The sequence below is a fragment of the Euprymna scolopes genome, chromosome 44, assembly GCF_053919585.1.
Source record: "Euprymna scolopes isolate OS-2025 chromosome 44, ASM5391958v1, whole genome shotgun sequence".
Taxonomy (NCBI): domain Eukaryota; kingdom Metazoa; phylum Mollusca; class Cephalopoda; order Sepiida; family Sepiolidae; genus Euprymna; species Euprymna scolopes.
The window spans coordinates 31,004,184-31,148,362 of NC_136525.1; positions in this window are offsets into that span (position 1 = coordinate 31,004,184).

Below are 144,179 nucleotides of genomic sequence, written 5' to 3' on the forward strand. Positions count from 1 at the left end.
CTGACTTTGGCATTTTTTATTAAATGTAAACATATAACACTTATGTGTATCTTACTATAATATCACTTATCTCATAGCAAGACAACTCTCGTAGAATTGAGATACTGCCCCGTCACCAATAGTTAAAGTGTGGAACGGTATATACACCAATAGGGTAGTTGTTATCTTTATATGAAGTCCTAATCAGTGACAGTGTGAGGTTACTTGGTTAATTTATTGTAGTTTATTTTAGAAAACTTACTTGTTTTTATTAGTAGATTGTGTATAGTAGCCACAATATCTAGTTATTTTTGTGGCTAGGGCTTGAATTTTAATTCTTTTTGGTCAGCTTCCAGTGAGTTCTTAGAAGATGACTTTCTTGCAGTTTCTTTTGCGGTTAATTTAACTTATTTCCTTTGGCGTTTGGTGAGTTCTTAGAAGAACTGGTCTGATCTACTTTTCTTAGCGAGCGAAGAGATTCAGCTGCATTTAACAATGGTTGCTATAGTGTATTTTGCGCATGCGTGAGAATTTCAAGTTTCCTCCTTATTTTTCAATAGTTTGACAGTAGTCATGTGTCTTTCTGCCAAGAGCGACAGGCGTCAGTGTTAGCCGTGATCGTCTAGAGGTTAGGACCCCACGTTGTGGCCGTGCTAACCTAGGTTCGAATCCTGGTCACAGCATTGACATTTTGTACATATTTTACAGTCCAAAATCTGAAGAATTATTTGTTTTTATAACATTGTTTTTTGACGTCGTACTTGCTGATAGGTTAATCTTATAACAATTTTGATCAACTGAGATAAAGATTTCGTGGTCTCATTAACGCTGGTGGGTTACTGTTTAAAGAAAAAACCTTAACGTTCACCTCAAATATTCAGCGTCCAAGAAATATAGGCCACTGGCAAACTGGAACGTCTGTGAGCATCCGGTGTATTATTTGGAGCTGTCCCTTTTGAGAGAAGTTCCGTGTTCGAAGTGGTCTGTTTACATTGGGTATATAGTGTTTAAAACTTATTACACGTAATCTTATTTAATTATGGAGTAAGCTAAAAAGCGATGGGTCACTGCACTTCTCCGTGTAAAGAGCAGTCGATTGATGCTTGAACTGTTGTCAGAGACCGTTCGTACACAGAGATACATCATCTCAAAAGAAAGAAGAAGAACAAAGAAGAAAGAAGAAAGAAGAACAATTGGCCATTTTTGTACCCTTTTTATTTTTGCTCTCTTTTGACATTTTAACCGACGTTCTGACACTCGCTGGATTCGTAAGACGCTTCTCTGTAAGAATATGTGCTTTTTAAAACTTATAAGTTGATTTACTTGAGATTTGGATAGTTTTGTTTTGTAGGCGTATATAGGCGTGTACGGGCCATCCCTATATAGAGAGTGCTACCGCCTCTCTGATATCACATTGTGGTAGGCTATCAATTGCATCAGCATCGACTGCTGAGGGACTGTGAAACACATCAGTAAAGTGCTCTTGCCATCTTTTCAAGATATTTTCTGGATCCATAATAACAACAAAACATACTTCGACATCGGGGGAGATATTGAAGAGGTAGGAGGACCAAATACTTGGCGCAGGAGTTTTTGTGTGAAACGCCTTTTCGATCTGCTACGTTATATTCATCCACCATTGGTTTTTCATTTTTCTTAACTCACGTTGCAATGTGGCTTTGGCTACTTTGTATTGTCGCATATATATATATATATATATATATATATATATATATATATATATATATATATATATGTGTGCATATGTATGCATATATATGCATGTATGTATATATATGCATATATATAAGAGCAATATATATATATATATATATATATATAAGAGCAATATATATATATATATATATAAGAGCAATATATATATATATATATATATAAGAGCAATATATATATATATATATATATATATATAAGAGCAATATATATATATATATATATATATGAAATAAAATGGAGGTGGAAGGACCTGGATACTCAACGTTTCGCCCGATTTATGCGGGCTTCTTCAAGAGGGATGGTCATTGACGAGAGAGTCGGAGGATTGGGGCTATATATAATGATGGGGGAGAGCAGCGTGTTTTCCTTATGTAAATTAGATGTCATATATACATGTATATACATTTTATGAGAGAAGAACTAATTAGAGTAAACTAGTGTAGTGGATTACGTCTAAAAGATAAAATATCGTAGAGATTAAAAATTGTGTTTGGAAATATAGCGGTGATAGATTAAATAAATAAAATGACACGAGATTACGAAAGAATCTTTTTTTTTTTTTAAATTAGAAATAATTGAATTGGGATAAAATAGCGCAGTAACTTAAAAGATGGTGTCTAAAAATAAGAATAGGAGGTGATAAAATGGAGTCTACAAATAGATAATGATAAAATACAGTAAATAAGTAAAATAAAAATAAAATTAAGTGAAATTACGAATTTTTTTTTTCGCGTTTAACCGGTATCTAAGTTGTTTTCTTTAATAATTATTTTCGACAGAAAGGGAGCAACGTGGAAAAAACCTTTTCTTTGCTTAATTATATTGCTGGAATGGGAGTTTATAGCTGACTCAATTAAACGTCGTTACAAAAAGAAAAGCACTAAAAATTTACCATAACCGAAACCGAGACCATTCCTTAAATAGTCAGACACACAACAGGCAATTAACATTACCAACTAATAAAAACAACGACCCAATCTATAAGAACCTAAATAAGACAGGCATTCAAATAACAAAACTAAACTCTTTAACAATTAGGGATCTAACACGAAAAATTATAACTAATACCAACATTAACACCAAAGCCGGAATATATTCCATACCCTGCCTTGATTGTGGAAGAATATACGTAGGAGAAACTCAACGTAATTTAAATAAAAGAATATATGAACTCAAAAGAGATGTAAAAAACAACAATACACTCAACGCCATATTTTGTCACATCATGGAAAACGACCACCATTTTGATTTTAACAAAGCAACTTTCCTTAAACACATACATAACAAATCAACACGACGTTTAATTGAGTCAGCTATAATCTCCCATTCCAGCAATATAATTAAGCAAAGGAAAGGTTTTTTCCACGTTGCTCCCTTTCTGTCGAAAATAATTATTAAAGAAAACAACTTAGACACCGGTTAAACGCGAAAAAAAAAAATCGTAATTTCACTTAATTTTATTTTTATTTTACTTATTTACTGTATTTTATCATTATCTATTTGTAGACACCATTTTATCATCTCCTATTCTTATTTTTAGGCACCATCTTTTAAGTTACTGCGCTATTTTATCCCAATTCAATTATTTCTAATTTAAAAAAAAAAAAGATTCTTTCGTAATCTCGTGTCATTTTATTTATTTAATCTATCACCGCTATATTTCCAAACACAATTTTTAATCTCTACGATATTTTATCTTTTAGACGTAATCCACTACACTAGTTTACTCTAATTAGTTCTTCTCTCATAAAATGTATATATGACATCTAATTTACATAAGGAAAACACGCTGCTCTCCCCCATCATTATATATAGCCCCAATCCTCCGACTCTCTCGTCAATGACCATCCCTCTTGAAGAAGCCCGCATAAATCGGGCGAAACGTTGAGTATCCAGGTCCTTCCACCTCCATTTTATTTCATATCGTCGGATTTAATCCAGCTCAACAATCATATGTGTATATATATATATATATATATATATATATATATATATATATATATATATAAGAGCAATATATATATATATATATATATATATAAGAGCAATATATATATAAGAGCAATATATATATATATATATAAGAGCAATATATATATAAGAGCAATATATATATAAGAGCAATATATATATATGAGTAATATATATATATAAGAGCAATATATATATATATATATATATAAGAGCAATATATATATATATAAGAGCAATATATATATATATATATAAGAGCAATATATATATATATATAAGAGCAATATATATATATAAGAGCAATATATATATATATATATATATAAGAGCAATATATATATATATATATAAGAGCAATATATATATATATATATATATATATAAGAGCAATATATATATATATATATATATATAAGAGCAATATATATATATATATATATAAGAGCAATATATATATATATAAGAGCAATATATATATATATATACAAGAGCAATATATATATATATATAAGAGCAATATATATATATATATATATATGAGCAATATATATTTATATATATATGAGCAATATATATGTATATATATAAGAGCAATATATATATATAAGAGCAATATATATATATATATATATATATATATATATATATATACACACACTAGGATAACAGTGTCTTGATAAGTAACTGGATATGGGCAGATACATACCCTGCTTCCTGTAATTATCTCATATCCTTAATCAAAACAATACGCAGAAATGCAAGTTTCTGTATGCATATACACCGTGTTGAACGATAAAATGTTTGCTATAGAAAATAAGTCAAATCCAAAGAAACCTAAGCTTGTCTCTAGAAGGAGTGCTACGACGTTGTATCCTTCTCTCACTGGCCCCCGTTTCCTCCGATCTGAAACCGCTGGACTCTTTCGTTTGGTCATGCGTCGAGAATATCACCAACATAACCTCCCACAACATCAAAGCCAGTCTGATCGCCGCTATCTGCAGAGTATTCGCTGAGCTCCAGCCGACGCTGTGGAAAATGTATACTCCCAGTTCCGGACCTGTATCGAGGCGGTGATTGAGGCTGAAGGCGGCTACATTTAATAGATGTCAGCTCTATTATGCAACCAAGTTACCTGAATTGAGTTTTTCAATAAAATTTTAAAAAGAAAGTATTGTTTTTTTAGGGCGACACTTTTATAGTTCACCCTGTAACTTTTGTTTTAGATATGACCTGGATTTTGAATATAATTACAGCTTTAACATATACACAGATGTGTAGTCAATAATGTTTGTATAAATAAGAAAATATACTTTAATAAAGCTCTACCTGTCATTGAGAACTAACTTATAAATTTTGAAGCTATATAACACTGTGCCTGCTGGAATATACATGTTTACTCGATCTGGTCTTCATGGAATAAGGAAAAATTCCGTGTGTGTGTGTGTGTGTGTGTGTGTGTGTGCGTGCGTTCTCGCGAGTGTGCATGCGTGAGTGATAGTGTACATCCATAGCTAACAGTTTTATTCGTACTCATTTACAATTTATAACTTCTCTGAAATACTCCATCTTCTTTTTCACAATGATGAAGCAAAGAAGAACCAATTCAGCATCCAGCAATTTCCCGATGCCAATAAGCATGTTACATTTGCAAGACAGTCAAGTGACGCATCTTTTTCAGACTTGATTTCCATTTCAAACTGTTTGTTTCAAACGTTCTACTTTTCTTTGACTAAATTCATTTCATGTTATTTTGCTTCTAATAAATCGAAGATTTTAGTTTAATTATTATCCGAACGCGATTCCTTGGAGTGTTCACTTCATTGAATCTTGGAATTTAATTGTGGAGTTGATTTGAATCGATTTTTAAATCCACATTGAATTCTAACAATGCCGAGTTGTGTAACTGGTAGGCATCGATCTGTAGGGAATTCATTTAATATTTTTTCTTTTTTGTTATGAGTGTTTGATGTTTAATGCAGAATATCACCGTTGGCAAGGGTTAGTATTACTATAGAGTGAATATATCTTTTAGTATATACATATATCCATTCTCCAACGATTATATATATATATATATATATATATATATATATATATATATATATATATATATATATATATATATATATATATGCAGCGGCCTTGCCGTTGTAACAGTGTAGGTGACCACGGTTCTCCAAATGTTCGAATCATGGTAATCTCAGAAAGACGAGTAAATAACGACCGTAGTTTCCCGTTGCTCTCCGTTTTCACTCGGGGATGTATCTCCCCTCATGAATTAAACGTGCGCCCAGATAACAACCTGGAAATTTCTACGACTCAGCGCGATACATGCAGTTATTAGCCTTCCCGAATGGTCACCCATCTTATACTGGCCAGGCTCATATAGAAATAAGAAAAAAAATTATGCTGAAAATAAAATTGAATAAATTATAAAATTTAAAAGCAAAGTGGGGCATTTTTTTTTTAAACCTTATAAAAAAAACCGACTATAATTCGAACTCGGCAACACGAAACATCTCCGGCTTGATTAGCAAAGACCGTATCCATTCGGCTACCATTAACCGCGTGAAATTACGTTGAATTTATACATAATTTTAAATGTTCTTTACGTCAGTCAGAGAGTGATCTAATCGTCATACGATGAGCTATGCATAAGAGCTAAATTGACCGGCTTTTAATTCAACTGAAAGTGCTCAACGATAAGAAACGAATTTCTTAAAGGGGCTGTCATAATTATTTTTTTTTACTATAATAATTAAATACCTACAGACACTAGTGTTTTATCCTTTCGGAAATCTTCAGTGCAGACGATTAACACCAGTCGAACGATTCTAACTTGGCAACACGAAACATCTGTGGCTCGATTAGACCGTATCCATTCGGCTACCATTAACCACGTGAAATTATATATATATATATATATATATATATATATATATATTTGATATACGGTTAACTTAGCGTCTTCACCTTGAAGATCTTGTTTCTTAGGAAGTCGCTCATTTTTTTATTCGGTCATAAACAAATCAGATTTTTATTTTATTTATTATACGGCCCTGCCTATCATCAGCGTAACTTGACTGTTTCTCCAAAAATCGAACCCCGGACCTCATGTATTACAGTCCGGCGCGTAATCCATTACGCTACGATTCCATAGCTAATTTTACTGTTTATTTTTATCGCTTACGTAGATTTTGTTGTAAATTTTTAAAACGATAATACGGTTAACTTAGCATCTTCACCTTTAATTCTTTTATCGATTATGAGGTTTCACGTTGTCCATTATCAACCATTTGTTTTATCATTGGGATTTAATTGAACGACAATATTGACGAAAGGGGAGTGGCAATCTGAATTATGGTTAATAGCAATAATTATCGCAAATTTTTTCCAAATCTTAACTTCACAAGAAATGTATTCTGTTTTTGTAAAGTGTGCGAATACGGCCATAAGCAACGAATTTTTTCAGAGGGGGGGGGGGATTTTTCTACTAACATTATATAGAAAGATTTTTCTCCTAACATTATATAGAAAGATTTTTCTACTAACATTATATAGAAACATTTTTCTACTAACATTATATAGAAAGATTTTTCTACTAACATTATATAGAAAGATTTTTCTACTAACATTATATAGAAACATTTTTCTACTAACATTATATAGAAAGAAGTTTCCACTAACATTATATAGAAAGATGTTTCTACTAACATTATATAGAAACATTTTTCTACTAACATTATATAGAAAGATTTTTCTACTAACATTATATAGAAACATTTTTCTACTAACATTATATAGAAAGATGTTTCTACTAACATTATATAGAAAGATGTATCTACTAACATTATATAGAAACATGTATCTACTAACATTATATAGAAAGATGTATCTACTAACATTATATAGAAAGATGTATCTACTAACATTATATAGAAAGATGTATCTACTAACATTATATAGAAAGATGTATCTACTAACATTATATAGAAAGATGTTTCTACTAACATTATATAGAAAGATGTTTCTACTAACATTATATAGAAACATTTTTCTACTAACATTATATAGAAAGATTTTTCTACTAACATTATCTAGAAAGATGTTTCTACTAACATTATATAGAAAGATTTTTCTACTAAAATTATATGGAAAGATGTATCTACTAACATTATATAGAAAGATGTATCTAATAACATTATATAGAAAGATGTTTCTACTAACATTATATAGAAAGATGTATCTACTAACATTATATAGAAACATTTTTCTACTAACATTATATAGAAAGATGTATCTACTAACATTATATAGAAAGATGTATCTACTAACATTATATAGAAAGATGTATCTACTAACATTATATAGAAAGATGTATCTACTAACATTATATAGAAAGATCTATCTAGTAACATTATATAGAAAGATGTTTCTACTAACATTATATAGAAACATTTTTCTACTAACATTATATAGAAAGATTTTTCTACTAACATTATATAGAAAGATGTATCTACTAACATTATATAGAAAGATGTATCTACTAACATTATATAGAAAGATGTATCTACTAACATTATATAGAAAGATGTATCTACTAACATTATATAGAAAGATGTATCTACTAACATTATATAGAAAGATTTTTCTTCTAACATTATATAGAAAGATGTATCTACTAACATTATATAGAAAGATGTTTCTACTAACATTATATAGAAAGATGTATCTACTAACATTATATAGAAAGATGTTTCTACTAACATTATATAGAAAGATGTATCTACTAACATTATATAGAAAGTTTTTCTCCTAACATTATATAGAAAGATGTATCTACTAACATTATATAGAAAGATGTTTCTACTAACATTATATAGAAAGATTTTTCTACTAACATTATATAGAAATATTTTTCTACTAACATTATATAGAAACATTTTTCTACTAACATTATATAGAAAAATGTTTCTACTAACATTATATAGAAAAATGTTTCTACTAACATTATACAGAAAGATGTTTCTACTAACATTATATAGAAAGATGTTTCTACTAACATTGTATAAAAAGATGTATCTACTAACATTATATAGAAAAATGTTTCTACTAACATTATATAGAAAGATGTTTCTACTAACATTATATAGAAAGATGTATCTACTAACATTATATAGAAAGATGTATCTACTAACATTATATAGAAAGATGTTTCTACTAACATTATATAGAAAGATGTATCTACTAACATTATATAGAAAGATGTATCTACTAACATTATATAGAAAGATTTTTCTACTAACATTATATAGAAACATTTTTCTACTAACATTATATAGAAACATTTTTCTACTAACATTATATAGAAACATTTTTCTACTAACATTATATAGAAATATTTTTCTACTAACATTATATAGAAAGATGTTTCTACTAACATTATATAGAAAAATGTTTCTACTAACATTATATAGAAAGATGTTTCTACTAACATTATATAGAAACATTTTTCTACTAACATTATATAGAAAGATTTTTCTACTAACATTATATAGAAAGATTTTTCTACTAACATTATATAGAAACATTTTTCTCTTAACATTATATAGAAAGATGTTTCTACTAACATTATATAGAAAAATGTTTCTACTTACATTATATAGAAAGATTTTTCTACTAACAGTATATAGAAATTCAAATGCAACCTCATACTTTGGCATTTTTATATTGAATTTCATGGGAAGATAATCTTGGAGACAGGACACATGCCAACCTGGTGTATGCTGATTGGCGATCTTCGACAACCATAATTTCACATTTTCATTCGTGAAATTTGCTTGTGTTGGAAATGATGTTAGAATATAAGAATAATTGGATTTGAAACATAAATAATATTTTCATTACAACCGAAACGCAAGCGTTTAATTTACCTTTGACGATAATCAAAAAATATTCGATTAAAGACGTTCAATTTATATCAAGTTATTACTTTTATACAACTTCATATCACGATTACATTTCAGAAGTTTTATCACCGCACAAGCAAAAAGACCAAGCTTATAAAATATACTGTATATTCTTTTATAAGACAGGGGCGCGTTCGAAATGAATGTTTCATTTTAGAGCACAACTGAACCATCATACTTGATTTTTGTACATTTAACTTTAATGCAAGTGATTATGTAAAATAATTTCATAAAAATCAACAGTTGGATCTTTGACAAGACAGTGGCGCGTTCAAAATAAATGTTTCTGTTTAGAGTGTAATAAAACCATGATTCTTGACTTTTACATTTTAAAGTTTAAGTGAAGCCATTATTTACGAATAATTTTATAAAATCAACATTAGGTTCTCTACAGTGCAATGTAACTTCCCGTATTGTGAATTGAGTCACTGCAGGGAGGCATGTTAAGCTTCCTGCAGGTTAAGGTCCCAACTAATTCAGTCAACTAATTCAGTCAACTAATTGATTTGATAAAAAAGTGGGCGATTTCACCGATTTCGATGGCAATAAAAGTATGGAATAACATGTGTTGATCCTTATTCAATCCCAGACAACGTCGGATCTACTTTATTTATATATATATATATATATATATATATATATATATATATATATATATATAGAGAGAGAGAGAGAGAGAGAGAGAGAGAGAGGGTGAGAAAGAGTATGAATTCTTTATCGTAATAATATTACTTATAGCCTCTTTAACATGGGATATCTGAATTTTCACGCTTCCAGCTATTTTTCTACTGCACATAAACCCAAATATAATCGACATTAATCTCCATTTTCTCCGTATCTAAAGTTTCAATAGGAAAATATTCGAACAATTTCTAAACAAATATTTAGCATTCACTAATTACAACATTTCCTAAAACATGTTTCATGAAACTATGCGTGCATTGCATCCTCGTTTAAAAAATATTAGATTTATCCCGAACAAGGCTTCTTTCAAATTTTCCAAAGAGAAACGAGCATAGAGTTTTACTTTCTATTTACTTAGTCCTCCCACTCTATTAACACGAACAGGTAAATTCTTTCTGAATGAACAAAACAGTTTCATTTCAACAGTGACATAGAATCGCTTTTCAGAATACTAGAATAAATTACTAAACAACTTGAATAGCATTCAAAATGGAAATTTAGCCTAACATGCTAGGTATATAAGTTATTAAAAAAATTGAAGATTGTGGACAAAACCGACTGATATTTCTTTCCCTAAAACAATAAAGCCAATAAAAAAAATCAGACGATAAAAACGAGGTTCTCTTTTAAATGAACGGTTTTGTTTTTATAATAGAAAAAAGTAAATTAATATTAAGTTAATTTTTACAATAGAAAAAAGTAAATTAAGATTAAGTTAATTTTTTACAATAGAAAAAATAAATTAAGATTAAGTTAATTTTTTTACAATAGAAAAAAGTAAATTAAGATTAAGTTGTTTTTTGTTTTTACAACAGAAAAAAGTAAATTAAGATTAAGTTATTTTTTTGTTTTTACAATAGAAAAAAATAAATTACGATTAAGTTAATTTTTTACAATAGAAAAAAGTAAATTAAGATTAAGTTATTTTTTGTTTTTACAATAGAAAAAAGTAAATTAAGATTAAGTTATTTTTTATTTTTACAATAGAAAAAAGTAAATTAAGATTAAGTTAATTTTTTGTTTTTACAATAGAAACAAATAAATTAAGATTAAGTAATTTTTTGTTTTTATAATAGAAAAAAGTAAATTAAGATTAAGTTATTTTTTGTTTTTACAATAGAAACAAGTAAATTAGGATAACGTTAATTTTTTTACAATAGAAAAAAGTAAACTAAGATTAAGTTAATTTTTTACAATAGAAAAAAGTAAATTAAGATTAAGTTATTTTTTGTTTTTATAAAAGAAAAATATAAATTACGATTAAGCCATTTTTTGTTTTTACAATAGAAAAAAAAAATTAAGATTAAGTTATTTTTTGTTTTTACAATAGAAAAAATAAATTAAGATTAAGTCATTTTTTGTTTTTACAATAGAAAAAAATAAATTAAGATTAAGTTATTTTTTGTTTTTACAATAGAAAAAAAATAAATTACGATTAAGTTAATTTTTTGTTTTTACAATAGAAAAAAATAAATTACGATTAAGTTAATTTTTGTTTTTACAATAGAAAAAAATAAATTAAGATTAAGTTGTTTTTTTGTTTTTACAATAGAAAAAAATAAATTAAGATTAAGTTGTTTTCTGTTTTTACAATAGAAAAAAATAAATTAAGATTAAGTTAATTTTTGGTTTTACAATAGAAAAAAATTAATTAAGATTAAGTTAATTTTTGTTTTACAATAGAAAAAAATAAATAAAGATTAATCATTTTTTGTTTTTACAACAGAAAAAAATAAACTAAGATTAAGTTAATTTTTTTACAATAGAAAAAAGTAAACTAAGATTAAGTTATTTTTTTACAATAGAAAAAGGTAAATTAAGATTAAGTTATTTTTTGTTTTTACAATAGAAAAAAATAAGTTAAGATTAAGTTGTTTTTTGTTTTTACAATAGAAAAAAAAATACTGAGATTAAGTTAATTTTTTACAATAGAAAAAAGTAAATTAAGATTAAGTTATTTTCGTTTTTACAATAGAAAAAAATAAATTACGATTAAGTTAATTTTTTGTTTTTACAATAGAAAAAATAAATTAAGATTAAGTCATTTTTTGTTTTTACAATAGAAAAAAATAAATTAAGATTAAGTAATTTTTTGTTTTTACAATAGAAAAAAAATAAATTACGATAAAGTTAATTTTTTGTTTTTACAATAGAAAAAATAAATTACGATTAAGTTAATTTTTGTTTTTACAATTGAAAAAAATAAATTAAGATTAAGTTCTTTTTTTGTTTTTACAATAGAAAAAAATAAATTAAGATTAAGTTGTTTTCTGTTTTTACAATAGAAAAAAATAAATTAAGATTAAGTTAATTTTTGGTTTTACAATAGAAAAAAATTAATTAAGGATTAGTTAATTTTTGTTTTACAATAGAAAAAATAAATAAAGATTAAGTTATTTTTTGTTTTTACAATAGAAAAAAGTACACTAAGATTAAGTTAATTTTTTACAATAGAAAAAAGTAAATTAAGATTAAGTTAATTTTTTTACAATAGAAAAAAGTAAACTAAGATTAAGTTAATTTTTTTACAATAGAAAAAAGTAAATAAAGATTAAGTTAATTTTTTACAATAGAAAAAAGTAAATTAAGATTACGTTATTTTTTGTTTTTACAATAGAAAAAAGTAAATTAAGATTAAGTTATTTATTGTTTTTACAATAGAAAAAATAAATTACGATTAAGTCATTTTTTGTTTTTACAATAGAAAAAATAAATTTCGATTCAGTTAATTTTTTGTTTTTACAATAGAAAAAAGTAAATTATGACTACGTTATTTTTTGTTTTTACAATAGAATAAAATAAATTAAAATTAAGTCATTTTTTTGTTTTTACAATAGAAACAAATAAATTAAGATTAAGTTAATTTTTTTTTTACAATAGAAAAAATAAATTAAGATTAAGTCATTTTTTGTTTTTACAATAGAAAAAAATAAATTAAGATTAAGTTGTTTTTTTTTGTTTTTACAATAGAAAAAATAAATTAAGATTAAGTTGTTTTTTTGTTTTTACAATAGAAAAAAGTAAAGATTAAGTTAATTTTTTTACAATAGAAAAAAGTAAATTAAGATTAAGTTATTTTTGTTTTTAAAATAGAAAAAAATAAATTACGATTAAGTTAATTTTTTGTTTTTACAATAGAAAAAATAAATTAAGATTAAGTCATTTTTTGTTTTTACAATAGAAAAAAGTAAATTACGATTAAGTTAATTTTTTGTTTTTACAATAGAAAAAATAAATTACGATTAAGTTAATTTTTGTTTATACAATAGAAAAAAATAAATTAAGATTAAGTTGTTTTTTTTGTTTTTACAATAGAAAAAATAAATTAAGATTAAGTAATTTTTTTTTTTACAATAGAAAAAAATTAATTAAGAATAAGTTAATTTTATTTTTTACAATAGAAAAAATAAATAAAGATTAAGTTATTTTTTGTTTTTACAATAGAAAAAAAGTAAATTAAGATTAAGGTATTTTTTGTTTTTACAATAGAAAAAAGTAAATTAAGATAAAGTTAATTTTTTACAATAGAAAAAAGTAAACTAAGATTAAGTTAATTTTTTACAATAGAAAAAGTAAATTAAGATTACGTTATTAGAAAAATCTAAATTAACATTGAGGTATTTTTTGTTTGTACAATAGAAAAAAGTAAATTAAGATTAAGTTATTTTTTGTTTTTACAATAGAAAAAAATAAATTACGATTAAGTCATTTTTTGTTTTTACAATAGAAAATATAAATTTCGATTAAGTTAATTTTTTGTTTTTACAATAGAAAAAAGTAAATTAAGATTACGTTATTTTTTGTTTTTACAATAGAAAAAAGTAAATTACGATTAAGTATTTTTTGTTTTTACAATAGAAAAAAATTAATTAAAATTATGTCATTTTTTTGTTTTTACAATAGAAAAAAATAAATTAAGATTAAGTCATTTTTTGTTTTTACAATAGAAAAAAATAAATTAAGATTAAGTTATTTTTTTTGTTTTTACAATAGAAAAAATAAATTAAGATTAAGTTCTTTTTTTTGTTTTTACAATAGAAAAAAATAAATTAAGATTAAGTTAATTTTTTTACAATAGAAAAAAGTAAATTAAAATGAAGGTATTTTTGTTTTTACAATAGAAAAAATAAATTAAGATTAAGTTGTTTTTTGTTTTTACAATAGGAAAAAATAAATTAAGTTAATTTTAGTTTTTACAATAGAAAAATAAATTAAGATTAAGTCATTTTTTCTTTTTACAATAGAAAAAAATTAAGATTAAGTCATGTTTTGTTTTTACAATAGAAAAAAATAAATTACGATTAAGTTAATTTTTTGTTTTAACAATAGAAAAAAATAAATTACGATTAAGTTAATTTTTGTTTTTACAATAGAAACAAATAAATTAAGATTAAGTTTATTTTTGTTTTTACAATAGAAAAAAATAAATTAAGATTAAGTTGTTTTTTTTGTTTTTACAATAGAAAAAATAAATTAAGATTATGTTTTTTTTGTTTTTACAATAGGAAAAAATAAATTAAGATTAAGTTTATTTTTGTTTTTACAATAGAAACAAATCAATTAAGATTAAGTACTTCTTTTGTGTTTACAATAGAAACAAATAAATTAAGATTAAGTTAATTTTTGTTTTACAATAGAAAAAAATAAATTACGATTAAGTTATTTTTTGTTTTTACAATAGAAAAAAGTAAATTAAGATTAAGTTAATTTTTTGTTTTCACAATAGAAAAAAGTAAATTATGACTACGTTATTTTTTGTTTTTACAATAGAATAAAATAAATTAAAATTAAGTCATTTTTTTGTTTTTACAATAGAAACAAATAAATTAAGATTAAGTTAATTTTTTTTTACAATAGAAAAAATAAATTAAGATTAAGTCATTTTTTGTTTTTACAATAGAAAAAAATAAATTAAGATGAAGTTGTTTTTTTTTGTTTTTACAATAGAAAAAATAAATTAAGATTAAGTTGTTTTTTTGTTTTTACAATAGAAAAAAGTAAAGATTAAGTTAATTTTTTTACAATAGAAAAAAGTAAATTAAGATTAAGTTATTTTTGTTTTTAAAATAGAAAAAAATAAATTACGATTAAGTTAATTTTTTGTTTTTACAATAGAAAAAATAAATTAAGATTAAGTCATTTTTTGTTTTTACAATAGAAAAAAGTAAATTACGATTAAGTTAATTTTTTGTTTTTACAATAGAAAAAATAAATTACGATTAAGTTAATTTTTGTTTATACAATAGAAACAAATAAATTAAGATTAAGTAATTTTTTGTTTTTATAATAGAAAAAAGTAAATTAAGATTAAGTTATTTTTTGTTTTTACAATAGAAACAAGTAAATTAGGATAACGTTAATTTTTTTACAATAGAAAAAAGTAAACTAAGATTAAGTTAATTTTTTACAATAGAAAAAAGTAAATTAAGATTAAGTTATTTTTTGTTTTTATAAAAGAAAAATATAAATTACGATTAAGCCATTTTTTGTTTTTACAATAGAAAAAAAAAATTAAGATTAAGTTATTTTTTGTTTTTACAATAGAAAAAATAAATTAAGATTAAGTCATTTTTTGTTTTTACAATAGAAAAAAATAAATTAAGATTAAGTTATTTTTTGTTTTTACAATAGAAAAAAAATAAATTACGATTAAGTTAATTTTTTGTTTTTACAATAGAAAAAAATAAATTACGATTAAGTTAATTTTTGTTTTTACAATAGAAAAAAATAAATTAAGATTAAGTTGTTTTTTTGTTTTTACAATAGAAAAAAATAAATTAAGATTAAGTTGTTTTCTGTTTTTACAATAGAAAAAAATAAATTAAGATTAAGTTAATTTTTGGTTTTACAATAGAAAAAAATTAATTAAGATTAAGTTAATTTTTGTTTTACAATAGAAAAAAATAAATAAAGATTAATCATTTTTTGTTTTTACAACAGAAAAAAATAAACTAAGATTAAGTTAATTTTTTTACAATAGAAAAAAGTAAACTAAGATTAAGTTATTTTTTTACAATAGAAAAAGGTAAATTAAGATTAAGTTATTTTTTGTTTTTACAATAGAAAAAAATAAGTTAAGATTAAGTTGTTTTTTGTTTTTACAATAGAAAAAAAAATACTGAGATTAAGTTAATTTTTTACAATAGAAAAAAGTAAATTAAGATTAAGTTATTTTCGTTTTTACAATAGAAAAAAATAAATTACGATTAAGTTAATTTTTTGTTTTTACAATAGAAAAAATAAATTAAGATTAAGTCATTTTTTGTTTTTACAATAGAAAAAAATAAATTAAGATTAAGTAATTTTTTGTTTTTACAATAGAAAAAAAATAAATTACGATAAAGTTAATTTTTTGTTTTTACAATAGAAAAAATAAATTACGATTAAGTTAATTTTTGTTTTTACAATTGAAAAAAATAAATTAAGATTAAGTTCTTTTTTTGTTTTTACAATAGAAAAAAATAAATTAAGATTAAGTTGTTTTCTGTTTTTACAATAGAAAAAAATAAATTAAGATTAAGTTAATTTTTGGTTTTACAATAGAAAAAAATTAATTAAGGATTAGTTAATTTTTGTTTTACAATAGAAAAAATAAATAAAGATTAAGTTATTTTTTGTTTTTACAATAGAAAAAAGTACACTAAGATTAAGTTAATTTTTTACAATAGAAAAAAGTAAATTAAGATTAAGTTAATTTTTTTACAATAGAAAAAAGTAAACTAAGATTAAGTTAATTTTTTTACAATAGAAAAAAGTAAATAAAGATTAAGTTAATTTTTTACAATAGAAAAAAGTAAATTAAGATTACGTTATTTTTTGTTTTTACAATAGAAAAAAGTAAATTAAGATTAAGTTATTTATTGTTTTTACAATAGAAAAAATAAATTACGATTAAGTCATTTTTTGTTTTTACAATAGAAAAAATAAATTTCGATTCAGTTAATTTTTTGTTTTTACAATAGAAAAAAGTAAATTATGACTACGTTATTTTTTGTTTTTACAATAGAATAAAATAAATTAAAATTAAGTCATTTTTTTGTTTTTACAATAGAAACAAATAAATTAAGATTAAGTTAATTTTTTTTTTACAATAGAAAAAATAAATTAAGATTAAGTCATTTTTTGTTTTTACAATAGAAAAAAATAAATTAAGATTAAGTTGTTTTTTTTTGTTTTTACAATAGAAAAAATAAATTAAGATTAAGTTGTTTTTTTGTTTTTACAATAGAAAAAAGTAAAGATTAAGTTAATTTTTTTACAATAGAAAAAAGTAAATTAAGATTAAGTTATTTTTGTTTTTAAAATAGAAAAAAATAAATTACGATTAAGTTAATTTTTTGTTTTTACAATAGAAAAAATAAATTAAGATTAAGTCATTTTTTGTTTTTACAATAGAAAAAAGTAAATTACGATTAAGTTAATTTTTTGTTTTTACAATAGAAAAAATAAATTACGATTAAGTTAATTTTTGTTTATACAATAGAAAAAAATAAATTAAGATTAAGTTGTTTTTTTTGTTTTTACAATAGAAAAAATAAATTAAGATTAAGTAATTTTTTTTTTTACAATAGAAAAAAATTAATTAAGAATAAGTTAATTTTATTTTTTACAATAGAAAAAATAAATAAAGATTAAGTTATTTTTTGTTTTTACAATAGAAAAAAAGTAAATTAAGATTAAGGTATTTTTTGTTTTTACAATAGAAAAAAGTAAATTAAGATAAAGTTAATTTTTTACAATAGAAAAAAGTAAACTAAGATTAAGTTAATTTTTTACAATAGAAAAAGTAAATTAAGATTACGTTATTAGAAAAATCTAAATTAACATTGAGGTATTTTTTGTTTGTACAATAGAAAAAAGTAAATTAAGATTAAGTTATTTTTTGTTTTTACAATAGAAAAAAATAAATTACGATTAAGTCATTTTTTGTTTTTACAATAGAAAATATAAATTTCGATTAAGTTAATTTTTTGTTTTTACAATAGAAAAAAGTAAATTAAGATTACGTTATTTTTTGTTTTTACAATAGAAAAAAGTAAATTACGATTAAGTATTTTTTGTTTTTACAATAGAAAAAAATTAATTAAAATTATGTCATTTTTTTGTTTTTACAATAGAAAAAAATAAATTAAGATTAAGTCATTTTTTGTTTTTACAATAGAAAAAAATAAATTAAGATTAAGTTATTTTTTTTGTTTTTACAATAGAAAAAATAAATTAAGATTAAGTTCTTTTTTTTGTTTTTACAATAGAAAAAAATAAATTAAGATTAAGTTAATTTTTTTACAATAGAAAAAAGTAAATTAAAATGAAGGTATTTTTGTTTTTACAATAGAAAAAATAAATTAAGATTAAGTTGTTTTTTGTTTTTACAATAGGAAAAAATAAATTAAGTTAATTTTAGTTTTTACAATAGAAAAATAAATTAAGATTAAGTCATTTTTTCTTTTTACAATAGAAAAAAATTAAGATTAAGTCATGTTTTGTTTTTACAATAGAAAAAAATAAATTACGATTAAGTTAATTTTTTGTTTTAACAATAGAAAAAAATAAATTACGATTAAGTTAATTTTTGTTTTTACAATAGAAACAAATAAATTAAGATTAAGTTTATTTTTGTTTTTACAATAGAAAAAAATAAATTAAGATTAAGTTGTTTTTTTTGTTTTTACAATAGAAAAAATAAATTAAGATTATGTTTTTTTTGTTTTTACAATAGGAAAAAATAAATTAAGATTAAGTTTATTTTTGTTTTTACAATAGAAACAAATCAATTAAGATTAAGTACTTCTTTTGTGTTTACAATAGAAACAAATAAATTAAGATTAAGTTAATTTTTGTTTTACAATAGAAAAAAATAAATTACGATTAAGTTATTTTTTGTTTTTACAATAGAAAAAAGTAAATTAAGATTAAGTTAATTTTTTGTTTTCACAATAGAAAAAAGTAAATTATGACTACGTTATTTTTTGTTTTTACAATAGAATAAAATAAATTAAAATTAAGTCATTTTTTTGTTTTTACAATAGAAACAAATAAATTAAGATTAAGTTAATTTTTTTTTACAATAGAAAAAATAAATTAAGATTAAGTCATTTTTTGTTTTTACAATAGAAAAAAATAAATTAAGATGAAGTTGTTTTTTTTTGTTTTTACAATAGAAAAAATAAATTAAGATTAAGTTGTTTTTTTGTTTTTACAATAGAAAAAAGTAAAGATTAAGTTAATTTTTTTACAATAGAAAAAAGTAAATTAAGATTAAGTTATTTTTGTTTTTAAAATAGAAAAAAATAAATTACGATTAAGTTAATTTTTTGTTTTTACAATAGAAAAAATAAATTAAGATTAAGTCATTTTTTGTTTTTACAATAGAAAAAAGTAAATTACGATTAAGTTAATTTTTTGTTTTTACAATAGAAAAAATAAATTACGATTAAGTTAATTTTTGTTTATACAATAGAAAAAAATAAATTAAGATTAAGTTGTTTTTTTTGTTTTTACAATAGAAAAAATAAATTAAGATTAAGTAATTTTTGTTTTTACAATAGAAAAAAATTAATTAAGAATAAGTTAATTTTATTTTTTACAATAGAAAAAATAAATAAAGATTAAGTTATTTTTTGTTTTTACAATAGAAAAAAAGTAAATTAAGATTAAGGTATTTTTTGTTTTTACAATAGAAAAAAGTAAATTAAGATAAAGTTAATTTTTTACAATAGAAAAAAGTAAACTAAGATTAAGTTAATTTTTTACAATAGAAAAAGTAAATTAAGATTACGTTATTAGAAAAATCTAAATTAACATTGAGGTATTTTTTGTTTGTACAATAGAAAAAAGTAAATTAAGATTAAGTTATTTTTTGTTTTTACAATAGAAAAAAATAAATTACGATTAAGTCATTTTTTGTTTTTACAATAGAAAATATAAATTTCGATTAAGTTAATTTTTTGTTTTTACAATAGAAAAAAGTAAATTAAGATTACGTTATTTTTTGTTTTTACAATAGAAAAAAGTAAATTACGATTAAGTATTTTTTGTTTTTACAATAGAAAAAAATTAATTAAAATTATGTCATTTTTTTGTTTTTACAATAGAAAAAAATAAATTAAGATTAAGTCATTTTTTGTTTTTACAATAGAAAAAAATAAATTAAGATTAAGTTATTTTTTTTGTTTTTACAATAGAAAAAATAAATTAAGATTAAGTTCTTTTTTTTGTTTTTACAATAGAAAAAAATAAATTAAGATTAAGTTAATTTTTTTACAATAGAAAAAAGTAAATTAAAATGAAGGTATTTTTGTTTTTACAATAGAAAAAATAAATTAAGATTAAGTTGTTTTTTGTTTTTACAATAGGAAAAAATAAATTAAGTTAATTTTAGTTTTTACAATAGAAAAATAAATTAAGATTAAGTCATTTTTTCTTTTTACAATAGAAAAAAATTAAGATTAAGTCATGTTTTGTTTTTACAATAGAAAAAAATAAATTACGATTAAGTTAATTTTTTGTTTTAACAATAGAAAAAAATAAATTACGATTAAGTTAATTTTTGTTTTTACAATAGAAACAAATAAATTAAGATTAAGTTTATTTTTGTTTTTACAATAGAAAAAAATAAATTAAGATTAAGTTGTTTTTTTTGTTTTTACAATAGAAAAAATAAATTAAGATTATGTTTTTTTTGTTTTTACAATAGGAAAAAATAAATTAAGATTAAGTTTATTTTTGTTTTTACAATAGAAACAAATCAATTAAGATTAAGTACTTCTTTTGTGTTTACAATAGAAACAAATAAATTAAGATTAAGTTAATTTTTGTTTTACAATAGAAAAAAATAAATTACGATTAAGTTATTTTTTGTTTTTACAATAGAAAAAAGTAAATTAAGATTAAGTTAATTTTTTGTTTTCACAATAGAAAAAAGTAAATTAAGATTAAGTTAATTTTTTGTTTTTACAATAGAAAAAAATAAAGTAAGATTAAGTTAATTTTTTACAATAGAAAAAAGTAAACTAAGATTAAGTTAATTTTTTTACAATAGAAAAAGCAAAATTAAGATTACGTAATTTTTTGTTTTTACAATAGAAAAAAGTAAATTAAGATTAACTTTATTTTTTACAACTGAAAAAAGTAAACTAAGACTAAGTTAATTTTTTACAAAATAAATTACGATTAAGTTAATTTTTGTTTTTACAATAGAAAAAAGTAAATTAAGATTAAGTTATTTTTTGTTTTTACAATAGAAAAAAAATAAATTACGATTAAGTTAATTTTTTGTTTTTACAATAGAAAAAATAAATTACGATTAAGTTAATTTTTGTTTATACAATAGAAAAAAATAAATTAAGATTAAGTTGTTTTTTTTGTTTTTACAATAGAAAAAATAAATTAAGATAAATAATTTTTGTTTTTACAATAGAAAAAAATTAATTAAGAATAAGTTAATTTTTGTTTTACAATAGAAAAAATAAATAAAGATTAAGTTATTTTTTGTTTTTACAATAGAAAAAAAGTAAATTAAGATTAAGTTATTTTTTGTTTTTACAATAGAAAAAAGTAAATTAAGATAAAGTTAATTTTTTACAATAGAAAAAAGTAAACTAAGATTAAGTTAATTTTTTACAATAGAAAAAGTAAATTAAGATTACGTTATTTTTGTTTTACAATAGAAAAATCTAAATTAACATTGAGGTATTTTTTGTTTTTACAATAGAAAAAAGTAAATTAAGATTAAGTTCTTTTGTTAAATAAAATATTAACCTTGTTTTATTTTTTTTCATCAAAAGATATGACAAAACTAACAACTAAGTTTCAGCAATATTTTTTTATAATTATGAATAAATGTCGAAGCTATCCATTCGTTCTTGTTAAAAATTTAATATTAAGATTTTTTTTCACGAAAAATATCAAAGTTTCATGGACAGTATTCTTATAAAAAAACTGATTTACTAACACAAAATCGATTTCTAACTTGGCACTTTATCACCGTGCTATTTATCAGATAGCATTTTCAAATAAAATTCTATTTTTACAGCATCTTCAGTTTATTTAAACCTTGAAAAAAGTACAGAATAGTTATATAAGCCACCGTGCACATGTTCAGAAAGGGTTTCTAAATAATGACGTTATTATTTCAGTACTACAAAGATAAAAATATTTTTTAAGAACTGCTTTTTTTTTCTAAAATAAAATTCGCCAATGTTTAACTAATACAAAAAAAATAAACTATATGCTTATCGACTTCTTAACCATGATTTTTGTGAAAATAATATGACTAAGAATTAGTAATAGGTGGACACTGATATTTTCTCGATTCCGAAACCATTACCGATTCTGTTCTAAATTTTCAGTTCCGATCCAAATACCGATTTCGATTCTTTTTAAATTTCTAAATATACAGTAAATCTGTATGTTGTGGAGAGTCGGGTTACTACAAAACCCATGTGTAATATTATATATATATATATATATATATAATAAATTATATATATACATATATATAATATACATATAATATATATATACATATATATAATATACATGTAATATATATATATTACATATATATAATATATATGTAGTATATATAATATACATGTAATATATATACATATATATAGTATACATGTAACATATATACATATATATAATATATATGTAATATATATAATAATTTATATATATATACATATAATATACATGTAATATATATATACATATATATAATATGTATGTAATATATATATAATAATTTATATATATATACATATAATATACATGTAATATATATATACATATATATATGTATGTAATATATATATAATAATTTATATATATATACATATAATATACATGTAATATATATATACATATATATAATATGTATGTAATATATATATAATAATTTATATATATATACATATATATAATATACATGTAATATATATATACATATATATAATATGTATGTAATATATATATAATAATTTATATATATATACATATAATATACATGTAATATATATATACATATATATAATATGTATGTAATATATATATAATAATTTATATATATATACATATATATAATATACATGTAATATATATATATATATATATATATATATATATATGCACACAAAAGATTTGTACATAAAGCCACAACAGTTTGTAAAAGTCACGTGATTAAAGTCCAAACTTTTTTGTTCATATTTTTACCATTATTATTTCATAAACATATTTGAATTTGCAACGTCATCAAATCAAGGTTACATGGGATTTTAATGCCTGGTACCGGATTTAAGCGAGTCAAATATTACGCAAGAGGCCACTTGATTTCTTTATGTTGGTAGGGAGGGGTGTCTAATAATAGTACAAACAGGTAATACATATCTTTTAAATAACGTATACGCATAACGATCGCATGTATATACGAAATTCCCGATACCGAAGAGAAGAAAAGAGAGATGGAGATCAACTGTGTCTAGATAATGAATATTTACTGGTATGAATTTATAGAAAGATAATTCTATTATGTCCGTTGTGCTGCATAGAAAACTTTTCTGGGTTCGTTCATACATGGCAGTAAATCCATGCTAAAAATGCGATTCGATTTGAAATCCGTTTGCTGATTCTAGATTCTATTTAAACGACTATACTTCCCATATTTCCTTTTGGTGAGTGGGTGTCAGAACGTAGGACTGATTTATGTCTCGTTTAAAATACTTGACCTTAGCGTTGCAGTCGTATGAGATCATAAAATGACGTTCAATAAATTATGATTTTTCCATTGTGGACGAAGGTTTTTCATTCATAGAGGTGTCCAGTGAAATTCGCTTTTGCAACCGAACGAAAAAGATCGCTTTCCACCATATATCCATAGTTGTCTCCCTCTTTCTCTCCTCTCTTGCTCTTCATCTATCCTACTCTCTCATCCTTTCTTTCTTTCCATCTAACTTTCTTTTTCTCCCTCCTTCCCTTTCTGACCTTTTTATTACTCCATCTCCTACCCTCTTTTCCTCCCTCTCTATTTTTCCCGCTCTGTCCTGCTATCGCCTCTCTCATTTCTTTCTCTCTATATCTCCTTTGTACTTCTCTATCTCTCATTTTTCACACCTCTCTCTTTATTAAATAAAGAAAATGACAGCCCTTTTTTAAACAATGCAACGGAACTGAATGGGCAACGGAAAGGGGACGAAAAATTATATTGATAAGTTGTTCGATTTTATTAGCAAATCATTTTAACATCAAATCAACTTTTTTGAAGTGATTAAATAATGAAACTCAGTATTTTAAATGCTGCACATTATTATATTGTTGTTGCTGTTGTTGTTGCTGTTGTTGTTACAAGTGACGTGAGAGGAGAGCACCGTCTAATATAGCGTTCGTCATACAAATCTGAGTTGATCGTAATAAATTTGCGTGTGATTCATAAATATTTTATCCATAGATATGGCATAATCACACTGATAACCAGTTTCTAGTTTGATCAGCGAAGTTACACAACGTTGAGCTGCTCTACTATAATGGGTGATCATTTTACAATGTCAGGTGTTGTATTTGAGAGGACGGCAAAAAGTTCCAAAAGAAATTATAACCATGAAGAGGTCTAAAATTACTTCGTGCTAACTTACACGTGTGTTCAGACAACAGAACAACCGTTACAAGCGTTTCTGAACAGAAGTGGTGCAACCTAGCATATGAGGAAGTTCTACGGGGAGATTAGGCTATTTTTAATCATAATTTTAATAATTCAGAAAATAATGACCGAATTCAGTAAAAAACATTGATTTTTCAAATTCGTGTGAACACATCGAATTTTGTTATCTTAAACATTGTTTGAACATTATTAATAAAAAATCACACCGCGTTTATTTTTATAAGATTTTCACACAAAGAAATAGTCATACTACAACTATCAAGAACGTTTCTTTTTTTCTTTGCGTGCCTATCGTCAGAGAAATTTTCATGAACAAAGTTTCGTCCTAAAAACTTCTCAGCTGTGGAACACACTACCACAGGATACTTCCTTGGAAACTACAGCATATGAATCTTCAAATATAATCTCAACAAATAATTGTAAAAAAAGACATCATTTACAATCATCTGAAAATGTTATTCACGATTGAATTATTTTATTTCATTAACTCTTCATCTTCGATGGCTTCTGGATTTCATTAATTAATGTATTGAAAAAAAGAAACGAAAAATTACTCAAAAATCTGCCATTATATTATGCACAGACTAATATATAAATATATATATATATTGCATTTATATATATATATTGCATTTATATATATATATTGCATTTATATATATATATTGCATTATATATATATATATATATATATATATATATATATATATATGTAATATAAATGTAATATATAAAGTAAAGAAGTCTCTGCGTATTTGTTTTGACGATGCATGGGTTATCAATGGTTGATTGTCGAATAAAACTATCAGCATATGAGTCTCATCATATGAAATGTTGATTGAAGTAAGTCGCCCTTTTTGGATGGTTAAGCACAACCCTTACATGTGGTTGATACGCATAAATACTCTCGTTTCAGTGTGCATTTTCTCAATTCGAGTTTGTGCATGTCAGACAAATCGAGGGTATTTTATGGCGATGATAGGGGACGTCAAGATAATCTTACTATCATGCAATCCAAGTTTGGGTTCATCACGCCCGCCACAGGAAACATTGTTACATTCTCCACAATCCATAATAGTGTATGCGTGTGTGTGTTTAGAACATACGAATCCTTGTCACCGACGAGCAATAAAAATCGATCAAAATATTTGACCTCATCGACGATTTGGGACGACACTGTTCTTTGATGCCAGAAAATGGCGTCCAATAAATTATGATTGTGAACGCATATTATTCATGGAGACATCCAGTTAAGTATAGTTTTGTGCACGGCTGGAAAACTGTCTGGCAGTTAATGTTTACAAATGGCCAACGTTTATCAATGCAACGTCACTTTTCGCCGATATTTTGCCAGCGCTCAAAAACTGTGGGACTCTCTTGATTCGATTTCATGTATCGGCTTCAGTTTTACTAATTAATCAACACTTCAAGATTACTGACAAAAAGAATTCATGAGATTGATTATGAGTTGAAAGATAAACATATCAAGAGATAATAAAAATGTGTTTGAACCACTGGTTTCTTTTAAGCTATTATTCTCATAACTTTTCAGTCAATGTCACATTATTTAGATCCTGTAAAATTCCATAATCTTCAATTTCAAACAGAATGCTTTATTGAATTCAGGGATGTAACGTGCTCTTGTTTTGTCAACCATGACCGAGTAGAGGTCCTAAAAATACGTTATTGCATTCTTGTATCGCTTGTATTGAAGATTTTTTTTTACTTTCAATCCAATAAACTGTCACTTAGAACCGGTTGTAAATTAGCACTTGTATTTCTTGTGCCATGGATCCTTGGAGATAAAATAATACATAATTGAAAAGAGATAGGTAAAGTCCGAATACCTATGTGAATAACATGCTTATTTATCTGCAGAATAATTTTTACCATCGTCATTTTTAATATTTTTTTTGTATTACAATGTTTACATTTTTATTAATTGAATTCAAATGTTTTTTCAGTGAATTTCATTTTGTGTTTACAGTTGGTTACTATTTCACTCCTATGATTTAGCAATTTTTAACATTTATAGAAATTTTAAATTTCTAGTTCCTCATTCAAACATTATATGGTAGGAACATTATCTGCTTTTATGACTTAGCAATCTTAATAGGTTCTATTCGACTATAAGCCACCATTCGTTTTTTAAATTAGTTTGAGACTGATGTACTAAATATTTTTTATTAATGTCGTTTTCTCATTATATCTTTTAAACATTTTAGAGGACTTCATCTATAAAGTATTTTGTTATAATTTTTTTTCATATATCATTATTGTGATTTGGTAATCAAGAACATATGTAGTAACAGGTAATGGGTGCCAATTACTATTACTGCTCAAGTGATTAGTATTTCTTGTGATCATATTATTATTATTATTATCATTATTATTATCATTATTATTCTCTAACTTAATTATTTGTATATTTAGAAGCTAGAGTGAGCAATATATATAAAAGCAATCGTAAACTATACATCAATACAATTAGCCTGAAATGGAAATACTTTTTGTGAAGCTTACTTGACTTATTTATTGTAATGTATATAAAGAAAATTGACTGAAGACGAATAAAAATTTTGCATTATTGATTGAATCATAAAATGTTCAAAAACAGGGACTTTCATAATCCATAGATTTTCGAAAATTTATATCTTTCTAATAGGGCAAAATAAACAGAAACTTTTATGGAACTGTAACAAATTGAATAACAACTCAAGACAAAAGGCTGCACATTGTTGACTCTCAGTTTAATGGAATTCTTGATCGGTAAATTATAGAAAGCAAGTTCATATTTTATAGCTCAGTTGGCTATACCACTAGGAAACATTTTGACGAGTTCCTTTCGTACCTATTTGCTTAACGTCTATATGCCGCCTCAAAGTTCACAGTTTAATACTAAAAGATTTTAACAACACAAGACTATAATCAATATATTCGAGAAAATATTTAGAAAGATCTATTTGTGTAATAACCGCCTTAATTGTTTCTTTTCGTTTGCAAAAATATATGAGGAAATTACACAAAATGAAAATTCAATAAATTTCTAATTAAATATTTTCAAATTTTTAACAGTCGGAATCGGTAATTATACCAGAATCGAGAGAAAGTTTGTAATCGTCCCATCTCATATATATATATACATACACATATATATATATGTACATATATATATATATGTACATATATATATATATATGTACATATATATATATATGTACATATATATATATATGTACATATATATATATATATACATATATATAATTGTCCTTCAAATAGTTCACTTTAACGTTATAACCAGGTGCTTTTGCATGTTCTTAATATTTTTTAAATATCATTGTAACTATTGATATTCGCATCCTGAAATAGAAATTGAAGAAAGAAAATCCTTGGAAAAAGTAGCTTATTTTTTGCGCCATTCATTATTCAAACGAGAGTGAAATTCGAATCGTAAAAAAAGTGGAAAAAAAAGAAACAAAATGGCTGACAACTCATCATGTGAAAATGGCGCCAAGCTCCTTGATGGTCAGATCGTCTTCCCAGAACGACGCATTTGTGGTAAGATGAAGAAGAGTCATCTTCGTGACAGCATCAATGTAGTCTTATCTTGCACCGGAATAAATCGAAATTCCTAATTGGGGTATTAGAGAACCGTATTCGCTACATTCTTATTTTAATTGAACTGTCAACGCGAACGGTTTGTCAAACAAAAATTGCGCGGTCAGTTTGTGGAGTAAAAAATAAAACGTTTTCCATTTCTTTGTCACATTCACGTTCAGCTGAAAAGATGGCTGACAGTGACATACTTTTCAGGGATGAAAGGAGGGAAGATCGTGTCACAAGGTTTTGCGCATCTCTGCCCTCGCAAACTCTACATATCCCCCGCGTTAACGTTTAAGCAACCAAACAATCATTATAATTCAGAAAGTTAATTAAGTTTCTGATTATTTGAAATAAGAATTGATTATTTGAATTATTTGAATTCTTCAAATGACCCTTCTCATGTGTCATTTTCACAACGTTGCGGTCGATATTATCTCCGACCTTCCTCAGATATATCTTATCGAAATAAGAAATCTGAATTTTGAACGGAAGCATTTATTTTATCTACAGGCACAGCATGATAACGTTCTATCAGCCATGGAAAAGTAATTCGCAATTGTATATTTTTAAATATACAATTAAATAATGATTATTCATTTATAACTACAGACACTAAGGCTCCATGCTTACAGAACCAATAGTATAGGTAACAATTCCTGACTGTCTTGAAATTCAAATTCAGCTACGAAACCTTTGTTTAACCTCTATGTTGTGATTGCAAGGTTGAACAATAATTAGTAAGGAAATACAATGAAGACGCAAAGAACAAGATAACGCAATAATAAGTGTATTAAAGAAAAGGTATATTTACAATATGTACAAATGACGGTGTCGAGTCAGAGAGTCTTGGTGGGAGGACAGGTACGCTCTTCGGTGAAATTTAGTCACGGCAAAGATTATGCTCAACGCTTCTTTTTCGATTTGTGAATATGCCCTTTCGGCTGGTATCAGCGTTCTCGAAGCGTGCGCTATTGGTTTTCTAGACCCATCCGGCATAATATGTTGAATGCATGCTCCTAAGCCGTAGGAGCTAGCGTCACTAGCGACGACTATTTTTAAGTTTGTGTCAAAGTGCGTTAAGAATAATTCTGATGTTAGTGCGCTCTTTATTTTGTCAAAAGCGGTTTGACATTCTTGCGTCCAGTTACACGGTGTATCCTTTTTAAGCAGATTATTTAAGGGGGCTCGCAAGTTATGCATTCCTTCAATAAAAGATTGGTAATAATTTGCGAGTCCTAAGAAACTCTGCAAGGTTGTTACATTATCGGGTGCTGGCATATTTTTTATTGCCGCAGATCTGTCTGGGTCTGGACGTCGTCCATGTTTGTTTATTATGTGTCCAAGATACCTAATCTCGCTCATACAAAAGTCACATTTACTTTCTTTTACTTTAAAGCCGAATTCTTGTATTCGAGTAAATACTTGTTTCAAATGTTCCTTATGTTCTTCTAGGGATTTGCTCCTGACAACAATGTCGTCCAGGTATGCACATGCGCACTCAATACCACTTAGCATCGTGTCCATCGCTTGCTGAAAGATGGCAGGCGCTACTTTGATGCCAAAAGGCAATCGGTTGTATTTGTATAATCCCTTATGCGTATTGATGCATAGTATTTTTGAGCAATTCTCCTCGACCGGTATTTGCAAATACGCGTCGCTCAAGTCTATCTTGGAGAAGATATTACCCCCATTCAACTTCGTGAATATTTCCTCTGGGCTTGGTAGGGGGTAATGGTGATCTTTTAATAGGGAGTTGACCCCGGTCGAAAAGTCAGCGCACACTCTAACTTCGTCATTTTTTTTTTTACGTATACGGTGGGGGCTGCCCACTCGGTGTGTTCTATTTTTGATAGAATTCCCGTCTGTTCCAATCTATTTAATTCTTTATCAATCTTTTCCAACCCAGCGAACGGAACATTTCGCTTTTTTCTAAAAATTGGGCTGGCGTTTTCTTTAAGTTCAAACGAGGCCTTGAATTTATTGCAGCGACCTAAGTTAGTCGTGAATGCCTCAGGAAATAATTCTTTTAAATCGTCTTTTATATTTACTGTTGTTGGAGAAGAACATTCTAATTTTTTACAGAATGTATTGATTGGCTTATCCCATAGTCCGAATTTCTCAATTAAATCTATTGCAAACAGATTTTCACTATTTTTTAGTACGAATATTTTTAATTTCTTCGAAATCCCTTTCAATTTTATCGGGAGGACAACTTCTCCTTCAAATTTTATACCACCACCAGTTACCGTCCGGGCTGCTTTACTAGTTTTCATCATGGCCGGTTTTCCCAACTTTTTCCACGTATTCAGGTTTATTATAGAAACATCGGAGCCGGAGTCGAGTTGTAACTTTATTGATGTTTTAAATATTTCCACTTTTACGTATTTTCGCCGATCTTTGTCTAATTTTGTATTTGATTTTGTTTGCTGTACTCTCTTTCTGGTGTAATCTTTATATTTGCAGCAATCGCTTTTGTGTCCCACCTTCTTACAAATGTAGCATTTTTTCTTCTTATAAGGACAATCTGATTCCCAATGCTTTTCTGCACATCTCTTACAGTTATATCTAGGAAGAGGCTTGTTATATTCTGTACTATATTTATGGTTATTATCTTTGGAATATCCCGTTCCATTGCTTTTCTTTGTAAAGTTCTTGGTTGGTGCGTATGGTTTTCTAACTTTTCTTACATATGCCACTCCGGATTCTTCTATATTTTTTAATCCTTTTTTAGTGTAATGGCCCTTTCACAGTCCTCTGCTAGTTTCTGGAGGGTTAAATCTTGCTCAGATTCCAGCTTAGACAACACTCGTCTGCGTATTTCTGCATTTTTCGTGGAAACTAACCCTTGAGCGAAGATTAGACATTTAAAATCTTCTACCGTTAGTTCTGCAAGTTTAAAATTATCGCAGTTTTTATTGACAACTGATGCGTATGTCAAATAATCTTGGTTGTCCATCTTTCTTAGATTCATGCACAGCCATCTTTTATGAAAAAGAGATATATTTGGATTAAATAATTCTTTTAGTAATTTTACAGCTTCCATGAACTCTAATTCCGCAGTTTTTTTAGGTAATATGTAATCTACGAATTTGCTGTGTTCTGATGTACCCAATTTTCTGAGTAAGAGGCTCACTTTCTGACTATTTGGCCAATTATTACAGTCCAGTTGAAAAACATCCTCGTATCTTGTGTAGTATGCTTCAAAATTCTTCTCTTCCTCAGGCACATAATGAAATGTGTCCATGCTATTAAAAATAGTTGTATGGGAGAAATTAACACTATCGACATTTTCTCGATTACTCTTTAGTAGTTTCAGTGTTTTAGCAAAACGTTCATCTTGTCTTTCTTCATATTCCAATTGTAGTTTCTTATGCCTTTCTTCCTGTTCCAATTGCAGTTTTTTCTGCTTTAATTGTGCCATTTTCTGCTTTTCTTCTTGTTCCTGCTGCCATTTCAATAATCTGTCCTCTCTCTTTTCCTCGCGGTCAGCCTGCGCCTGTATTTGTGTTTGCAAAAGCTCGTTTTGTGTAGCTTGTCTGCGTTCATCCCGCTCAGCCTGTGCTTTTAAAAATTGCATGAACATTTTTGATAAGTCTTCCATGTTTTTTTTGTTTTTTTTTTTTAGTGTGTAGTTAAAAAAAAAATATTGTACCATGTACAATATACACCGGTTTGGGTTACAACAAAAGAACAAATTGCTGTAAGCTCCTGATTTCAATAATAATATCGCTGCTTGCAATAATATATTCTTTTTGCGAGTCACGCTGCAAAAAGAAATAAAACAGGTTTATCTGGAATCACGAAATGGAATTGACTTTCCGTTTTTAGGCACTTACTAATAAGTAACTCTTTCCACAAATAAAAGTTTGGTTTTTTTTTTAATTGAGTCACAATTGAATAAATGTATGCAGTACATTTAGTTCTTTGAGTTTTTTTCTCTAGTATTTTAGTAATTAAATTGAGATTACCTTTTTTTCCCGTGACGTTTTACTGTATTATCCGTTATTCAGTGACAACTTCAAGAAAAAAAAATCCTTTCCTTGAATTTTAGTTTTAGCTGTGGTATTTCCTTTTAGTACCAACGTCAACCAAAGCATTAATTAAAAAGTCCTTTAGGTGTTGTTTTGTTTACGGAGAACAGTAATTAGAATCCCCTGGTGAACTTTTTTCGTAGGTTACTTCCTTGCTTTTCGTAATCCGGGCCTTACTTGTCGTTTTTGCGACAGAACAAAGTGCGCTTTTCGTTTGCAAGTTGGTCCTTTAGTAAGATTTGTCGTGTAGCGACAAAACAAAAATTCACTTTTACATTCGTTTGCAAGTCGGATTCCCAGAAAACGGCGTAAATTGTCGATTTTGCCACGTTAGAGTTTTTTTTTTTCACTTGAGTTGAAACTTCTCTTTAGCGTAAAATCCGTTTGCTCGTCAACACTTTGCATTCCTTAAAAAAATGGTCAACCTTTGCATTGTACTTTTTTTTTTTTTTTTTAAATAGTTCTTCGTCAAACTGTTATATTTGACGCTTCATATCTCGTCGCCAACTGTTGTGGTTGCAAGGTTGAACAATAATTAGTAAGGAAATACAATGAAGACGCAAACAACAAGATAACGCAATAATAAGTGTATTAAAGAAAAGGTATATTTACAATATGTACAAATGACGGTGTCGAGTCAGAGAGTCTTGGTGGGAGGACAGGCACGCTCTTCGGCGTCACTTCCGGTGGCATTTGAGTAAGACACACCAAGGCCAACCTAGGCTTGCCATTTATAGTGTTATGTTATTCGTATATGCAAATAAGTGGTTGCCACCACAACACTCTACAACAGGGTTATCAAAAAATGGCAACGGAAATGAAAGGAATTAAGAACTATTAAACGCCTAATACAATGACAATCTTGAGTGTTCGCACTAGCGAAAGTCGTGAACATTACTGACACGCTAGTAGATTGCCTTAGTGCCAATCCTAAGGTATTCTTAAAAGGGATTGCTGATTATAATAAAATAATGTTTTTCCTGGTGATGAATTTGTTATGATTCAAAATATCCGATTTGTTTAACAAATATAGATAATTATAAAAAAAGTTTGTACTTATTTGGGTTTTAAAACCATTACAGTTGAAATTTGGTATTCCATATATAAACAGTGTTAAAAACAGGGAATTCTTATACGATGATCATTGTTCATTTATAGTATATATATATATATATATATATATATATATATATATATATATATATATATATATATATATATATATATATGCATATATATATTAATATATATATGCATATATATATATAAAATATATAAATATATTTATATTAATATATATATATATATATATATAAATACAAATGTATATAGAGAAATGTATATATAGACATATATATATATATAAATATATATAGACATATATCTAAATATATATATACATGTATATATAAATATATATACATGTATATATAAATATATATACATGTATATATAAATATATATACATGTATATATAAATATATATACATATATAAATATATAATATATATACATAAATATATATATATATATATACATATATATATATATACATATATAAATATATATAATATACATATATATATATATATATATACATATATAAATATATATAAATATAATATATATAAAATATAAATATATTACATATATAATATATATATATATATTATATAATATATATAATTATAATATATAATATATATAATATATATATATATATAAATATATATATATATAAATATATTATATATATAAATATATTTATATATATAAATATATTTATATATATATATATATTTATATATATAAATATAAATATTATATTATATAAATATATATTTAATTTATTAATGAATTTCAAAAAACTCTCATTGAAATGAAATGAATTGGTTGAGTTTCATATCAAAGAATTTTTATTATTCTAAGCAAGACAAAGAATGTTTTAGAAAGTTTATCTCCTTAACCTATAGGGTTTCGATGTTTACCATCTCATCAGAGGAGTGAAAATATTAGCAAATAGTTATAAAGGTATGCACCCTATTTGCTAAAGTCAGTGAGACATGGAAAGTCAAAGTGAAAATAATACATTTATCAGAAGTCCTGTAGCAGGAGTATTTGTTGAAAAAGGATATGAATGTTTTTGTTGATCCAACTTGTTTGGTAAAATCCATATTATACGTTCTTTACATCCGTTTGGTAATAGTTTCCAAGTTATATCCTGGGTAATCCGCATAGCTGTGTACATATCCGAATCGGGCAAGTGCTTGTTTAAATTTGTTTTGGGTCCAGCCGATAATAATTTCAAAGTCTGGTGGAAGCCTTTTCATTAGAAGCTTATATTATATTTAGTGTGGCGAAGTGTTAGGGAGAGTAGGTAATGGTAAGTGGTAGGAGGTGGGGTGAGACATTTGTGCCTATTCATCATAATATACACATGAACACACATATACAAACTCAACACTTACACACAATATACATATGTTATATATATACAGATACAACTTACACACATACATACATATATATACATATATACACATATACATATATACACACACTTAAACATACAGACATCTCTATAAAAATAAAAATAGATATCTCTTCAAGTAGAATCTAAGAATCATAAAGTTTGACCGGTCGCTTAATTGAGGTTAGGTCGTGTACAAGATATAGGGACTTGGTTCGGGGGGGGGGGAAGAAAAGAAGGAGGAATAATAATATGGATATAACAACAAAAACCAAAATAAACTAAAATAAAGAATATAAATATATATATATATAATATATTTATATATATAAATATAATTATATATATAAATATATATATATATAAATACAATTATATATATAAATATATATATAAATATATATATATAAATACAATTATATATATAAAATATATATATAAATAAATATATATATATAATATATATGTACACATATATTTATATATAAATATAAATATATATATAAACAAATACTTATATATATATAAATGTAAATATAAAGGTAAATCTATATATATTAAGATAAATATCTATATAAAAATATATATGAATATATATATATATATAAATATATACAGAAATGTATATATATATATGTGTATAAGTACAAATGTATAAATATATATATGGATATATATAGATAAATATATGAATATATGTTTATATGTAAATATATATATATTATATATATATATATATTTACATATAAATAATATATTCATATATTTATAATATATATCCATATATATATTTATACATTTGTACTTATACACATATATATATATACATTTCATTTATATATATATATAAAGATAAATCTATATATAAATATATACATAAGTATATATATATTTATATAGATATACTAGCTGTACCCGGCCACGCGTTGCTGTGGTTCCGTTTGGTGAAATGATTAAATTGAATGAATATAGCAAAATTTAAAAAAAAACTGTAAGGTAGACTATTAGTTTTCGCATCACGTCATGAACTAAGTTACATTTTTAAATATGCAGATAAACAGCAATAAATAATTTGGAAATTTGCACATAGATCTATCTTATTGGCACATAGATCTATTTCATTCTTATTAGAAATCATCAGTGCAACTCATCCGAATTAAATAATGAACCCATGCATAGATATGCTACAGCAAAGGTGATTTCCATGTTGTTGCTTCTTAATGTTTTGTATGAAGGACCAAGATTTACAAAGGGCAGTGTTATTAATCTTTCTGGAGTTGAAGTCCCACAACGAACTCATACACAGATATGCTTCAGTGAAGGATGTATTTGATGTTTTTGTCTCTCAAATTCTTGATTGAATAATAATTTTGGAGATTGTCTTTTGGACTTCATTTTGATCCAGTTCCATAAGTTGCCATTTAATCTGAAGGATTTAATTTTCTAAAACTTGTGGATACACAATATTCTTAGTAGTTCCAGTTTCAGTGCAGATGAAGAGATTCTCAGGTTTGCCGACTCTAGAACATGCAACATATAATTGCCCATGTGAGAAACAGTCAGTGTGTAAATATAAGCCACACAATTCTAAAGATTGTCCCTGTGCCTTGTTGATTGTGATTGCAAATGCCAAGCGAATAGGGAATTGTAATCTCCTAAATTGAAATGGCAGATCTGTTGGAATCATGGGAATGCGCGGAATTAAGACATCTTCACCTTTGAAAGGCCCTGTCAAAATTGTTGCTTCAATGATGTTGGTCATTAATTTTTTTACTGAAAGACGTGTGCCATTACAAAGCTTAGGCTGGTTAATATTTCGCAACATGATAATTGGTACACCAATTTTCAATTGCAGTACATGTGTGGAATCCCTGGCAAATCTAGTGAATTCAAAAACTCTGATGGATAATTGATTGCTTCGTCTGCTTCAACAACAGTGTCAACGGACTTGTATGTGACTAACTCGCCATGAATGTTCAACTGAATACTATTGTTGAGTGCATGAACGTCTTTGTTCGTGGGTGCAAGAATAGCTCGTTCACTCAGCCAACTGTGATTCATAAAGTTAATGTGAATGTCTGGGAATACGTTTTTAATTAATTTGTCTTTTGATGTAACTAAATGACAGAAGTTTTGTGGCAATTGAATTCGGCCTGAAGTCAGAGTAGCCAGCACTGTCCCATTCCCAATTTCCAACAATTGTTTTGAAAAGATCTCTGTTGACTGATTATTTTGCTGCTGGACACGCATATTTCTAGTCAAATTTAATGTCTTCACTTTTGCCAAAAAGTGGAGTATTTGAGGCAAGCATTTATTTCATCTGCTGGTGTTGATCGAGGAATTACAGGTAATGTTTGCCTGAAATCTCCAGCAAGCAATATTACTGCATTCCCAAATAATCTATCATTTCCCCGCAAATCTTGCAATGACCGATCAAGAGCCTCCAGTGATTTTTTGTGTGCCATTGTGCATTCATCCCAAACAATAAGTTTGCATTTTTGCAATACTTTTCCCATACCCGATGTTTTTGAAATATTGCACATGGGAGTTTCAATAAATTGCATGTTTAAAGGAAGTTTCAATGCAGAATGAGCAGTTCGTCCACCTGGTAGCAAAGTTGCAGCTATTCCAGAAGATGCAAGAGCTAAGGCTATGCCATTTTGTGATCGAATGGCTGCCAAAATAAATTTAATTAAGAACGTTTTACCAGTTCCTCCTGGCGCATCTAAGAAAAATATATCCCCCACTCCATTATTTACAGTCTGCATTATTTTGTTGTAAACGTCTGTTTGCTCAGGTGTTAGCTTGTTAATATTTGCTTGCACATACAACAAAAGATCATCTGTGTTGTAATTTTGTTCCCTACGCAATTCTACATCAAAGAAAGCAGCAGCCGATCGAGTCGGTGAGATCATTCCCAATTGTTTGAGTAATTTGTTTGCAATTTCTAAACACAAATTTTCAATTCTTATCAATGTCTCATTATAGATTTCTGATGTAAAATCCAGACAGGTATTTGTACTTTCATTGCTTATTTGATGAAAAATGTCTTCGGCCATGTGTGATTTATATTTCTCCCATAACTCAACAGGAGATGAAGGGGGGAGCAATTGGTCAAGATAGTTGCAAACAATGCACGAATTTGATTAGGATGTGATGTGTTACACGCCTCATTAATGCATTCATCCCAATGTACGTCATTTTCCAATAAATTCAGAGCTTGACATGCACTGCGAAAAGTAGCATGTGTAATGCCATTGACAATTTTTAGTTGCTGGAATGATGTTGGACCAGGCACATTTATCAACAACATGCGAAGAAAGAAGCATTCATCTTGTTTGGGATGGATAGTATACAGTCTGCCAATTGTTTTTTCTTTGAATATTCCAGGTTGTCCTTCGACTTGCTCTCCTCTTTTGCGCCATTCAAATGATTTTCTACTCTTATTCCATGTGTAGCACTTCCGAATATAGGAGTGTTTTTGCAAACGTGTCAGTTTGACATAACATGAAGAAAGCCGTTAATGTTGTAGCAGGTGGATTCAAAGCTATCTGTTGCACATTTGAAGCTGTAAAGTAAACGCACTGTTCATTTTCTAAATGTACTGATAAGTGAACAATAGCCGGACTTCGTTCATGTATTGGAAATGAAAGAATTCGCCATACAGCTTCATTGCTGCTTATGTATCTTCCAGCTTGATACTGTGCGATTTCATCAATATGTGGGCTTGCATTCAGATTATTTCTCTGTATTTTCAAGGCAAAAACTGCCATATCGCTGCCTTTATTCACATACTTACAAATGTATTTGATGGACTTTACAGAGTTACAGTATTCCACATTGATGTGCGATTTATAGGTTTTTGATAGCAAAGGTGAATATGGAACAACCCATCGGTTATCAACTTGTATATTGCCATTTCGCATTTGTATGGTTGCTAATTTACCGCCATCTTCTACTGACCTTCTTTTGTATAAAGGATATCCATCATTTCCTGTAACTTTGTTGGTTAATAATGCTCGGGGATATCGCTTAGAGCATTTACCCTCTATCATGCATGGTGAATTTGGATTAAATATCCCGCAAGGTCCATGTATCATATTTTTTATGACAACTTCATGCAAATCTTTATCAATGTCAGCATCAGGTATTTCAGCAGATATTAGATTGTCGATTTCGTTTGGATTGAGTTTGTTGTAGAGCCAGATTAGTATGTGGGAGTGTGGTAATCCTCTCTTTTGCCATTCCACTGAATACATCCAGCAGCACACAGATCCAAATACTTTATGTTTTACAATGAAATTTATTAGTGATTTAAGCTTTTGTCTGAAAACACGCGCTGTAATATCATGCCTATCTACCGATGATTGCCCCGGAAGTAAGAGTTGCTGTATTTCATTCCAAGCTGGGTTGCATGTAAATGTAATGAATAGGTCAGGACGGCCATACTGACGAACATATGCACATGCGTCTTGAGTGTACTCATGCATATGACGTGGACTGCCCAAATACGAAGATGACAAAATTGTTAGTCTTCCAACGTTGGTTGTATTACCATCATTTACAACTGCATCACGCAAATGAACATATTCTTCAGAACGAAGTTTTGACTGATTCAAACGGATGAATAGCAAACGTTCAGTTTCAATTTTTGCATACATGTCTACAATGTATTGGTGGAATAATTGGCGGCATTTCAGAATGTGATTGTTTTCGTTCTCTCAAATCATTAATCGGTACGAGTAATAGTTCATTGCGCTGCATTTCTTATTTGTTTCTTCACCACTAACTGGATTTATCATGTTAATATGGAAATGATATCCATCAGCACCATCCCAAAAAATGATTGGATATTGCAGGGCATCGTAGCATCGATGAGTTTCAGCAATGTTTGTCAATTGATCATTCCTCCTATGAAGAACAATATCTCTTGGTTGAAATTGATCTCCAACTATAACAATTGCCACTTCATCTATAGTTGGAGCATTGAATCTTCGCACGTGTTCTCCAGTAGGCGTTTTGTCAGCATGAATAACAATCTTGTGTGTATCTGATGGCATCATTTCAATTGCAGTTTTGAATAAAAGCACTAAATTGTTTTTAGTATGGAGCATGTCTTGCAGTTCGGAGACAATGGACCGTCTTATACTGGTTGAAATTCCACAGCGTGTATTCAGTTCATCATTGTTATCACCGATGAAATACATTTGTAGGAATTTATGTTGACCCTCTGGGTATGGAAGCAGAGATCCAACTTTATGGTAAATTTGTCCTTTTACTTTAAAAGTTGGCATGAATTGAGCTGTAATGGTTTCTGCTGCGAACGATGTCATTTGGAAGCATGAGTTGTATTTCCTGATGTTTAATAAAACATGCTTTGATTCAGCAGTATATCCAGCAAGCAAAGTTTTTAATGGTTCTGGTGGATCTTCCAGTTGAGGTAGTTTAATTTTACTGGCTGCACAACACATTTCTTTAGTTTCTCCCTTAAATGTAAGAGCCTTGCAATAGGGACATACTTCAGTCATAGTGCCTATGTGAACATGGTGGCTCAAACTATAATCCTCATTAGGATTGTAGTGAAATGCTAGGCGATCCCAATTCCGACGCTGATCTGCATTTCCTCGTTGACGTCTTTCAGCCTGTCTCAGCCTCTCGTGTTCATTACGTTGTGAACGAAGCAGATCTGTAGCCGCATTACGGGATTGCTGTACGCGCAACCTTGCCTCCTCAAGTCTGGCTGCACGTCGATCTGCTGTTTCATTGGCACGTACTTGAATCATCCTTAGTCTACTATTTTGGTTTGCAGATGCCCGTTGTTCAGGACTTTGAGTGGCAAGTAATTGCCGCAGTGTTTCTGCATTGCGAGTACGACGACCTATGTTTGATCTTCTTCTGAGTGGCATTTTAAGGAAAAGAAGTGCAGCGAAATTAACAATAACGTGTAGTAAAAGTGGACTTTTTTAAAATAGGGAGCAGGATGAATGATTTTGGAAAAGAGGTATCTGTAAAACATTTGATCGTTGCTTAAATGTAATGGGCCTCTCGACAGCTATAGGCTCAATTAAGGTCAATTTTTATTTTGTATACAATTCAGTACTTTTCCTTCCGTCCAAATAGATTTGAAGAAATAATAATTCCTTTTTTTTTTTTTTTTTTCCTTGGAGCAAAATATTTAATGTGTTTATTTTTGTTTTGCTTATTTATAATTGAGCTGTATGGCAAATATAGAGCAATTCCTTTTTTATTTGTATGTATTCCTGTAATTCTCCTTTTGTCAAAATAGATTTGGAGAAATAATTTTTTTGAAAATTCTTCTTGTGCTTATTTTTAATTGAGCTGTATCGTCAATTAAGGCCAATTTTTTTATATTGTGTCCAAATAGATTTGGAAATAATTTTTTTCTGAAATTTTCTTTTTGCTTATTTTTAATTGAGAAATCTGAAAATAGAGAAAACTGAAAAAGATATTTGTTTGATGTATTTCTCAATGTATTGGCCTGTCGACAAATGTATGGTCAAATAAGACCAATATTTATTTGCAGCCAAATAGATTTGGAGAAATATATTTTTTTTAAAGAAAGTGTTTTGTTGTTTATTTTTAATAGAAGAATCTGAAAAAAAGAGAAGTCTGAAAAAAAGATATTGGCTTGATTGATTTCTCAATTTATTTATCTGTCGAGATATGCATTTTCAATTAAGACCTTTTTTTTGCAGATGGTTCAGCAATTTTCCTTGCTTACAAATAGATTTGTAGAAATATTTTCTTTGTTTTTTGCTTATTTTCAATTGAGGAATCTGAAAATCCTTTCTTTGCTTCCAAATAAATTTGGATCAATTTTTTTTTTAATTTGTTTTGTTACTTATTGTTAATTGAGCTGTATGATCAATTAAGAGCAATTGTTTTCTTTGTAGTCATGCAGTTTTCCTTGTGTCAAATTAGATTTGTAGAAATAATGAGTTTTTTGTAATTTTTTTTTTTTTTTTGCTTATTTTCAAGTGAGGAATCTGTAATTCCTTATATAGCTCCAAAATAGATTTGAAGCAATATTTTTTTTTCTTATATCTTTTGCTTATTGTTAATTGAACTGTACGCTCAATTAAGAGCAATTTCTTTGTTTGTAGTCATGTTGTAGAAGTAATGATTTTAGTAATTTTTTTTTTTTTTTTTTTTGCTTATTTTCAATTCAGGAATCTGAAATTCCTTATATAGCTTCAAAATAGATTTGAAGCAATTTTTTTTTAATTTGTTTTTTCTTTTCTTATATCTTTTGCTTATTTTAATTGAGCTGTACGGTCAATTAAGAGCAATTTCTTTTTCTTTGTTTGTAATCCTGTAGTTATCTTTGCGTTAAAATAGATTTGTAGAAATGATTTTTTGTAATTTTTTGCTGAGTTAGATTAGAGGAATCTGAAAAAAGAGAAGTATGTAAAAATATTTGCTCGATTTTTTTATCAAATAATTAGCTTATTGAGAACTTATGTTCAAATAAGCACAATGTGTAGAAATATATTTTTAAAATTTTCCTTTTTGTGCTTATTTTTAATTGAGCTGTAACATCAAATAAGGCCAATTATTTTATATGTACTTCTGTACTTCTTGTATCCCAATAGATTTGGAAATAATTTTTTCCTAAATTGTCTTTTTGCTTATTGTTAATTTAGGAGTCTGAAAAAAAGAGAAATCTGAAAAAGATATTTGTTTGATTTATTTCGCAATGTATTGGCCTGTCGACAAATGTATGGTCAAATAAGGTCCAATTTTTTTATTTGCGGCCAAATAGATTTGGAGAAATATATTTTTTTAAAGAAAGGGTTTTGTTGTTTATTTTTAAGTGAAGAATCTGAAAAAAAGAGAAGTCTGAAAAAAGATATTGGCTTGATTGATTTCTCAATTTATTTATCTGTCGAGATATGTATGGTCAATTAAGACCTTTTTTTGTATATGGTTCAGCAATTTTCCTTGCTTACAAATAGATTTGTAGAAATATTTTCTTTGTTTTTTGCCTATTTTCAATTGAGGAATATGAAAATCCTTTCTTTGATTCAAAATAGATTTGGAGCAATTTCTTTTTTAATTTGTTATAGTTTTTTTTGTTACTTATTGGTGATTGAGCTGTATGGTCAATTAAGAGCAATTTTTTTTCTGTGTAGTCATGTAGTTTTCCTTGTGTCAAATTAGCTTTGTAGAAATAATGATTTTTTGTAATTTTTTCTGCTTATTTTCAATTGAGGAATCTGAAATTCCTTATATAGCTTCCAAATAGATTTGAAGCAATATTTTTTTTTTAAATTTTATATTTTTTGCTTATTGTTAATTGAGCTGTACGATCAATTAAGAGCAAATTATTTTTCTTTGTTTGTAGTCATGTTGTAGAAGTAATGAGTTTTGTAATTTTTTTTTGTTTTTTTTTTTGCTTATTTTCAATTCAGGAATCTGAAATTCCTTATATAGCTTCAAAATAGATTTGAAGCAATATATTTTTTAATTTGTTTTTTATTTTCTTATATCTTTTGCTTATTGTTAATTGAGCTGTACGGTCAATTAAGAGCAATTTCTTTTTCTTTTTTTGTAGTCCTGTAGTTATCTTTGCGTTAAAATAGATTTGTAGAAATGATTTTTTGTAATTGTTTGCTTAGTTTCGTTAGAGGAATCTGAAAAAAGAGAAGTATGTAAAAATATTTTCTCGATTGTTTTCTCAAATAATTAGCTTATTGAGAACTTATGTTCAAATAAGCACAATGTGTAGAAATATATTTTAAAAATTTTCCTGTTTGTGCTTATTTTTAATTGAGCTGTAACATCAAATAAGGCCAATTATTTTATATGTACTTCTGTACTTCTTGTATCCAAATAGATTTGGAAATAATTATTTCCTAAATTTTTTTTGTTGCTTATTGTTAATTTAGGAATCGGAAAAAAAGAGAAATCTGAAAAAGATATTTGTTTGATTTATTTCGCAATGTATTGGCCGGTCAACAAATGTATGGTCAAATAAGGCCAAGTTTTTTATTTGCGGCCAAATAGATTTTGTGAGAAATATATTTATTTAAAAAAAGTGTTTTGTTGTTTATTTTTAATTGAAGAATCTGAAAAAAAGTTAAATCCTGTAAATCGAGATAAGTTCAAATATGAAGTTATTGAGACAGATTTACCGTAAGAAACTTACCAAGAATCACTTGTAACACTTGGGAAAGACTAAAAATGGCAGTGGGGGGAGAGAACAGGGGGGGAGAATATAAATGGCAGAGGGGGGGCAAAAAGGCAGTAAACAAAACACTTTTAAATTAAATAAGAAAAAAATGAATTAGCACAAATTGTTGGAAAGTTGTTAAATATGAAGTTATATATAAAAAAAAATACAGCAAATTAAATCGGTCGAAGCAATCGAAGCAAATGGATACTATTTTTTTTTTTTTTGGATTTAATCTAAACACTTGAAATTTAAATAAAAAAAAATGGAAGAAAAAACACAGCAAATTGGAAAAAAAAGAAACTTACCAAGGAATTATAAATTTAAAAAAATAAATAAAAAATAAACGGAAAGAACACGTGACGAAGAAAGCAAATGAAATCGATCGAAAAAGAAATGACTTTTGGAATGCGAGATATGCACTAAAACAGAAACAAACAAATAAAACTTATTTTTTGATGGATGAAATAAACAAATGAAAATGTAAATTTTGAATAAACAAATGAAATAAAAAATGTAAAAATAAGAGATGCCTATTATACTTTAGCGATGTAGCAGTGAAACTGTTGTCATGCAAAATCGTAATGAAATCATTTCCACGTGCATTCTACCGGAAATAAAATTTGACCACAGGTTCGCATTTAAGAAAAATATTTTTATTTTATTTAATATATTTTTTTATAAATCGCGAGGTAAATTTATTTTAATAACATAAAAACATACCTCGACTCTAAAAATTGGTTGTCTGAAAATTTCAAATAAATTGGTAACGTATAAACATGGTTTTATTTCTTTAGAACGAACCAACTTTACATTTTTATATATATAGATTTATATATATAAATATATCTATATAAATATATTTATAATATATATATAAATATATATAGTATATATATAGAAATATATATATATATAATGTATATAGAAATATATATGTATATGCATATATACATATGTAAATATAAATATATATATATGTTGATATAAATATATAAAGATATATATATATATATATATATATAAATATATATTATATAAATATATTTAAAAGCGTGTAGTTGTCAACAATTGTAGTTTTTTCAGATTTTATCATTTTTGATATTTTAAAATATTTTTATAACGCGTTTCAAGACTTGTTCCGCTCTCCTCAAATATTTTTATATAAAGTTTTTCTTAAGGTAATACGTTTTTAAAAAACATCTTTCTCTGGCAGCGAAATGCCAATCTCAGACTTTTTGTTACTAATATTCGGTAAGCTGGTCAAAAGTTCAATCAGTTAGAGTTAGGTTCATTTAGTAGGTGCAGGGGGTTTTGTGTTTATTTGGGACATATTTTTATGATTTCCTTTTTTTATGTGTGTGTATGAGTGTGTCAGTGTGTGCTTGTCTGTTAAGGTGAGGGTAGTGTGTTGTGCGTGTGTGAATACGTATATATCAAGCACTGTGATTTTTTTCACATATGTGTGTTTGTCTGTGTGTGTGCACGCGTGTGTGCGCCCATGCCTATGCGTGTAAGCTGGAGAAAGACGAAAGATATCTAGATAGGTATAAGGTTAATTCCCAATGTAAACATTCATACGTACATGTATTCACTCACCAAAACACAAATCCACGCACACACACAAACAAAATGGAAAATAGATGATATATACACATGTACACACATACACACATGCATATATATATGCAGATATACGCATATACATATACACACATATATATACACATATATACAGAAATATAAATGCAGGAGTATGCATATATACACACACGCACATATACATACACACACGCCGCACATATACATACACACACGCACTCACCCACACACCCATCCACACACCACACCCATATTGGTTAAAGTTGTCTTAGTCTAGAAGGATTTTTTTAATGTGGGCAGTGTAGTGTGTTTTATTTCTAATTGTTTGTTTAGTTTAGGGAAATGCTATTATATTCGATATGGACGCGCGTGCCCGTGAATATGTTCGCATGCATATTTGGGCCTGTTTTGATTCGTGTGTGAGGATGTACATTTGCATAAGCATGCGTGCGCTAAGTGTATTTTGTGTTTTGCCTATTTATGTGTATTTTTATTAAGATATGTTTAAAGCGGAGTTGTAGTTTGTTATGAAGTTTTTTTTCTTGTGATAGTAAGTAGAAGTACTTGTCAGTTTGGAAATCTCGAATTTGCCTCAACTGCATGTGTGTATTGGCTGTGACATATGCAGGTGTCTATTTTCTGCGATTTTAATGTTGGATCGAAGTAATGCTACTCTATTACTAAGGTTTTTATTGGCGCCTATGTACGATTTATGGCAGGCTGCACATTTTATTACATAGACTACATTTTTTAGAGTAGTCTAGGTCATTTTTAATTTTAAATGTTTGTATGGGTTCATGAATGTGTATGTGTTTCACTCTAATATTATGTTGCACACACCACATCGTTGTTTGTTGTATTTTGTGACTCCTTTTGTTCTGTGTTGATTGAGTTGAGATGACGTAAGAATGTGTTTTAGGTTTTTGGCTTGGCGTTGGCTTTTTATTATTTCGCCCCTTAGGGGACCCGCCTCTGCTCATATCAGCCCTGTTGGATAGACTCTGCTGGTATTCGGTCCGGACATGACTGGCTCCGATCTTTGACTGAAACTCTACTCATCCTAGCTTCTATTATTGAGAATTAATTTTTGCTATGACGTCAGATGTGTGGTTTCAAAACGTGACCCACTCACGTGAGGACCGCACGTGAGGACCTCACGTCGCTGATACGTTCTCAAAACACCCTTCTGCAACAAAGAATTCTCACTAACCTATTTTTCCCTAACGTATTTTTAACATATTATAAAATTGCATTGTTCATTATTTTTTTAGCTGACCTATTTTAATCCAATTTCCATAAAAGAATAAATAAACTTCTTTTTGCAAACAAATATATCTAAACTATGTAATATTAAATTGAACAATGCGAAATTCTACCATTCCATTTTCTGATTCTATTTCTAAATCTTCCTTACAAAGTTCAAATTCCGGTAAATCCTCATCTCATTTTACACTTATCTAAAGTAAAGGGGACAGGTCTTTTTCATTTAACATATATAAACCATATATATATAAAGCATAAATATATTATATAAGCATTTAAATATATATAAATGTGCAAATATATATAAAAATATATACATACAAATATACCGATATAAAACTATGTAAACATGAAAACCTAAATATATATATAAATATACATAAATATATATATATATATAGGTGTATATATGTATATATATATAAATTTATATTTATAAAATAGTTTATATTATAAATAGCTATGAATATATAAACATATTAAAAAGAATTATATAAATATATATGTATATATCTACCAATATACACATATAAATATATATAAAATATAGATATGTATATAATTATATATATAAATATATATACACATATATATAAGTATATATATGCATATAGTAATAAAAATATATAAATATATATATATAAAAATATATACGCATATATTAATATATAAATATAAATATATATATGTATATATAATTATATATGTGTATATAAAAATGTATGTATTATTGTATAAATAAATGTATATATATGTGTGTATATATTAACATATATATATATAATATTTATATGTATATATTAAGATATAAATATATATCTAGTAATATATGTATAAATATATATGTATATATTAATACATATATATATAAATGTATATATGTATATATATACAAATATATATGTATATATTAAAATATATAAATATATGCATGCATATATTTATATATATATATATATACATATGTATATATTTATATATATAAACATACAAATGTATATAGTTATATATATTCACATACATTAATATATATATAAGTATATATATATATGTCTATATTAAATATATATATGTATATATATATAAATATATATGTATACATTAATATATATATATATATAAATATATAAATAACAATATATATAAATAAATATATAAAAAATAAGTATATGTATGAATAAAATATATATAGAAATATATAAATATAAATATATATACATAAATACATATATGAATATATATGTATATATATATGAATATAATTAATTATATATATTAATATATATATAGAAATATATACAAAAATATTAATATATATTAATATATATAAATATAAATATATATATAAATATATATAAATATGAATACATACATATAAATGTATATATATATAAAAATATACATATAAATATGAATAAACATTAATTTATTTATAAATAAAATGCACATCAATATATACGTATAAATGTAAATATATATATGAATACGTAAATATGAATATATATATATAAATATTTACATAAATATATAAAAATATATATATCTAAATATACATATACAATAATATATGTGTGTATATACAAATATATTTATATATATATACATATATATTTATGAATAAATATATATTTATAAATATATACTAACATATATATATGTATATAAATATATATGTAAATATATATATAAATATATACTAACATATATATATATATGTATATAAATATATATGTAAATATATATATAAATATATATACATAAATATATATGCATATAATTATATATATAATTATCTATGAAATATATATATATATATATATATATATATATATATATATATATATATATATACTAGCGGAGGGTACCCGACGTTGCCTGGGTGTTTGGAGGTGTGTGTTGGTGGGGGTGTAGATTAAAATAATCCTGTTAAAAAAAACGTTGGCCGGTTGTTTGGAGGCGTAAAAAAAATATAGTTTTAGTATAAAGGTAGGCTTGAACCCTGAACGTTTGACGCGGAGGTGGAAAGGAAATGGAAAAAAAACCCCTGCGACCTAACCATCTCGCCCGCGGGAAAAAATGAATTGATAAGTGTGTTAAGTTGACGTTTATAAACCGAAATTAGCACGTGCGACAATGTCAAGTTGCGGAAGCCAGTTTCTGATTTCCCCGCTACGCGGCGATCAAACAATAAAAAAAAGAGAAAAAACTTACGTAAGGCAAACGAACGATGAAAACAGAAAAGCGAACACGTGAAAAATGGCTTAAATAAGCCTGTTTCGATATGAAACTGTAAAAAAATCGGTGGGTACCCGGGTGTTTTTGGGTGTCGCTAATAAGCGAAGTAAAAAAAAAAAAAGCAGAAAAACGAACGTTACGTGAAAAATGGCTTAAATAACACTGTTTCAATATTTAAATTAAAAAAAAACCCATCTCACACCACGATTCGAACCCAAAACGTTTAGATAATGAACCAAGGCCTTAACAAACTTAACGCGACGTACATGAAATTTGTTCGGGTTTTCAACTATTTAAAGTAAATCAGGTCACGTCGTCATCTGACGCATGCGTAGAATCAGTCATTGTCACGAGAGGACTGTTTTTGTTGACCCCCCTGTCAAAAATTGTCGATTTCGTGGTGAAAAAGTTAATGTTTTTGGCCAATTTTTCGATATTTTTCGAGGAAATGATGGAGCTTCGATGTGATACCAAGTTTGTGAATTTTCGTCGCGTCCGTCGAAAGTTTTTAGCAGACATCCAAACATACACACAAACATACATACATTTTCGCTTATATATATATAGACTAGCGAGGGGTACACGGCTTGCCCGGGTGTTTTAGGGGTGTGTGGGGGGGGTTAAAAAAAGTAAGTATGAGGATCGAACCCAAACCGTTTAGGCAAAGTTGTAAATTAAAGTGTAAAAAAAAAAAACGTGCGACGTTAACCATTGCCCCACCGCGAGATGCTAACGGAAACACGTTTGAATTTATTTAATTACTTGGATTCGGCAGTTGCCCGTTTTAATGAGTTAATGAGTTCAAGGGATTTTTATTTTCCCAAGATGTTATAGGAAAATACTAACCCACAGCGACAAATGTTGCATATTTATCTTCCTGAAATCGAGCAAATTAGATAGACAGGCGAGCTTCGTTGTTAACTGTGAGATATTACGATTTATATGTGATATAAAAAGTTTTTAAAAGTTGTTAGGCGAGCGACCGCTTCTCTGAAAAAAGCATTTTGTAGACATACAGAAAAAGCGAACACACATACATACATACATACATTTTCGCTTTTATATTTATAGATAAATGTATATTTATATCTAAGTATATATATTAACATTAATATATATAACTATATATATATATTAATATATATATATATAAATATATATATGAAATATGTATATAATATATATAAATATATATATGTATATATTAATATATATATAAATATATATGTATGTATATATTAATATATACATAAATGTATATATCGATATATTAATATATACATAAATATATATATATATGTATGTATTTATATATATATAAATATATATGTATACATTAATGTATTTATAATATATATGTATATATGCAATATATATAAATATATACGTACAAATTGATATATATAAATATATAATCATATCTAATATCTATAAAAAATATATGAATATGTATATATAAAATATACGTATAAATATAAAAATATATATGTAATTATATATATATATAACTATAAATATATATAAATATGTATATTTAAATATATATGTTTATATACATGTTAATATATACATATAAATATTTATATATTGATATGTAAATATCAATATAAAAGTATATATATACACATAAAACTATATATAAACATATATATATATATAAATATATACACATAAATATATATATATACATAAATATATACCCATGAAATTCATGCATAAATATCTATATAAATATAAACATAAAATGTATGTATAAATACAAGTATATAAATAAGTATATATAAATATATGTATATCTATATATTAATATACATATAAATATATATATTTCAATCTATCTATACATATGTATGAATATATAAATAAAGATATATATATAAATACTATCATGAGTGCCCGGCGTTGCCGGGGTGTTTTTAGGTGTGTGTTGAGCAAAAAAAAAAAAAGTGGCAGTAGGAAGGCAGGCTCGAACCCATACTGCGAAGGAGAAAAAAAGAACGGAGAAAAACCTGTCGTCTTTGCTGTTACGTTCGCCGCTAAACCGGAAATTAAGGCTAGGCAATTGTAAAAGATGATTTTCGAAAATATCGGTAAACAAAACAACCCTTCCCTGTGGAAAATGCCCAGTTTAGGGTGAAGATAATGTTTTAAGCCAATTTTCGGTATTTGTCATCTGAAGGCTCGCTCTTTAAAATCAGTCGCCTCTGTCGAAAGTTTTAGGCAGACATGCAAACATACATACATGCATACATTTATATATTGGTAGCTCAAATTTTCGACCCAAACCGATTAAAAAGCTTGCCTTATCTCTGAATACCCTTTATGTAAAATTTCAAATGTTTAGACCAGAAATTTTCTGAGTAAATTGGTAGAGACCACAGAGGTCAAATTTTGTTTAACTTGAACCCCTTTAACATTTATTGTTTTAGGCTCAAATCAAGTTATTAACTTAGATCCATGTCCAGGTAATCTGTATCTAAAATGTCAAGCGTTTAGACACAAAATTGGTGGAGGAGATTTCTCAACGGTCAAATCGTTGAACTTTGTCCCCTTAACAGCCAAATTTCTAGCCGAAAACGGATTACAAAGATTTTCCTAAATCTCAGTACTATGTATATCAAATTTCGAGTCTGCGGACTAAAAGTTGACAGAGTTATTGCGTAGGGAAATGTACACAGACACTTGATCTGTGTAAGTTAATAGACTTTCTTGTGTGCGTGGCATGTTTGCTCAGTTGGTAAAGTGCTTGTCTAGCATGCACTAGGTTCGGGTTTCAAATCCTGAGTTCAGATATGTCTAACTGATTAGCCCAAAGTAGGGCAAAACTCGAGTCTTAGACTTCCGGTTTGTTGGCTTTCTTGGCTCTTAATGGCTGCGACATTGGTTCGGCTGTGGAAAATCATTATATATATATATATATATATATATATCAATATATATATATATATATCAATATATATATATATATATATCAATATATATATATATATATATATCAATATATATATATATATATCAATATATATATATATATATATCAATATATATATATATATATATATATATATATATATCAATATATATATATATATATATCAATATATATATATATATATATCAATATATATATATATATCAATATATATATATATATATATATCAATATATATATATATCAATATATATATCAATATATATATATATATCAATATATATATATATATCAATATATATATATATATATATCAATATATATATATATATATATATCAATATATATATATATATATCAATATATATATATATATATATCAATATATATATATATATATATCAATATATATATATATATCAATATATATATATATCAATATATATATATATATCAATATATATATATATATCAATATATATATATATATCAATATATATATATATATATCAATATATATATATATATCAATATATATATATATCAATATATATATATATATCAATATATATATATATATATCAATATATCAATATATATATATATATCAATATATATATATATATATCAATATATATATATATATATCAATATATATATATATATCAATATATATATATATATCAATATATATATATATATATCAATATATATATATATCAATATATATATATATATCAATATATATATATATATATCAATATATATATATATATATATCAATATATATATATATATATATATCAATATATATATATATATATATATCAATATATATATATATATATCAATATATATATATATATATCAATATATATATATATATCAATATATATATATATATATATCAATATATATATATATATATATCAATATATATATATATATATCAATATATATATATATCAATATATATATATATATCAATATATATATATATATATATATATCAATATATATATATATATATATATCAATATATATATATATATATCAATATATATATATATATCAATATATATATATATATATATCAATATATATATATATATATATCAATATATATATATATATCAATATATATATATATATATCAATATATATATATCAATATATATATATATCAATATATATATATATATATCAATATATATATATATATCAATATATATATATATCAATATATATATATATATATATATATCAATATATATATATATCAATATATATATATATATCAATATATATATATATATATATCAATATATATATATATATATCAATATATATATATATATATATCAATATATATATATATATATATATATCAATATATATATATATATATATATATATAAATAAATATATATATTGATGCTGGTTATCTTGCTCTTGCTTGTCGCTTGATGTAAATATTTTGAAGCGAGAGAGAGAGCCTTAGCGTACAAAGCGAAAACTCTGTAACATCATCTTTGTATAGCTACTCCCTCTGACATTTGTCTATAAATATAGTCCTTTGGCGATGGAAAAGTTGTGACGCGTGTAGGCCTGAAATGCTGAAAGCATGTAATAATTGATCTGCCATCATTATGTGGATATATGTATATATGTCTGTATGTATATCTAGATGTATATGTATGTATGTGTGTATATATGTTTATGTGTTTATATATGTGTATATATATATGTTTGTGTGTGTATGTATATTTATGTGTATAGGTACATATGCATATTTATGTATGTGTGTAAATGCATATATATATATGTGTGTAGGTAAATGTATGTGTATGTATATGTGCATGTATGTATATGTGTATGTATATGTATGTATGTATCGGTATAAAAAACGTGTTGGATTTGTTTTTATTTTTATTCGTCGCTTCGATTCATTTGATTGTAAAAATCATCACTGTCGTCATTACTATTGAGGAATTCTACCGTTTTTAAACGTTTCTCTCAATTCAAAAATTAACAACGAGATTCATGACTGCTTGTATTACATGTTGCATTTGTTGAATTTGTTTTATTATGGGCGGAAAGGGCTCCAGAAAGCCATGGTCATGGCAACCTCTCTAGAGGAAGCAAATCTCTGATTAAAAAAAAACATAAAGCGAAAGACCAGACCCCGCTTGCTTGTTGCTGGATATCAACATTTTTAACCGAGAGAAAGACTAGCTGTCGTACAAAGCTAAATCTTTGTAATAACATCTTTGTAAAGATAGTCCCGCACACATTTGTCAAAAAAAAAAAGAAGTCGTATTGGCGATGGAAAATTTTGACAGGTTGGAAGCATTTATTGACAATGGTAAAGACTAGAACGGAAGACTGCAATTTTGACTAAGAAATTGCAAAGATACAATATAGACATTGCTGCACTCTCTGACACGTTTTGCAGGTGTGGATCAACTGGTTGAGCGTGAGTCGGGCTACACGATCTTCTGGTCTAGTAGATCTGAAAAGGAGAGGCATGAGGCTGATGTTGGCTTTACAGTTAAGAATTCCTTAATTGACAAGATCGAACAACCAGTAGGCATAAATGACGATGCAATGGCATTAAGAATACCCGTTACATGAATGTTCTTTTTGTCCATGCGCCGACTATTACTTCGTCTGAAGACGATATTACTTTCTTTTATCATATGCTTGGATCTGTTATCATCGGTTTGCCAGGTGCTGAGAGTTTGGTGGTTCTTGGTGACTTCAATGCACGGGTTGGATCAGACAATGAGACTTGGTCTCCGTTGGATCCATATGGCATTGGTCGAGTCAATTCAAATGGTATGCTGCTTCTCCATCTCTACAGCGAACTAAATCTTGTTATAACCAACACTTTTTCTCACCAGAAAAACAAGAAGACCTGGTTCCATCCCCAATCTAAACATGGCCATTTGCTTGATTACCTACTGTGTAGACGTGGTGATCTTGGAAATTTTTGCAAAGTTAGAGTAATGCGTGGTGCTGACTGTGGTACTGATCATTTAATGGTCAGAGCTAAACTGAGAATTACAGTTCGCAAAAAAGCCGTTTCAATGGTGTCAAAGTGCCTAAACGTATTGATGTTTCTAAATTGAAGGATCCAGTGGTATGCAGCTCCTTAAAATCTGCTTTCAACCAGGTGAATTTCTCAGATTGTGATTGGGATAAGAAATATTGTAAGAGATACAATATACCAAAAAGGTGTTGAAGTTCTTGGATTGAAGGTTCCCAGACATCGAGATTGGTTTGCTGATAATTTCAATCAAATTAACCTTCAAATTGATAGAAAGCAGAAACCTTATTCGAAACTTCTTAACTCTTCACCCCCTGAACAGGCCAGCTTTCGCTGCCCACTTTTCTTCTGTGCAGAGTGAGGTTCAGTGTTGTGTGCGCCAAATAAAAAAAAATGGTGGTCTAACCTCTCCAGAGAGATACAGACTGCCTACGATCATAGAGATGTCAAGACATTCTACACTTTGCTTCATCAGGCTTATGGTTCAAATCCTCTTCAACTACACCACTCCTGGCGAAGGATGGGAAAACCTTGCTGAAAACCTCCGATGAAATTAAGCATCGATGGCATGAACACTTTCATGATCTTTTTCATAACCCATCCAATGTTGATGTTGCTGCAATAGAAAGTATCCCTCAATGTTTCTTTTGTCTGGAACTTGATGTTGAACCGACTCTTGTGGAAACAGTTGACTGCATAAAACAGATAAAATTAAACGAAGCCCCTGGGCTGGATGGCATCCCTGTTGAGCTGCTGAAACATGGTGGTGTCAATGTACATTGTGTGGTCCACACTTTGATACTGTCAGTATGGCAGGGTGACCCGGTTGCCCAAAATTGGGTAGATGCCATCCTGGTTATGTTGTACAAAGGAAATGGTTCAAGGTCTGATTGTGGAAATTATCGAGGTATCTCGCTGCTGAGTGCGGTTGGAAAGGTATTTGTACGGCTCTTGCTAAACCGATTGGAAAAGTATATCTGCCTTGATATCCTTCCGGAATCCCAGTCTGGTTTTAGAGGTGGACGAAAAACTGTGGATATGGTGTTTTCTACTAGGCAGCTTTTGGAAAAATGTATTGAGCAGCGTATGCCTCTTTGCCAGATGTTTGTGGACTTAACCAAGGCGTTTGACACAGTCAACCATGAGGATCTCTGGAAAGTGCTGGAAAAATGTGGCTGTACACCTGCTTTTACAGACAAGTTCAAGCAACGTCATCATAGTATGAAGGGTCGCGTCAACTTCAATGGTCAGCTTTTGGAAGAATTCCGCATCGATAATGGTGTGAAGCAGGGTGATATAGCTGCACCAACATTGTTTTCGCTCTATTTGACTGCTATGCTCTAGTATGGTTTCTACGATTGCGACATAGGTGTTTATATTAAATTCCGAACGACTGGAAAAGTGTTCCACCTCAAAAGATTCCAAGCCAAAACACTTGTTAGTGATGGACTTGTTAGGGAACTGTTGTATGCTGATGATACTCACCTGGTGACACACTCCCCAATAGATATGCAACTAATGATGGATCTCTTTACAAATGCTTGTACCTGCTTAGGACTGACAGCGTTAAGAAGACTAAAGTCATGTACACTCCCGCTCCTGATGATCTGTATGTGGAACCTGGAGATCTTTTCATCTGTTGTCTCAGGTTTTGTTAATCACATGAAAGCGCACGATGATACAGGTTCCCGCTGCTGTTAGTTTCATCCAAACCAGTGGATGCTTTTTGAGGGTGTGCAAGTCGCTGGTAGGGCTGAAAAAGTCATCTTCGGGCACATAAACTTTTAGTGACTGAGGGAGTGGCTCTCGTCTGACAAGACGTTACAATCATCATGTATCTGTATGTATATTGTGTATGTATGCATATATGTATGTGAGTTTGTAGATATATATGTGTATATGTGTGTATGTGTATGTATGTGTATTTATGTATGTATATATATATGTATGTATACCAATGACTGTCTTCAGTGTCATGTCTGCTTGAGTATGTGAATTCGCTTGCAGGACTAAAAAAGTCATCTTCGGGCTCATGGACTTCCAGTGACTGAGGGAGTGGCACTCGTCTGACAAGGCGTTGCAATCATCATTCATATATATATATATAAGGCTAATATCTGCTATGGGATGAAAAACTTCGAAAGAGCCACAACTCTACTGAAAGTGTCATTGTACGCATGCGTAAATATACATTCATAGGTTAAACAACGTCATTTTTAGCAGTTTTTATGTGCGTATGGATTTAGGTCAGACGGCAACTGTTAATGCTGGAAAGGTATTTGTTTTGATTTCGATTCTAGCTGATAGTACTTATTGTGTGTGTGTGTATGTTGTGTGTGTGTGTGTATGAATAATATGTAATAATAAACAATCATTTACAGTGATAAGTAGTAGGATTGTAGATATAAAAACAAAAATTTAAGGCTCATAAAATTGTTAGCAAGGACACGTGGCGTAGTAAATTATGTAATTAGTAAAATTCATTTATAGTTGGTTGGTTGTTTTTGTTTTACGGCATATCAACCCTTTTCAGGTTATTTAATGCCGAATCCAAAGAATTTGAAGAAAACATTTTTAATAGAATATATTTTCGGTTTCTATTTAACCCATAGTTGGGACCCTAACATGTACTACCACTCCAGGTCAGAGTGGACCTGGGAGCAATGGCAATTAAGGGTGGCTCCACACTCCCCAAAGCCCGTAAGCTGGTGCCTCACCACTGGATAAAGTTTGAGTCACTAAAAAAGAATCTAAATAACATGGAAGATACCTTACTATTTTGAAAGTCAACTTTTAGAGTTTTTGAAATCATATTTCCAACATTATTTTTGAAAATAATCTGTTTAACCTAAATTACAACATTGACGGTACGTTTACCACAAGGTTACATGTGAGTTTGAAAAGTTAGGGCACTAGGATAAATGCGCTCTGGCTTATAGGACAAATCTTGGGCAACCTCATTAGCATTTCCCAGAAGATGGGCTTCACGCTTTGTCAATAAATTAAACCCTTCTAACAGAAGGATTTCGCCATTTCCAGATTTAAATGGGAATGAGAACATCCTAGGGTTGAATAGAACCTCGACAGTAACACAGCCACTGTTAGATTATGGTGTCCGTTTTATATTTATCGCATAATACCAGTATTGTCCGGTGTTGCCTAGGTATAAATAACAAAAAAAAAACAAAAAAAAACACCAGTATATAATAATATATTTGTTAATATAAAACAGCTTTACGATAAAAACAAGAATTTCCTCCAAAGCAATATTAAATTAGTCAAGTATGAATTAGTCGTAATTTATTTCTTATTTATTTCAATTTTATATTTCGCAAATATTTCATAATCAAAATAATAATACCTCCATACTAATATGAGATTAAAATTAACCTTAACCATTGAAATATAAATAATAATTGAAATATAAATAATAATTGAAATATATATATAAATAACATCGCAAAAGTATGTTGTTCATTCACTACTACACAAACACACACATTATATATATATATATATATATATATATATATGTATATGTATATATTCATTCCATTCTCCTCCCTCATATCTGATCTTCTTTTCCCTACCCTTAGATAGAATGACTGACGCTTGTAAAACCATCTCATGTATAAATATATTTTTTCTGAATTTTGGAGATGAAGATTGAAAATTTATATCATTTTGATTGTTGAGAAACACAGTTCTAATCTTGGATGCTATTCTCATGTTCTCATAACATAACAGTGCCGTTGTCCATTATCACCTCCCTTACTAGACCTCGTTCAAGCATCACCTTTTCTAATTCAGTTGCAACTGCAGATGCGGCTTCCACTCGCAGTTCCTTCCATATCGCCAGTCTGCTTGGCCCACAATCAATTATTGATAAGTACGCTCCCCCTCGGTAGTGTGCTATGTCAATAGCTAGTCTCGTCCAGTTCGTTAAAACTCCAATTTCCCCAGGATTATGTATATTTGGGGCAGGGTCGATCGATTGACACCGAACACAGTTCTTTACTATCATCTGAATTTCTTCCCGCTTTACATTCGGATCCACTTGCCTCACCAAATATAATGTTCTCTCCACTCCCATGTGATGCATGTCATGCAACTCTTTAATTTCTCCAATTCCAAGACAGCATATCAGCGCCTCCTCTTTCTCAATTAACCACTGTTTTTTTATCCGTGTTAGCACATCTGCCTTGTTTCTTTCAGAAGGCACAAACACTGCTTTTATCTGCAGTTTCAATTCAGACATCAACTCTCTAAGCATCCCTAATCTCCGCTTTATTATCACTTCTCCAGCACCCTTTGTTCGTATTCTGCCACTCTCCTCCACAGTAGAGTTCACCCAACTGAGTACAGTGGCTGAATCAGTTCTTATTTCAATATTTGTCAGTCTCCATTTGATAGCTAAATTGACACCCTTTAGAACAGCATCTAATTCAGCTATGTTAATGTGATTAAAGTCATCACTTTTCCTCAGCCAAGTTGCATCTTCCGCCACCACACCGCCAATCTCGACAACCACGCCAGTTGCTACATTGCTTGCATCACACCACACGACTCCTGTGCTCACTTCAGGTATGTGCCAAGCGCCATTAACAGGGTCTTCTTTTTTCACCTCAGCTAGAACCTCCTGCATCACTTTCATGGTTCTGCAATCAACTTTTTCTTCCCAATCCACTCCATTTGCTCTTCTTTTCACATAACTGCATGCTAATCGCAGCCATCCAGCAATTGGATAGTACCCCAATAATTTACCACAGATCGAAAATAGCTCTCGCCTACTAATTTCTCCTCCCATCTCTGGGATCTCGTTGCCTCTCCTGAACATTAGTGCACCCATCTTATTTTTCATAAGCTTAAGGCCCAGTGCCGCTCCTCCATCCAGGAATTCGGGAGATTTTGCTGCTAACCCAAACCCCTTCAAATGTTCCACAACTTCCTGTGTCGATATTTTCGTTACGTCTACCATTATATCATCAATGTATGAATCAGTGGCCTCTTTCGTCCTACTTCCTTTCTTTAATACTGTTTTTAAAATGGCTGCCATAATCTTTGGTGCGACATTAAGTCCGAATCCTAATCGTGTTAGGCAATAGGTTTTTCCTTTATAACAGACCAACTGGTACTGCCATAGTTCCTTTGCCACATGTAGTTGCAGGTAGGCAGACTTAAGGTCCACTATTGCGGTCCCTCCTACCAACTGTCTCCACTTTCTTATCTTTTCATCACATACATCTATTATGTCGCTCCCTGTATGACACGCCACAAAACGGTTCAACTCACGAAAGTCGAACACTGGCCTAACTTTCCCTTTTGTGGCCTGAAATACTGCCATCAATGGCAACACGCCTTTTCTTTCGCCTTTCCATGGTAACAGAATACCATCCGATATCCATCTTTCCACCTCTTTCTCGAATTCTAATTTCTTATCGCCTTCCAGAGAGTTTTTATAATATTGGACTTTGTTCTGCAATACTGGAGGCTCTCCCTTCCATGTCCATCTTACTGTCCATTTATCTCCATCGAAGTTTGCTTCAAAGTCTTTATCCTCGATTTTGCAAACATTCAGCTGATGGGCAGCCACGGCACATTGTATATCTCCAAACTTCACTTTGGCTTTCTTTATAGTTACACCTCCCAGCTCATTAATCACGTCCATTCCAATTATGACGTCGATCCCATCAACGATGTGATTCATCAAGATTGCCCTCACCTTTACGTGCATTCCACAGACTTTTATCTCCACTTGTCTGGCTTCTTTACATTCTATATTCCTCCCATCAACTGCTTTCACTGTACCGCTCCTTCCATATCCCTTCAAAAGTTTGGAATTGATTAAAGTAGTGGTGCACCCAGTATCGACAAGTGCAGTCATTACAGAATCATTCACCTCTACTTCTATTATAGGAAGAGGCCAGTATCGCGCCTTCATTTCATTGCTAGGGTAGCTTGCGGCGCAGAAGCTCCCCCTTGCCCGTTTCCCTGAATCTGAGGACAATATCTCGCAATGTGGCCAAATTTTCCACAATTGTAGCATGTTGCCCTGGCCCTAGGGATCTCTGTGCAATCTTTTTTTAGGTGCGGTCCTTGACATCTAAAGCACTGAAGGCTTGATTCTTTCTTTCCCTTATTAGTCTCATTAGTTTGCGCACTTGCGGCCAATGTCCGAGTTTCTACGACTCTTTTGCTGACTAAAAGCCGTGCAGTCGGTATCAGTTTGCTGACATCCATTCTCTCTATGTTCGGTAGCTGTTGTAATGCCACAGATACATCGTCTGGGAATCCAGTTATGAATGCCAGTTTGGCTGTATGTTCCAGCCCTCTTCCCAGATATCCCGCCAGTCCAGCCAGTCTTTTGATTTTATTAGCATAAACATCCACCGATTCTCCTGTTCACTTGAATCGTTGCAGTTTTTCGTATGCCTCAAAAGGCCCCTCAGTGAAAGCGGTCACGAGTCTCATCTCTATCAGTTTTGCATCTTCTTGTTCTGCATTATTCATCTTAAGATAGAGAGCGAGTGCATCTCCCTGCAAAAAAAGTGGAATAAAACTGGCAAGGTCTGGCACATGTTGAAGCTTAGCCACCAGTTTTACTTTCTTTATCCATCCGACTACATCACCTTCTCCACTAAAAGGTGGTATCACATCTTTTCCCAATCTCAACATCCCAGATTCCATGATCTGTTCTTGGCCGAAATAGCTTGTGGTAAAATACAATGACTCCACAACTCAATCTTCACTCTTCAATCCTGCAGTCCAATGCACTTCTGACAGCAATTGCTTCTGCCCAAAAAAAAAGACACCCTCTCTCCCAAATACAGGCTTTTTATAGGACAAAACCGTCCAAAGTTATTTGCATACTCTTCCCATGATCTCTAGTCTATTAATAGACGCAGTGGCTATTCTCTTCTTCTTCTTTCACTCTCTGAAGCGGGCGTTGCCAGTGATAAAAGGTTTGCACGATTTTTTTTTTTTTACTACAGTAATCCTGACTTTCTTCAAGTGCGTGTGTCAAAATCAGAGATATTTTAGCGAACTACTTAATCTGTACGTAATTTCAAACAGAAGCCTTTCGTTAGCCATGACTAGGTAAGAGTCTTAAGTAATTAATAATTGTATTCTATGCCGTATTACCAATTATTCGGTTACCAATTATTTGGTTACCAATTATTTGGTTACCAATTATTTTGTAACCAATTATTTGGTTACCAATTATTTTGTAACCAATTATTTTGTTACCAATTATTTTGTTACCAATTATTTTGTTATCAATTATTTTGTTACCAATTATTTTGTTACCAATTATTTTGTTATCAATTATTTGGTTACCAATTATTTGGTTACCAATTATTTGGTTACCAATTATTTTGTTACCAATTATTTTGTTACCAATTATTTTGTAACCAATTATTTTGTTATCAATTATTTTATTACCAATTATTTTGTTATCAATTATTTTGTTATCAATTATTTTGTTATCAATTATTTTGTTATCAATTATTTTGTTATCAATTATTTTGTTATCAATTATTTTGTTATCAATTATTTTGTTATCAATTATTTTGTTATCAATTATTTTGTTATCAATTATTTTGTTATCAATTATTTTGTTATCAATTATTTTGTTATCAATTATTTTGTTATCAATTATTTTGTTATCAATTATTTTGTTATCAATTATTTTGTTATCAATTATTTTGTCACCAATTATTTTGTCACCAATTATTTTCTTACCAATTATTTGGTTACCAATTATTTGGTTACCAATTATTTTAGACTTCTACCAGATTATAGCTGACGGAACAAGAACAGGCTTACTTCATTGTTTATATATATATATATATATATATATATATATATATATATATATATATATATATAGTATTAGAACGCTTAGATGAAACACACATATAATAGATAGAAACACAGATATAATAGATAAAATTGAAAAGATTGCTTGAATAAAAAAAAACATAGCAGACCGAAATAGATAAACGAAGTGAAAGCGTGCGAAGACAGTTCATAAAAAAATGGCCAAGGGAACAATTAATGTGTTTTTTTTTTATTAAAATTAAACGTTTTCGTCTGATGTTTTTTACGAAATCAATGGCTTGATTCGCAGGTTGAATCATTAATGCGTCGTTTTATTTTTAGCGGCTATTGGAAAAAAGGTTTTTATCCCTTCATCAATCGTAATCAATAAAACAAGATGGCGGAAACTGCATGTGCATCGATGCATGAATGACAATAGCAAACGAGTGAAGTGAATGAACTTGCGACCTGTTTCACCAAGATGGCGGTGGTACTCGACGAGTCAGGTTTTACGTTCGAGGCGTTTCTTCATCAGACGCGTCGAGGCCTGACTGTCGACGGTCGAGCCTCTCTCCCCCTTACCCTCCCTTAAGATCAATGATGAATAAATGAGGTTGCATTTACAAAAGTAGAAGTTTTATATCTCTCTAATATAGTCCAAGAGTTTTCTTCTAATCGCGTTTTTTAAATTATATCCCCTTAGGCGATCCTGTTAACCGTATAAAATTAGACAGTATTCTTGTTTTCCATAAAACCAAGGTTTGTTCAATGCGTCTCATCAGTAGGGGCTGAACATTAAAAAAAACGCAATGTTAACTTTGCATGGATATATTTTCTCTGTCAAAACAAACGGTTTAATTTCAAATCAACTGACATGGCCAATGTTTATCCCCCAGAAAAAAATCACCCAAGTCTATAGTACACAATTATTTAATTAACAAGAAGAAAAAGCAACCTAAATCGTCGTATCTATATATACCGATTATTTTTCTACTTTTATGAAAATTGCTCCAGACATAGCATTGTTACGTACTGGGTTATATTAAGATGACGTATGTATTGTTCTTTTGGTGTTGACTGTTCGTATTAGGAAAACACGTGCATCAGCCACACATGCTTGTAAAGAAAAATTCTCTTACTTCATTTCCGACTAACCTATTTTACAAATATGTTTATCATTTTCGTTTCAAATTCCTTATTTTAATTTCATTCTATTTTCATAAATAGAATTGAATCATCAAATTCCTTTTCAATAACATATCTGTATTATTTATTTTAAACTTATGATCGGAATTCTTAATTCCAAACTTAGCTTCCCAGGTTCGAATTCTCGGCTATCCTATCTCATTTTTACTTACTTACAAGAACATACATTTAATTTAAAATAAATTAAAAATAAATTAATAAAATTTAAATAATATTTCTAAATATAATACTTAACACAATGCTATTATTACTTTCCGTAAAAATTTAGAGCTAATTAATAAAACAGATTTTCTTTAATGTAATATGCAGATGAAATAACATCTTGAATGTTCATTCCTTTTGAATAAATAGTATATACAAAAATTATGCGGAAATAAAAGTATACGAAAGTCCGTGTAAGCCAGTGTACGTTTGTATATGTTCACCAAATTGTAAACAAACAAACAGGAATACGACTGTTATGCAAACTCCGCTTAAGTTATTAAGTGAGAAATCGAGGATGTACAACTTTTTAGACCAAAGCATCTGGTTAGTTCATTCTCTTTTTTTTTATATGTGTAGTCCAATGATATAGAAGTGTCCTTATGAATGGAACTCATTTTATTTTTCTGCGTTTAATCCATATTTCTGTCATAGTAGAACGTTGGCATCTGATATGATTTTTCTAAATAATTCGCTGCTGTTGATAAGTTGACGTAGAAAAGTGTCCCATTACACGGGTCGGCATCATCATTACACGGATGGTAGAAAAATAGAAATACCAACGGGAGTTTCCGCATTTTTTGTAGTACCTTCTACCCTACCTAAACCTACCCCAACCAAACATACCCCAACCAAACATACCCCAACCAAACATACCCCAACAAAACAAAACCAAACCTAGTAACGTTTGCCAACAGGATTTCACACGACATGCCTTCTATGTGCTAAGAAAATTATTTATGGAGAAAGAAAATGTTAAATCAAATACAAGTTGATATAATTTTTCAAAACAATATGTAATGTTATTTGTGTTTAATTGATAGGACAATTATTTTTCGGGTGTTTTGTCTCATTTATATCAATTTATTCATTGCTATATTTTTCATAGACAAATATTTTTCCATACATATATTTTTAATAGACAAATATTTTTCCATACATATATTTTTTCATAGACAAATATTTTTCCATACATATATTTTTTTCATAGACAAATAATCCTTTACTATGTATATATTTTTATAAGTACATTTTTTCATTCATATTCTTTTCATACATATATTTTTCATTCACATAATTTTTCATGCATATAATTTCTCATTCATATAATTTTTCATTCATATATGCATATATTTTTCATTCATAAAATTTTCCATTCATATATTTTTCATGCATATAATTTTTCATTTATATATTTTTTGTTCATATAATTTTTTGTTCATATAATTTTTCATTCATATATTTTTCGTTTATATAATTTTTTTTTTCATACATATATATTTCATATATATATTTTCATACATATATATTTCATATATATTTTTTTCATACATATATATTTCATATATATATTTTTTCGTACATACACTTTGTTCATGAAAATATCTTAAAATTAATTACGTTATTTGGGAAATGTTTGACGTAGTCATATTTTTGAAAACTTCAAATGTTGAAAATAACTTTCTTAATAGTAATACAATTCAGCAAATAATTCTGTTATGCAAATTCCGCTTAAAATATGAAATTAAGAAAGCAATAATAAATAAACTTATTTGAAGGTCGTTATTTTAATTAAATTTGCTTCATCTAATGATGAAGCAAATTTAATTAAAATAATAAAAAAGAATAGTGAGCTGGTGTTGCTTCATTTTTACGACTAATGTGTTAATAAGTTTCATAGCAATAAATAAATGCATACAATTTACACATAGGACATAATTATTTTGTTATTTTATTGCCTTGATAGGAATAAGTTTGTATGCATAAATGCATCGATGTTGATTTATGGATAAATAATATTTCGTACGCCATTTGTGGGAGTTTTTTTTTTTTTTAGATTTTATGCACCCACTTTTCCCACCTTTTGAAGCAAATGATGTGAGCAACTAACCTTTACAGACGTTAACTTCAGTTATTCATAAAACGAAAGAGAAAGAGTGTGTGTGGCGTTTCAATGAACTACTCATCTAGTCCACAACAACTATTGAACCGGTTTCTACAAAGCTATCCAATAATCCAGGACGCAAAGCTAGAGTCGCTTCTGCTTCCCACCCTTGAGTAGCAGCTTTGAAAACAGCAAAAAAAGTGGAGCAAATCTATTTTTAAACTTTTTCTGTTGATCCATGTACAATCCACCAATTATTGATGTCTTATGAGTTATTGAAGAAATATGGACAATGTCAATTTCGAATATACGTCACTATCTCTATCACACACACACACACACATATATATATATATATATATATATATATATATATATATATATATACAAGATGCCTTTAGCCAATACTTCACTTCAACCTGCAAAACCGCACCTGTAACGACATGACAAAATAATCGACGCTTAAGCGAAGTTTTGTTTACAATTGTGACAAAGCTATCTGGCGTATGCACATAGATGGACACACACACACACACACACACACACACACACACCGGTTTTTCATGTAAAACTTTAATCTTTACAGAAAAATATCCGAAGTATGAAAATCTTTAACATGCACTGTCCCCAGGATTTCACAAAAATATGCATACATTTGGCCGCCATTTATAAATTATTACATTCAATCTGACTAAACTGATTTTCTCAAATATGTACTCTCAGTAAAAATGTAGCATTACTTGCATTAAAACTCTCTCACGAAACTCCCAACTATTAAGTGAATTCCTTTATAGGTGATCATCGTTTATTATTTCATTTTAACTCTATATTTTTTACATATTATAATATTATATTATTTTAATACCAAACGCTCTTTAATATCTAATTATTTTTACCTACATTTCCCATTGTAATAAAGAAAGAATGAAATATCGAAATGATTCAATTTCAGAAATGCCGTTCAGCGATTTATCATATATAGAATGGGTTTTCAGTATACTGGGATGAATTACTAATCAAATCAAATCGCTTCCAAAATAGTGCTTGACCTGACGCCTAGCCATATCGTAAGTTATTTTTTAATCATATATTAAGATTGCATTTTTTCCTTTATTGAAAACAAAACTAAAAGCTGAATTCAGCGGCAGGTTTCTCTTGAAACAACCGACTTACTTCCGTTAAGTCATTTTCCAATATCAAGTATTTTGTCAATAAAAACAGCAACAGATGCATTTATTTCATCGATAGCTTCCTTATCAAACAACCATTGGTGTTTATACTACAAAATGGATAAATCAAGTGTTTTTTTTCCAAGAATCAAGTATGAACAATGTTTTTTTTTTCTTTTTCAAATCAAACTAAAAAAGCCAATAATTGGTTTTGTTTCAACTAAACCAGTAAATCGATTAAGTTATTTTTCAAAATCAAATATTAAAATTTTTTAAAGCAAAGTCGACAAAATCCATAGTTTTATGCACACCTTCCTTTGTAAACGGTCGTTTTTTTCTCCTTTTTTTATTTTAAACCAAAAAAAAAAAAACTGATCTAATAACACCAAAGTAAAATGTCACTTCTTTGCCGGATTTGCTATTTCGGAAAAAGAAATTTCAAGTCAAATGCAATTTATACGATATCTTCTGTTTATTTAATTCTTAAACGAAAATATAGAATACTTATCTAAGCCCCCATCTCCATATATTCAGAAAGGGTTTCTAAATAATGACGTAATTATTTCAGCTCTTTCTGTAAAAGTACAAATATCTTTTAATAACTTTTTTCCTGAAAGAAAATATGACATTCGCATACGAAACTTTACAATTTCATTTTGAAATCAAACAAGTAAACAATTTGCTTTTATTTAAAAAAAAACTTTTTAAACCTATTATTTTTAAATCTATTATTACAAAACGTGGACAAAACATAGAAATGTGTAAAATTATGGAGTTTATTTCAGACGTTGATCTTTCCATTATAGTTTTAATAAATGTGTAAAATTATGGAGTTTATTTCAGACGTTGATCTTTCCATTATAGTTTTAATAAATGTGTAAAATTATGGAGTTTATTTCAGACGTTGATCTTTCCATTATAGTTTTAATAAATGTGTAACAGTATGGAGTTTATTTCAGACGTTGATCTTTCCATTATAGTTTTATCGTTATTTTAGATGATATTTATAAAACACCGACTCTTAAAAACACAAACAACTCCATTTTGCGTACGTACAATGTGTGCTAATTCTAGTTATCGTCACAAAATGTGGTATTTCTTTGTCGAGCAAATATAATTTTCTTCAGAAATATTCTGTATTAAATTATTAAATATCATTTTCTTCAGAAATATTCTGTATTAAATTATTAAATATCATTATCTTCAGAAATATTCTGTATTAAATAAATAAATATTCTGTATTAAATTATTAAATATCATTATCTTCAGAAATATTCTGTATAAAATCATCAAATATCATTTTCTTCAGAAATATTCTGTATTAAATTATTAAATATCATTTTCTTCAGAAATATTCTGTATTAAATTATTTAATATCATTTTCTTCAGAAATATTCTGTATTAAATTATTAAATATCATTATCTTCAGAAATATTCTGTATAAAATCATTAAATATCATTTTCTTCAGAAATATTCTGTATAAAATCATTAAATATCATTTTCTTCAGAAATATTCTGTATTAAATTATTAAATATCATTTTGTTCAGAAATATTCTGTATTAAATTATTAAATATCATTATCTTCAGAAATATTCAGTATTAAATTATTAAATATCATTTTCTTCAGAAATATTCTGTATTAAATTATTAAATATCATTTTCTTAAGAAATATTCAGTATTAAATTATTCAATATCATTATCTTCAGAAATATTCTGTATTAAATTATTCAATATCATTATCTTCAGAAATATTCTGTATTAAATTATTAAATATCATTATCTTCAGACATATTCTGTATTAAATTATTAAATATCATTTTCTTAAGAAATATTCAGTATTAAATATCATTTTCTTCAGAAATATTCTGTATTAAATTATTCAATATAATTATCTTCAGAAATATTCTGTATTAAATTATTCAATATCATTTTCTTCAGAAATATTCTGTATTAAATTATTAAATATAATTTTCTTCAGAAATATTCTGTATTAAATTATTAAATATAATTTTCTTCAGAAATATTCTGTATTAAATTATTAAATATCATTATCTTCAGAAATATTCAGTATTAAATTATTAAATATAATTTTCTTCAGAAATATTCTGTATTAAATTATTAAATATAATTTTCTTCAGAAATATTCTGTATTAAATTATTAAATATCATTTTCTTCAAAAATATTCTGAATTAAATTATTAAATATCATTATCTTCAGAAATATTCTGTATTAAATTATTAAATATCATTATCTTCAGAAATATTCAGTATTAAATTATTAAATATAATTTTCTTCAGAAATATTCTGTATTAAATTATTCAATATCATTTTCTTCAGAAATATTCTGTATTAAATTAGTAAATATAATTTTCTTCAGAAATATTCTGTATTAAATTATTAAATATCATTTTCTTCAAAAATATTCTGAATTAAATTATTAAATATCATTATCTTCAGAAATATTCTGTATTAAATTATTAAATATCATTTTCTTCAGAAATATTCATTATTAAATTATTAAATATCATTTTCTTCAGAAATATTCTGTATTAAATTATTAAATATCATTTTCTTCAGAAATATTCTGTATTAAATAAATAAATATTCTGTATTAAATCAATAAATATCATTATCTTCAGAAATATTCTGTATAAAATCATTAAATATCATTTTCTTCAGAAATATTCTGTATTAAATTATTAAATATCATTTTCTTCAGAAATATTCTGTATTAAATTATTTAATATCATTTTCTTCAGAAATATTCTGTATTAAATAAATAAATATTCTGTATTAAATTATTAAATATCATTTTCTTCAGAAATATTCTGTATTAAATTATTAAATATCATTTTATTCAGAAATATTCTGTATTAAATTATTAAATATAATTTTCTTCAGAAATATTCTGTATTAAATTATTAAATATCATTTTCTTCAGAAATATTCTGTATTAAATTATTAAATATCATTTTCTTCAGAAATATTCTGTATTAAATAAATAAATATTCATTATTAAATTATTAAATATCATTTTCTTCAGAAATATTCTGTATTAAATAAATAAATATTCATTATTAAATTATTAAATATCATTTTCTTCAGCAATATTCTGTATTAAATTATTAAATATCATTATCTTCAGAAATATTCTGTATTAAATTATTCAATATCATTATCTTCAGAAATATTCTGTATTAAATTATTAAATATCATTATCTTCAGAAATATTCTGTATTAAATTATTAAATATCATTTTCTTCAGAAATATTCTGTATTAAATTATTCAATATCATTTTCTTCAGAAATATTCTGTATTAAATTAGTAAATATAATTTTCTTCAGAAATATTCTGTATTAAATTATTAAATATCATTTTCTTCAAAAATATTTTGAATTAAATTATTAAATATCATTATCTTCAGAAATATTCTGTATTAAATTATTAAATATCATTTTCTTCAGAAATATTCATTATTAAATTATTAAATATCATTTTCTTCAGAAATATTCTGTATTAAATTATTAAATATCATTTTCTTCAGAAATATTCTGTATTAAATAAATAAATATTCTGTATTAAATTAATAAATATCATTATCTTCAGAAATATTCTGTATAAAATCATTAAATATCATTTTCTTCAGAAATATTCTGTATTAAATTATTAAATATCATTTTTTTCAGAAATATTCTGTATTAAATTATTAAAAATCATTTTCTTCAGAAATATTCTGTATTAAATTATTAAATATAATTTTCTTCAGAAATATTCTGTATTAAATAAATAAATATTCTGTATTAAATTATTAAATATCATTTTCTTCAGAAATATTCTGTATTAAATTATTAAATATCATTTTCTTCAGAAATATTCTGTATTAAATTATTAAATATCATTATCTTCAGAAATATTCAGTATTAAATTATTAAATATAATTTTCTTCAGAAATATTCATTATTAAATTATTAAATATCATTATCTTCAGAAATATTCTGTATTAAATTATTAAATATCATTATCTTCAGAAATATTCTGTATTAAATTATTCAATATCATTATCTTCAGAAATATTCTGTATTAAATTATTAAATATCATTATCTTCAGAAATATTCAGTATAAAATTATTAAATATCATTTTCTTCAGAAATATTCTGTATAAAATTATTCAATATCATTTTCTTCAGAAATATTCTGTATTAAATTAGTAAATATAATTTTCTTCAGAAATATTCTGTATTAAATTATTAAATATCATTATCTTCAGAAATATTCTGTATTAAATTATTAAATATCATTATCTTCAGAAATATTCAGTATAAAATTATTAAATATCATTTTCTTCAGAAATATTCTGTATTAAATTATTCAATATCATTTTCTTCAGAAATATTCTGTATTAAATTAGTAAATATAATTTTCTTCAGAAATATTCTGTATTAAATTATTAAATATCATTTTCTTCAGAAATATTCTGAATTAAATTATTAAATATCATTTTCTTCAGAAATATTCTGTATTAAATTATTAAATATCATTTTCTTCAGAAATATTCATTATTAAATTATTAAATATCATTTTCTTCAGAAATATTCTGTATTAAATTATTAAATATCATTTTCTTCAGAAATATTCTGTATTAAATAAATAAATATTCTGTATTAAATCAATAAATATCATTATCTTCAGAAATATTCTGTATAAAATCATTAAATATCATTTTCTTCAGAAATATTCTGTATTAAATTATTAAATATCATTTTCTTCAGAAATATTCTGTATTAAATTAGTAAATATCATTTTCTTCAGAAATATTCTGTATTAAATAAATAAATATTCATTATTAAATTATTAAATATCATTTTCTTCAGAAATATTCTGTATTAAATTATTAAATATCATTTTCTTCAGAAATATTCTGTATTAAATTATTAAATATCATTATCTTCAGAAATATTCATTATTAAATTATTAAATATCATTTTCTTCAGAAATATTCTGTATTAAATAAATAAATATTCTGTATTAAATAATAAATATCATTATCTTCAGAAATATTCTGTATAAAATCATTAAATATCATTTTCTTCAGAAATATTCTGTATTAAATTATTAAATATCATTTTCTTCAGAAATATTCTGTATTAAATTATTTAATATCATTTTCTTAAGAAATATTCTGTATTAAATTATTAAATATCATTTTCTTCAGAAATATTCTGTATTAAATTATTAAATATAATTTTCTTCAGAAATATTCTGTATTAAATTATTAAATATCATTTTGTTCAGAAATATTCTGTATTAAATTATTAAATATCATTTTCTTCAGAAATATTCTGTATTAAATAAATAAATATTCATTATTAAATTATTAAATATCATTTTCTTCAGCAATATTCATTATTAAATTATTAAATATCATTTTCTTCAGAAATATTCTGTATTAAATTATTAAATATCATTATCTTCAGAAATATTCATTATTAAATTATTAAATATCATTTTCTTCAGAAATATTCTGTGTTAAATTATTAAATATCATTTTCTTCAGAAATATTCTGTGTTAAATTATTAAATATCATTTTCTTCAGAAATATTCTGTATTAAATTATTAAATATCATTTTCTTCAGAAATATTCTGTATTAAATAAATAAATATTCATTATTAAATTATTAAATATCATTTTCTTCAGAAATATTCTGTATATAAATTATTAAATATCATTTTCTTCAGAAATATTCTGTATTAAATTATTCAATATCATTATCTTCAGAAATATTCATTATTAAATTATTAAATATCATTTTCTTCAGAAATATTCTGTATTAAATTATTAAATATAATTTTCTTCAGAAATATTCTGTATTAAATAAATACATATTCTGTATTAAATTATTAAATATCATTATCTTCAGAAATATTCTGTATTAAATCATTAAATATCATTTTCTTCAGAAATATTCTGTATTAAATAATTAAATATAATTTTCTTCAGAAATATTCTGTATTAAATTATTAAATATCATTTTCTTCAGTAATATTCATTATTAAATTATTAAATATCATTTTCTTCAGAAATATTCTGTATTAAATTATTAAATATCATTTTCTTCAGAAATATTCTGTATTAAATAAATAAATATTCTGTATTAAATTAATAAATATCATTATCTTCAGAAATATTCTGTATAAAATCATTAAATATCATTTTCTTCAGAAATATTCTGTTTTAAATTATTAAATATCATTTTCTTCAGAAATATTCTGTATTAAATTATTTAATATCATTTTCTTCAGAAATATTCTGTATTAAATTATTAAATATCATTTTCTTCAGAAATATTCTGTATTAAATTATTAAATATAATTTTCTTCAGAAATATTCTGTATTAAATTATTAAATATCATTTTGTTCAGAAATATTCTGTATTAAATTATTAAATATAATTTTCTTCAGAAATATTCTGTATTAAATTATTAAATATCATTTTGTTCAGAAATATTCTGTATTAAATTATTAAATATCATTTTCTTCAGAAATATTCTGTATTAAATTATTAAATATAATTTTCTTCAGAAATATTCTGTATTAAATTATTAAATATCATTTTGTTCAGAAATATTCTGTATTAAATTATTAAATATCATTTTCTTCAGAAATATTCTGTATTAAATAAACAAATATTCATTATTAAATTATTAAATATCATTTTCTTCAGCAATATTCTGTATTAAATTATTAAATATCATTTTCTTCAGAAATATTCTGTATTAAATTATTAAATATCATTATCTTCAGAAATATTCTGTATTAAATCATTAAATATCATTTTCTTCAGAAATATTCTGTATTAAATTATTCAATATCATTTTTCTAAAAGAATATTCTGTATTAAATTATTCAATATCATTTTCTTCAGAAATATTCTGTATTACATAAATAAATATTCATTATTAAATTATTAAATATCATTTTCTTCAGAAATATTCTGTATTAAATTATTAAATATCATTTTCTTTAGAAATATTCTGTATTAAATTATTAAATATCATTATCTTCAGAAATATTCATTATTAAATTATTAAATATCATTTTCTTCAGAAATATTCTGTATTAAATTATTAAATATAATTTTCTTCAGAAATATTCTGTATTAAATAAATAAATATTCTGTATTAAATTATTAAATATCATTATCTTCAGAAATATTCTGTATAAAATCATTAAATATCATTTTCTTCAGAAATATTCTGTATTGAATTATTCAATATCATTTTCTTCAGAAATATTCTGTATTAAATTATTAAATATCATTTTCTTCAGAAATATTCTGTATTAAATTATTAAATATCATTTTCTTCAGAAATATTCTGTATTAAATTATTAAATATCATTATCTTCAGAAATATTCATTATTAAATTATTAAATATCATTTTCTTCAGAAATATTCTGTATTAAATTATTAAATATCATTTTCTTCAGAAATATTCTGTATTAAATTATTAAATATCATTTTCTTCAGAAATATTCTGTATTAAATAAATAAATATTCTGTATTAAATTAATAAATATCATTATCTTAAGAAATATTCTGTATAAAATCATTAAATATCATTTTCTTCAGAACTATTCTGTATTAAATTATTAAATATCATTTTCTTCAGAAATATTCTGTATTAAATTATTTAATATCATTTTCTTCAGAAATATTCTGTATTAAATTATTAAATATCATTTTCTTCAGAAATATTCTGTATTAAATTATTAAATATAATTTTCTTCAGAAATATTCTGTATTAAATTATTAAATATCATTTTGTTCAGAAATATTCTGTATTAAATTATAAAATATAATTTTCTTCAGAAATATTCTGTATTAAATAAATAAATATTCATTATTAAATTATTAAATATCATTTTCTTCAGCAATATTCTGTATTAAATTATTAAATATCATTTTCTTCAGAAATATTCTGTATTAAATTAATAAATATCATTATCTTCAGAAATATTCATTATTAAATTATTAAATATCATTTTCTTCAGCAATATTCTGTGTTAAATTATTAAATATCATTTTCTTCAGAAATATTCTGTGTTAAATTATTAAATATCATTTTCTTCAGAAATATTCTGTATTAAATAAATAAATATTCTGTATTAAATTATTAAATATCATTATCTTCAGAAATATTCTGTATTAAATCATTAAATATCATTTTCTTCAGAAATATTCTGTATTAAATTATTCAATATCATTTTCTTCAGAAATATTCTGTATTAAATTATTAAATATCATTTTCTTCAGAAATATTCTGTATTAAATTATTAAATATCATTTTCTTCAGAAATATTCATTATTAAATTATTAAATATCATTTTCTTCAGAAATATTCTGTATTAAATAATTAAATATTATTTTATTCAGAAATATTCTGTATTAAATTATTAAATATCATTTTCTTCAGAAATATTCATTATTAAATTATTAAATATCATTTTCTTCAGAAATATTCTGTATTAAATTATTAAATATCATTTTCTTCAGAAATATTCTGTATTAAATAAATAAATATTCTGTATTAAATTAATAAATATCATTATCTTCAGAAATATTCTGTATTAAATCATTAAATATCATTTTCTTCAGAAATATTCTGTATTAAATTATTAAATATCATTTTCTTCAGAAATATTCTGTATTAAATTATTTAATATCATTTTCTTCAGAAATATTCTGTATTAAATTATTAAATATCATTTTCTTCAGAAATATTCTGTATTAAATTATTAAATATAATTTTCTTCAGAAATATTCTGTATTAAATTATTAAATATCATTTTGTTCAGAAATATTCTGTATTAAATTATTAAATATTATTTTCTTCAGAAATATTCTGTATTAAATAAATAAATATTCATTATTAAATTATTAAATATCATTTTCTTCAGCAATATTCTGTATTAAATTATTTAATATCATTTTCTTCAGAAATATTCTGTATTAAATTATTAAATATCATTATCTTCAGAAATATTCTGTATTAAATCATTAAATATCATTTTCTTCAGAAATATTCTGTATTAAATTATTCAATATCATTTTCTTCAGAAATATTCTGTATTAAATAAATAAATATTCATTATTAAATTATTAAATATCATTTTCTTCAGAAATATTCTGTATTAAATTATTAAATATCATTTTCTTCAGAAATATTCTGTATTAAATTATTAAATATCATTATCTTCAGAAATATTCATTATTAAATTATTAAATATCATTTACTTCAGAAATATTCTGTATTAAATTATTAAATATATTTTTCTTCAGAAATATTCTGAATTAAATAAATAAATATTCTGTATTAAATTATTAAATATCATTATCTTCAGAAATATTGTGTATTAAATCATTAAATATCATTTTCTTCAGAAATATTCTGTATTAATTAATAAATATTCTGTATTAAATTAATAAATATCATTATCTTCAGAAATATTCTGTATAAAATCATTAAATATCATTTTCTTCAGAAATATTCTGTATTAAATTATTAAATATCATTTTCTTCAGAAATATTCTGTATTAAATTATTTAATATCATTTTCTTCAGAAATATTCTGTATTAAATTATTAAATATCATTTTCTTCAGAAATATTCTGTATTAAATTATTAAATATAATTTTCTTCAGAAATATTCTGTATTAAATTATTAAATATCATTTTCTTCAGCAATATTCTGTATTAAATTATTAAATATAATTTTCTTCAGAAATATTCTGTATTAAATTATTAAATATCATTTTCTTCAGAAATATTCTGTATTAAATTATTAAATATCATTTTCTTCAGAAATATTCTGTATTAAATAAATAAATATTCATTATTAAATTATTAAATATCATTATCTTCAGAAATATTCTGTATTAAATTATTAAATATCATTTTCTTCAGAAATATTCTGTATTAAATTATTAAATATCATTTTCTTCAGAAATATTCTGTATTAAATTATTAAATATCATTTTCTTCAGAAATATTCTGTATTAAATAAATAAATATTCATTATTAAATTATTAAATATCATTATCTTCAGAAATATTCTGTATTAAATTATTAAATATCATTTTCTTCAGAAATATTCTGTATTAAATTATTAAATATCATTTTCTTCAGAAATATTCTGTATTAAATTATTTAATATCATTTTCTTCAGAAATATTCTGTATTAAATTATTAAATATCATTTTCTTCAGAAATATTCTGTATTAAATTATTAAATATAATTTTCTTCAGAAATATTCTGTATTAAATTATTAAATATCATTTTCTTCAGCAATATTCTGTATTAAATTATTAAATATAATTTTCTTCAGAAATATTCTGTATTAAATTATTAAATATAATTTTCTTCAGAAATATTCTGTATTAAATTATTAAATATCATTTTCTTCAGAAATATTCTGTATTAAATTATTAAATATCATTTTCTTCAGAAATATTCTGTATTAAATTATTCAATATCATTTTCTTCAGCAATATTCTGTATTAAATTATTAAATATCATTATCTTCAGAAATATTCTGTATTAAATCATTAAATATCATTTTCTTCAGAAATATTCTGTATTAAATTATTCAATATCATTTTTCTTAAGGAGTATTCTGTATTAAATTATTCAATATCATTTTCTTCAGAAATATTCTGTATTAAATTATTAAATATCATTTTCTTCAGAAATATTCTGTATTAAATTATTAAATATCATTTTCTTCAGAAATATTCTGTATTAAATTATTAAATATCATTATCTTCAGAAATATTCATTATTAAATTATTAAATATCATTTTCTTCAGAAATATTCTGTATTAAATTATTAAATATAATTTTCTTCAGAAATATTCTGTATTAAATAAATAAATATTCTGTATTAAATTATTAAATATCATTATCTTCAGAAATATTCTGTATTAAATCATTAAATATCATTTTCTTCAGAAATATTCTGTATTAAATTATTCAATATCATTTTCTTCAGAAATATTCTGTATTAAATTATTAAATATCATTTTCTTCAGAAATATTCTGTATTAAATTATTTAATATCATTTTCTTCAGAAATATTCTGTATTAAATTATTAAATATAATTTTCTTCAGAAATATTCTGTATTAAATTATTAAATATAATTTTCTTCAGAAATATTCTGTATTAAATTATTAAATATCATTTTCTTCAGAAATATTCTGTATTAAATTATTAAATATCATTTTGTTCAGAAATATTCTGTATTAAATTATTAAATATCATTTTCTTCAGAAATATTCTGTATTAAATTATTAAATATCATTTTCTTCAGAAATATTCTGTATTAAATTATTAAATATCATTTTCTTCAGAAATATTTTGTATTAAATTATTCAATATCATTTTCTTCAGAAATATTCTGTATTAAATTATTAAATATAATTTTCTTCAGAAATAAATATCCTGTTTTAAATAAATAAATATTCTGTATTAAATTATTAAATATCATTTTCTTCAGAAATATTCTGTATTAAATTATTAAATATCATTTTCTTCAGAAATATTCTGTATTAAATTATCAAATATCATTTTCTTCAGAAATATTCTGTATTAAATTATTCAATATCATTTTCTTCAGAAATATTCTGTATTAAATAAATAAATATTCTGTATTAAATTATTAAATATCATTATCTTCAGAAATATTCTGTATTAAATTATTAAATATAATTTTCTTCAGAAATATTCTGTATTAAATTATTAAATATCATTTTCTTCAGAAATATTCTGTATTAAATTATTAAATATCATTTTCTTCAGAAATATTCTGTATTAAATTATTAAATATCATTTTCTTCAGAAATATTCTGTATTAAATTATTAAATATCATTTTCTTCAGCAATATTCTGTATTAAATTATTAAATATCATTTTCTTCAGAAATATTCTGTATTAAATTATTAAATATCAATGTCTTCAGAAATATTCATTATTAAATTATTAAATATCATTTTCTTCAGACATATTCTGTGTTAAATTATTAAATATCATTTTCTTCAGAAATATTCTGTGTTAAATTATTAAATATCATTTTCTTCAGAAATATTCTGTATTAAATAAATAAATATTCTGTATTAAATTATTAAATATCATTATCTTCAGAAATATTCTGTATTAAATCATTAAATATCATTTTCCTCAGAAATATTCTGTATTAAATTATTCAATATCATTTTCTTCAGAAATATTCTGTATTAAATAATTAAATATGATTTTATTCAGAAATATTCTGTATTAAATTATTAAATATCATTTTCTTCAGAAATATTCATTATTAAATTATTAAATATCATTTTCTTCAGAAATATTCTGTATTAAATTATTAAATATCATTTTCTTCAGAAATATTCTGTATTAAATAAATAAATATTCTGTATTAAATTAATAAATATCATTATCTTCAGAAATATTCTGTATAAAATCATTAAATATCATTTTCTTCAGAAATATTCTGTATTAAATTATTAAATCTCATTTTCTTGAGAAATATTCTGTATTAAATTATTTAATATCATTTTCTTCAGAAATATTCATTATTAAATTATTAAATATCATTTTCTTCAGAAATATTCTGTATTAAATTATTAAATATAATTTTCTTCAGAAATATTCTGTATTAAATAAATAAATATTCTGTATTAAATTATTAAATATCATTATCTTCAGAAATATTCTGTATTAAATCATTAAATATCATTTTCTTCAGAAATATTCTGTATTAAATAAATAAATATTCTGTATTAAATTAATAAATATCATTATCTTCAGAAATATTCTGTATAAAATCATTAAATATCATTTTCTTCAGAAATATTCTGTATTAAATTATTAAATATCATTTTCTTCAGAAATATTCTGTATTAAATTATTTAATATCATTTTCTTCAGAAATATTCTGTATTAAATTATTAAATATCATTTTCTTCAGAAATATTCTGTATTAAATTATTAAATATCATTTTCTTCAGAAATATTCTGTATTAAATTATTAAATATCATTTTCTTCAGAAATATTCTGTATTAAATTATTCAATATCATTTTCTTCAGAAATATTCTGTATTAAATAAATAAATATTCTGTATTAAATTATTAAATATCATTATCTTCAGAAATATTCTGTATTAAATAATTAAATATCATTTTCTTCAGAAATATTCTGTATTAAATTATTAAATATCATTTTCTTCAGAAATATTCTCTATTAAATTATTAAATATCATTTTCTTCAGAAATATTCTGTATTAAATTATTAAATATAATTTTCTTCAGAAATATTCTGTATTAAATTATTAAATATAATTTTCTTCAGAAATATTCTGTATTAAATTATTAAATATCATTTTCTTCAGAAATATTCTGTATTAAATTATTAAATATCATTTTGTTCAGAAATATTCTGTATTAAATTATTTAATATCATTTTCTTCAGAAATATTCTGTATTAAATTATTAAATATCATTTTCTTCAGAAATATTCTGTATTAAATTATTAAATATCATTTTCTTCAGAAATATTCTGTATTAAATTATTCAATATCATTTTCTTCAGAAATATTCTGTATTAAATTATTAAATATCATTTTCTTCAGAAATAAATATCCTGTTTTAAATAAATAAATATTCTGTATTAAATTATTAAATATCATTTTCTTCAGAAATATTCTGTATTAAATTATTAAATATCATTTTCTTCAGAAATATTCTGTATTAAATTATTAAATATCATTATCTTCAGAAATATTCTGTATTAAATTATTCAATATCATTTTCTTCAGAAATATACTGTATTAAATTATTAAATATCATTTTCTTCAGAAATATTCTGTATTAAATAAATAAATATTCTGTATTAAATTATTAAATATCATTATCTTCAGAAATATTCTGTATTAAATCATTAAATATCATTTTCTTCAGAAATATTCTGTATTAAATTATTAAATATCATTTTCTTCAGAAATATTCTGTATTAAATTATTAAATATAATTTTCTTCAAAAATATTCTGTATTAAATTATTAAATATCATTTTCTTACGAAATATTCATTATTAAATTATTAAATATCATTTTCTTCAGAAATATTCTGTATTAAATTATTAAATATCATTATCTTCAGAAATATTCTGTATTAAATTATTAAATATCATTTTCTTCAGAAATATTCTGTATTAAATTATTAAATATCATTTTCTTCAGAAATATTCTGTATTAAATTATTAAATATCATTTTCTTCAGAAATATTCTGTATTAAATTATTAAATATCATTTTCTTCAGCAATATTCTGTATTAAATCATTAAATATCATTTTCTTCAGAAATATTCTGTATTAAATTATTAAATATCATTTTCTTCAGAAATATTCTGTATTAAATTATTAAATATCATTTTCTTCAGAAATATTCTGTATTAAATTATTAAATATCATTTTCTTCAGAAATATTCTGTATTAAATTATTAAATATCATTTTCTTCAGAAATATTCTGTATTAAATTATTAAATATCATTTTCTTCAGAAATATTCTGCATTAAATAAATAAATATTCTGTATTAAATAAATAAATATTTATTATTAAATTATTAAATATCATTTTATTCAGAAATATTCTGTATTAAATTATTTAATATCATTTTCTTCAGAAATATTCTGTATTAAATTATTAAATATCATTATCTTCAGAAACATTCATTATTAAATTATTAAATATCATTTTCTTCAGAAATATTCTGTATTAAATTATTAAATATCATTTTCTTCAGAAATATTCTGTATTAAATTATTAAATATCATTTTCTTTAGAAATATTCTGTATTAAATTATTAAATATCATTTTCTCCAGAAATATTCTGTATTAAATTAGTAAATATCATTTTCTTCAGAAATATTCTGTATTAAATAAATAAATATTCTGTATTAAATAAACAAATATTCTGTATTAAATTATTAAATATCATTTTCTCTAAAAATATTCTGTATTAAATAAATAAATATTCTGTATTAAATTATTAAATATCATTATCTTCAGAAATATTCTGTATTAAATCATTAAATATCATTTTCTTCAGAAATATTCTGTATTAAATTATTAAATATAATTTTCTTCAGAAATATTCTGTATTAAATTATTTAATATCATTTTCTTCAGAAATATTCTGTATTAAATTATTCAATATCATTTTCTTCAGAAATATTCTGTATTAAATTATTAAATATCATTATCTTCAGAAATATTCTTTATTAAATTATTAAATATCATTTTCTTCAGAAATATTCTGTATTAAATTATTAAATATCATTTTCTTCAGAAATATTCAGTATTAAATTATTAAATATCATTTTCTTCAGAAATATTCTGTATTAAATTATTAAATATCATTTTCTTCAGAAATATTCTGTATTAAATAAATAAATATTCTGTATTAAATTATTAAATATCATTTTCTTCAGAAATATTCTATATTAAATTATTAAATATCATTTTCTTCAGAAATATTCTGTATTAAATTATTAAATATCATTTTCTTCAGAAATATTCTGTATTAAATTATTAAATATCATTTTCTTCAGAAATATTCTGTATTAAATAAACAAATATTCTGTATTAAATAAATAAATATTCTGCATTAAATAAATAAATATTCTGTATTAAATAAATATTATTTAATAACAAATCTATCATTCTACTTATACTTCTTCAAATAATAAATTATTTATATGTAGCATAATATTAGGTTGGTGCAAAAATGTCTTTTTGACGTGAAGTTGAACGTCAAAAACGACATTATTTTTGCACCAACCTAATATTTTGTTCATTCAAATATTGTGGCTACATGTGTGTAAACATGTTTCTTCTCCAGATCAATACCAATTGCGCTTCTACATGTCATTTTGCGTGTGAATGCAAATAAAAAATAAAGCTTCATTAAGGTTTCAAGAAATTCGATAAATTTCAAATTATTTCAAAGTTAACCGGTGAGTTTTATTTGCACCGGTTACTTATATTAAAATTTTTTTTTTTATTTTTTTACATATTTCTTTCTATTTCGACTCCCACTCGATGTTTTGAATGAGTCAGTATGGGTTACAACAATTTTCACATTGAAAAAGTCTTAGCAGCGCAGACATTAACAAATTGAGAATCAGATCAAACCGGTAAATTATAACACATTTGCAAGCATATGATCCAATCGCGTGTCAATTTCATTGCTAAAGAACACATGTATGTTGATGAACCAAAGTATCTATGCATTGTAAATCATAAAATCGCCGTCCGAAACAGTTGTTTCAAAAAATTCAAATAAAATTGAGTATAGCGATACTTATACCTCGGTTGTCGAACGTTTTAGTGGTCAAACAACTCGGTGTTCGAACCAAAAGTTGGAGATGTTTTTTGCCTCGGTGGTCGAACGAAATTTCGAAGTTCGAACGGCCAACTTTGTTCCGAATGTAAACAAGCAGCGGTGTTCCTCAATGGAAGGTTGTATTTCAGACCAGTCGTGATACTTTTCAAGTGTGACGACCTAACCCCACTCCGACGACGTTGCCACGCGAGTCTGAACTTTACGACGAAAAATCGCAACCTCTTCACGGTCTGACGGTGTCTGAGTTATTTTTATTACATCAGCATGGCACAAGAACCACGCAATTCGATTGGTTGACCCCTTTTTTTTGCGTGCGACGATAAAGGACCTTAAGAAGGGCCAGTAGAATTTATGAACGTATCTCGGGATGACAGTAATTAATTGCACAAAAAAACACTTTGTTGTTCAAATAATCAATTTAGTATTTCGTGTAAAGATTCTAGAAACAAAGAAGAAAGGCACATTCTTTTACGATTGGATAAAAAAAGAAAAAAAAAAGAAAAGAGAAATAAAAGCAGTAAAAGGGTAAACAATTCGAATGACGATCGAATTTAAAAATTGATAGAAAAATTGGAAAGAGGAATACGTGTGCCAGCGCTTGCAAAAGAGTATGAAATAGCAGTGCAATTAAATGTATAAAATCTTCAAAGTTTACAGATAAAAAGGGATTTTTAAACTCTGGAACAAATTAATTCGATTTCAGTTAATTTAAAGGGAAATATCGTTTCGGTTGTCGAACATTTCGGTGTTAGAACAAACATCATTTTGACAACTGGTAGTCGTTATCCATAATAACATACTAAAATTTGAATCATTTGCAAAGGATAGAAAAAGAATTATAACAATTATTATTTATTTTCAAAATAGGAACGTCCAAAAGTAAATTATATATATATGTGTGTGTGTGTGTGTGTGTGTGTGTGTGTATGTGTGTGTGTGTGTGTGTGTGTGTGTGTGTGTGTGTGTGTGTGTGTGTGTTAGGGAAAATTATAAAAATATTTCAGCGTGATAGTAAAAGAAAATGGAAAAAAACAAATTTATTTCGTCTTTATTCCAAGGTTTGATTCGAATAATTGATTTAAAGAAATAAAACTACAATATTGGAACTATTTTCTCCGTTCGGAATATAAAAATATCTTTTTTCTTCTTTCTGAATAAAACATAGAATTCAAAATATGTAATGTGTCTCTGACATTAAATGAGCATTTTTTTTTCATTTCTGCAAACGACACGTAGGCGTTAGAATTAAAACATGTTGTGCGATTTTTGTTTTGAACGAATCATTGCAGTTAGAATTCAAAATGCGTTTTGTGTTATTGAAATGGAATAGGTGTTATATATATGATATTGAGGGCAAAATAAAATAAATATGGAAATAAATGAATTTATTTGTCAGTTTAATAAGGGGGAACATATAGAAAAAGGGGTTATAAACCACTCGACATTCTAATGCTTCTCGTTAGAAAAGAAAAGGGAGCTAGGTTAGAGATATAGAAAAATTGCGACAGGATAAATTAGGATGGAAATGTCAAATAAAAGAGGAGGAAATAAAAAAATAGGCGTCACCACTTATCAAGGTTGATCGGCCACTCAAGGATAAGGGTTAAAGAGTGTAGAGTAGTCAAAAGGACAATATAGTAATCAATAGTAATGGAAGTTCGGTAAATTTGTTGACTTAAGTGAAACGGCTCATCAGAAACTTGTTCACGTTGGACTTGAAGACAACCATATTATAGACAGCTGGAAAGCAGGAAAACGGAAGACAATTCCACAGGCGTGCAGTTCTAAGAAAGAAGCTTTGATCATGGAATCTATGCTTAGGTTTAGGCACAGATAAAGAGTGGGGGAAATTATTGATAATGTTTTCAGCTAGTCTAGTGTTTCTTGTGAAAGTTTGGCGAGGAGGTAGCAGATTCAGGTAGGATTGGGTGGAGATATGTAGTAGGGGAAGGGGGAGAGAGGATGGTAAAGAGAAAAGAAAAAATTGACCTCTGCGGTCTCTACCAAATTACTCAGACAATTTCTGGTCTAAACATTTTAAATTTGACATAAAGGGTATTCAGAGATAGGGCAGGCTTTTTAATCGGTTTGGGTCGAAAGATTGAGCTACCAATATATAAATGTATGTATGTTTGCATGTCTGCCTTAAACTTTCGCAGAGGCGACGGATTTTCACAAGCTCAGTATCGTTTTGAACCTCGACCGTTCAGACGACAAATACCGAAAAATTTGCTAAAACATTGATTTCTTCAACCTGAACTGGGCACTTTGCTACAGGGAGGGGTCACTTTTTTCGCCGATATTTTCGAAAGTCATCCCCTCTTTTCGATTGTCTAGCCTTAATTTAAACCTACGTCACTTCCGGTTTAACGGTGGTTGTAACAGCAAAGACGTCGGGTTTTTTCCCGTTCTTTTCCTCATTCACGGTATCGGTTCTTTTTGCTTACCACACACCTCCAAACACCCGGGAAACGCCGGGCACCCATGCTAGTATAAAAAGAGAGAGAAATAGCTATAACATCTGGTACTGCTGATCAGATATGGATGTGCACTAGCATTCAACCTATCACATGTACATTGAAATAGCATGATACGATAGATCATCTGCCTCTGAATGACTGTATAATACAGGTGTTCTGTCGTAAGTTATTTCGATGTGGCTGTAGATCAGGTCACATCCATATGTCGTCAGCAGCGTCAGATGTCATATCCATCTCTCTCAACAAAGATTACACCTCTAATGGCCTGGTTTCTGTTAATTGCAGTGTAATGTTGGTTCTGCACAGTTTCAATAGGTTCACCTTCCCAGGCTTTACTTTTTCTCTTTGAGAAGGGGGTAGGTTATTGCTAATCGCCTGAGGCGCCCACACCGGGAATACCAATGGTGTTGCCTAGGTTCTTGTGGATCAAAGTGCCCATCCTCGATGATGCTAACTTCTCGATCCTGCTTTCCGATCCTGGTGTCACAGTTCTTGCAGTGGGAGAGAACTAAATACACTTTTTCACTATCTCTCTCTCTCTCTCTCTCTCTCTCTCTCTCTCTCTCTCTCTCTGTCTCATATATATATATATATATATATATATATATATATATATATATATATATATATATTCAGAATGTGTGAGAGAATATATAATTATTTCCACTTCCAGACAACTTTGCAGACAACATGGATCTTGCTGGATGCAATGTTGTCTGGCAGTGGAAATAATTATATATATATATATACATATACACACACACACACACACATATATATATATATCAACCTCTTTGTATCTGTATGTCTTTCTAGCGTATATAGCTGTGTTCATATCTATGTTTTCTGCCGGTTTCCTAGCAAGTTGCTGATTCTATCTAAGAAAGCAATCTAATAACCGGATTGCAGTGGGTGTGGTGTCCTTTTTATCCTCCATTATTGTCAACGATATCAAAAAGAAGCAAATCGATCACTTTGCTGTCTAAACAACTAACAAAACAGGCTCGGCTACGCTGTTGGCCATTATCATTGTTTCACGGATGATTGAATGGAGGACAGCACTTTCAGATTTATACAAATATTTCCCCAAGGCCGACACAAAAAGCAAAATGCACATTTCTATTTCACATAATGTCAACCTCGCCTTTGAGTTACCATCAACTTGTCAATCAACCTCGGTCAACATCTCCCTTTCTCATATATATATATATACATATATATATATATATATATATATATATATATATATATAAAGATAGATAGATAATTCAACGACATGTATATGGTCACATGATTTTATTTTGCTCGTCTCCGTGTAGATAAATTGTACAAACAAAGGAATATTGCATAATACATTTATCTTATCTAAGACTTGTCAGGATAGAATTGTGTCATACACCTCAATCTCATCTTCGAATCAGTGTATTTGTTTTGTCATAAATCAAATGAGGATAAGATTTTTTTTTAAACTGGGGAAAGCGTTGCATTTTTAATTCTTACATTTAATTTATTTTTTCCTACTTCGTTATTTTTTACTTTGATTCCATTCGAAAAGTCCTTCTTTTGAGGATTGGGTAGCTTTAGGGTGGATATTTTTATTTTAAAATAACCATATGTCTAAATTTGGCCTCGTGCGGAGCCAATTAAATAAGCACAGATATATCGGAGGCGAAATCGAATTTTGTTCATAATCAACGAATCATCAAATGCTGAAGTGAATCAAATCAGCGTTATTCAGCAGTTTTTCAAACTTGCAAATGGAGACATGTTGAGAAATTCTATGCTTCGGGAATAACATTTGTTTGCAATATAATATATATATATATATATATATATATATATATATATATATATATATATATATATATATATATATATATATAAATAATCTCTCACAAACACCACAATATTCAAAAAATAAAAATTAAGTTTACAAGCTAAAGCCTCCTGTAAACTTTAAGAGAATATAAATATTATTATTTATATAGTAATCCCAACAAAACAAAAGAATCTCAATACATAATATATATGTGATGTATGGGTTTCGTGTTCATTATCACTCATCAGTATGGATAAAGAAACTGTACCGCCAGTAAAAGGATTCAAATTTCAGATCTGAATATTTCGAAACTAAACTATTTACTGCGAGACTGTCGTAACAACGTCATTGCAAAGACGAGTAAAATGCGAGTTCTACGAGTTTATTTATTAATACAAATAGTGAGAAATAGTGTACTATCTACATAAAAGAAAAGAACTCGCAACGTTGCTAACTTCCGTTCATTTATCTTCGAGAATTGTTTAGCAGATGAGTTTCCTGATAAATATAGTAATCTGTTTGTATGACCAGTTTGGCTACAAATAGTCTGAAGAATACATAAGAGCTATAAAGCACATGTTCTATTCAGACGACCAAGTTTATTATCTGAGCTATGATAGTTCACGAGTGAATAATCTATTGTAGAAACATTGCTACATTCAAACAATATTTAGATATTATCTACTGGAGATTTTCTTTTTATTTTGGTGTCAATTTGAATTTACCAGCCATTATGATTACAAGTCGTCCTGTCTAGGTATGTCGAGTTACCATCAATGAGACTCCATGGGTGATACTCGTGTTGTACAAGTGTTTACCGCTTAATCTACCACTTTCTCTGATTTTATTTGTCACATAAATATACAAAAGTCCTATGGCACCGAAAGAATGGCAGAGTGTACCGATATAACTCGTGGAAATCATACCGTTAAATTATGCTCATAAGTAGTAAGAATCATAACATTGGCATAACGTCCCTTTGAGAGCAACCATCTTTCGTTGGATGTTCTTACGACTCGAATTTAGTCAGTTCTAATTGATATCCATCTGTATATTAATCGATCTACGCTAGTCTATATTGAGTTTGTTGGCAGACTTAATCAAGAACTTTTTTTTTTTAAATTCCAACAAGAAAACAAAAAACATTTGAAATTAAACGATTCCATTGATTGCTTTCATAATGGCCGTCAACATTTCCCAAACCAATTTTCTATTCATTGATTTCAAATCATCTGACAACAATTACTTTTTTTTTTACATTTGTCATAGCATCGCTAGTAGATACGCTGTCCGTACAACAACAACAACATTATTATTATTATTATTATTATTATTATTATTATTATTATTATTATTATTTATTGATTTATTTATTCAGTTTGCTTTGTTAAACATTTGAATGCACACACATACTCCGATAAGATATTTTGTTCACCCGTCATCTTGGTAGATGACATAAAATAGTACTTTATTTTCTCTGTCAACCTGAAGTATAAAATAGTATTTTTGTTGGTTCATCATATTTAAGTTTGAAATAAATTTTTTAGATGCGTCCGTCAGTCTGTTAAACGTTTCAAAATGAAATTTTCTTGATCTGTCACTCTTAAATAAAAAAAAATCATTTTAGATATCTTTACGAATCTCTGTAACTTGCACAGTTAATCAATCTGTCGCTCTCTTCTCCCCACATCTCTCTCTCATTCTTTACCTCGCCCTTTCCTCTTTCAATACCTCCATATCTCTCTTTCTCTCGCACTCTGTCTCCATCTACCTTTTTCTATACTTCTAACACTATCTCCTGCTCTGTATCTTTATCTCCTTGTGATTCTATCTCGCTACCTTTACCTCCCTCTTTATCTAGCTCTACTTCTGCCCCTCCCTCTCTGTATATATATATATATATATATATATATATATATATATATATATATATATATATATATATATTCCTAATACATAGGTGGAAGTATACATGTGTGTGTTTAATGAAAAGTATGAAAATAACATTCCAATTTGACAAAGAAAAAGGCAAAACAAAAGTATTTGTGTATTCATCTACGTTTCGTGTTTTATTCCAGATTTGATTTCCGAAGCACTAAAATAAAAGTGCAATATTTGCAAATATATTTGTGACGTTTGTAATGTGAAATAGATGCTTTGTTTGTCGGACGAAAACATTGCAAATGTGTACATATTTATGGTATAGAATGAGTGATTTTTAAACGACATATAGCTGTTAAAATTTTAAAAGATATGCTATTGATTCTCTCTCTATAGCCGTAAGAGTTAAAAATATATAAAATGAAATGAATGTTCTTTGTTTTTATGCATTTATTGATTGACTTTTTATTATCATTTTCTGTGGTGGAAATTAGTTAACCTATATCAAAATTAAAGTCCTATTCTTTTAATATAAGTTTACTGGTTATAGGAGATACATTGTAGAAGTCATTACGTTTTTTTATGTTTGACTTTTTGTTATGAGTGCGGATCTTTTACTTTACTGCTGTTAAATGGGTTGGTAAACAGCAAAATAAATAAAATAAACAAAAGTTCAGCTAGAATTCGTCACTGTCAATTTTTTCTCTCAACTTCTAGCACGCGTTCTCCCCACCACCTCTGTCAACAAGCATTTTATTAGAAAACTGACTCCATGCCATTTGCATATGTGTGCAGTGGACGATGAGATGCTATTCAAGGATAAGGGCTTATGAATGTAAGATGGCAGTATAGTTAATCGTTAATAGTGTAAATTGGGTAGAATTTGATTATTTATGGGGACAACTCAACAAGAACTTGTTTACATTGGATTTGAAGGCTACAATGGTGCGGATTCAAGAAGTTTTCGCAGAGATTTGTCCACAATAAACTCAACAAGTTCAGCTTGTTTAAAGTTAAAAGTTTATGCTGCAATGAATGAGAAAATAATGCATTCAGGGAATGGCCTCTTTTTTAATCTCTTTTATGTTCATTGTGTCTTTTTTCTAGTCCAGGTTGAGTTTCATCAAAGTATATTTGATAACAATTATAGCATGTGTACCTGCATTGGATATGGATTTGTTTTTGAAACGTTTTCTTGTTTTAAATGCTTGCTTTATAGTTTGTGGTTTAGTTTATATAATCGGAACTCCCTGTTCGGCCAAAGTGTTGCAAATGACTTCACCTCAAGATGTCAGTTCATAAGAAACATTTTTCGTGTACATGACCTTCGACTAGTGTTCCTGGAAAATAGTTGTAGGGTGTTTTAGCATTCGACACAAAATATGTAGCGTATTGAATTGTTTTCAAAACGTTTGTCATGCATAGAAGTTAACTTTCACCATTAATAATATCGATAATAAAATATAAAAAAATAAATGAATAATAACAAATGCACACTTATTTCATATACACATTCAACATTTTGAATTCTAACGAGTATGTTCATAAAAAAAGGACAAAAACCGCATGATACATTTAAATACTAACAGCGAGAAAGACGTTTTTAAAGATTTACACAATCCACGCAATAAACGCTATACACACTTTGATAGCTAACGGCTATTTATTCGAAAGAGAACAAAAACATCCATTTCACATTACCAACACAATAAGTATATTTTTAAATAACGCACTGATATTTTATTTCTTCAAATCAATCATCCTGAAGAAGTCTTGAAATGCAAACGAAACGCTGAACCTATAAAAATTTTGTTTTTTTTTCGTTTCTCTCTCATTCTCTCTCTCTCTCTATATATATACATATGTATATATATATATATATATATATATATATATATATATATATATATATATATGTATATATGAACAAATGATTAATAAAACATGTTAAAAGACATCTTGAAAAAGAGTTAAAACATATTTAATTTTAAAAAGGAAGCACAAGATAAGTGGACAGTCCTTAATCCGCGGAGTTTCGAAGAAATACTCTCCTTCTCATCAGAGGGCAGGAATTAACAAATGCGGGATCGGATTTTGCATGTAAAAGTATTTAATGAAACTACAAGTTACAGATCTTACTTGGTTAAAAAAAAGGGTGAGGTAAGGGGAATAGGAGGTAAAAGAAAAAATTATAAAAAGATTTCACATGAATGGATAGTCCGGTGAAGGGTGAAAAATCCAAGAATGGTAAAATCCAAAACGGTCGAATTAAAAATTTCCAATACAATGGGTAAGTTCCAAATGGTCCAAAATGACCCAAAAGGCAGAGTTCCTTGGAAAAAAATCGCTAATGGAATAAATTCCAAATCATTAAAAGAAAAAGCACTGGAGAGAATATTTAAAACACGTCTGTTATATAATATATATATATTGACTTAGGGTGGTTTGATTCATTATGTGCAGATTGGTTTGGTTTATGATAGGGCTGAAAAGTAAAGGTTTCAAGGTTACGTCTAAGAAAAAAACTATTTTTTTTTATTAGAGTCGATTTTTATAGAAAGTCCATAAGTTTTAAAGAATTTATGTAAGAATTTAATTGTTTTTTTCGTAATGCTTATTTGTGGAGTTTGTTACGAAAAGTGCATCATATTGTGAAACCGATTTTTAATTTTTCATTTTAATTATAAATTATCGATCATTTTACTCTTTTCTCTCTATCTCATTATATATATATATATATATATATATATATATATATATATATATATATATATATATATATATATATATTCAATGTTGTATATGTATGAACACAACAGTGAAATTATATGGATATTTTGGATTTTGAAAATGAATACAGAAATAGTTACTGGGTGTTAAAATATTTTCGTTATATATTAGTGGCGTGACAAGGGCACAGGGGGACAACCGAAGCAGCAAAACCGGCAAATGTAGGGGGACAACCGAAGCAGCAAAACCGAAACCGCCTGCCAGGACATTATATATAAAAAAGTCGGCAAATTTTACTATATTTTAGTGGTTTAAAAAATATAGTTTTTTTTACCAATTTTAATTTAATTTTAACCATAGAATAGTATTATAATCTTCAAAATGCCTAAAAATCCTCATGCAGTTTCGTCCCATATAAATAAAGATATAAGCATTTCAATATTTAATTTGGCTACAAGTACATTATATATATATATATATATATCTATGGCAGTTTTAGTCATTATGAATTGCTTTAAAGCCTCACTGCTCACTCATTTTTCGACCAAATTTCGAACAATTATTATAGTTTGAGATCACATTCTCAGCTATATTGTGAAAAAAAAATTAATTTTCGTCATAGAAAACAAGTTATGATGGCTTTTCTAGTGTTCGAAATCGTAAAAATATGTAAGAAGGTGAGCGACGCGTTTTATGACTGGTTTCCATAGCAACCATGTTGCTTCAGAGACTATTGTTACTACTAATTCGGAAAGAAAAGTAACAAGTGAAACAGAGAGAATGGAAACATGAAAGAGGGATAATTGCGGGAATTTTCTTGAAAGAAGACGAGTGCCGTACATTGTTATTGCATATGTGTTTATGGGGGCAAAATAAGACTGAAATTAAACAAATAACAAGTTAATATATTGAAAGCCTGAAAAAATCATTGATTACAATAGAAAAATGCGAGGATGAAAAGTAATATTGTTAAGCTTAAACATGGAAAAATAAAGGACTAGTTGTTAAAAATGGAAAACAAAAAAGACAAGATATCCTAGTAAAAAATATAATAAATTTATAACTTAAAATATTGAAACTTTTTAAACTTTTTTTTTGTAAAACATTATATGATGAATCCTTAATGCTGCAATATTTAAAGTTATTAATTTATTATATTTTTACTAGAATATACATATATAACATATATATATAACATATATGTCAATAACACATATATATATCATATATACAATATATAATATATATAATATATATATAATATATATATATTAAAATATAAAATAAGTATATATACTATAAGATATATATTATATATAATACATGTAATGTATATATATAATATAATATATATAATAGATATATAATACATAAAATATATATAATATATATAATACATTAAATATATATAATATATATAATAAGTATATATAATATAATATAATATAATATATGTAATATATATAATACAATATATATAAAAGATATATACAATACAATACATATATAATATATATAATACATAAAATATATATACAATATAATATATATAATATATAATACATAAAATATATATAATATATATATACAATATATATAATATATATATACAATATATATAATAAAAATATAAAATGAATATAATATGATATATATATAATATATATATATATTATAATATATACATAATATATATATTATAATATAGATATAATAAATATATATATATAATATATAATACATATATATAATATATATAATATATATATACATAATATATATATTATATATCTGTAATATAATATATATAATATACATATATAATATACATATATAATATATATATATAGATAATATATTTAATATATATATATTATATATATATGATATATTATATATAATATATATAATATATAGATATATTATGTATATAATATATATATTATATATATAATATATTATATATATAATATAGATATTATATATAATATATATAATATATTATATATAATATATATATAATATATTATATATATATAATATATATTATATATATAATATATATAATATATATAATATATAATATATATATAATATCTATATATAATATATATAATACATGTATATAATATATATAATATATATAATAGATATATTATATATATTATATAAAGGTATTATATATATTATATTTAGATATTATATATATTATATATAATATATATAAAATATATATATGTATATGTAATATATATCATATATATTATATAAAGGTATTATATATATTATATATAGATACTATATATATTATATATATAATATATATAAAATATATATATAATATATATACTATATATATGTATATATAATATATATATATAATATATATGTATATACAATATATATATGTATATACAATATATATAATATATATATGTATATATAATATATATATTATATATGTATGTATATATAATATATATATAATATATATGTATATATAATATATATATAATATATATGTATATATAATATATATATATGTATGTATATATAATATATATATATAATGTATATATAATATATATGTATATATAATATGTATATATAATATATATATATAATATATATATAATATATATGTATATATAATATATATATAATATATATATAATATATATTTATATATAGTATATATAATATATATATAATATATTTATAATATATATTATATATATTATATATATGTATATATAATAAATATATAATATATATATTATATATAATTATAATATATATAATATATATATATGTATAATATATATAATATATATATGTATAATATATATATATGTATAATATATAATATATATATGTATAATATATATGCAATATATATAATATAATATTTATTATATATATAATATATATATAATATTTATATAATATAATATATATAATATATATAATATATATATAATACATATATATAATATATATATTATATATATATATATTATGTATATATACGTATATATATAAATATATATATAAATATATATATATAGGATTCTTTTTTGTTTACGTTTTCATTTTGAAGGAAGGAATTTTCTCGCCAACGCATTCGGCGTATTAGTACATCTGTTGCTGGATTAATTTAATAATATAGCTATGCTTGCTTGGTGTGGGGATAGATTTTAGCGATTTTTCGAAATTAACTCTTTCCATATCTATTTTTGATGTGGTGAAATAAATTCTTGTATCGAATACGATGTCGAGTAAAAAAAAACTTAGAATTCCACTATCAACCTAACAATTTCCAACGGAAACTACACAAAATCGTTAGAAACATAAACAACTGTAATAAAAGTTTTGTAAAAGCAGATAAAACTCGAAACTTTTATAAAATAGATAAACAAGAATATAACAAACATATCTCTGAAAACATTACAAAAAACTACAAAAATCTAGACGAATGCGACTACAAATATATAATAAATACTGAAAGTTAACAAATTATCCATAAATTAAAAATTAGCGATAAAGTTGGCAAATTGAAACCTAAAGAGGCATACATGCTGCTTAAAAACCACAAATGGGACTTTAATAATAATCCCAGCATCCGCTTGATAAACCCAACTAAACCAGAAATAGGTAGAATTAGCAAAACAATATTTTCTAGAATAAACAAAGAAATCAAACAAGACCTAGAATTAAACCAGTGGGCAAATGCTGCCGAAGCAATCACCTGGTTTAAAAATATAGAAAACAAAGATAAATGTACGTTTATATAGTTTGACATCATAGACTTTTATCCCTCGATATCCGAAAAACTTTTTAACATTTCTCTAGAATTTGCCGAGGCATACACTGATATATCCTCGGAAGGAATCAGCATCATTAAAAAATGTAGAAAATCAGTTCTAATAAATAACAATAACCAATGGATGAAACTAAAATGAAAAATTCGTTTGATTTGGCGATGGGTGCCAGGCATTCTGCAGAGGTATCAGATCTTGTGGGATTATTCATTCTATATACCCTCACAAGCATATTTGATACTATGGATATCGGTCTATATAGAGATGACGGACTAGCTATAATAAAAACTCCAACAAAGTCAAGGGAGATAACTTTAAGAAAACCATACACAAGGAAATGAAAAAATTAGGCCTAAAAGCAGACGTATCAGCTAACATAAAAATAAAAAACTTCCTGGACGTCACGTTAAATTTAGATAAAAACACATATGAACCCTATTTAAAAGATAGGGCTACTCCAATATACGTAAACCCTAAGTCCAATCACCCACCATCAATTATAAAACAGATTCCTAACTCGATCATAAGTAGACTCAGTAATAACTCAAGCGATGAAAATTCATTTAACAGGTCAAGCAATATCTATGAAACAGCCCTAAAAATAGTGGATACAAAAATATCGATATCAAATATAAATATAATAAAATTAAAAATAGAAAAAGAACTATAATTTGGTATACGGCCCCATACAATCAAATGTTAAAAACAAAACTTGGCAAGAAATTTCTAGATCATATTGAAAAACACTTTCCCGCAACCAACCCCTTACACAAAATTTTCAATAAACATACCTTAAAGTTATCCTACAGCTGTTGCGAAAATTTAGAGATGATAATTAAAGCACATAGTAACAAAATATTAAATAAAAACAATGTAAACAACAACAATATAAACAATAAAAAAGTAGACACCATGACAAAAATAAAACTAACACTACCAGAAATAATAATAATAATAATAATAATAATAATAATAATAATAATAATAATAATAATAATAAACCAACCCCGGACAAGAACAACCATACTACAAATAAAAATACTAATAACGAACAAGATAAATGCAACTGTAGACACCGCACACTTTGCCCACTTCAAAATAAATGTCTAACCAAAAGTGTAGTTTACCAGGCCACAATATTTGCGAAAGAAAACCCGAATAACAAGAAATATTACGTAGGTATGACTTCCTTAGATTTCAAAACTCGATATTATGATGACAAAAGTACATTCAACAATAAAAAAACACCGTTTGAAAACAACGCTAGCAAATAAATACTGGGAACTCAAGGAAAGTGGAAATTTGCCGGTAGTCGAATGGAAAATAATAAGACAAGCTACCACGTGTAGGGATCAAGACGACCCATGTAGATCATGCCTTCATGAAAAATTTGCTATCCTGTACTTTAAAGAACCCCAACATCTATTAAACTGTGTTCACAAGATAAAATTTACTCTAGGATAGCGATACAACATAGTTTTAAAACTAACAAAAACAATAGAAAATAAACAAATACATAAATTAAATAAACATGAATATACATAAACGATCACACATATATGTATATATATATATATATGTGCACATATGTATGTACATATATATATACACATATATATATATTTATATACAAACAAACATGAAAAACACACTAATCTAGATTTAAAACATGTCAAGATACTAGATATCCAGGCTAAATAGAGCACACACAAAGGAGCAGGTCAACCAGAGATCAAATAGGCCTTTGTCCGATAAGTGCATGCTCATTGGCTGATAGGAAGGGCGCGATAGATACTAGAAAGCTGATTGGCTTAATAAAAATCTCAATATGCGTATATAAAAACGACAAATAACAACAAAATATGCGCATAAGCCTGAAGAGTCCAAGAGTGGATGAAACGCGGAATATTCAGTGTAGCTTAATCGCCATATATATTTTATAACTTACTAACGAGCTCTATCTACGTATTGAGCACTTTTGAAGTAAATACTTAAAGTTTACGCATAAATTTATACTTTCGTATATTAATTTTATGTGAGTAAAGTAGTTATATATATAATATATATAATATATATAAAATATGCATATATAATATATATATATAATATATATGTAATATATATATAATATATATATTTATATGTAATATATATATATATATAATATATCTATATGATATGAAATAAAATGGAGGTGGAAGAACCTGAATACTCAACGTTTCGCCCGATTTATGCGGGCTTCTTCAAGAGGGATGGTCATTGACGAGAGAGTCGGAGGATTCGGGTATATATAATGATGAGGGAGAGCAGCGTGTTTTCCTTATGTAAACTAGATGTCATATATACATGTATATACATTTTATGAGAGAAAATAAATTAGAATAAACTAGTGTGGTGGATTACGTCAATCGTAGAGACTAAAAAATTGCGTCTGGAAATATAGCGGTGATAGATTAAGTAAATAAAATGACACGAGATTACGAAGGAAGTTTTTTTTTAAATTCGAGAAAACTGAATTGGGATAAAATAGCGTAGTAACTTAAAAGATGGTGTCTAAAAATAAGAATAGGAGGTGATAAAATGGAGTCTTAAAATAGATAATTATAAAATAAAATACAGTAAATAAGTAAAATAAAAATAATAAAATTAAGTGAAATTACGCATTTTTTGGTATATATATATATATATATATATATATATATATCGCGTTTAACCTGGACCCATGAAATATAAATTGCCGAAGGGCACTTCCTACTATAGATATATTGATGATATTTTTCTCCCTATATCTTCCAAAATAGATAATATCACTGATAAATTAAACAAGATTGAACCCACTATTAACTATACTTATGAAAGAGAAAAAACAACTCCATACCTTTTCTGGACATCAATATCATAAATACCAATGATCATCCAAGTTTTAAAGTCCACCGGAAAGTCACGAATAAAAATGATTACATACACTTTTACTCTCATCACGATGATAAAGTAAAAAGAGGTATTCTAATAGGATTTTTTCTTAGGGCCCTGAGAATATGCAGTGAAGAATACATCGTGGAAGAATTTGAGTATATCGAACGTACATTCATGAACTTGCAATACCCTCAACATTTTTTGGCAAATACAAAAAGAAAAGCACTAAAAATTTACTATAACCGAAACCGAGACCATTCCCTAAATAGCCAGACACACAACAGACAATTAACATTATGTGGTTTGAGTTGTACCCTTTTGCAAATTGGTTGTTTGGAAAAATGGAAAACTAGATGGCTCTGTGTGGTTTGAGTTGTGCCCCTTTGCAAATTGTCTGTTTGGAGAAATTTGACCTTTACTCCTGATCTGAAATGGAACACGTACATCAAGTCTGTTGCCAAGGTCGCTGGAAAGATGGTGGGATCCTTCTACCGCTCCAGAAGATATCTCACTACTGATGCAATTCTCTATCTATATAAAAGCCAAGTACGTCCAAGGATGGAATACTGTTGCCATATCTGGGCAGGACCTGCCAAAAACAGCCTATCATGCCTTGACAGAGTACAAAATAGACTTCGTGGCTTAGTGGGGGATGCCCTTTTCTCTACCCTGCAACCCCTCTCCCACAGAAGAGACGTTGCGAGCCTATCCTTGTTTTATCGTTATTTTCATGGCAGGTGCTCGTCTGAACTCCAATCCCTGGTCCCCCCTCGCCAATCTTTCATGAAAAACACCCGTCTAGCTGAATCAACTGTGAAAATTTCCCCCACTCTATATCTGTGCCTAAATCAAAACGCGGATTCCATGAACAAAGCTTCTTTCTTAGAACTGCACGCCTGTGGAACTCTGTTCCGTTTGCCTGCTTCCCTCCGGACTACAACTTGGATGTCTTCAAGTCTAATGTTAACAAATTCCTAATGAACCGCCCCCTTAAGTAAACACTCCATCAAATCTCCACACTAACGTAATGTACTTGCAATAACCCTTATCCCTGAGTGGCTTCCGGGCCTTGATAAGTGGTGATCACTGTGTAAAAAAAAAAAAAAAAAAAAACTAGATGGCTCTGGTTGATAGTCAATTTGCATAAGTGGAGAAATGGGCAGCATATAAACGGTACTTTTTTTAAGCAGGAGGAAGAGCGCAGAAAGTGAAACGACGGTTGGAAGAAGTGACGACGAATTCTTTTTGTGACGGTGAATTATTTTTGGACGTTGAAGAGCTCGACCTTTGGAAGGAACAGCTGTGTCTTATATATTTTTTTAATTTCTTTTTTTTCTACTTCACTACAAGCTATTTCGGCGGGAACTATGGAAACAAAGAGGATCAGCAGTGAAATGCTTAAGACGTTCTATGGAGAGGGAGATGTTATAACCTGGCTGACCAAGGTTAAACTTGTTGCTTGTCACGGGTGTCGATGTGGGTCTAGGGATGGACGCAATTGCTCGACTAGGGGGCGTTACGGTATATAGGAACTCCATGAGATTTGGAGGACATCAAGGGGCTGCAGGTGTGCAATTCGAAAAAGGTGTCACAGGAACGGCCGGGTTAGACAAAAGTTGCACGATAGAGGACCAAGATTTCTCTGCACACTTTGATGGTGAGAAATGGACAGTCAAGTGGACATGGAAAGGAGAACCTCCCATACTGAACAACAGAGTGGAATGCTACGTGCATGCGTTGCGAGGAGGCACAAGAGTTGAATTTGAGAAGGAGGTGGACCGATGGATCTCAGAGGGGATTTTAAGACCATGGACGGAGAAGGTGGAAGGTGTGCTGCCGTTAATGGCGGTTGTTCAGCCCACAAAACAAAAAGTTCGGCCAGTACTGGACTTCAGGGAGCTGAACGTACATGTTGCATGTCACATGGGAGGCGATGTGATGGACGTGTGCGGAGAGACCATGCGAGAGTGGAGGCAGATTCAGAAGGCTGCGACGATTGTGGATTTAAAATCTGCATACCTACAGATCCACATTTTACAGGAATTCTGGAAATACCAGCTGGTCAGATACAAGGGCCGAACGTACTGCCTGACTAGGTTGGGTTTTGGCCTGAATTCTGCACCAAAAATCATGGCAGCGATCCTCAAAACGGTGCTAAGCAGAAAGGACGCAGTCAGAAGAGCCACCAGTTCCTACATTGATGATATTTTGGTGGATGAGACGGTAACAACTGCGGAGAACGTAGTAAAACACCTGAACAGCTTTGGGCTAATTGCAAAACGCCCGGAATCGTTGGAGGGAGGAGCTGTGTTAGGGCTCCAACTAAGAAAGGACCAGATAGGACGGTTAGTGTTCCGGAGGGGAAATGAGATCCCGGAGGTGTCGGAAAAATTGAGCAGACGAGAACTCTTCTCAATATGCAGAAGACTGGTGGACCATTACCCTATTGCAGGATGGCTACGGACTGCATGTAGTTATATCAAAAGGCTAGCTAGTGGAGCGAAGTGGGAGGATGGAATTGATAAAGAGACTGTGGACATTATGAGAGAGATTATTGAAGAGGTGAAGAGGGAGGATCCAGTGAGAGGTGTTTGGCATGTATCCAACAGTGCAGAAGGTGTTGTGTGGTGTGATGCAAGCTGTATAGCAGTGGGGGTCACCTTGGAGATAGGTGGTGTTACTGCAGAAGATGCTGCTTGGTTGCGGAAGAAGGACGACGTGGCTCACATAAATGTTGCGGAACTGGATGCGGTTATGAAGGGCATCAACTTAGTCTGGAAATGGGGGCTACAGAATGTTGAGGTGAGGACCGACTCAGCCACTGTGTTCTCTTGGATCCAGTCCGAAGCTATAGGAGAAAGGAGGGTGAAGACGAAAGGCGCTGCCGAGATGCTAGTAAAGCGTCGATTGATGATGTTAAGGGAGCTGATTAGGGAATTTGATCTTCAACTTAGGGTCACTATCGTTCCTTCAGCGAAGAACAGAGCAGATGTGATGAGAGGGTGCTGAAGACCTGGCTAAAGGCGTCGAATGAGGCGACTGTTGCAATATGTTGTTTGAATGAAGACACTCTGAAGGATTTGCATGACATGCACCTTTTTGGAGTGGATAGAACCTTGTTCTTGGCCAGGAAGGTGGACCCCAGAATCACAAAGGAGGCGGTTAGGACAGTGGTTGAGAGATGCAGCCGGTGTCAATCAATCGACCCTGCGCCGAGTAGACACGAAGCTGGTGAGGTTCAGGTGGCAGAGAACTGGAGCAGGTTGGCGATAGACGTAACGCACTATCGACAGAGGCCGTATCTGTCAATGGTCGACTGTGGACTAGGAAGAGTAGCCATTTGGAGGGAAATCAAGGCGGAAAATGCAGGTGAAATTGCAAAGGTCTTCGAAGAGGTGTTTTTGGAGAGGGGTCCAGTGACGGAAGTGCTAATGGACAATGGAACTGCCTTTCGCTCAGCTGCCATGGAGAATGTGTTGGATAAGTGGGGAGTTCGGCGCTATTTCAGGGCTGCATATAGACCAGGCGGAAACGGAATTGTGGAGCGGCATCACAGGACCATTAAGGCTATAGCTGAAAGGGGCCAGATTTCGCCGCCAGAAGCTGTCTTCTGGTATAATATGGCTCCAAAGTCAGGGCAAAAAGTGGAGTCAGTGCCGCAGAGGGCAGTTTTCAAGTACGAGTGGCGGCATCCCCGAACTACACAGGTACATGCGGAGGAAGGCGAGAAGCGAGCGACTGTGCGAGTGGGAGAGGAAGTGTGGGTCAAACCGCCTGATGCTCGCTGTACCACACGCTGGGGGAGGGCCATTGTGACAAGTGTCCAGTCCTCGAACAATGTATCTATCGATAGAATCCCTCGACACATCCTTGATGTGCGGCCGGTAGTGGTGTCATCAGAGGAAGACAGCAATGTCGAGCCAAGTAGCGACGTTCACGAAGAGGCTCCGCGGAGATCGCAGCAAGAGAGACGGCCGCCATGTTGGTCGAGCGACTACGTGATGGGTTGACATGTGATGATCGTGTAGATCAAGGGGGCGTGTGGTTTGAGTTGTCCCCCTTTACAAATTGGCTGTTTGGAGGAATGGAAAACTAGATGGCTCTGGTTGATAGTCAATTTGCATAAGTGGAGAAATGGGCAGCATATAAACGGTACTTTTTTTTAAGCAGGAGGAAGAGCGCAGAGGGTGAAACGACGGTTGGAAGAAGTGACGGCGAATTCTTTTTGTGATGGTGAATTATTTTTGGACGTTGAAGAGCTCGACCTTTTGGAAGGAACAGCTGTGTCTTATATATTTTTTTTAATTTCTTTTTTTTCTACTTCACCAACTAATAAAAACAACGACCCAATCTATAAGAACCTAAATAAGACAGGCATTACAAATAACACAACTAAACTCTTTAACAATTAGGGATCTAACACGTAAAATTATGACTAATACAAACATTAACACCAAAGCCGGAACATATTCCATACCCTGCCTTGATTGTGGAAGAATATACGTAGGAGAAACTCAACGTAATTTAAATAAAAGAATATATGAACACAAAAGAGATGTAAAAAACAACAATACACTCAACGCCATATTTTGTCACATCATGGAGAACAACCACCATTTTAATTATAACAAAGCAACTTTCATTAAACACATACATAACAGATCCACACGACGTTTAATTGAGTCGGCTATAATCTCCCATTCCAGCAATATAATTAAGCAAAGAAAAGGGGTTTTCCATGTTGCTCCCTTTCTGTCGAAAATAATTATTAAAGAGAACAACTTAGACACCGGTTAAACCAGATATATATATATATATACATATATATATATATATATATATATATATATATATATATATATATATATACAAAAACAATTCGTAATTTCACTTAATTTTATTATTTTATTTTACTTATTTACTGTATTTTATTTTATCATTATCTATTTTTAGACTCCATTTTATCACCTCCTATTCTTATTTTTAGACACCATCTTTTAAGTTACTACGCTATTTTATCCCAATTCAATTTTCTCGAATTTAAAAAAAAAACTTCCTTCGTAATCTCGTGTCATTTTATTTACTTAATCTATCACCGCTATATTTCCAGACGCAATTTTTTAGTCTCTACGATAGACGTAATCCACCACACTAGTTTATTCAAATTTATTTTCTCTCATAAAATGTATATACATGTATATATGACATCTAGTTTACATAAGGAAAACACGCTGCTCTGCCCCATCGTTATATATACCCGAATCCTCCGACTCTCTCGTCAATGACCACCCCCCTTATAGAAGCCAGCATGAATCGGATGAAACGTTGAGTATTCAGGTCCTTCCACCTCCATTTTATTTCATATCGTCGGATTTAATCCAGCTAAACAATCGTATATAATATATTTATAATGTATATATATAATATATACATATAATATATATGTAATATATATATTATATATATATATAATATATATGTAATATATATAATATATATGTAATATATCTAATATATATGTAATATATTTAATATAAATGTAATATATTTAATATATATGTAATGTATATAATATATATAATATATAATATATATGTCATATATATAATATATATGTTATATATATAGTATATATATTATATATATTACATATATATATGTAAAATATATATAAATTTTATATAATATATAATATATATATGTAATATATATAATATATATATAATATATATAATATATATGTAATATATATAATATATATAATATATATGTAATATATATAATATATATATAATATATATAATATATATGTAATATATATATAAATTTTATATAATATATACTATATATATGTAATAAATATAATATATATACAATATATATAATATATATGTAATACATACAATATATATAATATATATGTAATACATATAATATATATGTAATATATAAAACATATATGTAATATATATAATATATACGTATAATATATATGATATATATATGTAATATGTAATATATACAATATATATATGCAATATATATATAATATATATATATATTATATATATATGCAATATATATATATATATTATATATATAATATATATATATATTATATATATATATATATATAAAATACATATTTTACATATATATATTATATATATGACATATATATATTATATATATGACATATATATTATATATATTACATATATATTATATATATATTATATATATTATATATATTATATATATATTATATATACATATATTATATATATAATATATATATATATTATATATATATAAAATATATATATATTATATATATGCAATATATATATAATATATATAATATACATACATTATATATACATACCATAAATATATAATATATATAAAATATATACAATATATACTATATATATATACAATATATATATAATATATAATATATATAATATATGTATATATAATATATATATAATATATATAATATATATAATATATATATAATATATATGTAATATATATAATATATATGTCATATATATAATATATATATGTCATATATATAATATATATATGTAAAATATATAATATATATATGTAATATATGTAATATATATAATATATATGTAATATATATGTAATATATAATATATATATATGTAATATATATATATACAATATATAGATGATATATAATATATATATGTAATATATATATAATATATATATAAGATATATGATATATATATATGTAATATATATATATAATATATATAAGATATATAATATACATATGTAATTTATATATAATACATATAAGATGTATAATATACATATGTAATTTATATATAATATATATAAGATATATAATATACATATGTAATATATATAATATATATAAGATATATAATATATATGTAATAATATACATACGATATATAATATATATGCAATATATAATATACATAAGATATATAATATATATGCAATATATAATATACGTAAGATATATAATATATATGCAATATATAATATACATAAGATATATAATATATACATGTAATATATATATACAATATATATATGTAATATATATAATATATATATAATATAGATAATATATACATATGAAATATATATATAATATATATATATGTATAATATATATATAATATATATATAATATATATAATATATATATAATATATATAATATATATAATATATATATATAATATACATAATATATATAATATATATATAATATATATAATTAATTTATATAATATATATATAATATACATAATATATATATAATATATATATAATATATATAGTATATATATAATATATATATAATATATATAGTATATATATAATATATATAATATATATAGTATATATGTATAATATATATATAATATATATATAATATATATAATATATATGCAATATATATATAATATATATGTAATATATATAATATCTATGTCATATATATAATATATATGTCATATATATAATATATATAAAATATAATATATATATATGTAAAATATATATAATTTTTAAATAATTTCTTTATTTAATATATATGTAATATATATGTAATATATATAATATATATGTAATATATATAATATATATGTAATATATATAATATATATAATATATATGTAATATATAAATATATATGTAATATATATATAATATATATAATATATATATAATATATATAATATATATATGTAATATACAAATAATATATATATATTATATATGATACATATGTAATATATATAATATATACGTAATATATATATTATATATATAATATATATATTATATATGTAATATATATAATATATATATTATATATGTAATATATATAATATATATAAGATATATATGTAATATATATATTATATATATAAGATATATTATATATGTAATATATATACAATATATATATAAGATATGTAATATATATAATATATATGTAACATATATGTAATATATACAATATATATAAGATATATAATATATATGTAATATATATATAATATATATAAGATATATATTATATATATTACATATATATTAGAAGATATATAATATATATATGTAATATATATAATATATACAATATATTTGTAATATATATAATATATAAAATATATATATGTAATATATAATATATATGTAATATGTATATAATATATATATAAGATATGTAATATATATATGCAATATATATATAATATATATATATAAAATATATAATATATATGTAATATACATTATATATAAGATATGTAATATATATAATATATAATATATACAATATATATAATATATATAATATATATATTATATATATAATATATATATTATATACATAATATATATAACATATATATAATATATATTATATGTATTTAATATATATAATGTATATACAATATATATATAATATATATAATATATATATATAATATATATATAATATATATAATGTATATATAATATATATATAATGTATATAATATATATAGTATATATATAATATATATATACTATATAATGTATATATATATATAATGTATATATAATATATAATGTATATATAATATATATATATATATATATATATATATATATATATATATATATATATATATATACTACCGTTTTTGGCAATGTCATATGTTTGAAATATCGGTGAGTATTGATCAGAAGGCTCATTGAAAAGCTAATCCTAAATAAGGATATATTAGGAATAAAGTCTCGCAGTGTTATTATTTCAGACAATTTTAAACCCTAGCAACAAGTTTTAGTATCCATTAAGGCCAGAGATATACATGCATATATGTCTTGATATCTATAAAAGTGAAAGTGTCGGTGTGTGTGTGTATCTGTCTGTGTACATTTTCCTACGCAATAACTCTGTAAATTTTCAGTCTACAGACTCGAAATTCGATATACAGGTAGTGAGATTTGGGGGGAATCTTTGTAATTTGTTTGCGGTCATAAATTCTTCTGTTAAGGGGTCAAAATTCAACGATTTGACTTTTTAGAAATCTACCAAACTCCCCCGCCAATTTTCTGTATAAACAATTGAAATTTTAGATATATGTACCTACGACATGGATCTAACTTTATAACTCAATTTGATCCCAAAACACTAAATGTTCAGGGATCATAATAGGTGTTAAAATTAAACAAAATTTCACCTCTGCGGTCTCTACCAAATTACTCATACAATGTCTGGTCTAAACATTTTAAATTTGACATAAAGAGTATTCAAAGATAGGGCAAGCTTTTTAATTGCTTTGGGTCGAAAATTGGAGCTACCAATATATAAATGTATGTATGTTTGTCTGTCTGCCTAAAACGTTCGACAGAGGCGTCGGACTTTGACAAGATCAGTATCGTTTTGAAGCTCGACCCTTCAGACGACAAATACCGAAAAAATTGGCTAAAATATTAATTTCTTCACCCTCAACCGGGCACTTTTCTACAAGGAATGGGTCGCTTTTTTCGCTTATATTTTCGAAAGTCATCCCTCTTTGTATTGTCAAGTCTTAATTTAAACCTACGTCACTTCCGGTTTGACGGTGCTCGTAACAGGAAAGACGTCAGGTTTTCATCCTATTATTTTCCTCCTTCCCGGTACGGGTTCGAGCCTGCCTTCCTACAAACACTTTTTTTTTGCATAACATACCGCTCCAAACACCCGGGCACCATCAGGCACCCATGCTAGTAATTTTCTTGAAACGTTTCAGCTACGTCATGTTTTGTGTACATGTGAAGTGATGGCAGTGATGGTGCTGGTGGCGTTACGACAATGTAACTATTATCTTCCAGTTGGTCCGTCACAATGTTACGCTAACGTTCCGAAGTTCAATAGCTGACAAGTTGCTTAGGTTTTATCCACTGATTGCTTTTCTAATGGCTGTCCATATTTCCCAAACCAATTTCCCATTTCTTTCTTGCAAATCAAAAGCTAACAATCATGTTTTCTTTGCAGAACACAACATGAATGATTTCACAACCGATAACGACAGGCCGAATTATTACATCAATCTTGTTTAGCTTATTTTGTTTTGCGGCATATGAACTCTTTCTAAGCCATCTTATATGGAATTCAGTAATTTTCATTCAAGTAACAGAGAGAAAAAAGAGTGAGATTTCGTATATGAATCAGCAGTATATGGAATAAAAGAGACGAAGTCATACCTCATTCACTTGGTTCATTTTAATTGGTTTCTACCAAATGTTATTCTGGTATTAGTTTCTTCCAAATGTTATTCTGGTTATTAGTTTCCACCACATGTTATTCTGGTTATTAGTTTCCACCACATGTTATTCTGGTTATTTGTTTCCACCACATGTTATTCTGGTTATTTGTTTCCACCACATGTTATTCTGGTTATTTGTTTCCACCACATGTTATTCTGGTTATTTGTTTCCACCACATGTTATTCTGGTTATTTGTTTCCACCACATGTTATTCTGGTTATTTGTTTCCACCACATGTTATTCTGGTTATTTGTTTCCACCACATGTTATTCTGGTTATTTGTTTCTACCAAATGTTATTCTGGTTATTTGTTTCTACCAAATGTTATTCTGGTTATTTGTTTCTACCACATGTTATTCTGGTTATTTGTTTCTACCAAATGTTGTTATGGTTACTTTTTTTTACCAAATATATCCTGGTTATTTATTTCTACATGTTATTTTTTTTCATGTTATTTTATTATTATTTATATAGTTTATTACAAAATATATGTTGTTTTTTGTTCATGCCGAATGTTATTTTCTTAAATAGGTATTTCGTTCGGCCATTAAATTATTAGTTGAACCGAATTCTTATAAAACAAATTGTTTTTAAGTCATGTTTGTATATTTTGCAAATTATTCCATATGGAAGATTTTCAAACTTTCAATCCTTAAATAAATATTTGCTAAGTTTTTAAAATCCAGTTTATATTATTTCCGTATTTAACAGTTTAAATGCGTTCGAATTCATTACGAATGTCTAAAAGCCATTCTTTTTTTAAACTATTAACAACAATGTTAAAATAGGCTATTTGTCTATTAAAATGACATGCATTCTAGTGGATTTCGTTATTAACTTATTTTTTCATAAAATTCATGAGATTTAATTTATTTTACATTCTGTATTCAAGTAAATAAAAATAATTCAGCAAGCAATTATAACAGTTGCGATGTCGCAAGAAACACTAACACTATTTAGTCATAATTTATAAACAGATAATGAATACAAGTTTAAAAATTAAATATGAAAATTAAATTTTTGAAAGAATGAAAGTTTGTCAAAATTAAATTATTAACCAGAATGCGCAGGAAGTTTTTTTGCTTGATTTTGTTTAATTAAGAATGTGTTATGGTTAAATGCAGTCCTAGAAATTTTTTCAACAAAAAAAAAGTAATTAGGCCTACGGAGCGGTCATAATTTTCTTAACCTTTTAGATATTACTAAGTAGTTCTACCTACATGATCTATTTTAGTATTCAGTGATTTTAGTTTTAAAACTTAAAAAATGCGTAAGTTATGAAGAGACGAAAAATGTAAGCTCAAAATGTAAAAAAAAAAAATAAACATCGTTAAATAAAAATCGAAATTACGTTCTGAGCTTTTAAGTTATTATTTAAAATTGTCTTCATTGTGATAATGTTTTTGGCTGGAAAATAAACTGAAGCCATTTACACTTTCACGGTAAAAATGATGAAATTGATGAAAGCGCTCGTCAGTATCAATATGTTTTTTTTAGAGGCATTAATGTTAGATAAAATATAATATATACCGCTATAGTTATTGATTAAAATTAAAATACGAAAAACCGTTTTTAAAAGAAGAAGAAGAAGAAGAAGAAGAAGAAGAAGAAGAAGAAGAAGAAATAAAGGCAGGACTCAGCTGACCGGTTTCAGCCTCGCTTTTTCAAAGCTGTGTCGAGGGATTTAAAAAGGAAAACTCAAACCTATTTACATTATTGAAATAAAGTTTCGTTACGTTCTGTTCATGAGTGAAAGGAAAGAAAAACACAGGAAGTGATTAAAATAAAGCAACGTCATGATATTTTCGAAGATTCTAGATGTTAATCACGTTCAAACCTTAGAGACATTCCCTCTGTTTACAGAGGAAGGCCTCCTCAGCCAAACGTGAAGAGTCTCCAAGATCTTTAGATGGAATGTTGAGTGAGCACGACTCAGAATTGAAAATGGGTTCATGCTGAAGTTCGATGCACATACCAGGTTTTTAATGAGATAGTCAGTTATTGGAGACCCGCATGTGTTTACAAGTACGTCTGTTGCTCGCTATGACCCATTTTTGATTTTGTTAGGTATGTGCTGTTGAACTCTTCCATTCAATCTCAATGTTGTTTAACCTACATAGTTGGCAGCGCAAGTAAACTTAAAATTGTAAATGACATTACTATTATGATGGGGGTAGAACATCTTTTCGAGCGGATGACATTAATGTTTTCGTAAAGGACACAACGCGCACATTTTTCAGACTATTTTCAAATATCCTCCTGAACTGGGAACGGAGTAACGGATTTATATTAAGTAGATATTAATAAGTCCTTACATTTTTTTAATGGAGAGTAGATAATACACCGTGGTTGTGTTATCAGCAGCTTCACTAATTCTCGCTTCTCCTTTTTTGTCCCTCAGTCCGATTTTCCAATGAGTGATTTTTCTGGCAAAGGGTGAAGAAAAAGCTGCTTTCCAGGTCGGTAGTACTTCGTGAACAGTATCCTGAGATGTCGGATATTTTTCTGTTTCTACATCTATCCTTGTGGCCAGGTCACTAGTAAGGGTGCTGGAGGTAAATGTTTCATCTGAGCTGACGATACCCGCCTGATAGTCAGGGACCCGAACCTTGGATTAACCACTAAGGAGGTTGTCCTATCAGCAGGTGTAAAATACTTGGACTGCTGTATTGCCATTTGGTGAGTGGATTCTGGACCATGCAGTGGTTTCTGGTGAGACCTCTTGATGCCATACTAGTGGGTAATTGTTATGGCGTTACCTTATCATGTGCGACAAAAAACATTCCTGTCTTTCTCTCTTTTGCTTTCCCTCTCTGTCCTACTCTAATCAAGTCTGTCGACCTGCTCCACAAACCCCAAAAACTCAACATGAAATATCTAAAAAAAAAAAAAAAAAAAAAAGCACGAATAAACCTAGAACCCCATTCTCCAATGCAGACCCCTACTACCATGTCTCCTTTTCCAACATCAGGGGTCTATGTTCCAACTTTCCAGAGGTTGAAACCCAATTATAGGAGACGAAACCGGACTCACTCTTCCTAAGCGAAACTGGAATAAGGCCGCCCACTTCCCTAGATGAGTTCATAATAAAATGATACTCTAACTTAACTAAATCTGACCCCAAACATGGCCATGGACATGGAATGTGCGCCTACATTAAAGATGGCTTTCCGTGTGGTAGGGATATCTCCAGAGAAGACCCTAATTTACCTTATATGTGCTTCCGGGTTGCACTTGCTTACACCACTGCATTTATATTTGCCCTCTATCGCCCCCACAACAGCGGGGTTACAGTCTTTAAGAGTATATCTGAGAAAATTGACCTCATCCTGTCTGCTAATCCTTCGGCTAACATTCACATTTGCGGTGACTTCAATGTCCATAATGTGAAAGGGATGACCCACTCAAATAAGACAGATGATGAGGGGAGGTTCTGTCATGATTTTGCCATTGCCTATGACCTCACTCAGATTATTTACGAACCTACCTGTGTGCCCGATACTACCGGTCAGTATGCAAGCCTTCTAGACCTTTTTATCACAACTTCCCGTGAGCTATATTCATATTCCGTTCTATCTCCTCTGCGATCCTCCGACCACACAGTTGTATCAGTTAATAATTAAAATAAGTCTTCAGATGTACCTCTCCACCGTACTCTATGGCTGACTGAGATAGTTTCCGTACATTCATATCTGATCTACCTCTACATTCCATGTTTAAAAAGTATGTGTCCTCTATAGTATCAGACCTGACCGAATGGTTAATTGTAGGCATAGACCGATTCATACCATCCAAAAAATTCCAACAAAAACCTAACAGCCAGTCATGGTTCACCCCAGAATGTGCTGCTGCCATCGCGCACAGAAATCACTTATTCCATAGCTACCAACGTAATAGATGTACTGAGACTAAATCTGCTTTCAGGACTGCCAGCAACCACTGTAAAAGAGTAATAAAAAATGCAAGAGAGCTATATGCCCAGTCTGTTAAATCCAAGGTAGCTGACAGTGGCTTGGTTCCCACCAGTTTTGGCAAATAGCAAACAGGATCCTGAACAGAAGCGTGCGTTCTATCCCAACCATCATCAATGGACCTGAGGCCATCTCTGTTCAGCATCAGACAAGGCCAAACTATTTGCCAACAACTTTGCAGCTAACTCTACCCCTCTGCGACGAAGGCCATCAACTCCCCGTATTTCCTCCTACAAAAGACAACACACTATCCAACATACAAATATCTGTGCATGAGATCGCCAAACTAATCAAGAACCTTGATTCCAATAAAGCAACTGGCCCAGATGGCATTCCAATTATAGTGTTGAAAAAGCTTCGACCAGAACTTGCCCCCATACTTAGAAAACTGTTTAAGCATTGCCTTAAAGAAAAGTGATTTCCAACACCCTGGAAAACCCCGTCAGTATGCCCTGTATTTAAGAACTCAGGTGATAAGTCATCTCCCTCTAAGTACAGACCAATAAGTCTCTTGTGTGTCATGAGTAAGTTACTAGAATCCATATTAAATAAAGTAGTCAACCACCTCAGCAGAAATAACCTCCTTAGTGACATGCAATATGGTTTCCGTTCTGCTAGATCTACAGCTGATGTGCTAACAGTTATAACCCATAGGATTAGTGAATCTCTCAACAAAGGCTTCCTTTCTAGGGCTCTTGACATATCAAATGCCTTCGATAAAGTATGGCATAAGGGCCTACTTCACAAGATTTCCAGCTACGGTATAACTAGAAATGTTTTCTGAATAATTAAATAATTTCTCTCTGATAAGCTCATAAGAGTAGTGGTTGATGGGCAGCAATCAGAGGCCCACAGTATTAATACTGGAGTCCCCCAGGGGTGCATCCTGGATATCAATGATCTCCCAAAACATATACTTAAATCATTCGTTGACATCTATGCTGATGACACGACCATCTATGGCGACACATCAAAGGCCATAAATAAGCTCTCTCTGATTTCCTCTCCTCTGATCTTGAACGCGTGGTACAATGGGGGAAGAAGTGGCTGGTTACTTTTAATTCATCCAAAACCAGGGTCATAGCTTTACATCATCAACGCTCTGTTACTCATCTAGCATCAACTGAAATGGATGGCTCTCGTCTTATGGAGGCTTCATGTTTTGACAAGCTTTTGGGGTTGACCTTTACTCCTGATCTGAAATGGAACACGTATTTTAAGTCTGGTGCCCGGGCCACTGGGAAAATGATGGGATCCTTCTACTAGCCTATTCTGCCTTGACAAAGTACAAAATAGACTTCGTGGCTTAGTGGGGGGTGCCCTTTTCTCATCCCTGCAACCCCTCTCCCACAGAAGAGACGTTGCGAGCCTCTCTTTGTTTTATCGTTATTTCCATAGCAAGTGCTCGTCTGAGCTCCAATCTATCGTCCCTCCCTCGCCAATCTTTCACGATAAGCACCCGTCTAGCTAAAACCATTGTCAGTAATTTCCCCCACTCTTTATCTGTGCCTAAATCAAAACGTAGATTCCATGAACAAAGCTTCTTTCTGAGAAGTGCTCTTCCGTTTGCCTGTTTCCCACCTGACTATAACTTGGATGTCTTCAAGTACAACATAAACAAATTCCTGATTAATCGCCCCCTTAAGTAAGACACTTTATCAAATCTGGAATACCAACTATTACTACGATATTATCCCATTAATTATTGTACACACAATAACCCTTATCCCCGAGTGGCTTCCGGGCCTTGATATATGTAAAAAAAAAAAAACATTTTTGAACCGTTGAGCTGATTTGCTTGACGAATTTCCTACTTACTGTCCCCAACCACGGTAAACCAAGATATATTGGACATGTAGTCACTGTTATAACTTTAGTTTAAAAAAAAAACTCAATTTGTTTTTCTTTTAATAACTAACCTAATCGCATAAAGAGGGTTCCGAAATCCACATTTACGGGACTTTAAACACGCTGAGATTCATTCTGCCCTGCAAAACGTAAGATCAATTTTATTTAGATCCTAACGCATCGTGCCGTGCTGATTTGTTCAAAATCAAAATTGGATGGGGAATTTAAAATGATTACGGATGGTCTATTCAAAAGGATCTTCGAAAATATCATTACTTTGCTTGTTTTTTTTTTTCTTTTTTGTTCACCCATTAACAGAACGCCACATAACTTTATTATAATAATGAACATATTTTTGGATTTTTCCTTTAGAAATGCCTCGATGCAGCTTTGAAAAAGCTGAACCGCTTTAATTTTTCTTATCTTTCATCTTGTTTAATGTATTTTATTTTTAGTCATGAATAATAAAAGTCTTCCTTCATGATTGCAATATTTATATTTTGTACCTCCAAAAAGAATCATGAAATATCTCCAAACAAAGACAATTCCAATTTTATGACGAAATTAAACTCGATTCTGTTGATTAAAAGCAAAATAATATCAACACAATATAACATTCCTAACTTCTTGTGGAAATAATAATGTATGTCCTCCGTTTATTTTATTTAAAATAAAATAAGCGATGCTACAACCAGGACAAAAAATTGAAAATGATTTTAGTTATAATTTTTTGCATAAATTAGCATTAAATTTAGAAAGATGTAAAGAGAAAACTCTACAATTATGGAAGGAAGTAATGAGCATTCTTTTGTGCTGTAACAAAATTCGGTTCGCACGGTATATTGCAATTTTACAAGAACGTGGTCATAAAAACTAGTTCTTAAATTCAACAATACATTGTAACATTTAATCTACAAAATGTTTGGGTGTACCACAAACTTAAATATTAGCTAGAACGTCTTCCCATGACTTATTTCCTTCTGAACTTTTAATCTTTCATCATGGTTTAGAATTTTATATTCCATTGCCCGGTGTTAAACGGGAAGAGGTATTTTCCGAATTTGAAATTCTTAATACCCAAGCTGGGAGACGTTTACCAGACTCTGAAATGAAAGTAAGAGATTTAAAAAGTGTCAGAAGTATTAGAACGTAAATACTGTTTTAAAGATTTATTTTATTTTGCGGTCTTGAATCAAAATGTAACATTTTTAATAAATGTATGTTTTCTTATGACATTAGCAACCTATTTACTTGTGTCCCGATTTTTAAGACTGTAGATATCTGTACAGGTTTATTTTATATCGTAGTCAAATATTGCCCCCTCTTATTTCTGGAAGCAATTTTTTGAGCTGATGAAATTTGCCACTACATCTGTTGAATTCAGTTTCAACGATGTAATGTGTCGGCAAATAGAAGATGTATCCATGAACTCAGTGTTGGGACTAATAATGACGAATATTTTCATGTGTTTCCATGAAGAACAATTTCTGAAACCATGAAACCATTAGTCTATTTTCGATATGTAGACGATACATTTTGTCTCTTCAATAACTAAACGGAGACAAATATTTTTCTCTCTACTCAATAAAATGAAGAGACAAGAGAATACTTATGAAGGAGAGTGTAACTTGTCCATAGCTTTCCTTGATATATTCGTAACAAAAACACCATCTACTTACCTTACATCAATATACTTTTAATCCAGTATACACGCTAGGTTTAATTGCCCTCCGCAATGTAAGACCAATTTAATTTGGACCCTAACACATCGTGCCCAGAGGATTTGTTCAAAATCTATATTGCCTGATGAATTTAAAATGATTACTGATACCATATCTAAGAATTGGTACTCTCTTGATGTGATTAGGTAAGTTATGCAGAAAAAAATGACTGAATTTTCTGTAACTAAAGTTAAAACATTGACTAAATCTCCAATATTAACATTGACTAAATCTCCAATATTAACATTGACTAAATCTCCAATATTAACATTGACTAAATCTCCAATATTAACATTGACTAAATCTTCAATATTAACATTGACTAAATCTCCAATATTAACATTGACTAAATCTCCAATATTAACATTGACTAAATCTCCAATATTAACATTGACTAAATCTCCAATATTAACATTGACTAAATCTCCAATATTAACATTGACTAAATCTCCAATATTAACATTGACTAAATCTCCAATATTAACATTGACTAAATCTCCAATATTAACATTGACTAAATCTTCAATATTAACATTGACTAAATCTTCAATATTAACATTGACTAAATCTTCAATATTAACATTGACTAAATCTCCAATAAGCCTTCAATTTCATACATTTTTAGAATCTTAAGCTTAAGCCTTCAATTTCATACATTTTTAGAATCTTAAGCTTAAGCCTTCAATTTCATACATTTTTAGAATCTTAAGCTTAAGCCTTCAATTTCATACATTTTTAGAATCTTAAGCTTAAGCCTTCAATTTCATACATTTTTAGAATCTTAAGCTTAAGCCTTCAATTTCATACATTTTTAGAATCAAAATCCTATAATTCATTCTAATCAAAATTTTAAAAAAAATTCTTTACAAAAAATATTAAATCTTGATTTTAATCTTCAGAAGATGGCATAAAAGTGGTGCAAAGATGATAAGTTTATGACATGTCAATTTTCTAGTTTGATATAAGAATATAAAATGCGAAAAAATTGTGTATGTTAGTGCGAGAACATTTTTTTTTTTTAGCAAAGGTGTGCAAAAAATATACATTTTAACCGTCGCTCACATGCAAATATATGCGACATTCGGTTCAACGCAATCTAGCGAAAGAAACGCTCGGTTCGGGCCTTTATCCTGACCAGCAGTCAATAAAGAAAATATTCCATTGAAAGGTAAACGGTAAACATAGAATATTGGCAAAGTGCCAGCTTTGAATGGCGCTGCTTTTGTGTGCGTTTCCCTCGAACGTGCGTCACTCGGCACAGTTGGCCGATGTGGATGCGTTTTGACCTGAAACACCAACACAGTAAGACGCTACGCTTCCGACGAAATATATTGCTTAACACACATCTGTCCAGCGCCACCCTCTTGAATTATTCATCAGTCTCCAAGCCGGTCGGACGATCGCCTGTCAGACTATTATCCAGCCTTAGCCGAGCACTTTTCGATAATCTTCCATTCTTGCCAGCACGCGTCCAATTTTCGATCGGAAAACCTCGAAACAATCGAGATTTGTCCACCTCATTCGCTTGCTACGTATATTTCACAGCAAATCAGCCCGTTTTATTTTTCCACATTCTTCAGATGACGAATGATAATCCATAGATTATTAGAATGTCATGTTTTATTGTGTTTTTTGTAATGTGTCTGGCTTTCTAAATTACAGATTTATTCAAATTTAAACAAAACTCCTTTCAACCAATTCACGCTGCTACGTGATCTCCACGAGACTTTGACATTTAAATTTATCGCCGTTTGAAATAACACACTCATCTTTTTTAACCATTTACCACATAGACCGATGAACAAAAATAAGAAAAAAATCGAAAATCTGGATTTTAAGCAAACGTTTATTTTCTGTTTTTAATCATGCATTGTATTTGCTTTCTAAATTACATATTTATTAAATTATAAATATTTTAAGTGAACTTTTTTATTAATAAAAAGTAGACCTAAAACAGTATTTAGTATTAATTCAAAGCAAATAAATTTTGCTTAAAAATATAAATTCCAATGATTCTTATCAATAAAAACAATACGTAAATGCAGTCTCATACAATTACTAAATAGCGTTTATTTTCTTCACGAAATTTCACAAATATTTTCTTCATACAGAGAGCTAAAAACCAGACAGTAGAAAATTTAGCATGCCTAGATTTATACCAATACCGACGCATTAGATAAAGACATTGTGTAACAATATTGAATGATAAATAATATTTAATAAAAATAAAATAACATTGTTTAATGCTTCAACCAACACGCACATATATATTGTTATAACTTACTACCTAGCTCTGCGTATGTATTAAGCACTGTTGAAGTAAATACTTAAAGTTTACGCATAAAATAATACTTTCGTATATTAATTTATGTGATTAAATGAAGTAGTCATATATATATATATATATATATATATATATATATATATATTCTAGGAAACAAGGGAAGATAGTTCTTTTTGTAAACTTTAACACTTATAGAACGCATTTATAGGTATGTGTACATATGTATATACTTGGGCAGCATTTTTCTTTGATAGGAGCCTCAAAAAAATTGTCGATTTCTTATTCACACGGGTATTCTTCTGATAATTATTCTGGTAATTCTTCTGGTAATTGCTATAAAAATATTTTAAAGCATTTTATATTCGTACGTGTTCACCTTTCACACACACTTTACGTTGCAAATTGGCCGATTAGCAAAGATGATTAGCGGCATCACATTAATCGCCAAAGTAAAAAAAAAATCCGTTTTCATCCACTTTTATGAATCATTTCAGAATCAAATGATGTTGTTCCGTCGATTAACTGACTTTTTTTTATTTGAACAATATTTAGCTGATACAGAAAACAGAGCGATAATATTTATTAATTTACCAAAGTTGAATTATAACAATTTTAAATGAATCAACAAGAAATGTGTTCGTTTCATTTATTTAAAGAATATTTAACTGCAAATGACAATTATTGTTACAGAAGAAATTCAGTTTATATAGTATTGAGCAGAAATGGGTTATTTCATAAGGAGTATTTTTTTAAATCAATGTCTACATCGATTAAAAATATCCTTTATAAACTTTACAAAGGGTCCTACAAGTCTATTTAATAATGCGCTAAGGTAGTTCGCATTTATTCGTACGTTATCACCTTTCACGCGCATTAAAGATTGATAATGTCCAGTGATTGGTGATTAATTGAATAAATTCTTTCCAAAATTGAATTATGTTGCAAAAATTTACATTCAAAAATGCATCTCAAAAAGTGATAAATTCGTTTTCTTGATTTGAACAGCATTTGGCTAACAATTATTTTTAAAGTAAGAAGACAAAATAATTATTTTTTTAAAAAAGAATTAAATTGCATAAATAACGAGAAAAATATTGTTTTAAAAATAAAATATCTAAAATTTCGAATGAGAAGAAACAAATTAGTTTTATTTATTATTTGACAAAAACAATTACTTTAACGGAAACATCAAATCAGCAGAGTTTGTGTTTAATCCAATATTCTTACGGTAAACAATTCTAACATAAATAATTTCCAAATTAATTGTTCCTTAATCAGAATACGGCATCTCATCAATTAAATAATTTGAAATTGTCTTCACCAGAAAATTTTATCTATACGATTTAAATTTCATAAAATTAGAATATGTCTGCAGTTTTAGGGGACTATGACTCAATAGTTCCCCAATGGTAAAACTTATAGATACGGGAACACATGTATTCGCTTTTACATATTAGTGATGGGACGATGCCAATATTTTTTCAGGTTCTTGTAAATTACATATACTGTAATGAACTCCCGATTCCGATACAATTACCGATTCAGATAACGATTCTTTTTTATTTAATCGCTAAATATAGAGTTATTTTTTTTATATGTATAAAGTCGGGATTATTGCAAAAACCATGTACTATGTGCATGCATTTTAGCTCCGTGAAAAATAAAATTTAAACAAAAACAAACAACACAATAAAAATAATTGTTTTAGGCAAACACTTTACCAATTCCAATACCGATACACCAATTTCCGATGTTTCGATTACTGATTACGATTTAGTGGATCAACACTTTTACGTGCATATATTTACATATTGTGTATACATGTGCATATATTTACATATTGTGTATACATGTGCATATGTACATATATTGTATACATGTGCATATTTACATATAGTGTATACATGTACATATTTACATATTGTGTATACATGTGCATATTTACATATTGTGTATACATGTGCATATATTTGCATATTGTGTATACATGTGCATATGTACATATATTGTATACATGTGCATATTTACATATTGTGTATACATGTACAAATTTTCATATTGTGTATACATGTGCATATTTACATATTGTGTATACATGTGCATATTTACATATATTGTATACATGTACATATTTACATATTGTGTTTACATGTGCATATTTACATATTGTGTATACATGTGCATATTTACATATTGTGTATACAAGTACATATTTACATATTGTGTATACATGTGCATATTTACATATTGTGTATACATGTACATATTTACATATTGTGTATACATGTACATATTTACATATTGTGTATACATGTGCATATTTACATATTGTGTATACATGTGCATATTTACATATTGTGTATACATGTGCATATTTACATATTGTGTATACATGTACATATTTACATATTGTGTATACATGTGCATATTTACATATTGTGTATACATGTGCATATTTACATATTGTGTATACATGTGCATATTTACATATTGTGTATACATGTACATATTTACATATTGTGTATACATGTACATATTTACATATTGTGTATACATGTACATATTAACATATTGTGTATACATGTGCATATTTACATATTGTGTATACATGTGCATATTTACATATTGTGTATACATGTACATATTTACATATTGTGTATACATGTGCATATTTACATATTGTGTATAGCTGTGCATATTTACATATTGTGTATACATGTGCATATTTACATATTGTGTATACATGTACATATTTACATATTGTGTATACATGTACATATTTACATATTGTGTATACATGTGCATATTTACATATTGTGTATACATGTACATATTTACATATTGTGTATACATGTGCATATTTACATATTGTGTATACATGTGCATATTTACATATTGTGTATACATGTACATATTTACATATTGTGTATACATGTACATATTTACATATTGTGTATACATGTGCATATTTACATATTGTGTATACATGTGCATATTTACATATTGTGTATACATGTGCATATTTACATATTGTGTATACATGTACATATTTACATATATTTTATACATGTACATATTTACATATATTTTATACATGTACATATTTACATATTGTGTATACATGTGCATATTTACATATATTTTATACATGTGCATATTTACATATTGTGTATACATGTACATATTTACATATTGTGTATACATGTACATATTTACATATTGTGTATACATGTGCATATTTACATATTGTGTATACATGTACATATTTACATATTGTGTATACATGTGCATATATTTACATATTGTGTATACATGTGCATATTTACATATTGTGTATACATGTACATATTTACATATATTGTATACATGTGCATATTTACATATATTGTATACATGTGCATATTTACATATTGTGTATACATGTACATATTTACATATTGTGTATACATGTGCATATTTACATATATTTTATACATGTGCATATTTACATATTGTGTATACATGTGCATATTTACATATTGTGTATACATGTGCATATTTACATATATTTTATACATGTGCATATTTACATATTGTGTATACATGTGCATATTTACATATTGTGTATACATGTGCATATTTACATATATTTTATACATGTGCATATTTACATATTGTGTATACATCTGCATATTTACATATTGTGTATACATGTGCATATTTACATATTGTGTATACATGTGCATATTTACATATTGTGTATACATGTACATATTTACATATTGTGTATACATGTAGCCTGTAATTTTTTATGTAGTTGCGAATTTGAGTGAGTACGTTTTGTTTCTATCTATGTTGAGAATGTGTATACATGTATTTGTATGTGTATCTATATATAAGGCGTCACTTTCCCCCCGTTCTATATATATATATATATATATATATATATAGAGAGAGAGAGAGAGAGAGAGAGAGAGAGAGAGAACGGGGGAAAATACGTGACGTCTTTGCTGTTACGACCACTGCAAAAGTGGAAGTGACGTAGGTTTAAATTTAGGCGTGACAATCAAAAAGAGGTGATGACTTTCAAAAATATCGGTGAAAAAAGCGACCCCTCCCTGTAGAAAAGTGCCCAGTTTAGGGTGAAGAAATCAATGTTTTTAGCAAATGTTTCGGTATTTGTCGTCTGAATGGTCTAGCTTTAAAACGATACTGATCTTGTGAAAATTCGTCGCCTCTGTTGAAAGTTTTAGGCAAACATACATACATAATTTATATATTGGTAGCTCAAAGTTTCGACCAAAATAAAATCAACAGTAGGGCGCATTCGAAATGAATGTTTCTGTTTAGAGCACAGTGAGAGCATGATACCTGATATTTGTTTTTTTTTTTAAAACAGGCTATTTCATATATTTCATATATTTCATATATTTTTTTCGTCGATTTCGATAACAATAAAAATATGAAAGTGTGAAACATTCTTTGATCGTCATTCAATCCCGGGTTACTTCGGGTCACTCTCCTAGTCATGTAATATATGTAACTTTTGAATTTCTGAAAATGAATATCGAATACATCTATTATAGATCTTATGAGATGTTTGCAACTGACCAGAACAACCCAAGAAAAGACAACTGTGAAACTTTCTATCAACTTCCGTCTTTTAGTCAGTAGTTCTTATATACGAGTGACATAATTAAAGACGAAGATGTGAAATGCTAAACAATGTAACGAAATAAATCGGCTTTTATAAAGAGAAGTAGATTGGGTGATTTTTAATGAAAAAAAAATGTAACGTAATATTCTGCTTATTCATTCCTTTGTTATTCCGTACGTTACGCTTTGAAAAAGGGCGAATACAATTTTGGAAGACCAAATTGCTTCGAAAAGGACAGATCTTATGATAATCAACATAGCAATAAATACTCGTTTAACTACAATAACTATCAACAATTTCCTTTACTTCATATCTGTTCCTGAAACGAAACGGAAATTCCATGAGCAAAGTTTCCTAGAGCTGTTCGTCTATGGAACACAATACTTTGGGGCTGTTTACTAGCTGACTCCTGTACAAGTCTAATATTATATTCTTATATAATTACATTCTACTCCTCCATTGCTGATCGTTATGGTGTTGTCTCACCGTTGAAGTAAGACTTATTAATCTTTATCTGCCTCTCCCCGGCCTTTGATAAGCGGTAATCTCCATGTAAAAAAAAAAAAAATTAAAATAAAATAAATCTACCACATGTGCTTACTGAAGAAGGTCGTAGAGTAAAACATTCAAATTGTATCTCACTTCAGAAATATTGTCAAATCAATTTGACTGCATGAGAAAATGGAGCCTTTAATCTTTCGGTCCGTTGTTGTAATGTCTAGACTTCACTTGCAAATATGACCTACCTTTTAACGAGGCAACTGTGACGATAACGGAAAACAAAAAAAAAAAAAAAAAAAAAAAAAAAGAGAGAGAGAAGAGAGAACGAATAAAAGTCAATAGAGAATCCAAGCGAGAAGACATTAAAATCAATACAAATGCGAGTTCATTACTATGAACTACTAAACCGGTGTTTCCCAAACTGTGAGTCGCGACCTTACAATACGTTAGAAATTGTATGCGCCGCACTTAGCAAACGTAGGTCTGAACATACCAAAAAATATATTTAATCTGGAATATTGATTAACGGAGAAAGTGCATATACCTACCGCAGTTTCGGCAATATTTTATGCCTGTATGTTTTAGCAGCACCTTTTCCTAAAGCATTAAAATTAATACTAGTAAAGTAAATCTTTGTCTCTTATAAATTACGAAACCGGTGATTCTCAAATCTTGCGTCATAACTCACCAATTCGCTACGGGATCGAACAAAAAGAGGAGGCAAAATAAAATACAAAACAAAAAATTTAATACAAACAAAAAGAAATCAAATAAAAATACAAGACGAAATATTTTCATTAAAAACAAAAGTGTAGATATCGACCGTTGTCTTGTGATCATAATTTATGTAAATTTGTACTTTTTACTCCGAAACTAAACAGAATCGTTGACGACTATAAAATACGTTAATTTCTACGGTGTCAACCACTTTTGATGCTACCAGCTCAGACCGTCTGAAGATATCGACATCCTGATCAAAAGGCACCAAGCATAATTGCTATTGTTTCCCCCTGCGAGAAAACTCAATCATGTTTTGCAAAACTCAAAACAAAACTAATTTTACTCCACAGAAAAAGCAATTTTTCTCTCCAACACAACCAAATTAAACTCGTGAATATAGGCTTAAAGATATTAAGAAGTTGTTTTTTCCAACAACTAAATAAAGTAATTAATTATAAACGAGAAACAAATGAACGGATAAAAAAGCGAGGAATTAAATAAATAAATAGAGCTTGTCAATGAAATAGATGGATAATAAAGTCGCCACCAAGAAAAGAAAAAAACAACCATAAAGACCTTAAAGGCGATGAGGATATAATACTATTACTTCAGATCAAAGCGAAAACGCCAATAAACAACCACCAAGTTAAAATAATACCAATACTTCTCCGCTTCGAGAATTGACCACACGGAATCATACTCTCCCTCTCCCTTCACCTCTTACCGCTAAGTAATTCCCTCATCACACCTGCCTCCAAAACATCTACTGTTCACATTCATAAAGTGTACACTCAACTTTCTTTCAGTGTGTAAACCGCACCCGAATATTTTATTTAAAAGAAAGAGTGTAATCTTGACTCGTTTCAATATCGCCCCCTTTTTGGTCTCTTCGAATTGGGATTCCATTGAAACATATATGCACATATATAACCAATAATGTTTGTATAATAAACAAACTATATACAAGCTCTGTCCTCCATTGAACACTCTTTAATAATCACGCGGGTTTTGTATATATATGAGACTTCATTTAATCACATAAATTAATATACGAAAGTATTATTTTATGCGTAAACCTTAAGTATTTACTTTAACAGTGCTCAATACGTAGGTAGAGCTAGGTAGTACGTTATATTTGCTGATGACACTACACTCTATGGCAGGCACGACAGGAAGACGAATGAACACATTTCTAAAGAAATGGCAGAAACACTAGAGGAAGACCTCCAATCTGTGGTGGAATGGGGACAAAAGTGGTTGGTCGCGTTCAATGCCGCCAAGACTAAACTAGTTTCATTCAATAATTACAAGAAACCCTCTCTACCACCTATAGCAATGGCCAACGACTCTTTATCTGAGAGTACATCTTTCAAACTCCTTGGCCTAACGTTCACAGGAAACATGAGTTGGAACAATTACATTGAAGGCATTGCCAGAGCCGCTGCAAGAAAGGTGGGCTCTCTCTACCGTGCTAGACAACAACTAACACCCGAAAGTATCCTGTACCTCTATAAGGCCACCATTCGCCCATGTATGGAGTATTGCTGTCACATCTGGGCTGGTGCATCTGCTACTAGTCTCTCGCTCCTTGACAATGTTCAAAAGAGAGTCGCAAACCTGATAGGCCCTGAACTGGCATCTAAGCTTCAGCTTTTGTCCCATCGACGAAATATTGCATCCCTCTGCCTTTTCTACAAGTATTTTAGTGGTGAATGCTCTGACGAACTGCAATCACTTGTGCCCCCACGACGTGAGCACCCTCGACAAACCCGACAGGCTGCTAAATCCCATTCCCACACTGTAGAGATCCCTAGATGTAAAAGATCTTTTTACTCCAATAGTTTCTTCCCCAGAACCGCTAGACTCTAGAATTCCATTCCAGGTCCCTGTTTCCCCAACAGTACTGTCGTGCAGAAGTTCAAGTGTAACGTGAACCGACATCTTGCTGCCCAAATCCCTACATAGTACCCCAGTAGTTGTTGACCCTGATAGTAGCTCCCTACACCAAAGTGGCAATTTGCCTTGCTTGGGGTGAAAATGTAATAATAAAAATAATATATATACAGTGATGATCATATTTATTGGCACGGTAAAATAAAAGTTAAATTTTGTCTAATAAATTCTAAAAAAGGGATTAAATTAAAGAAAATAACAAAGTATATTATGTATTTTTAACTGGCCTTTCCGATGCAGCAATCGGATTTTAGAAAAAATAAATAACAAAGGAACAACAAACATAATTGCAAAAACCCCTTGTTCAAAATTATTGGCACGATTTATTTAATAATCAATTCTATAGCCTTTGGCCTTGATTACCTTCCTCAGTCGCTTTTCATAGTTTACAACCAAGTTGTTGCACTCTTCAGTAGTAATTTTAGCCCACTCTTCCTGACAATAATCCTCCAATTGAATAAGATTCTTAGGCTTCCTTTGCATTACCCTCAATTTTAATGTTCTCCATAAATTTTCAATTGGATTAAGGTCTGGGCTTTGTGATGGCCACTCCAAAACATTAATATGATTGTCCTCAAGCCATTTCTTAGTCAGTTTAGCCGAATGCTTTGGGTCATTATCTTGCATGAACCACCAACGACGACCAAGTGAGAGCTCTTTAGCAGAGTCTTTCAGGTTTTCATCCAATATTTTAACATAATCTTCCTTTTTTATGCTACCTGTGACCTTAACAAGTCGCCCTGGTCCAGAGGCAGCAAACGATCCCCAAAACATCAAACTGCCTCCACCGTGCTTCACTGTGGGTATGGTGTTCTTAGGCAGGAAAGCTTCGCCAGATTTTCTGTAAATATAAGACACTTTATTATGGCCAAATAACTCTATTTTCGTTTCGTCAGTCCATAGAACACGTTTCCAGAATGCAACATCTTTATCAATATGACGTTTTGCAAAGGCTAGCCTTGCTTTCAGGTGCATAGGCTTCAATAAGGGAGTCTTTCTCGGACGACATGCTTTTAAACCAGCTCTCTTCAAAACTCTACCAACTGCATGTCGAGATACATTCACTCCAGAGGTGCTCTGTTCATCAGCAATCTCCCCAACAGAGATCCTTGGGTTTTGTTTTACTTGTCGAACAATTTTCCGTTCATCTCTTGGGGAAAGAATCCTTTTTCTCCCTCTACCCTCTAAACTCATAACGTGGCCTTGCGATTTGAACTTGTTTATTATGGCTCTAACAGTGGATTTGGGAAGGTTTAGCTTCTTTGAAATCTTATCATAGCCCTCCTCATTAGTATGGCATGCTACAACAAGCTTCCTGACGTCTTCGCTGTGTTCATTAGTTTTAACCATGGCGATTGAAAATTATAATTTAGTCACTTATAATAGTTTAAATAAATCGCTATCTAAAAATTATCTGAAAGAAATTATTCACTGAATTAGCGTTAAACAAGCATAATATGGCTATAAAAAAGTTCAGAAAGCACGTAAACCGGAAATTGATTGATATTATACTGATACTAAAAGAAAAACAAAGCCGTGCCAATAATTTTGAACAAGGGTTTTTTGCAATTATGTTTGTTGTTCCTTTGTTATTTATTTTTTCTAAAATCCGATTGCTGCATCGGAAAGGCCAGTTAAAAATACATAAGATACTTTGTTATTTTCTTTAATTTAATCCCTTTTTTAGAATTTATTAGACAAAATTTAACTTTTATTTTACCGTGCCAATAAATATGATCATCACTGTATATATTTTTAAAACTTACTATATATATATATATATATATATATATATATATATATATCATCATTGGCAATCACTCGTGACGAGTATGATTGTTCTCCTGTCGGTAAGATTGGGTCTGGTAATCTGTGGGTCCTCAGATTGCTGTGGAGGTCAATCCTTGACCCGCAGACTTTATTGCAGTGGGGTCATGTGTGGGTGGTCTGACTGGAAGAGGCGGAAGCAGCTGTGTTGGTAGTAGATCTCTCCTTTCTCTGCTACTTCTGTTTTCTGCGGCTCTGTGGAGGTCCTTTTCTAAGTGAACCGCGCCTTCATGGACCAGTCTGCTTCACCTGCCCCTCTGGAGAGCAGCATCCTCCCAGCTGATGAGGCTAAAGTGACACTGTCTCAGGTGGGTCTTTATGTTGTCCTTATATCTCTTTTTCTGTCCTCATTGGGATCGCTTTCCCTCGTTAGCTAACCGTAAAGTATTTGCTTTGAAAGGCGGTTGTTAGAGATGCGCATTACATATGGTCCAGGTGTCAGCTCCATAGAAAAGAGTGGGCAGGACAACTGCTTTATAGATCAACAACTTGATTCTGCTCTGTACGTACCGATTCTCAAACGCCATCTTCTGTGGCCTGGCAAAGGCTGCACTGGTGCATCCGATGCGGTGATGAATCTCTGCGTCGATGATAAATCTTGTGGAGAGAAGGCTACCAATGTAGACAAATTGATCAACAAAGATTGTGGGCGGTTGATATAGGATCTGGGTCTTTTTGATGTGATTTATATATATATATATATATATATATATATATATATAATGTTGAAATAAAAAAAAAAGTTCAACTTTTTTTTTATTTTCAAAATTGTTCTTGCCTAATGAGATCAATAATGATCTCATCAGGCAAGCAAAATAAATATCGCTTTTTCTATATAATTTTGAAAATATCCAAAAGTCCTAATTGAAATGACATTGATGAATCTCTGGCAACGCCAGATATGTATAACCAATAATCATATAAATGTTTGAGCTATTTATGCGTACCACTGTATTAAACTTTCAAATTACAATGTGAACTAAAAGGCATCGAAACTTCTTGTTCTGTTACCATAGAAACGGATGCACTACGAAACTAATGATGGCGGACCAAAATATTTTTGTGTGCTACAATATAAATTCAATCGAAGAATTTTGTAGAAAAGTGAGAGGTTTGCTGTCGACGTTCTCACGGCAAATATCGATTAACGATAGAAAAAAGATGAGTATTTATGCGTCTATCGTCATCACTAGTAAACACCTGGGAAAATGGGCATAAAGTTTCAACTGTGAATTTTTATCATTTACTTTGTTTAGTAAAATAATTGCAGATATTTTTGTTGTTTCAATCCGCATTCTCTTTCATTAGTATTTTTATCTCTTCATTTGCTTTCACATTTTCTCCTTTTTAACGTTGTTATTACTTTGAAAAATGCAGCCATACGTTGGCATGTAGAGACAACCGCAAAGAAATAAAACTTTGGCGCGAATATTTTAGGTGAAAGAAAACGTTTTATTTATTTTCTTCGTTTCACGCATATCTCCGACACGTTTTTCTACACAAGTATGTTCTCTCTTTTCCTCTCTTTCTTGTCAGAGAGCTGTTCTTTGTTTTTAGCTACAATTAGCGGTTGTCTTTTCAGTACTTCTCTGTAGGATCCACTGGTCGACCGGCTTTCGAAAGTACACAGGGAAGAAATTTGTGTGCTTGAGCGTATTTTTCAAATTGCCACGCGTCTTTTCCTTTTCCTTCCGATCTTAATACTAATATATGCACTTCATTCAATGACGCCACACTCACATCTTAAATTGCTGATGCAACATTAACTCGGCACGTGAGTCGTCAATATCCGTACGTATCCTGGCTTCTAAGGAAGGCAGACTACGTTGCACCTTTTCTCCACTTCTTTTTTCTTTTACCTTTTTTGTCAATTTTCCTATCATTCCTTATAATCAAATAGAAATAGAAACCGAGAAAAACATCCAGTGTTTGCTGATCAGGATAATTGATGACATCACGGAGTTTCATCAAATCTATATTTCCGTATACAATTGATATCAGAACGTACATCGTATATTAAGGAAAGTAAAAACTTGACATTTGGTTTACTTTCAGCAACTTAGCAACTTCCTTTCCCTTTATTTTGTCCTCTCATTCCATGACCGATGTTTCTTACAAAGCGTAAAGAATCACTGTTTTCTGGATTGGAATCTATTCATCTACTACGTATAATTGTCTTGTTTCTGGCATCGAAATAGTATTTTTAGCTCCTGGCATCAAGTGGCTTCATACCATGTCTGAAGCGATATCCATAAAAATGGGGGTGTAAGTCTATGATTCTAGAATAAAAAGAGTAAAAATTAATTGAAACGGTTTCGAAACGGGCGTCAACATTCGTTGAATAAGTCCAGGAGACAAAATGGAAATCATCAGTTCTGCTAGAAAGCGTTGTAGTTCATTCTTCAATTTTCAAATACTTTACTGGAAAGTACTCTAATCAACTCATAGCACTTGTGACCTCTCGACTTACATACTCCCAACTAACTCGACAAAACAAATTCTGCTCTTTAATTAGTGTGGCCCCCTAGATGCCAGAATTCTATCGGCTTTAATAGTTTCTTCCCTCAAACTTTGGAATTCCAATCCTGTTTCCTGGTTTCTTGATTGTACTAATCTGCAGAAGTTTAAATGAGCATGAACAGAATTTCGCTTTTTTACATGGGAGTAACTCCCGCTTATCAAGGCCCGAAAGCCAGGCAAGGATAAGCGTTAATGAGTGCACGGTAATCACTGAGAAGAGCGTATTAATGATTCGTGATGGAAATGGAGTAGAAATGGATTATTTCGGGGAACGGATGAATAAGAACTTGTTTACATTAGACTTGAATATGACTAAATTGTAATCAGCTGAAAAGCAGTTCTACAGGCGGGCAGTTCTAGGAAAGAAGCTTTCTTTATAGGATTTGTGTTTCTATTTAAGCCTAAAGAGTCGAAACTGTTGATAGTTGTTGTAGCTAGACAAGTGTTGTTTGTGAAAGTTTGGAAAGGGGGGACCATGGATTGAAGCTCAGGCGAGCAATTGCCATGAAAATAACGATAGAGTAGAGAAAAGTTCGCAATGTTTCTTCTGTGGGGAAGAGGTTGCAAAGAAGAAGAAGACCATCATCACCATCACCTTGACAACGTTTGGAAGTTGGTTTTGAACTTTGTCAAAGCAGAATTAGCTCCCATCCATATATGGCAACAGTACTTCATTTGAGGACTATTGGGTTTTTATACAGATAGAGAATTGCGCATGGACTTAGATACCTTCTGGAACGGTACACTTTTCCGGCGACCTTGGCAACAGATTTGATGTAAAATTTCCATTTCAGGTCAGGAGTAAAGGTCAGACCCAGAAGTTTGTCAAAACAGAGAGCCTCTTTTAGACGAGAACTATTCATGCCAAGTGGGGATCAGAGCGTATACAGTTAAAAGATAAAAGTTTGGTTTTGAAGGCATTAAAATGAAGCACGTTTGACCCTATTGCCCCACATACTCAAGGTCTGAGGAGAGCGACTGAGAGAGACTTTAGTCGTTTTTGGTCTTTGAAGTAATGTCATATATCGTAGTATCATATGCATATATGTCAACGAATTAATTTAGAATGTGATTTAAGAGAATATTAATAAAGATAAGGAAGAGAGCTGGATCCTTGAAGCCAGCATCAATATTTTGAGCTTCAGACTATTGCCCATTGATGAATACTTATATTACCCAATCGGAAAGAAAATATTCAATTGGTGAGCAGACACTTCCAGATATACCATATCTGGAAATTTTGTGCAATAAACCTTTATGCGAAAGCCTATCAAATATGTTTGATATGTCAAGAGCTATTGCTTTAGAGAGGAAATCCCAGTTCATTGATCCTATGCGAAATTACAGTCAGTTCACCAGATGTAGATCTTGCCAGACAAAAACCATATTACTTGTACGTTGTTTTTGATGAAACAGTTGACAATTTTTCTATTTAACACGGATTCAAGCAACTGGCTAAGCAGAGTATCATCAATTTACTTAGCGATACTCTGAAAGATAGCTACTCCATAATTGTGAGGTTGGTAAAGGGCAAATATAAATACTGTGCTGTGATTAATCGCTACTCTAAAGCACATATAAGGATGTTCAGGGTCTTCACTGCCCAACTCCCCACTGTCCCTTGTTAGGCACGATTCCAAATAGTAGCCTCCTCCGCCCAAGTATTAATATGACTTGGTTAGAGTAAATAAGATTTAAAAATAAAAGAAAATTAATTGTAATTTGGAAATTCATTTCATTTCGCTAAACATCAGATTCAGTATTTCCGAATGATAGAAAATGAATGTTGGCTTTACTTTCAGCAGCTTCTCTTATTTTGTTTTTATTTTTTCACCTTAAAGTATATTTCAGCTCATTACATCAAGTGGTCTCATGCCTTGTCTGTAGCAATTTCCATAAAAAGTAAATTTAATCATATTATTATTATTAATATTAGCAAACCGTCCAGTTACCCTGTCGTAAAGTATGCTTAAATATGATATTTCAATTTATGCAAATTTCGTATTTATTATTATAGAGCCAATTCTCTATCAATTATTATATTGTACACAATATATAGTAGTGATTTCAAAAGTGAAAAATAAATTTGGATGCCATTAGAGTTGAAACCAAAACGTTTAACTGTCTAATGTTATTCGTTACCATCTGAGTTAAGTCCATATGCACATCAAACTTTAAAAATTAACGTAGTCTAACTTATAAATAAACTATATATATATATATATATATATATATATATATATATATATATATATAAATGTAATTCTTGGTTCGTTATAAGCGAATAAAACCATATTTCTACATTACCAATTTATTTGAAATTTTCAGACAACCCATCTTTAGAGTCGAGGGATGTTTTTATGTTATTAAAATAAATTTATCTCGCGAATTATTAAAATATTAAATAAAATAAATATATTTTCGTAACCGTTAATGCGAAGCTGTTTTGTTGATAAAACTGAACTTCCGGTTCGATTCATTTCACAGCCACGAATTCACGAAACGAAGTAGATTTCATTTTCTGTTTACTCGATAAGTAAAAAAAAACATAATTCATTTGTTTATCTTCCAAATGTTTTAATTCAAACATTTTTTCTTTATTACATAAGGCAAAAAAAAAGTTTGTCGCTTGCTTTTTGAGTTTTTTTTTTTTTTTTTTTTGTTTTTCGATATAAGATTGCTTTTTTTTTACGGATTGGTAACTTGCTTAAATAATATTTGGTGCTAATGCAAAGAGTGGTCCGCGCTATTTTTTAAATCGTATTTCCAGGTTTAGTTAAAGTTTTATTATATGTTTTTTTATTCAATTGTAAGGTTAAAATACAGATTAGGTACAAAACACCTTCCCCTCCCCATGTTAAGAATGGCTTTTTAAATAATAACGTTATTATTTCAACACGGATCACTTTCTGCATGAGTACTGTGCTTTCACCTAACAATTTAATAAACAAAACATGGCAGAGAAAGTACCATAATAATATAATAATATAATAATAACGTTATTTAGAAAGCCATTCTTAACATGGGGAGGACGTTTTGTTACTATTCTATACTTTCACCTAACAATTTAATAAACAAAAGATGGTACTTATGCAGAGAAGGTACCGTGCTTAAATAACGCTATTAAGAAAGCCATTCTTAACATGGGAAAGGGCGAGTGTTCTGTAACTATTTTATATTTTCACCTAACAATTTAATAAACAAAAGATAGTACTTATGCAGAGAAAGTACCGTGCTGAAATAATACTGTTATTTAGAAATCTATTCTTAACATGGGGAGGGAGTTTTGCATCTATTCTATACTTTCACCTAACAATTTAATAAACAAAAATAGATAGTACGTATGCATAGAAAATACCGTGCTGAAATAATGTTATTTAGAAAGACATTCTTAACATGGGGATTATATTTTGTAACAATTCTGTCCTTTCACCTAACAATTTAAAAACAAAACATGGTACTTATGCAGAGAAGCTACCCCGCTGAAATAATGACGTTATTATTTAGAAAGCCATTCTTAACATGGGGATAGGGGTGTTTTGCAACTATTCTGGACTTTCACCTAACAATTTAATAAACAAAAGTTAAACTTAAGCAGACAAGGAACAGTACTGAATCATTAACATTATTTAGAAAGCCATTCTTAACATGGGGAAGGGAGGGTGTTTTGTACCTATTCTGTACTTTAACCTTACAATTGAATAAAAACATATCATAAAACTTTAATTAAACGTGGAAATACGATTTAAAAAATAGCGCGGATCACTCTCTGCATTAGCACAAAAAAAAATAAATAAATAATCCCATATTTTAAAAATGTAAATTCATTTATGTACTTACAATTTTTTAAATTTTAAATTCCTTTATTTATGTTAAGGCTTTTCACTCATGAAACATTACGTTTTAATTGTTTAGTTTCTTTTCACAGCATTGTTTACATAAAAAAGTTTGTTTTAACTTTTTCTAAACTGTTTCATTTTTACAACATGTCACAACGTATCATAAACACCCTAATATCCCCATATTAAAAAAAAACACGCCCTTCCATAAACCTCGAAAGCCGTTCTAAATATGGGGAGGTTGGGGGGTGTTCATTCCGAAAGCCGTTTTAACATGGGAAAGTTTATAATATGCTGAGGCGAGTCGTAAAATTAACGAAGTTGCTATCTATTATTTATTGCAAAAATTGCTTGAAATTTATTTATTTGACAAAAAAATTACATTTTGGTACTCCTTGGGCGTTGAGTTCCATGGCGACCAGCAGAAAAAAAATAATAGTCGCTCCCTTAGTCCCCCACCCCACCCCGCACGTAACATCTTTTATTTACTGACGTTGCCGTAACTAAACGATTATTTGTCACATTTACAAACATTTATTTATTTATTTATTTTGAAAAAAAGTTTTACTTTTTATGAATATTAAAAGAAAAATGGGTACTCATGCAGAGAGTGATCTATGCTGAAATAATAACGTTATTATTTAAAAAGCCATTCTTAACATGGGGAGGGTTTTTTGTCCCTTGTCTGTACTTTAACCTTGCAATTGAATAAAAAAAAACATATCATAAAACTTTAATAAAACATGGAAATACGATTTAAAAAATAGCGCGGATCACTCTCTGCATTAGCACTGAAAAATGTTACTAAACATTTATTAATAATTTCTCACTTTTACAAATATTTTTTAATTTACATGCACGGATGAACAAATTGTTGAATAGTGCGAAAACAAAACGTTTTTGTAATAAACTTTGGGATAATTTTTTCCACCTCCACAATTTTCTTTTTTAAATGACGACTTTTATTGATAAATAAATTTACTTCTCCACAACTTTTATTGATAAATAAATCTACTTCTCTGCCACGGGCACTGACCCCTCCTTTTTTTTAATAGTATTTTCGGGTGGGTATGCTGACAACAAATATCAGTTTAATTTTGAAAATAGTCCCCCCTTCCAAAAGTGGTGTTTATTTCGGAAGCTGTTCTTAAGATGAGGAGGTTGGGGGTGATTATAAGGTGGACCTAATCTAAAAAAAACAAAACAGAAAAACAAGTTTTTTTTTATGCGCACATAAGCAACTATTTTTTTATTAATTTATTTTTTTTACTTTTTTTTATTTAAAAATTAGTAAATTTCATTGAATATAATAATAAATCATTTATCATTAATATGTGTTTTTGGGTTCGTGTTGAATAAAACTTTTTTTTTTCATTACAACAATAATGAACCAATTTAAATCTTCCGGCATGCGTTTAAGGGTTACGAAATTATCAATAAATCGTTTAGCTACTAAGCCAACGTCAGTAAATAAAAAATGTTACGTGCGCATGCATTAGCCTTGACTATGGGGGGGGGGGCTAAGAGAGCGACCATTAAATAATTATACTGGTCGCCATGGAACTCAACGCCCAAGGAGTACCTAAAGTGGCACTTATGTTATCGTGCTATTTTTAAAGATAGTATTTTCATGTTAAATTCAAATTTTACAATATCTTTTCCTTTATTAATTTGTGAAGTGAAAGTACAGATAACCCTGTCGGTTTCTAATGTGAGGAAAATCTAGCCCCCCTCCCCCCCAAAAAAGGGGTACTCTGGGTAATAACAAAACATTAAAATTGCTTCAGTCTCAAAAGATTTCTTTTCTACTGAACGAGGAAAAAAACGATGAAGTGTAGTTCACCTTCTGTTTCTCTCCCCTCTCTCTTCCTCTCTTAATATCTCTCTCTATCCATCTCTCCCTTTCCCTCTCTCAATCTATCTTTCTCTCTATATCACCCTCTCCATCTCTCTTTGAGCCCCTTTCTCTAACTCCCTCCATCTCTCTCCTTTCCTCTGTCTCATCCCTCTCTGTTTCTAACTCTCCCCTTTCTCTGTTTATCTATCAATCCCTTTATCTCTCTATCTCCTTCTCTTTCTCTATTTTCCTCTCACTTTCTCTTTTCTATTTATATATCTTCCTCTCTGTCTGTCCATCTCTAATCCCTAATCCTATTTTAGTCTCCTTTGCACAGTGAATAAGGCATTGTCAAAACATGGATAAATCCTATTTTAGTCACCTAATTTACTGACTGTGAGAATAGAAGTTATTTGGAAATTACTGCTACCTTGAACAGCACCAGAAGTAACTGGTAAAACCTTTCTAATTAAATTGATTTTGGCAGCCAGTTGGTAATAAAATGACATAGCCTTAGCCCTTGCTGCATGAGGAATACCTGCGACCTTGCTGCCAAGTAGAAGAATTATTTATTCTACTTTAAAACATTCAATTTTTCAAAAATCTCATGTTCAACATCTCCAAAACATCCAATATGGGTTAAAATATTGCAGAAATGCAAACTTATTATTTAGGATGAATGCACAATGGTACGCAAAAAATCACTTGAGGCTCTTGGTCGATCCTTGCAAGATTTGCGTGGCAATGTCAGACCATTTGGGAATGCAGTAATATTGCTTGCAGGAGATTTCAGACAAATGTTACCTGTTATTCTTCAATCAACACCAGCAGATGAAATAAATGCTTGCCTCAAATACTCTACTTTTTTGTTCCATGTAAAGACATTAAACTTAACTCAAAATATGTATGTCCAGTTGCAGACTGTTCGATCCGCACAAAATTTTTGCATCACTTGTGGGAAATTGGGTACGAAAAAGTGCCAGCTGATCAGAGTTAAGGGCAAAATTCTTTGACTTTTAACTTCTGTAATTTTATTTCATCAAAAGAATAGTTAGTTTAAAGATTTTTGCAGATATTCAAATTATAAGAATTCCATTTGACCGAGTGAATGAGCTATTCTTGCAGGTCAATACAAAGATGCCCATGAACTTAACGCTATTATTCAATGTAAAATTCCAAGTGAGGTAGTCAAATACAAATCTATCGACACTGTTGTGAAAGCAGATAAAGTGGTTAATTATCCAACAGCTACATTTGCCAGGGATACCACCGCATGTATTGCAACTGAAATTTGGTGTACTAATTATCATGTTGTGAAATATAAACCAATCCAAGCTTTGCAATGGCACATAGCTTGCAGTAAAAAAAAATTAACAAACAATATCATAGAAACAACAATCTTAACAGGACCTTTCACAGATGAATATATCTTCATTCCATGCATTCCTATGATTCCACCGGATACATCATTACACTTTAGGAAATTGCACTTTCCAATTTTATTGTCATTTGCAATAACCATCAACAAAGCACAGGGAACAATCTTTACAATTGTGGGCCTTACCGTTACACACTGACTGTTTTTTCACATGGACAATTTATGTTACGTATTCAAGAGTCACTAAACCAGAAAATCTCTATATCAGCTAAGAAAATGGAACAACAAAAACTGTGTACCCATGCAAAATGGAAAATTAAACCTATAAAAAACATGCTTTTTCTCATTTTGGAACTTTTTCTATTGCGCCAATTTGAGCCACAGCAACGCGTGGCAGGGTACAGCTAGTGTATGTATATATATACACACACACACATATATATATATATATATGTGCGTAAAATTAACATGTTTAGTAAACTTACATCTCTTACATTTATTTTTATCTGCTAAAGACAAATTATATTTGTTTCACATGTTTGAATCCCCTATATATCGAGTTTCAAATCTGTAGACCAAAAATTGATAGAGTAGTTTCTTAGAGACATATATATATATATATATATATATATGTGAAATTGCTTGTGTGTGCAAAGCGGTCTCTAACAAACTACTCTATCCATTTTATATTATATATATATATAGGACAATTTTTGTAATTTCGTTCTCTATAGATTCCAAAGCGATTTTTTAAAAAAAAGTTTACCCAAATGTAGTTTATGCGTCTCGGAGTTTTGTATTAACATTCCTATGATAAGTAGCAAAACTTGATAATCGAAAAATAAAAACCGATTAAATAACGAAGTCTAATTTTAACCAAAGTTAACAGCTTACACAGTTTAACATTACAACTGCATTCGGGAAGTTTTATCACCGCACAGCAGAACGGTGTAGCATGTAAAATCAAAAGTATGTTCTTTGAGAAGGCAAGAGCGAATTCAAAATACATGAAACACGGTACTGGACTTTTGTATTTTAAACTTTGATTCAAGCTATTATATAAACATATTTTTATAAAACTAACAGTGCAATGTAGACTACAACGTATTGTGGATTTAATGAATGCGATGAGTGCATGTGGATCATCATTTCGTATTGTTAAATGACTTTTATCAATAATGAAATTACATGAGTTAATTTAATAATGAAAAAAGGTCACTTAAAAAACAAATTAACAAAATACGCGTATACTGACCCTAACCTATCGATCTTGGTGTTAATATGCATACACCATCGGCGTTGCCGAAATAGTTTATGTCGAAATCTTTAATTAAATAAATTAAATTCTAATACAACATGATCAAAATTTAAATGATATATATATATATATATATATATATATATATATATATATATATATATATATATATATTTTAGTTAAAGATTGTGACACAAGCTATTTCGGCAACGGTGGTGGTATGTGCGTATAACTGGCCAGACTGTTCAACACTAAGACAATTAATTGGAATCGCAATCAGGAATCAGAAAAATTGGTACTTTGGGGGGGTATCAAAATTGGAAACATCTAAATGCCAAAAACGATTATTTTAATTGTTTTTTTTTTGTTTAAAACTGTATTTTTCGTTGCTGTCACAAATGGTAAAATAAATATTCATTGATTTTTATATTATCAGATTACCCTCCTCAAATTTGCGAAATTATGGGCACATATAATATGGGGTTTTACTTCAATCTGAAAATTTAGAAAGGGCAAAAATCGCGTTCTATAGCTAAATAGTTAGAAGTTTTTATAAAACAGAATCAGAATCGGTAATTGTATTTCAATCGGGAAAATATTGGAATCGTCCCATCACTATTGATTGCTAACTTAAATATTCATTATTTTCGCTAAAAAATAAAGCACCGTTTTCTACAAATCTGCCTAACATGAACTTAGAATCTTCTGTGTCCGACTAGTGTTGTTATGTCAGGAAGCACCGCTGCGTATCCTGATGATGCTCTAATCAAATAAACAAAGTCTAAAGACAAATTGCTTATTTGATTTAACAGCAGCGTGTCTGTCGAAGTTGTAGGACTTTTTGTCTTTCATTGTTTTTGTGTTGTTAGAAACGTTTTTTTTTACGGTGAATAAAGAAAAGTCTTTGTCTTTAATCTCATTTTCCAGTCGCGATTTATTCTTGTTTATTAGTAGAGCAACAATGTAGACATACGCAGGATTTCACTCGGCCACAGTGTCTGCCTCACTTTTCTTTTGATTTACATACCTCTCCCCCCTCTCTCTCTCTCTCTTTCTCTCACCCATCTATCTATGCACATACTCATATATAAATAGAACAAATACACTGAGGACCTTGTCTGGTCAGCTTGGCATAAAAATATTTTTCACTACAAGTAAACTCTGACTAAACATTCAAAATCACAAATATTCGTGGCCCAAATAAGATCTCCTAGATATGGATGATCCACACTGGCTTTATTTTCATAGTTACATATCCTTTATATTAATTCCGTTCATATCTTACAATCTTTAATTTACATAATTTCTTAGAGAGTCGATGCATTTAAATAGATAAATGCACTTAAGTTGGATGTAACTAAGCTTGCTTTTAGATGACGCATTTTAGTTATTGCAAACAACACCCCCCAAACCGCATAGATCTTTAATGTGTCAACTCCATATGACATGCATTCAACAACTAACCGCTATAGCTACCTACAGTCCACAAGTTAGCGCCACATCAACTGCTTGTCTCTCTCTTTCTTTTATTTCGTATCCCTCTCTTTCTCTCCCACTACCTTTGCTTTCCAAGTTTTACTCATCTTACGCCTTTCTTTTCCACCCTTTCTCTCCCTCCCCCTCTTATTCCTATCCGTGTCTGGTCGATATTTTAAATCTCCCTAGCCCTTTATCACCTTCCAATGTTTCTTAAATCGTTAAATGCTTTCGAATCAAAATTGAAATTCGTTTTCCCTTTTTCTTTCTTTTTTTGTGCTTCTTCTAATATCGTTTTTCCTAATCATAATAATTATTTCTGTAAAGTCTGGTGTAGTTATTGGATCGTTAATACGATCTGGTAACCGAAACATGTGTAACTAAGCAGATAAAACGGTAATACTATATATATATATATATATATATATATATAATTTTTTGATTTAAACATTTTATTTTCATTCTTGTCTTTATTATATTTATTGGATAGTAGTCTTTATTAATTCCATAACAAGGAAACTCAGATGACTAGAAAGATCACAACTTATGGGAAGACAATGAAATCATACTAAAAAAAAAAAGAGAATAAATATGGTATAATTTCTTTCAATACTGATTCCGTCAGATCATCCATATTTAATTCGTTGGTTAAACTTTCTCAGAACAGTTCTTAAAGTCAAAGCAAAAAAAGCTCAGTTTAATGGACATGTCAACTAAAAAATTGTGAAATTTTTTCCAGGTTAAACATTGTGGCTTTATTTGTCCATCCCTATTGTATTAATAGATTTGTCCATCCCTATTGTATTAATAGATTTGTCCATCCCTATTGTATTAATAGATTTGTCCATCCCTATTGTATTAATAGATTTGTCCATCCCTATTGTATTAATAGATTTGTCCATCCCTATTGTATTAATAGATTTTTCCATCCCTATTGTATTAATAGATTCGATTTAGATGGTTCCAGATGATTGCAGACATCGATCTGAATGTCGCATTTTTTATAAAATGGATTATTTTTTTTTTAAATCGAATCTTTAACGACTGACAATAAAACCAACGTAAAATATATACGTGTCTGTGGATAACTATGTTAAATGCACACGCACAATATTATATATTAGAAATTGGTATATTTAAGTAGCGCTTTTTCGTTGAAGCAGACATTCTTAAATACAACGGAGATACTTTGCTGTATGATTTTTTGTTTATTTCTATTTTTCTTCTTATCAAAATCGAAAATATTGATGAAAGTTCCATAGTTATCATGCGCACTTTCAGTTCGACTGCTTGAATCGAACAAAATAAAACATATATCATAAAGCAAAGTATCTACGTTGTATGTCTGTTTGCATGAAAAAATGCTGCCTAAATATACCAATTTCAAATTACACGATTCAGCAGCTCAACGGATGCATGTAATTTAAGAATTGGATTAGTTAAAAGGCAAATCAACAACGCTTAAGAATTAAGGGTTAAACATACGACTGAACTACACGAATAAATCTGAAGGATCAATGGCAAATACGCTGAACTCCTACAACGACTTACTGATATAAGCTCTAATTATGAACACTCGCATCGACTGACCATATAAAAAATTAAACTCTCTGTATAATGGATCTATCACTGTTATATTTCCGTTAAAGTAAAAGTTTCTATGGCACGTGATTTTGCACACGTTCCTTTTCCTTTTTAAAAGGGCTGAGTTTTTTTTTTTCTTAAACATTTCGTTACTAACAGTTCTTGCGTTTACTGCTGCTACCTGCTATTTACTATTTGCTCTTACGTTTATGAAATTAGTTCGGTAAAGCCTAGTAAAGAATTTACAATTTACCGAACTAATTTTTTTTATTTTCATCATGGAGAAGATAATTCGCCTGGATAAATTTGATGTTTCCTTGGCAGACTCTCATGCCAGCAAGCTTTGGAAATTATGGTTCCGTAACTTTAATTACTACTTATCAACTATTGCTTCGTTAAACCCTGATAAGCTAGAAGTTTTCTATTTAAACATCGGTCCCTCTGTTGCTGACGTTATCGAAGGTTGCTCTGGTTTTAAACATGCCGTGGAATTATTGAAAGGCGTTTACGACAAGTGTCCAAGCGTTATTTACGCTATCATCTGCTTTCCATGCGTTTGCAACAAGAAAGCGAGTCTGTCGACCAATATCTTCAGGCCTTGAATCGACTTGCCGCTGACTGTTGTTTTAAAGACGTAACGGCCACCATTTACAGGAATGACTCTGTCCGTGATGCATTCATTCGTGGTCTCCGGTCCTCATTGATCGTATGCCTCCCAGATTTGGCC